Source organism: Plectropomus leopardus, chromosome 15 (assembly GCF_008729295.1).
Source record: "Plectropomus leopardus isolate mb chromosome 15, YSFRI_Pleo_2.0, whole genome shotgun sequence".
NCBI lineage: Eukaryota > Metazoa > Chordata > Actinopteri > Perciformes > Serranidae > Plectropomus > Plectropomus leopardus.
This window is the reverse complement of record NC_056477.1, coordinates 6,024,591-6,146,486: the sequence shown is the minus strand read 5'-3', so window position 1 is coordinate 6,146,486 and position 121,896 is coordinate 6,024,591. Positions and strand designations below refer to the sequence as shown.

The window sequence follows — 121,896 nt, the reverse complement described above, 5'->3', positions numbered from 1 at the left end:
CCTTAGCGCGACATCAGGTTTAATTTCTCTGTTTGGTTGTGGGTGTGTCTAACTGGGTGGCTGTGGCTCAGAGGTAGAGCGGGTCAGTCTCTTATCGGAAGTTCAGTGGTTTGATCACCGGTTCCACCAGTCAACATATCGAAGTATCCTAGGGCAAGATACTGAACCCCAAAATGCTCCCAATGCTGCGCCATCAGCGTGTGAGTGCATAAGGATAGCTATTGCGTAGAAGGTGGCACCATGTGTGGTTGCCTTGGTCAGTGTGTGGATGTGCCATGTAGTGTGAAAGCGCTTTGAGTGATCGGACTAATTCACATTATGGAAGTGGGGACACGTGCATAAGCCACATTTATACACCCACAATTAGCCATAAATGACAACAGAAACACCCTGAAACATCAGATTGCATGTTGATATTTGTGCCCGCTCCAAAAAGAACAGCAAAGAAGATGAAGTGTCTTTTTTTCTTTGATTGTGATGCATCAGTGAGGAACCAGAACCGTTAAACATGATCATTATGCACAGCTGTACGCGTGTTACGCTCCTCTCTCTCCTTCTGTTTCCTTCCTGCTATCTGTGTGAAAACTCAGATGTTTGGGGAGAATGCTGTTTTACCTGCAGGTAGTTGAGAGTATTAATGCCAATCTTATTTCTGTGCGTCCAGAATTCTTGCTTAGTGAGAAGACTGAAAGCATCGTGATGTAACACGCTGATGGAAAGTGCTTCTTCCTGTGGGTTGATTTTTATTTTATCTTCATGTGTGTCTGTTTATGTATTTGTCCACATGCTGCATTAGGGTTAATGCCGCTCTTCCACTGGTGCCCCTCACAAGCATAACAATAAAAAGAAAAAAAATCCTCCAGAGAGTGTGGAGAGTGCCCAGTCTACATCCACGAAAATGTACAGTGACTTGTTATGTCTCAATATGTCAATCTAACATTGTTTCACTGTCTAGACGTTCTTTCGGTTCATGCATTTTTTTTTATTCTTTATGCCTTATTTCTGCCTCTGAATCAGACATTGTTCGGTCCTGTCTCAGAAGTTGAGGATGACAGCTTGCCCCAGCTCTTGAATAACAATATCTGCCAGACTCATGCACAGACTTCTGAATAGAAATATACTGTCAAACAGCCAGGGGAGATCTGTTTCAATTGTAATTTTGATTTCTGATGGTGACATGTCCTTATGGACAATATTATAATACTAATAATTATTAAACTAAGAACTTGCAACAAACTTTGCACATCATTACTAGATGTAAACTTCCTGGCATGTTTTAAAAAATAGTTACAGTCCATAATCATGATTCTTGGAAAACAGGAGGCATGAAAAATAAATGTAGTCACGCTCAATGGAAGAATACCAAACTTTGCTGTGCCAATAGATTTATACAACTTTATAGGATGCAAGACACTATAGAGCATGATTCTGGAGCGTCTAAGAGAGTGTTGGATAATGTCTTTCAAAAGAGCCATTTTTGGCCTTAAATTGTTTTTAAATCTCTCCGGAGCTACAATACATATTTGTGCCTTACAATGATGGTAACACAGTTTATTAAGATATTATTAGCCATCAGAATCACTAATAGTCCAAGATGAGTGTTCATTAATGGTTTACCACAAACTAGCTCCTCTGTAGTGTGCTATTTATGATAATTTGATACTTAAACTTTGCAGCTTTGGCGGTGAAAGCAAAAAATTTACTAAAATCTCTCTTTTCCTCCGAAACTGTTTTTTGGATTCAGAATCAACAGCTAGCTAAGCTAGGGAAGCTGAAGACAAGCCATGGCTATTGAGGTTCATCAAAATTTAGGAAGGGGCGGTAGGCCATAGATGTATAACGCATATTTAGGTTGAAAAAATGTATTTTTATTCAGTGTGTAGGCCACACATTTTTACAGCTGGAGAATTACAGAATCTTTTTAGGCCTACAGTATACATAAATAAAAATTAAAATGTAAAAAGTTCCCTGAACTTTTATATCAAAGCCACAGAGAGGGGCTTAAGATCTGCAGGTTGCCTACCCCTGGCCTGGTTAAAGATTGTGTGTGTCCATGAAAGATAATGTATCCTTATCAACCCTATAAGTGTGTGGTGTTCCACAGGGCTCTATTCTTGGTCCCATCTTGTTCTGCTAAGACCTTATTATTTGTTGTTTTGAAATGCTATCTCTGTTATGCTGGTGATGCATGATACATTCAAGCATGTACTTGTTCTCATTGGCATGTTCGTGATTTGATTATCCTCCTGTTGAATTACCATGCAGTCCCACATCCTGTAGATCAAGTGGCATTTATGTGTTAGTAATGTCAAGCATGTTGAATAAAGACAGAAGGAGGAAGGGCGATGTCTGGATGTCTGGGAAGGCCAGGGGGTTAGGTTTTAGTAATGGGACTGTCACATCTTCCACCGAGGACTAAAGGCCATGGTAGAACCAACACACACACACACACACACATACACACACACATGCATAGAATAAAATCCTACCGCACCATTGTCAGGCACAAATACTGTACATCACTGTTGGGTTTTACCTCTGCTGTTGTACTGGCTTGATTGACAGACTTTCAAATACTGTGTGTGTGGGTGTGTGTGTGTGTGTGTGTGTGTGTGTGTGTGTGTGTGTGTGTGTGTGTGTGTGTGTGTTTAAAGTCATGTTAGAGCAGGTGTTTCACACACATGGCACAGATTGAAACTGAATGTCAGGCAAATACCAGATCATGAACTCTCCCCCACACCCAGTATATATATGTGTGTGTGTGTGTGTGGAGAGAGGCAAAGAAAGCATCTCGACCATTGTAATTGCCAACGCTCATGCAGTAGAGGATATTCAGTTCAGGGTATTTAAAACCACATTTAGCTGTTGTTGTTTATTCTTGATTTGTATTTAGAGCAGCCCAGATATTGTGGCATGGATTCAAATGCAGCAGATTTGTCAGCTACATATTAATTCTGTGAACTCTGCTCCAGTGTAGTATAACAAAAATAGGTCTCAAGATTAGTAATGCTGTTTACGCCAAATTCCTACCTCACCTATGTTATGTAACTTAAAAACTGTAACATCAAACTCTTTTTTTTCATCTTTTAGGTGACAGAAGTGAAAATTAGTCATCCTTAATGTTTATTTTTAATGGTTTCAGAATGATGAAGACAGCTAGAGAACAGATACAAAATAGGATTGTAGGCTCTACAGGATGATTTTTTCCCCTGGATTTTTTTGTTATCCTTATTTTGTCCAAAGGATGTACACATATTTAAGTATTTGTTTATGTCAAATGACTTGACAAGTAGTGCATATAGTTGCAGTAAATGGGGAAATATCTTCCAGAGGGAACATGCCAGGCTAAGCCCCAACAAAAAACAATTACAAATCTATGACCCTTGATACACTGCATATGCAAAACTTAAATAGTTTTGACATTTGTTTTATTTAGTGTATATGAGCCCTGCTAAAACAGGCTAAATAATCCTAATAGTTATGATTTACACAAATAATGGATCCAGTCTTTTTTTATTTCACTTCCAAATGATGGACAAAACTATACTATCATTAGAAAGCCATCACCAAAGGAACTTTATCGAAATAAAGCTATCTATGTGTAAGGAAGACTTTAAATGTCAGTTAAGAAGAAGGAGCATTTTGTCTCCTCCGTTACAGGCTACCAAAAGATTATTGCATTCATAAGTCACACTGTTGGAAAATCAGAATCAAAAGACTTCCACTAAAAAAAACAAAGTCGTAAAAAGGATAATGCAATTTTTGCAACCAATTTTTAGGTGTCCATTACACACCAACAGTCCCTGCTCACAGCTGACAATAATGGACCTTTGATAAATAAATACTTCACTATGATAGATTGTCTCTCTCAAGCAAGTTCCAAGTCAGTGAAAGTTAATTTTCCCCTTGGTGAAATGAATTGAATCCAAAGGCTGCGTTTGAAGGTAGGAAATCAATCTAAGAGCCTATATGGCTCTGCAATAATGTAAAGTGTATGCAATTTGGAGTTAATGGGCTAAAGCGTGTAAAAACCACCAGTATGGTGCTTCAACACTAAAGTGTTATTCCGCTCTTGAAGTTGCACTAATCAATAGATCTTAAAATGATGATGGATCAAATGACATGTAATGTGAAAGATGACTCTCACAGTGATGAACCCATAAGGTGATATAAGGTGATATAAGGTGATAAAGTGGCTGAAGTATCATTTAAAGCTGGGGTATGCTGTTTTCTAGAAAGCAGAATCTGAAAGTGTGCTGCCTCCACCTGCAGCGCTCAGCTCTCTGTGCTAACCCCGTCCCACCAGACAAGTACAGTAATATACATGTGTATGAGTGTTTCCCAAACTTTGATTATTTAATCTTCTTTAATTGAATCTTTAATCTCTATTTCAGACCACAGATGAGAGAAGAATTAGAAACCAACCACAACTCATAGTGGATTGCTCAGCTGGGGTGAGGGGTGGCAGCAGCTTCAGGAAATTACCTTCATTCAGCAGCTGTAGCAACTCAAATTGAGCGACTGTGCCAGGTCTAACCTGTGTTATGGGAGCAACAGAGTCGGGTTGTTGGGGTGGTCTGGTCTCCCAGTGCTGGCTGAATCCTCATTCCCGCTGCACAAAAAACCTGCTAACACTCGCTAATATCTGGCTTTTTATTGCAATGAGAATGCATACGATCGGCATTTACACCTGGTTCAAATGACTCTGCAGTAGTCACCGGGCGCTAATTGGAACACAACACCCTGTTGAACACAGTAAATTCAGCTCCTTAACTGGCTAGATGCAATTACACACACCAACCCAAATTACTGTCTGTCTCCGCCCCAGCAGTGCTTAAACATTGGTCTAAATTAGTCTGCACTGAGTTTGAGACAGATGGAAATTTAACCGATAAATCAAAATATAAACAAAGATATAAGCCCCTGTCCATGCTGCTGCATACTGTTTAACTGTTCTCCTGTCTGTCTGTGACGTCGAATGTACACACCAAAACAACCGCCACACCAAACGAAGAAAGCCATACGCGTCTGCTGCAGCGCCGTGTTCACAGCTCTGTTCTACTGGCAATAGGAATGCAGTCTATCAAATGGGCTATTTTTAGCAGGTTTACCCGTGTTTGAAAACCTTGTGTGCATGGGCTAATTTTGTGGGAAAGGGGTATTAGTTTAAGTTGCTGCAGCCACTGACTGGGGGTCCATCTCATTCTCACGTATTCTCCTCCTGGTGAGTAATTAAAGGCTCTAGCCACCTACATACGCATGGACGTGACCTGGCCACAGCCATGAGCTTTTCTGCCTAATTTTACACTAATTTCGCTCTTTTAGACTCCCTTTTTGATAAATTTGTCTTTCGTGATCACTTTGCAGTGTAGGTAGTTGTTGTCAATGCTGAAATAGAAACTTTTTTTGCACGATTCTCTGCCATCGAATCGCCTTTCACCGTTTCACCATGAAACGACCTGTGATTGGCCAGAATCTCTCTTCACGGTTTAATTTTTTTTTTTTATAAAGCTTAAAAATAGAGGGAAAAATTGCTGAAATCTATTTTTTTCTCAGACCACTTGAATTACAATATGCTCAGAGGTTTTTATGGGATTTTTGCACAATGATGCCAAAATAAAACCAGCCTACCACAGCTTTCATGCAGCTTTATAGTCCCTGAAAACACATATTTGTATGGGTGATCTGGATCCTATATAGATACACTGATTTCTGCCTAAGTTCTTACAAGTTTTTTTTAAATTATTTTATATCAAAGATTTCTGTGTTTTCTTTTATCTTTGTGAACTTGTCACTGGTTTAAAGTCGGCAGGGCCCATGTGGGAAAAAGTGATGTCACATCTTTCCTTTGCACCATTTAAATCAGAATCTGATGACAGCTGGTGCCTCTTTTCATTATTGCCAATCAAATCGGATCTAACCATGCACAGTCCTAATAAAGCAGATGAGTTAAAAATGTCAAAGTCATATAAATAATAACTTAAGATGTTTTTTAACTTAGATTTTTGCGTATTTAGTGAAAAATATCATAGTTAAAGAGAAATATTTTTTAGTTTCCAGCATCCATCATTCTGCTCACACCTTCCTGTCCACCGCCCTCTGTCCCGTTCTCCCTGTCTTTACATCTGATCCTCCTTCTCTAACTCATTCTCTCCTTCCCTCAGTCTGTCACCCTCTCACCTCCCTCTTCCGCTGCTCCTTCCTCTCTTCAACCTTTCCGCCTCCTTCTGTCCCTTCATTTCTGTCTTGATTGCTCCTGTGCCCTCTTTTCTCTCTCTCCCTTTCTACATTCACAGCTCTTTCAAAATCTCCCTCTCTGTTTCTTGTCTCACTTGCTTGTCTTCCACCCTCTCTTTTGCCAGGAGTTGATGACCAAGTCCGCCTCTTTTTGACTTGCACACACCCACACAAGAACACACACACACACACACACACAGTATTAAAACACAACTGAGTTTACACATCTACATTTACATCTACTGAGACAAACACGCTCGACAGTATAGGTTACTCAGTGTCAGTGGCTGTTCTCTGCTGCGAGGCTGTGGGCGGCGTGATGATGTCGAGTTACTGTGGCGATTTTCTGTTGCCGCGGAGACGCTTGCACGACAACAGACGGGCATGGCATACGAGCACAGACACGCGCACAGACAGCCATGTGCACACCTACTCAGGGCCAGAGAGGGGAGATGGGAAAGCAACATGTCAATGTGCTCTGACACACACACACACACACACACACACACACACACACACACACACACATATCCAGACATAGAAGCTCTTTACACCCGTGTACTCCCACATAAACACCAGTCATCAGGTGGAGTTACTTTAATAAGGACACTCTGACCCTCCTCTGGTTTTATTTTAGAAGTGGGAATCACCTTATGATCTTTTGTCCATATGTGTCCACCGGAGTTATGAAGGTAGAGAGACAGAGGACAAGGGAAAGAGAGAAACAAGAGACAGGAGCATCTTCTGAATTCTTAAAATTACACAAGATATGAAAAAAGACTAATAATAGGTTTCTACACGTGTTGTCTTTTTCAACGTGTTTTTCCTTCTCTTTATTCCATTTATGTGTGGCAAAGTGGATTTTTTTTACTCTTTGAATGTTGCATTTTGGTTATGTGATGATATTATGTTAATATTGTTTTGTTGTGGATTTTTCTTAGTTATAATTTATTTATAACAAAAAAAAACTAACCCTAACCCCACCAGTAGGGCCGAGGTTGGGCCTTTTTATATAACGGATGGATGGTAATAACTTTTTGCACATAATGTAATGAATTACTGCATGTGGGTTATTACAACATGATTACAGCTGCAATTTTTTTACATAATAAATATGATAACTTGACTTTACATTATGCAGTTACTGCATTATCAGTTGCTAAATATATAACTAGTTTCTCTGATAATGATATGATGGTATCAAAGTGTCTCAAAGTCCACGGAGCATTCTGTCAGAAATCAATCACTTTCTGATCTTGCCCTTTTTGATTTGAACACATTTTTCCCAACATGTTGATTTACCAGAATAAATTAACCATTCAGTAGACAGCAGCCCTCAGAGTCGACCCATACTGGACAACCACCCGTGTCGGTGTTTCTCAGATCGTTGCTCATCGGCTGTATTCATTTGAAATATGTCGAAATGTTCTGTGATGTCTGACGTGATGTCTTCGTGTATACTTGGCTATGAAAGGAGCATTTTGCTCTGCCAAGAAATCAATCTTAGCTGAGCTGAATCAGACGTATCTACAAAAAGAGCTGTTTTCAAAGATCAAAGATGTATAGGCAAGATTAAAAATGCAAAAACAATAAATAAATAAATACAGTACAAACATAAAAACAGATGAAGATAAAAATGAACATGAGCAGAGAAAGAGAGAATCAGTGCTTTGCAAATGACTGCTAATTTGCTGCAGTACGGTGTATGTAAATTCTATGAGCCACTTTTTCATTAGTTTGTGTGTGCAAATCCAGTCAGATTTACGTTACACTGAATAATAAAGCCACACTAATTTGATAGGTGGTGGGAGCAAAGGGGAAAAATCGGAGAGAGAGGGAGAAAGAGAATAAAAGAGTACGAGAGTAATAACACCAATCAGACAGCATTAGCAGAGCAGAGAGCAGTAATTGGAGCTGTGAAGTGTGACTCATCGACAGCTAGCGAGACCTGACACACACACACACACACACACAGAGAGAGAAAAACCATCAACCACTTGTACCAATCTCCCTCTTTCTTTCTGTAGTCACTATTATCCCTTGTCTAAGTAACTCACACACCTTCCCTTTTATGCACACACATCCATAACTTTCTCCCATTTATAATTCACTCACAATATTTTGCACATGCCTGCTTTCTTTACGTCTCCACACTTTTCTCTAATCTATACAGACATACATGCAATCAAACACACTCTTTTTCACACATTTACACCAACACAATTTCCCTTCCCGGCTTGACATTCACGCAGCGCTGCCAGCGACGCCACTTTCAGAGCGCCTTCCTGTGCCGCTCGCCCACCTGCTGCATCACGCACCATATTCCCGAGACAGAAAGCATTTTTTCAGCCTTTCTGAGTGAGAAACACTTAACGAAAAGTGCCATCTCTCCTGAGAACGCCACTCAAAAGGTCCCCTTTTTGCAGCGTGCGTTTCCTTTCACATACATATAAAACAGTCCAGTGCAGGTGGAGGACAGGTTGGTGTGCTTGTGACCTTTCGATATTAGTTTGGTGATATAAGAAAGTCACAGCCGTGTGATTTGAGTCCAATTTTCTAGCATTACTTTGATGGGGGGAGAAAAGAAAAATCACTCTTCCATTATCATAAAAAGTTTTTGAAAAGGAAGCTCAATAAGTTTACTTATAAAATGAAAATAAACATCTGTACTTTATACAAGCTTAGCTTTACATAAAAATAAGACGTGTTACAGTAGTAATCAGTAACCATAGAAACTTGTTTCCTATGGCTGCGCGTTTGCAGAGCTGTGACTACAGACCTTCTACAACGCATGATCAAATATGATGATCCGTTTCCAAATATGGATTTAAGGTTGCGAGGGGAATCTCTTTTGGAAAATGAATTTAATTTGCACGTTATCATCGCTGTCGCAGGCTGTGCTGTGTGCATTTTTACCGTTTATTGGCAACAGGGCGCTCACTCTCTGTATCCAAATCCAAGGCACAAGTGTTGCTAAAATGTATGATTTATCAACAGTACCAGACGTGATGGTTTAAATAAACTTTTGGTTTGACTCTGCCTGAACGATCAGTGCCCAGTAAAAATGTGGAATTCAGCTCTTTCTTATGTAACCTTTGTTATTGTGCATATCTCACAATTATAAGGTTTCTATCTATGAACCTTGTTTGTTTTTTTTTGGTGCTAATTTCCAGGTAATTTTCTTGTAATTTTTCACTAATTTCTGGGTCATTTCTTCCTAAGTTGCTCATTACCTTCTTGCAATGTTTTTTTTTTTAAGAAATCAAGCCAATATGCCCAGGCTTCAAAGAATTAATCATCCATTTTAATATTTCACTATCAATAGCTTACATTTAAATACACTGCGTGGATACTTTGTTAAACTGCGCCCCCTCTGACAAACATCTGTCAGGTTATGAATGACCTCTTGTAGAAAGTTACTGTTTAAATTGCAAATAGTGGCGCCTCATAGAAACTCTGTTCTGTGATCAGTGCTAGCGTGCGTTAAGCAGGCTGTATAAATAACGGACATAGCTACCGTGACGTCACACACTGATTTGAGGAGGAGTGAGGGCGGGATCTGATTCAGACTGCAGAGATGCCTTTTAATAAGCGTAACTTTGAGCCTTCATAAAATGTAAATGTTGTAAAACTTTTCACCCCCTGTACAGTTGTCATGAATTTTAAATTAGCTATAGAGACCAAAAACGTTTATTGTATTTCTGCTGAAAGTTGGGCATTGTAACATGGGGGTCTGTGGGTACTGACTCACCTGAACTGTTTTAGCACCGCTGTGTTGGCTTCATTTTTCAGCCTCAGAGGTTGCCTCTTGGCTGGAGATTAAAGTTAGTGATTTTGGACGGACAACATAAATTCCTATTTAGACTTAATCTTTATTTAACGTCATTTACGATTGCTTACTTAAACAGCTGATCAGTGGTTCAGCGTCAGACAGCTGCTTCTTGTTCTGTGGTGACGGCTTTTGTTGCTAATTAATGGACTGATCACGAGGCTAATTATGTGAATGTGTTTCGCTGTTGATGCTTCAGTGAACTTCAACGACCACTAAACGTAACACAAAGTGATTTAAGGAAGAACAGATGGGATGTTGTGCACAGCGTCTTTTGTGATTAATTTAATGTACATCACACACACGTCTGTGTGCATGATATGACGATGTCAACATGATGTACTGAATTTTGGAAGTCAGGAACATTAGCTGGAGTCACTGGCATCCTTTAAAAAAAATACATAACACATAGCTGCATTTCTCTAGTTCTACACTCAAATCATAAGCTAGCTCCCTAAATTGCCACTCAGCCATCAAAACTTTGAAAAACCCCTGAAACATACAAACCGGGAAAACTTTCTTGGTTAAATATGTTAAGTTATCTTAACAAACAACCACACACTTTTCTTGAGACTGATAAACTTTTAATGACACTTACAGACTAATATGTGTGAGTCAAATTTGAAAAGCCGATGTGAAACACACTTAATAGAAATGACATTTAAACCCAAAATTCATAGTTGGCCAAGACACTTTTGTATACACATTTAGTATATTATTGCAGACAAGTTCAGCTTCTAAAGCAGTAAGGTAAGCTCTCTAAATAAATTACAAACTTTGCAAAACTCCTTCATTTTTGTAGTAAAACATCTCTCTTCATTAAAGGGTAAATATCCTGTGATCGATGCTGTCCGGTCTCGGCTCTCATGCACTTGTTGCACTGTGATTGAGGCTTTGATCCGGTTGTGTCTCTGCAATACTCAGATGCAAACTGTCATGCCTCTGCTCGCATTCGTTCGTCTCATCTCGTCTTCCTGAGCTTTCCGTCTCGCCCTGATTATCTCCTTTGCTCCTTTGTTCTCCATCAGTGTCTTGCATCCGCTCTTTCAGATGCACTCCATCACTTTGTTCTATCGTTTTTCTCACCTCCGTCTTTTTTGTACATCTTGGCTCGGTTCGTAGTGTTCTCAGATTGTCACTCGCCTTGATAAAGTAGTCCTCCAGCTCTGCCACAGGGCCGTTATCAGAGAACAGGTAGTGCAGGTATGCCTGAGCATACTGATCTGAGGTGATAAGGTCCAGGTTAATGGAGGGGGACACAGTTGCAGAGGTGGTATCAGGCCCGGAGACTCTCCTTCTCATCCCTGTTAAGTTCAACTTAGATCAGTTAAATGCACCTCGACTGATAATATAAAAGAGTTTTCTTGGATACTTTGAAAAGGTCTACCTGTCTCTGTCTTCATGGCGGATAGAGGGATGGTCACACTTTTTCCCAGCTCTTTGTCCGTCACAGTGAGTCCCGTCATGGATCCCTCCTCTGGCACCTCGCTGGAGGGGTCACATGATGCCTGAAGACCCCCTTGACATTTCACGACACACACTGTATTCGACTTATGACGCCTTAAAAAAGAGATGGGATTTAGAGGATGGAAGGAAGAATTGGAAAATAACAGAAAATTTCAGTCAAATCAAAACAGACTCATTTATTGGTGGATTTTCCACCTTATAAAACAATTTTGGGCTCAAATTATTTAATTAAGTACTTTAAAATTGCATTTTCATTGACTCAAACAAAAATCCAATGATGAAAAAATCGTATTCACTTTTGGCTTTCGTGTATTTTTCCCCTTATTTGTCCCAAATGCTGTTGATTGTCATGATTGCAGCTATTGCAGCATCTCTAAATGTGAGCTGAAGGTTTAGTGCTAGACTTTGCTGACAGTCTGACGTGCAATTTCTTGTGTTTTCGCTGTCATATTTGGAGCAGGCTGGAGAGCTTGTCTCCAAGCAGACAGCCAGGCCTTGTGTGGCTGTGGTTTCCACTGTCAGTACGCTTTAATAGGCTCCTGCTTTCACTGAAGTGCTGAGTGTTTGCAGTCTGACAACATGCTCTCAAAATCATCAGTGTTTTGTAGTTGGACAGTATTCTGTGTAGTACACCTGCTGCACAGGTTGTCCACCCACGGCTCCAGAAAAACATCATCATCAAGTAGACTTCATGGCCCTGTGACTATCTTGTGCAATTTTATTTGTTGCTGCAAGTTTAATTATAAAAATAAATAATGATAAGTCAGTAACACTTTTTTTAACTCTAAGTCATTGCTGATATGCAGCCCCAATAAAATGGAGTCAAAAAGTTGACTCGGGTTGTACTGTTAGGGCAGAAATAACAAACTGACAATAAAGATTTAGTGGCGACCAAAGCCAACTGTGTTGCCTGTGTGTCGCAGCCAAACAGCCGCACTTGAAGCCATCCCAAAGACCAATACCAAAGGCCTGCTATCACATATCTTCTGCACCTGTACGCAAATGAAATAACTCTCCATAACAGCAGGTGGCAGAAGTCTGTACTAGTTTACTTTGTAGATAAGAAAATTACAAATACAACCCCACAAACCCATTAGGGCACCACATACAGACGTGATGAGAGCTTCCACTTGATCGGTAGACGGCTGCAGCTACTTTATTACCTGTAGGCAGGTATGATCTGTGTGAGGTCGTCCTTGTATTGCTCCAGTGCCGCCCTGGCAGCCAGCGGCTCGGCCTGACCCTCCAGAGCCGCCAGGTGAACCAACATCTGGGTGTGAAATGCTGCTCCGCTGGCCCAGTGCCTCAGAGACCTGGAGGGACAGACGGGGTGAGAACAAAACAGACATTTCATGACTGCAGGCTCTTTAACCCTTTAACACCTGGAGCGACAGCAGTTTTTCTGTGCTGCGTTGAGACACCTCTCAAAAACACAAGAAAAAAACGAATGACCAACTTGGCTAGAAACATGCCGCAAAGTGCAAAAAAAATAAAGACTGACAAGGAAATTATCTTAAAACAATCATTAGATATGATAATAAAAAAGTGTCTTGAAAACTTTATTTATAATTCTCATATGTACTTAAAATTATGTTACAGAAAGAAAAGAAATATCTTTTTTGCTTTTCTTTCTTTTTTAAAAAACATATTTTCTTGTAACTTTTTACTAATTTCTTGCAAATTTGGGGGCCATTTTTTGTTAAGTTACATGTTGTCATCTTGCCACGTTTCTAAGAGAAATAAAGCCAATTCGCTCAGGTTTAAAAGGGTTATCCATCGCATGCATCTGTATAATGCTCTTCTCTCCTTCATGCATCTATTGTGTGTTGCACTCACATCTACTGTTTTCTCTCACCTGGAGTCGCAGTCTCCTCCCAGCAGGCAGGTCTTCAGCTGGGTGAGGGTGAAGCTGAGCTGAGCCTCGAGTCTGACGGAGTCCTGGATCAGCTTGCTTTTGTCACTCAGGTTGATCCTGCAGCGCTTCAGGTACTCCTCCATCACCTCCTGGAGCTCCCAGACTCTCTGCTGGAGATTGAAATTCATGGATTCATTACTGTCCTAAACTTCTAAGTCATAACTTTCTTGTTACACTCAAAATCAAGATTTATAACAACATTTTTTGGCAGGCTTATTAAAAAAGTTGGCTTAATAGATAATACAGAAGCGTACTTTTTCTCAATATTTCATCTAGCACTCCTATTACTTTTAAAAATCCTGCTCATTATTTCCACTTGAAGGCTTTACCTGGCTCGATGATGACCCCGCTGACTTCCCTTTCACACCTGATGTCCGCTTGGACGATGTGTAGGCCATATCCATCACCACGGTGATCGCTAATCCCACCAGGCCTGCCAGGCGGGGCTCATCCGAGAAGGACGACAGTCGGCCGATCAGATCCTTCAGGTATGACGGCGCCCTGTTCCCAACGTCGCCCTGCAGCTGGGTGAGATCAAACGAACAGAAATGTTCGTGCTTAAACGGTTATAGACTTCCAGCACACTGCTTCGTACCATCTGTCTCAATAAAATAAAAATGCTGGGTGAGTATATTTCTCTCTTCTTTTTAAGAACAACTGTGAACTGCATTTTGTCATCATCATATTGCTCCTTTTGGCTGCCGTATTGATTTCTAACCTCTTTACAATCCCCAACAGCACCACATTTCTAATACTGAGTGGTGCTTCATTTTGCACAATCGCCCTTTCGTAACTGTCTCAAGGCAACAACATCTCTCTCTCCCGTCCTGCTCATCTCCATCTGCGCTGCATGACTGAACAGATTTAAAGGTGAAATCGATGAGCAGTTCAGCTGCTCAATCTATTTCAGCACAAACAGAGGACCTCGTGTTTTGTAGTCATGTGTCCTCGATGTTTTGCTCATATGCAGCATTGTCATCACTCATAAACAATGCCTCTTTTAAGTCTTAAAGGGACACTTCACCCAAAAAATTAAAAAAATTAAAAAACTTTCCTCTACTTTTAGTGCTGCTTATCAATCTAGATTGTTTTGGTGTGAGTTACCGAATGTTTGAGATATCGGCCGTAGAGATGTCTGCCTTCTCTCCAGTATGATTGAACTAGATGGCACTCAGCTTGTGGTGCTCGAAGCGCCAAAAAAATACATTTGAAAAACTCAACAGCAATGCGTTTTTTCAGAAATCAGGACCCGGTTACTGATGATAATCCACAAACCTTGTTGTGAGCAGTTTCTTGTTGGAATTATTTTCTTTCTACCGAACTACACAGCCAACCGTATCACTGCGCAGAAGGGAGCGTGCATCTACTGCAGGCCCCCAGAGAGAGCTGCTCCCCCAGTGGCTGCTCTGCGGCCCAGAAAGCATTTTCCCCATCTACCACCACTGTAAAACTGAGAGGACACTTCGAACTGCAAACAAGGTCAATTATGAATCTCTTTTTGATGATTTTTTTGAGACATTGTGGTTTTATGTTTGTAAAACATGTCCAGGGCCAGAAAAAGTGATTTAAAAATCTGTCATCATCACTATGTAACGTCTATGAGGTGAGCGGGAACTTATGGGCGCATATACAGAGGACGTGTCCTCGAGCACCACGAGCCAAGTGCTGTTTACTTCCATTATATTAGAGAGAAGGCTGGTTTCTCCAACAATCTGCAACCTGCACGAAAACAATCTAGACTGATAAATAGCACTACAGGTGTTTCGGAGTTTGATGTTAAGTGTCCCTTTAATAACCTGTCGCAGTTGGTCCTGGAGGCCGGCGTGGGAGTCAGAGCTCTCATCGTGAGTGGTTAGCAGACGAGGGTGGACGACGCCGAGGTTAGGCACAGCACCACCCTCCAACATGGCATCATAGAGGAGAGAACCAATCCCATCCCTCGCTTGAGAAAGCTCTTCTTCTGATGAAAACAGCTGGCCCATGATAATAGGTGTATGCTGTATCCCTAATTTATGGCAGCATCTAAAGAAGAACAAAAAAGAGAGAAAATATTAAACTGTAGGGGGGAAAAACTAACATTCAACAGCGAATAATAGCTAATAATAGTGAATCACACACTCATATAACAATAACAGAGTAATTACAGTCTCATACTTTCTTTTTTACATGATTATAAACATCATGTTACCTAATATGACCTGAAGGGTTTTCACTCAAGTTTATTTAAAGTCTTTAAAGATTACACAAGTCAAGACAAATATATATTGAATTAATCATATCGAAAAGACTTAACATTTTCCAAATACCTCCAAAATAGCACCCTAACATTTTCTAATGTCCCGGCAGCCTTTCAGTCACATCTAATCTCTCTGTTCCTGCAGTGACTTGTGTTTTTAGGCAGCTGGCCGCTCCTCTTCCTCCCGTCCACCCCGCCTGCTGCAGTAACAAGATTAAACAAGACAACACAGCAGCAGCAGAATTAGCTCAGCAGGAAACCTAGACCTCCCCCTAGCTGCAAGGACCACAAAATGCATCCGCTATGAATGCTGGGGACACTTTGTCATGTCCTCAAGGCCAAGGACGCCATCCTGTTAGGATTTTGTCCCCCATAATCTCCGTCTTTTTTGTTGCCTCTGTGCTGTTCGTGCCCAGAGAATCAAAACCTCTGAGATTAGTTATTTTGCACTCTTTCTTACGGTGCTATCTTTGAGTGAATGCATGATAGTGAAATTAAACTAATCCTCCTTGTGCTTAGGGGACTCCCTGGAAGAATCCAGAGGTCCTTGGGAATGAAAGTAATAGCTACAAACTCTTTATGGCGGCGTAAAACATTGAAAAAATAGGCCAAGGGCTTTCAGCTTTTTTATTTAGCTAAATGGAACAGTGGCCTTGGTGGTGGTGTGATGTTGACTTTTTTTTTTTTTTACTTGATAAAATATGGGGCGAGGGGATTTGGGATTTTATGTAGTGTGAGAGATGTTCTTTGTTATCTGGGACAAGGGCTTGTGCACAGTCAGGCCTCAGAGTTTTGTGTGTTACAGCTGCAGGTAAATGTGTTGGAGCTCAGGTTAATGTGGATCTTATCTGTTAATTGTTTAGATTAAACCTACTATACCTTTCGCCTGCTACTGTCACCTGTTTTTCATGAGCGTCTCAGGTATCAAAAGGACTAGTATTTTATCATGTGTTCAGTGATTTTATCTTATTTTGCACAAGCAAACGATGCCATTTTTTGTGCTGACTTTGAAGCACTGTTTTATTATTTGACGTAGCAACATCTCTCTCATTATAACATATAGTGACACTTTCATGCAATTAGGATTCTTTAAATCAGCTCTAATCAATGCTTTTATAAAAAGTTAAAGGAAAGGACTATGTGTCACATGGAAGGGATTTTCAACCAACTTCCTGGAAAATCTATAGAGTCTGTAAGATAATTGTATTGGTAACTCAACTGTTGCAAAAAAAAAAAAGCCCCAATAACCTCCTGTGCCCCGCTGTCCAGGAGTCCAAGCAAAAATCAGACAAAAATCACAACTGCTGCTTTTTTGTAGGCTGAGTGGTCACAGGGTCCATTATTTTAAGTCTGTGTTATATAAACCACTGTTTACTAACATTAGCTCTACCAGCTTTAAGATGTGATAGCATGTCAGAGTGTTTGTTACAACTTGTGCTGCTATCGAGTGGCCAGCGGACTGATTATGCAGGTTTAAAACCCTGCTATAAAGCAAAATACTCAAAAAAGGGTGAGGACAGAGGGCACTACTAACCGTACCCACATACTGTTCTCCTGCCCAGTTTTGCAAGAAGATTTTGCTGAAATAATCTAAATTATAGATTTTGCATTTCAGTGCACGCTCTCTTCAGAGTGCCAGAACATTTATTTCTGGGTCGGACAGCTCAGTTACTCTCTCGCAACTCTGATAAGTGCCCCTTTAGAAATGTTGGAGTAGCAGCACTTAAGCAGATAACCTAACTTGGCTGAAACTAACTGTGCCGGTAAAAGGAAAATGGGGCTTTTAAACTGAAGACATTTTGACATGAAATGCGCAGGTGTGAAATATAAAATTAATGACGGCCAAATTCCATTTTATGGTTTAGTTTCAGGGAGCTGGTGTACGGAGATGAAAGCTTTTAGGAGTTTGATTGAATTGTTTTAATTTAGATTGAATAAGGCAAGAAAGAAAGATGCTATACACTGAAAATTTAGAGTAAACACTGGAATTACTGTAATTAGTAAAAAATGTCATTTTTTTTAAATAGTAGCACATTTGTGTGAGATAAAGGACGCTTGGTGTGTTTGCTCGTTAACAGGTATACCAAGGTGTCACAGCGAATTTGACAGTCATATGTTGATGTTTAAAAAATTGATGGAGGTGAAGCTTTACACAGCCGGCACGAAACAAACCACACGTGGACTGACACACACACACACACACACACACACACACACACACACACACACACACACACACACACACGTTTCCTCCTTCTCTCCATACATCTTTCTCTTCCTCCAGTCTGCTCTCCATCCTCCTGCTCTTCCCTGTTTCGCCTGTTATTGTTGATTTTGATCGCTTCTGTCAGTTTGACGCCGTGTTTACGGGTTGAGCTCTGCTGCTGAGAGAGAGAGAGAGAGAGAGTGTGTGTGTGTGTGTGTGTGTGTGTGTGTGTGTGTGTGTGGTATGTTCGTCTCTCTCTTTCTCTTTGTGTCTCACTCTCTCACCCTCCATGGATGCTTGGCCTTGCTGACACACTTCACACTCCTCTGAGAGCAGTAAATATTTAAATGTGCTCACGTCACACGCATACACACACACACACACACACACACACACACACATCAGCACTCAGAAAGGGGCATTGATGCACACATATACATAGTTAAGTGGTGAAAATTCAGAGCCCCCTTCCTCTCTCGCTTTCGCTCTGATTTTTTTCGCTCTGTCTCTTTGTAGAGATCTCATTTCCATCAGAGTGAAGTGAGGATGAAAGGAAAGAAAAGTGAAGAGGAGGGCAGGAAAGAGATGATGAGCGGTAAAGAGAGAGAAAGGAAAAGAAAAAGAAAACAGATAAAGTAAAGGGTGATGTTGATAGAAGAGAGAAGTTGAGGACTCAACCTGCCCTACACACACACACACACACACACACACACACACACACACACACAGTCTGGCCTTTTAAATGACTGCCCTCTTGAAACCTCGCTGAATATTAATCATCACACACAGAATGTGTAATTTTACGAGATAATGCCACTTGAAACTCAGCTCTAATTTTCAATTAGAAAATAGATAATTCGGGGAATGGACCCTATGACATTTACATCTGTGTGAGTGTGGGTTCAAGTGTCTGTGTGCACTCTGTGTGTGTGTGTGTGTGTGTGTGTGTGTGTGTGTGTGTGTGTGTGTGTGTGTACATTGTTGTGTGCTAACATGTTGTCTACATGATATCATTTTTAAATGTGTGACCAAACCTCAGATTTTGCAGCTGACCAGCTCCATGTTCTTGGTCTTTGTTGAAGCTTTCAGCTACATTCAGTCAATATTGCCAACACTTGTCAGCTAAAACAATCTAGACTGATTAATAGTCGTACAAGTAAAAAGAAAATGCGCATTTTTGTTTTTAGGGTAAGCTGTCCCTTTAAGTAATGAATTTCAGCTACATGCTAAGATTTAGGCCAGATGTACGGTGAGACTCCAGGCCTCTGGGATGCTCCTTTACTTGTGATTTAACTACAAATACACGTCTAGCAAGTGAGCTGCTCAGACTCCCACAAATGCTTGTAATAACTTAAATACCACTTTCTTCCCCAGAACAAAAACAATTTGCTCTTTTTCGTACGAGTGAGTTTGGCCGCGTTAAGGTGAAATGTGTGTTTGTGAGTCCGTTTCCGTGTATTATCGTCTAGAACATTAAATCTGCACTTTAATCCTCCCCGTCTGCAATTTTACCAACACTGTTTACATTATTGCCGCCTTCAGATCTCTGCCTAAAATCTACATAAACGTTTTGCAGTCAATGCGGCACTAATTAGGTCGGGCATGATGGAGTAGTAAAACAAAGCGATTGTTTTCCGTGCCCTCCTCCGTGCCCACTATTCATGAACTTATCCGTTTACTCTCCTCTGTGCCTCTTTCCCCTCATCATCATTTCTCCTCTTCCATCCTCTATCTTCTTTATCCCTCCCTCCCTCCCTCCGATCATTTATGGGGTGTGGAGGAGAATAAAAACAAGTTTAATGTACAGTAATACATCACGCCATGGCTGGCGCGCCAAGCGGCATCCATTTTGTGAAGCTGTTGTGTTCACTTAGCAGCAGTGGGGCTAATTATTGCGAATGGCAGCTGATGAAAGGAGTATTAATGTGTCCTTTCTACATGGATACATCCAATATTATGGGCTGATGAGAGTAGTCACAGGCTAAAGTTTAAAGAGAGCGAGAGTGACGAAGAAACGGGGGAAACTGGATTATGTCTTGTTGGGTAGACGCCCCATAAATCCAACTGTATCAGTTTTAATTAAAGCTGTCACCGACAAAAGGGACCGTAATCATCATCCATCTCGCAGACCAATAAAGTTTATATGTGGAGCATTTTGGTGAAGCAGGGCTGTGAAAAGCTGAGTGCTAATGGCCCACAATGTGTCCAATATTTGTGACAGCAGAGAAGCCGGATGCAAACGGAGAAATTGTTATTAAATATATTTGATGTTGCAAAGAGAACACTCACTTGATGCGTTTTTTGTTTTTCTAGATAAAGACATTGTGCATTTAATGCATAATGAAAAGCATTTGTCAAGTAAACGTAATGCAGAAAATTGTAAACTTGTACGACGGATCATGTTTTCATTGTCAAAGTGCAGATTCTAATATCGCAGCCAGAAATATCGCCCACACAAGCTGAGTGAAAAACAATCCCAAAACAATTCTTTAAGGTCTATATTTCAAGCCATACAGCGTTTTGATGGCAACGTCAGTCTGTCTGCTCGTCTACTTTAATCAAGACTTAAATATCTTAATAATCATTGCATGGATTATAAACATTAACCCTTTGAAACCCAGATCAACATGACTTTTCTTGTGCTGCATCCAGACACCTTTCACAAGTATTAAGTAAAAGTCATAAGTGACATAAATGTATATGAATACATTTTTAAAAAAAAAAAAAAAAGCTAAAAAGCTAAGAAGCTAGAAGCTAAAAAGCTATGGAAAAATGTCCAGAGAACTATATGTTTATAGTTATCATAGTTCCATATTTAAAATTATTTTTGTAGAATAAGTATATTTTTTAGCAGTTTTCAGGTCATTTACTTTTTCTTTTTTTCTTTTTTTTTTTAAATTTACTTTATTACCTTACCTTCTTTTTGTTTGGGGGGGTATTTTTTTGTTGTTTGTTTTTAAGGTAATTTTCTTGTACTTTTGCTTTCAAACTTGCTCATTCCCTTCTTTCCGTGTTTTTGTCTAGGTTTCAAAGGGTTAATTGTGCTGACTTCAGTGATCCTGTGACTTTCCATTCTTGTGCAACTGCCAATCAGTTTTCACTTACCCTGTAAAATATCTCAGCTTCTATGAAATGAGTCGACATACGGTTTTGTTCACACTCGGGGGCGTAGCACCAAATTCTGGACCCTATGAGAAGTCTCTGAGTCCTTTCGTCCACTGTGACCACGAAATAAAAGGACAAAGTGTTGAGTTCAATCGAGGACGCACATTTTCATTTCCAACGCCCCGTATTTGTTGGATCAGGCCAGTAGCACTTTAATATTTTATTCATAGTTCACCTTTTTTTACGCACCAAAAGTCACACTAATAAATGTTTCATCACATAAGTCGTTTTGACAAATTCTGATTTATGGTGGATTTGAAGCTTGGATTACTTTCATAAAACTTTAGGGGTTGTTTAATGTCAGAGACTCATTTGTAAATTAAACATTACACATCTCAAATCTTTGTATGACTTTGATGGAGTTAAGTTTCATTGGCTTACATGACAATAGAAAAATGTAGAGAAATTGTACTTATGAGTTCAGTGACAATCAGATCCTCAAATCAAACTGAGGCATATTACATCAATCTAAAGTAACTTGTTCGCTGACTGTTAGGCTATAAAAACATATTTAGGCTACCTCCCATAATTCTTCACATTGTCTCAGTTTGCACCAGCCTGTCAGCGTGTGAGGGCTTTATGACACAAACCAACGGGCAGAACACTGTTCATCAAATAAAGTAAGGGGATTAAATATGTTTGGGGGTCGTTAAAATGTCAGATAGTGAAAAGAAGGAGATTAAAAAGTGTGAGAGGCAGTGTGACGGGCAGGAGGAGAGACAGAGGTAAGAGAGAGATTCAGAGAGGGAGACAGATAGAGGGATGATAAAAAGAGAGAAAGTGAGAATTGTGTGAAAGCTGTTATTTCTGCTGCAGGGCTTATTGGAGGTTTCGCTCAAAGCTTTTGGGGAACACCTGTTCAGAGCTGCCTCCAGGTAATACGCCGCAGCAGAGACGAGTGTGTTTGCCCAAAACTGCTGTGTGTTTATGTGCATGCACTTGCACATTTGCAGCTTGTTGTTTGTTTTTAAGTTGGTTTATTTGGAATATGTAAAAAAGAAATAAAAAAAATAGAGAAATGATCGTACAACCCAGGAAACAGGCAAAAAAAAAAAAAAAAAAAACGTAAGGAGGAGGGTCCGTTTGTGTAAGGCCCTGGCTTTTTGACCTCTCCTGGCGCTTTTTTTTTTTTTTAAATTCAACTGGATTTTATGTAATTTTTTAACTCTGCAGCTAAACTAAACTAAACTTCACTTCACTTAATTTACTCTCATTAACTAAACCTTTAAGCATACACCCACATACCCCAAATCTATTATATCAGTTATTATTTACAGAAAAAAAAGAGGAAGATGAACTAAAAAATAAATAAATAAATATTTAGTAACCAAATAAATAAACAGTAACCGCTGTAAACACCTGGTGATTATCAAACCCCCTCTTCATCCCTGTACCTCGTGAAGATATTTTTTTAAATGATTTTTTAAAGTGGTTTATGATTTGACATTGTTTTAGCTCCACAATAAAACCGTTCCATTGGTTCACGCCACGGACTGATTTACAACTACAACTGAAAGTTTTGAAATGAAATTTTGGCCTAAAATTGTGGTTTGAATATTTATTTCTGACTTGTTCCACTTGATGTCTGATTAATGTGTGCACTGATGCATTTGGGTATTTAGAAAGTGTGTGTGTGTGTGTGCTGATAAGCGCTCTCGCGTTTTAAAATTAATCACAAAATGAATGCCTGCTGTCATGGCTGTATCACATTAACAGGTCATTAGTACAGAGACAGTGGATATGAACAGACACATTATTACACTCACACTGTGATCAGTGTTGAGATTAACATGCAGTTTGTTTCTGTTCGTGAACGCATGTTTCCAGTTTGTCTCATCACTTTCTCACTGTGAAAGAGAGACCCCTGCTGGTCAAGCGTGGTCACTGCGGTGCTGTGACGTAAATCCGTTTCCGGTGTAAACAAACATGCCAATATGGCGACTTTCGTATCCGAATAGAAGGCATGGCGAAACTCTACAAGCTAAAAATGAGCTTTTGTTGACGCAGGACACGTTATACAACACAATGGCTACACCGAGAAGTGATGGGAGTTTAGTCCGGTACTACTGCACCGCCGGTAACGGGATGGAGGTTTTTTTAATGGACGAGGTGAAGAGGAAACTGGCAGCTGAAGATGTGAGTGAATATTCAGATCTCTGTTCAGCATAGTAGTTTTAGAGAATTTAATCGATAGAGGCGTCAAATAAATCTGTGTTTTTTCAATATTTTGTGAATCAAAAAGCAAGAATTACTTCAGTATATTATAACAGTGGTGGAAAGACACTAAAATGCATGCGCTCAGTGAGTACAATTACTATTAACTACTGCTACTTTACGTGTGTATTTGCTCTTTCGGCCTCTGTTCACTTCAACTCCACTACAGATCCGAAACAAATTTTATATTTTGATTTCCACCACATTTATATGACGAATGCAAGTTGGATTAAGAACTTAAAAAATACAAATAAAAAAATGAATTGTGGTATTATTACACTTGCAACAAACAAAAAAGCCCAAAAAAGAAAAGTAAAAAACTCACAAACAAGAAAACATCCTGAAGATAAGTAAAAAGAAAAGTTTAAAAAAAACAACAACACAATAACAACAACAAAAACAATACGTCTAAAAATAGACTATGTAAACAGAGTTCTTACATTTATACTGTTAAGTGCAAAAAAAGCTCATTTGAAACCCATTCAAACTACAGTTTTTAATCCACCAGCCATCAAAGCATAAAAACATGCATTGGATTATTTATGGATGTCATTCTGGGCTTTTTCCTTGGATTTTGTGATTTTTATTAAGTTTTACATATGAAGAAAATATATGCTATTTCCACTAGGTGCACTGTCATTATCAATGTCCAGGCTGTTAAAAAAAAAAACAAAAACAAACTTGTAGTGTATATTTTTTATTTTGTTTTTTCAGTTACTTTTTTCTTAAATCTAAAAGCAGTTGAATCATGAAAAAACCCTGGCATTTAAAGTGTTAAAAATCTGAAAATTAATGAATATTTGATATTTATGATTAGGACTGATGCTGATATAAAAAAAATAACTCAATGAAAGCATAAAACAATATTAATGTATAGTATTTTTCAAAACTTGATTTTGAAAAGTGCATTTTGTGTGCAGAGTGATAAGAGTGTGTGTAATATTAAAGCGGACCTGAAGGGGTTAATCATTGCCCTCTTTGCTACAGGGTGAGGTAAATGCTGACTTGCCCTTTTTGTTGTTGTATGTTTCCAGGTGTGTCAGCTGCCAGGTAAAGTGTTGTTCAGCTCCTCTGTGGGGATCGACAGAGTCAGTGAGCTGAAGGCTGCAGAGAGACTTTTCCTCCTGTTGAAACAAGACTCACCTGTGCGGCTGTCTGCCCACACCAGCCCAGGTACCTGCCCCACACAGTAAAACACAGTTAAATATACATGTAACATAAAACATATGGAATACTTAAACAGATATTGACAGGATGCTCAGTCATCTAGGATGTATTGTTTTACTCAGTACAATAGAAAGATGTGATTTTAATAAGATGAACACCTCAAAGTCACAATAGACATAATGATCCGTCCACATCACGTTAAGAAAAAAAACTCAAATGGAAACAAAACTGCAATGAAATTCATTCCCTCGTTAACATTTATATTTTGTTTTTGAATTATGTTCTCTGTATTCGTAGCAAAAGCGTCCTCTGTGCTGCAGTCCAGACTGCTGGGTGACAGGAATCAGTGGAGCAGTGCTGTAATGACGTGGAGCCGCCTGCAGGGGGAGCTGGCAGGCAGAGGGACCACTGCCAAACCACCAACCACTGCCCTGGGAGGGACAAGGAAGAGGAAGGAGGGGAGAGGGAGCGAGGAGCCTCAGAGTGAGACAGCAGCACAGAGAGGGGAAACAACCAGCAGAGAAACCTGTGGAGCTGAAGCTGAGATACTGGAGAAAAAGAGACAGAGGGACGATGAAGAAAGTGAGTCTAATATTGACCAAAATGCAGAGAAAGAGAGGACATCTGAGAGAGAAACAAAGAGACAGTACAAGGAGGAGGATGAAGAGAGGAGGAGGAGGATGGAGTTCAGTAGCAGTGAACAAAATGGGAAAAAAGAAATCACATCAGAAACAGATTTGTGTGGATCAGTTTGTGTCCACGCAACATCAGGACCAGGACACAATGTGGAGAGAAGCTGCAGGAAGACGGATGACATGGCAAAGGACTTCACTGTGGAAAATGGTAATTAAATATTTATTTATTTAATTCAAAATGTATCATTTTGACTTTAAATGCCTTTCATTTATTTTAATTTTCCATTATTTATGTGCTTTCTGTCTGCGTTGTTGTGTTTGGCTTTGTGTAATAAAGTGACGACTACTGGAGGAAGAGATGACACACTCCTGCACCCCAGCAGGACCAAACCAGAGCCGTCTTCTCCCGTCCCGGTCTCTTTTAGGATCAACTGCAAGTGCACCGGATCTCTGTCCAGATTCTTCAGCACACAGGTATTGAATTTTTTTCTAGACCAGACAAATCAGGCAGACGTATGTATAGATTAATTAGTAATAAAAGACATGTAACACAACTAATGGTATATTATGCTCAGAGGAATATTGTGTGTTTTCATATTGTGTCTGATTGAAGGAGGTGAGCAGAGTGATTGGAGTCGGTCTGAGCAGACTGCTGTGCTGGAAGGCCGACCTGAAGAATCCTCAGCTGGAGGTGAACAATTTATTTAATGTGTTTAAAAACGTCCTTACTGTAATGATTTGGGGCTAAACAGTGAAAAAGATAATGCTCTGTTTTCATGGTGTACATGGTGATGGTGGAGAATAATGGTGTTGGTAGCGACTCTCTGCTGTCTTGTCCTTTTAGATAAAAAAATCACGAGTTATGTTTTTTCTGCAGGTAAATGTTTATTTGAGTGATGACCACTGCCTGCTGGGAATTCCACTAACCAGGTGACTGACTGAATCAACTACATTTAACATACACGCTGTTTTCTTAGCGGGTCCGTCAAAGCCCCTTAAATACGCAGACTTTGAATAATAATGCCAAATGAGTGAAAAATACAAATTTCCAAGAGGCCATAGCCTCCAACCAAAGCACTTTTACCTGTGACTACGTGAGAGAAGCTCAATTTAAAATACTCCACAGATCCCACGTAACACCCTTTATTCTAATAAAACTAATAAAACAAACAACCAGATCCTTCCACTTTGTATTAAATGTAAGAGAAATATCAGGACTAAAATTCACATTTTTTTGGAATGCCCTAAGATCTCAAAATTGTGGAGTAATATTTCACAGGAATTAAAAATAAAAAAATAAAAATAACCAAAGATCCAGGTTTCTTCATGCTGAGCTTGCCATCTGAAACACTGTCCCTCAGGCTTCTCCGTGCTAGAAGATGTGTTTAAAAGCAGTGGATAAGTGACGAACCTCTCTTAGCCTCGCAGTGGCACTGTGAACATCTTACCCTTAGAAAGACTAACGACACAAGTGAAGAGGGATGGTCTATTTTAGAGAATTTGGTCACCTTTCTTAATGTATCTTCCTTTTTCAGTATAGATGGTGGGGTATTTTTTCTTCATTTTCTCTTCATTTTAATTCTTGTAATTATTGTCTATTTTTTGTCATTTTGCTGACATGTCTGAGAATATGAGGGAAAGACAAACTTCACAAACAGTGCATGTAGACGTGGTAATGCATTATACACCAGTTTGATGCTGCAGGTTAAACAACTTTGATAAGCAGTCGTGATTTATGGGTCTCTTTCCCTCAGGTCACCTCTGGCTAACCGGAGCTACATTAAAAGCACAGGACTGAGGTCCACTGTAGCCTGGGCGATGACCTCGCTGGCTCAGATACAGGTAATACACGCTACTGTATTCTTTATGGTCCTCTGAAAGAAAAGTAATTTATTGTGTGTATGCTTTCATTTACACATGCACATCAGATTTCATTGTTCACTAATACAAGCAGGCCTTTCCTTTTGTCTTTGCTGAAGAGAGAGATTTTGAGATTTTGCACATTTTACCAATCCCATAATACGCTTTAATTCATTAAAAAGTGACCAATGAGCATTAAAGCTGCCACACTAAGTTACCTTATTTTTAAATATATTGTTTGTTGTGTGCATGGTAAAGTATTTGCATGAACGCAGGTCAGACAGGGATGTAAAACAGCCCTTCTGTCGTAGTATGCAGTTGGCCAACAGTTTGTCCCGTATGTTGTCTCCTGTTTTCCAGCCAGGCTTCTGTGTGGTCGACCCAATGTGTGGAGTTGGAACCGTCCTAATAGAAGCAGCGCAGGAACACGAGGTCGGGACATAAATCTGCACAGCACTTAGAACTTAAAAAATGGCTTTTTTAAATTGCTAAAAAGAATCTCTGCACACCTGAATGTGTGATAGGTGCGTCAGAGGAGGCTGCAGTTTATTAAACAAAGAAAGACACTCCTGCACACTGTCCCGCTCACTGCTGACATATTTATTAAATGAAAAAAATTATGTTTCGGTCTAGCAGACCTTCATCAGGTATGATGGCAGCATCAGAACTTTTCTATATTTATACAAAACACAGAGACTGACTCAGTTTTTTAATCATCCAATCAGAGGACTGCTGAGACCGATGATCACCTGAAACTGCTTTGCATCATCAGCCGAACGAAACAGTTAAAAAATATTTACAATCCATCACAATAAACATTAAATATAGCTACATGTAACCTTACATACCCTGCAAGTCAAACATAATGATTATCATAATTTATCATCATAAACATCATCCTAGAATAAATACATGAAAGTTCCTCAAATCGTCACAAGACGTAAGCATGTGAATGAATGGAGCAAATATAATAAATACCAAATATATCATTCAGCATCCATGCAGTCCAAACAACCAAAAAATAGTAAACTCCTCCAGGGTACAGACAAACTACAATAAAGGGAAATAAAAGTCTTAAACAGATTTTTATTTTTATTTTTATTTCTAAATTTTGCGAGACAGTGTAGGGGAGTTTCTCTCTATGCTGTAGACAAACAAAAAAGTGTTTCAGTCGTGGTTAAAAATCCTATACAGTTGACCTGTTGTGTGTTTCATGTGCATTAACGTTAAAGCAAAGCATTTTGTCAAGATATTACTAATAAAGTATATTTGTGATATTTTGCAGTCACTATTAGTGCACTTTTTTGACATTATTTAATGCACTTAATTTATTAATTATTTTTAATTTGACAACAATCTCTGGTCTCAATGAAAACATCTAGATTTCTGCTAAGAAAAAATAAATGTAAATATGCATACATAGTGTGTATTGTTTAGTAGTAGTGTATACTGTAGCGTGCAGTTGGGCCGCCTTTGTAATCTGATCTGTCACTCTGAATGTGATCTCCAGGCTGCATGTTTCCTGGGTGTGGACATCGATGATGCTCAGCTGCAGAAGGCCAGTGAGAACGTAGAGTTTGCAGAGCTGGGAAACACGATACACCTGCTCAAAGCTTCATCTATGAGTAAGAAACCTGCACTAAATGATCAGTGGAATAATGTTCAATGTATGAGATCAAACGTTTTACATCAAGCTAAGGTTCATATCCAGAGAGAGTTATTGAGTTATTACATAACGTAAAGTCAATGTAACGTAACGTAAACGTAAAGTCAAGTGTCAGATCATATCAAAATAACTTCATTTATCTGTTAGGAACTTAATAAGTGTAAAAAAACAAAGTGCATACACATCACATAACCAAACAAATGACAAATGTAATATAAAAGCATACAGTGCAGATTAAAAGAGGCTAATATGTCCACTTTTAAAATACTTAAAAACGTCCTGAAATGATTAATAAATATGGGTCAAGCCCTGATGCAAGCTCAAGTATGCCCCTTAATTTATGATCTTTAGTTAGAGATATCACACACAAATGTGCAAAAAACACACATATCTCTGATCAACATATGCACTCGTGGAGTTTTATACCCTGCCTGTTTGAATGTGTTTCAGTGTTTAGTACTTTGTACATGAAATTATACATGTAAAATTGCATAATTTATTCTTTTGAAATATGAAATACATTAGCTTAGAAAAGTACATTGCCATTTTTGTATAAGAGAAAATATCCGATGTTTGTCAAACTGTCACATTAACATAAAGATGCTCAAAATGAAGCCCATCTTGAATGCTTTCAAAGCATTTTAGCAACATAAATTTGTCACACTTACAAATGGAGTCATTAATCTCTCAGAGTCCATGAATCATGAATTTCAGGTGATGATGCATTTCACTTAATCCACATCGAGCTTTTTAGAAATTGCTTTTATTTGGTTCTGGGGAACCAAAGCTGCATGTTTGGGATGGGAGTCAGCGAGTGGGAGGTGAGAGTGAACCCTGCTGTCATGTATTAAATTACCTCTTGGCTGGCCTGTCCTCCTCTGTGTGTGCAGCGCTGCCTCTGCCCAGCGCCAGTGTCGACGCTGTAGTCTGCGACCTGCCATTTGGCAGGAAGTTTGGCACCAAAACAAACATGGCTGCCAACCTGCCACTCATCCTCGCAGAGATGGAGAGGTTTGTGCCTCCGTGTGTCTGTTTCTGTCGTTTCTTTTAGAACTGTTCAGTGAATCAGAAAATGTTCCCAGTTTTTCTGTGTGTGTGTGTGTGTGTGTGTGTGTGTGCTGAATTCTTAGCCTATGAGTCAAGGTGCACGTAAGAATAGATCCTAAAAATGTAGATAATATTACATTTTGCCTGGTTATTTTTAAAGTAAAACATGTCCCTTTTACTATGTTAATTGAATTTTTTGCAATAACTATGACAAAAAAACATTGCCAAAGAAAAAAGCTATAACTATAATTAATGTAACTGTTCTTGTGTTTAGAGTCCTCTGTGTCGGCGGCTCCCTGGTTCTCCTTCTGAGTCCTCAGTTGTCCTGTCTTCTGAAAAAACTCCTGGCCCAGAAAGACACTGGACAAATGTCTAGGCAGCAAAGAAAGCCTCAAACTGGGGTACAAGACTGCTCACTTCCCTCTCAATCATCCACAAAGCAGCAAACATCCCAAATCCACCACGAGGTCATCTCCCGACCTGCCTCTGAAACAGACGCTCAGTCTGCGCTGGAAAACAGTCAGCGTCCCTCTGTCTCCGCCCTGAAGCACGAGGCAACTTTTCGAGTCAGCTTGGGTGCGATAGATGGACTTATTCATAAATATGTCAAGACGGACACTTAATCAGTGTCGGTGAAAGTTACACTTTAAGTATTTAGTTTTGTTGAAATCCACACTGTATTAGAACTATTTTGTTTCCATACTGTTTTATAATTGCAAATTAATTGAACAAATACATACATTTATTTTGAAATACAGGTGAAGTTTGAGTTTTGTGAGCTTTGACAGCTGCGTGAGCTGTGTATTACAAATATTGATATTCCAGAGGTAAATCCATTTTGCTATCCTGCATGCAATTAACATTCAAATCATCTTCACTGAATCTGAAAGAACCTGACTCCTGCAGGTCTTGGAGTCTCTTACGTCTTTTCCACCACATCAGCCCTTGTTCTTGAACTGGTTCCATTCAGAAATCTTGAAACCTTCATGCTTTCTAGTGAACCAGCCCAACTTCCCACCTGTTTTGCACAGATATATTGTAATCAAGGATGTGTCATCATGGTGCGTTGTACAATGCACCACTTAAAAAACAGTATTAGCAAGGTGGCAAATTAACTGCAAACTATTGTTCTGTGTTTACAGATATTTGTTTTTATCCCAAAAAAAGCAACTTTTAATGAGACTACTGTCCTTTTTTTCAGTGATTTCTCACTGAATGTCTCTATTTTTGCCTCCTGTCCTCTCTTTCCAACCTGTAGCATATGACATGTCTATTCATGTTGTCAAGGTTCGCACATTCAGCCAAGGAGATTGTGATATTTTTTGGTTTCAGCTGAGAACCAACTTTTCAAAATTAGTTGGAGGAACCAGAACGAAAAGGGGTGTCAAGCCCCAGGCCCACAGGAACATGCCAGCCAGTGTAACGGTGTGTATCAATGTGTGTTATTAATAGTTTTTGGAGATCTATCACACAGAGACTAACCTATTTTGGGGTTTTGCTACAGACAACACTTGTTAGAGTGATCAGTTTATTGATGGTTTGGGTCTTTTGTTGACCACAAACATGAAATACCACCTGCCGTATCCTACAAAGGGACTGAAATTACAACTGTAAAGTTTTCTGTTAGGGGACTTTTGTTGTTCCTGTAACACAGACCCCATTAGCTGAATTACAATGTTGCCGTCTGTTGCTCTTCAGCCCTGCTTAGCCCAGTTTTACAACGAGGGGCCATACAAGGCCACACAGGGCTTAATGTTTATATTCATTTCCCTGTTAGATGTAAACTTCCTGTGTTTTAGCTGAATGTGCAGATTAGAAAACGTGACCTGACCTTCACTGTATGGATCTAACAGTGCTGGAAATGAAATGCAATCAATGTAGGTTGGGGTTAAAATCAGATGTAAGGTGATTTAGGGCCATTTTTTAAACAAATTTGCAAGTGGATTATTTTTTTGTGTTTTTTGTTTGTTTGTTATTGATTTTCAGCCACAGTTTTGAGTAAAAATCAGTCGCAATCTTAAATTGCAGCTCCATCTCCCCTGCTCAGACTCCATGGAGAGGCTACGCCATGATGTCCATTGCGCATGCTCAATGCGCATTGGAAGCCATGTTGGAGCTACAGTGGAGTCGGGCTGGGATTTTCTGACGCCGTATGTTTTTCCTAAAATATCTGTTTCCATACATTGTTGGGGTTCGTCAACCGTGCGCGATCGGCGCCGTAACCGGCAGTGGAAATGATGAACTCCAGTGTCGACCTGTCCCGGCGGAATCCGCAGGAGGATTTCGAGCTGATCCAGCGGATAGGAAGCGGCACATACGGCGATGTGTACAAGGTAAAACTGCAGTGAGGGAAGCAGCCACACAGTTCCATTATCGGACACAGAGTGGATAGACATGCATAGCTTTCCTTTGTAGCCCTTCAGTCTTGTCAAAACAGTAGAAATCAAACCACTGGCTCGTTTCTGAAAAATGTACATTTTTTTAGTGTTGATGTTTACAGATGCAGCATGTAATCTGCTACTCATGCACCAAATTCCATTGTCGGACACCTAGCCAAGATTGACTGTTATTGTTTTGGCCTTTCTCCCCGACTATCTGCCGACATTGTGGGCACAGGGGGTTAACCTCAGAAATGCCAATTAGTAGTTGAAATTATCGGTTGCTCGGAAATCACAAATCACATAAGCTAACGTTAACTTTAACCTATAGTCTGAGCGTCACATTAAATCTGATTTTGTGGAGCTGATATCACGTTTACTTTGTAGTCATTCTACAAGTGTGGGTCGTTGTAAAAAACAAAAACAAAAAAAATGATGATAACTTATGCTACTGCAGCCGTGGACTGTGGCCACCGTCTAAAAATGCGGCAAATGACGAGTTAATACTAAATAACGATTGACAAACGCATCCGATAAAAGACGTTTAAGCTAGCTGTCCGAGAACGGACGCAGCTAGCCTGATAGCATCAAGAAGCTAACCAGGCTTTCCGCTTTTTCGTGTGACAAACCCATAACAGGCAGTGATTTATTACGCTAACTGAAGCAGAAACAACGTACTAGGTTAACCATTACTCGTAATGCTGCATAGTTTTTGCTAAAATTGTTAAAACAGTCTGTGTTTCGCCCTGATAGTGACTGACAGCTGCCCAGAAATCCAGTTTGGCTAAAGCGCTCAGGGCTAAGCAACCTACAACAACAACAGCCATAATTTTAACACCGCTTATAGTTATTATTCGCGTTTTAACTTCAGTTTGAGCTAGCCACTGTTATTAAGGAACTGGGGTGTTCATTTCTTTGTAGACAGTCTGATTTAAGTTGCATTATAGCTGTTATTTTTGGTCCTGCACTTTGCCAAGGCCCTGTGCTGGGAGCAGACAGCCTGCATCCTAAAGCAGTTCCTCAAGTACAGCCCAGCTCCACCACAGTCACTCTGGATGTATCCACTCTGTTTATTTTCTGCTACATTGAATAATTGCAGCTATAATCATATAGCACAGTGTAGTAGAATACAATGCGCAGGCTGTCACAGCTCATGCAAAATGTATAATATCACAGAAAACAGTTAAGTTAAGCTGCAGGGCATAAAAAAAAATTTGCCCATGTAAATTGGGGTTGTTATAAATCCACAGCAGAGCAAAACAGACATAAGTGAGGCCCCAGTAGGAAACTGTATTCACACCTTATCAGATAAAACACCATAAAGTATGATAAGTTCAAAAGAAGCACACTACTGAGTATGAAGAATAAATTTAGGGTTGCAGCGGTATGACAGTTGCAGGGTATGAAAACTGTTGTTCTCATATGGTTTACATTTGTGTATATTTAACCCTTGAAACCCGAGCAAATTGGTTTGATTTTTTCAAAAACATTGGATAAGAGCAATGAGCAATGGAAGAAGAACCAACCTAAAATGAGGGGGACAAAATTAGTAAAAAGTACAAGAAAATTAACTGAAAATTAGTTTTAAAAAAACCTGACAACAACAAAAAAGAAAGCTTAAAAAAGGGGTTTACCTGAAAAACAGGCATAAAAATTCTAATAATTTTGTGACAAAAAATTCTGTATGTAATTGTGATAATTATAGATATAGTTTTCCTTAACTTTTTTCCTTTTTCTCTAGACATCTTTCCCTAGCTTTAAAAAAGTACAACAAAAACCTATTTTTTAATTTGCTAATTTATTTCCATGTTTGGAACATTTCTTTTGAAGATGCTGATTTCATTTTTTCCCCATGTTTAAAATATAAATGTAAAAAAAATTCAGGATTTCAAAGGTTTGAATAAGTGTGAAAAGTGTCTGAAAGCAGCACAAGAAAAATTAATTAAGAAAAATTATGTCAGTGCAGGTTTCAAAGGGTTAAAGCTCTTGACAGACAATTTCACCTAAATTTTAGTTATTTTCAACAGAGAGACTTTTAACAAGTGCTTCCAAAAAATAGTTTGAATTTTTCAATTTTCAATTATAGTACTAAAATGTTTCTTAAACACCATAACCCCTCTGTTTTCATTCCTTTAATGGTCATTGTAACTAAAAATAATAATTTTGAATTTTAAAAACCAGATATCATCATACTGTGAAACCCTGATATTTAGTCCGTTATCGTGCCCTGACAATATTGCTGCATTGCAAAGCCATAAGTAATTAGACCTCATTGATGCTTCATTCCTGATGGGTTTGGAGACGTTATCAGTCAGGTTGTGCAAGTTAAAATCTCTTTGCTCTGTAGTTGTTTGTGTAGCAGTCACTCAGTTGAGGTATTTAGTTTCAGTGCTGTGTGGGGGAGAGGCCTTTGGCAGACTGGAGATTCATTAAACGCTGTAATAGGACTATGATGTTTGGTTAACCTCTAGGCTCTTTGTGGTAATGACGGGAATATGAATATATGCTAAAGATGAGAGACAAGAATCCCCAGTCTTTTTTTTTTTAGTATAGCTACATGCCACAAATTCCAACATCCAAAAACCCAGCTACCTGTGCTTATTTCTTCCAGATTTTCCAAACAAACGAGCTAATCTTGTTTGTTTCTAATTTCGGTTCGGTATCTGGCCTTGTTGCAGACACATGTCTGACAGGATCTCTGCAGCAGATCAGCACTCACTCGCCTGCTAGACCTGTCACAAACAGTGTACAGCTAATTAAAGTGCACTAATGTTCAAACTGAAAGGCGCAAACACCTTTCATATAAATGACCTCATTGTGACAGGATTTTATTCAGTTTTGCAGACAGTTGTTGCATTCATAAAGCTGACATACTGTTGACAATACATTTATTTTTTAGTTGATGCTCTAGTACAGTGATACTCAACTTGTGGCCTGCAGTGCATTAAAAAGCAGTAAAATGGAGCTTGTTTATCAAAAAAGTGGCAGTGGAGGATCCCCTGCATGCCCAGGCCAAGGCCCCAACTGCCCAAAAATCCTGGTAAAATTCTAAAATCCTAAAAAAAAGTCCTAAAATTCTAGTAACGTTCTAAAAATCCTAGAAATGTTCTAAAATCTAATATGAGAAATCAGAAAATCCAAGAGATGTCCTAAATTCGGGAAATATCCTAAAATCCAAGAAACATCCTAAAATCCAAGAAACATCCTAAAATCCTGGAAACATCCTAAAGTACTTGTCCTAAAATCCTAGAAATGTCCTTAAGTACTTGTCCTAAAATCCTAGAAATGTCCTAAAGTACTTGTCCTAAAATCCTAGAAATGTCCAAAATTATAAAAACGTCCTGAAGTACCTGTCCTAAAATCCTAGAAATGTCCTAAAGTGCTTGTCATAAAATCCTAGAAATGTCCAAAATCATAGAAACGTCCTGAAGTACCTGTCCTAAAATCCTAGAAATATCCTTAAATCCTTGAAATGTCCTAAAATCCGATCCAGGAAACATCCCAAAATCATAGAAACGTCCTTAAGTACTTGTCCTAAAATCCTAGAAATGTCCTGAAGTACTTGTCCTAAAATCCTAGAAATGTGCTAAAATTCTTGTAACATCCTAAAATCCGATCCGAAAACTTCCTAAAAGCCTAAAAATGTCAAAAATGTCAGAAACATCCTAAAATCTGAAAAAAATCCAAAATCCAATGAACATCCTGAAATTCTAGAAATGTCTCAAAAGCAGAGAGATGTCCTAAAATCCTAGAAACATGTACGGGGCCGCTGCATTTGGCCCCTGGCCTCCTGTCATTTTGCAAAAGTGGCCCCTCAGCAAAGCAAATGGAGTATCTGTGCTGTGGAGAATACAGTTATTATGTAGCCGATGCTCCGGTTCGTAGTGTCAATAGGGGTTTTGTTGGTGGACACTCGGGGGCTCAAACCTGAAACCTCTGGATTAAAGGATGTCCTCCTAAGCACGGGGGCACTCGGTAAACCTCAGTGATGCCTATATTTGGTTCTCCTGCTGTGTGGAAATCTGTGGCTCGGATAGGAATGTTTGAGCAGGAAACAAAGTGTGAACTCCAGCTAGCTTGTTTTCTCTGTTTGCGGCTGCTTTGTCTGCGTTAGTTAGAAGGTGAAGGGGGAGGATTTGGCAGATAGTGAAACTGGCTTCGTAACCACAAGATCACGAGAAGATTCATGACAAAATTCATGCCACAGGTTCAGTTTTTTCTTGACTTTATCCTCACCTGGAAGTAAAAAAACCTCAAGAGCTTTAGATCATTCAGTAGCAACAAAACTTACCATTTAAGCTCAGACTAATGAAACTCTTCAGGTGCTCCTTAAGGCAGGGTGAGGCCGGGCTGACGTCTCAGACGCCCCTGAGGCTGTCCGTAAAACATTAAAGCTTGCGTATATATGTTTACACTGTATTGTATTGTACTCAGACACTCGGGGTGATTCCTGAAATACTTCACAATACCCGTTTGACTTCTCATCGTACAGTCCACTGTAAATAATACCAACTAGACACACTGACGTGTGATTCACCATTCTTTAACACAAATCATTAGCTGTGTGTCAGTGTTGGAGGAAAGCCGCCCTGCTCCCTTCGTTGTGGAGGTGACAGCACTGAGTGATGTCCAATTTTTAAATCTGCATCAGGCGGCTTCTCACGTTTGTTTGTGGCTTGTAATGCCAGTCGAAGGCAAGTCGTTTAAACTTTAAATGTTTTTTTAATGTAATGTTTTTGTTTTTTAATTGATTAGGATCAGCTATTTTAAGCACTCGCCCCAACTGATTCTGTGTTTACATTCGCCATCACACACGCACGTTGTCGTAAACAGAGAGCACGATTTGCGACAGATATTTAGGTTTTATTTAAAAGCTGCTGCTCCAGTGAGAAGAAAATGATTTTTTTCATGCTCAACTTAAGCTGCTACACCACTTTAAGTAGAATCGACATTTTCGCTGTTTTACTAAATTTTTTGACTGGAAATGTTAAATTTAAACAATAACAATACTTTGAAGTGAAATTTGGATTATATGTCTCCTTTATAGTGTTCTGTACTTTAAATTACAATGCTGCACTAAGTGGATTTGAGAGCAATTTTAAAAACATTTTAGTTTGTTTACTTGATTATTTATTAAAAAAAAAACGCTGCACCAAGTGGATTTGAGATAAGAGCCATATAAAACTATTTTTACTCGGTTTAGCTATTAAACACAGCTATTAAACTGCCAAGCATACACACTGGATTGACTTTAACTACTTTAAATTACTCAAAGTGTACATTGTGCAGCTGTATTATTTAGGTAAATAAAAATATCAGATCGGGACTCGGTATCAGCAGATAATCAATATCTAATGATTTGGATCAGGGGCAAAAAAAGAAAACTTGAAAACTTTTTTTGTAATGCCAGAGGAATCATTTAAACATCCACACATGCTTATATATACCAACTGACCTGTGTGTGATTCCTACAACCAAACAAGACCAAATAAACCGGAGAAGAGAAATGTCCGACGTTGATGAGCTTTCTATAAAAGGCCCGCTCGCTCACCGACGTTAAAGATTCGTATTGATTTGTTGCTTCATGTGAGCAGAGTGGAGACAAGACAACGCTCCTCTTTCGCGGCCCCACTTTGTCATTCAAAAGAGCTTGTAGACGTGGAAACCTGCTCGTGCTGTAACAGCTGCCCGCGCTCTCTTTGCTTCAAAAGACATGGCTCACTATTTACCAATACACAGGATCTGACGCAACTTATGTTTGAATAGGAAGACTGGCTCGCTCTCTCAAGGTGACTGTGGCTCCGGATTGAGGAAGTGGATGCAGGCGACGGCCTTCAGCGGGAACAGAGTTCAGTTGATGACAAATCAATTTCAGTAGCAGTGTGTTCTCTAGAAACATGCCATGGGTATTTTTGGACTCACACGTAAGGAGCAAACAATGCTACCAGTCTTTATTTATGCCTGCTCCCTTTTTTTCAGGCATTTATCAGTGTAGATAAAAATAACATGATAAAACAGTACATTTGGCTTTATTTAAGGGAGAATTTCCTGTTCAAATCCCCCTGAAATTCACTGAAATCTTATTGATTTCAGAAAAGGATGAAGGCTCAAGTCACCAGTCCATGAACTATTAACCCTTTGAAAGCAAGACGTGAGTTTTCTTGTGCTGCTGTCAGACGCCTTTACAACTATTAAAACTTCTGAAAAGGAAATTGGTACAATTTATTAAAAAACACAAAAAGGCAATGAGCAACGCGGTGATAAGTTTTTGGCAAATTGTATGAAATTAGATTTAAAAATATTTTTAAAAAGCTAGGGGATAATGTTTAGTGACAAAAAATGTATCCACAGTTATCATGATTACATACATTAAATTATGTTACAGAATTATCCTAATTTTAAAGCACATTTTCCAGGTCATTTATCTCTCTTTTTTACTTTGTTTTGATATTTAATTAAATTGATTATTTATTTATTTATTTTATTCTTATTTATATGATATATAATGTATATATATAATATATTTTTTATTTTTTTTTTTTTTAGATCAAGTTTCAGGTAGCCTTTTTTTTCTTGTACTTTTTTTTTTAATAATTTACTAAAATTTATTATTGGGTCATCTCTTTTTTCTATGGCTCATTGCTTTATTCTGATGTTTTTAAAAGAAATCCAGCCAATTAGCTCAGGTTTGACAGGTTTCAAAGGGTGTGTACACATTTACACTTCCAATGTATTTAGTATGAAACTGATGTACCTTACAGTGATTAATGTGGTGACTAACGATTTCCTCTGGCCAGAGCTCTGTGTGTGTGTGTGTGTGTGTGGCACAGCTGGGCAGCCGTGGTCCAGGAATGCAGGAATCTTCACTTCCTCCGTATGTGTGTGTGTTCGTGTCCTATTGTTTCACGCTAGTCCAGCAGCCTGCAGCACAACACACACACAAAACCAGATGATTGTATCGTCACATGCACAGACACACATGCACAGATGGCCGTAGAGTCACAATTAAAAGCTGCTGGCCCAGAACCATCCTGTTTTTGTCAACTGTTCCTCCAGTTGTTTGCTCGCTGAGGTGGATATACAGCCTGCATTTACAATAGTGCTGAAGCCAAGCGAGGTTCCTGAAACCCTCTTTGGTCTCAGATCGGAAATTTAAGTCCCCATCCTGGCAGTCTGGTTTCTGTTTGCCAAGTATAATTAACGCACTGTGCAGGAATTTGTCTCTGTGCCACTGGTGCAGTCACATATTGATAACTTGCACAGTTACACAGCAGTTAATGACACGGTGTAGCGGTAAGAGACAAAACCAGATGTACCAGTAAAAATAGCCCTCTGAAGTCATTTAATATTCAGGCAGCCTGATATTAAGTTTGCTCTCTGTGTTAATGCCACAAGATGAAACAGCTTTTTGAGAGTATGTAGCTTCAGTGCAGAGTTCCCCACACAGTCATTTATTCGTGGCGGCCTGTTATGATTAGAACATCTGCAGCCACGTATTGATTTTCTATTTTTGGAGCTGAACCATCATGAAGAGCTATTATAGGCTGTTCAGTTATTTTTTGCATTACACTCCCAGAGCACAGAGCATACTCTGGGCACAGACAGAGCCACAGAATACCAGACACAGGGAAAGTGAAACTAAAGGGATAGTTTGGGGTTTTTAATCTAATACATGCAGTAGCTGATGGTTGGCGAAGCTCATGATTTGTAGAAACACGGGGCGCGTACACCACAGGGGTTGATATCGCAATGCATTTTAGCTACTTCCAAAGTGGCCAACCAAAAAAAATCAATATCAGTCCAAGTGGACGCTACATTTAGAGTATTTTCACGACCTAACCTCGCCGTCACACGACCTTTTCCTTCAGCACTACATTGCTCATCCGCCGCCGGTCAGCTGTTTGGGTCGGAAAGTGCTGATAGCAGCTCTCAATACAGCATCCACGTAGATGGATATCGTATTTTTTTATGTAGGCGTTTTTTAAAGTGGCTAAAATACATTTTGATGTCAGCCGGTCAATACAACATGGTAATGCTGAGCTTCAAAAATCCTTTAATTTAATGCTTAATTGCGCTGGGTCTAAAAGTTTGCATTCCCTGACCTCTGCAGCAGCACCTTATCTCATCCATCAAACTGATCTGATCAGCTTTGATGGAATCAACTGATCAATTATCCATCCCCGGATACAAAAACGAACTCATGAAGAGTTCGCCTGCGCTCACAGGCCCACAAAAACGTGTAGCATGCTTTTCCTAGCTATCTTACCTAATGTTAGGGCTGTGTGGCTAAAAGTTGCAGATTGATTGTTGAGTGGATCACATCATGATATCATTTATTAAAATGGATTGGTACACGCTATATTTAGTTTTACAGGAAGTAAACTTGATTGGATTTTGATTGGAGATACGAAAACAAAGAAACTGGTTTTCTTGTTTGAATCTTTGCATGTAAGTGGTGCACAGTTATTGTTTGTAAAATATCCTGCAGAAGTAAAAAACAGCCAACCCCAGATTCATTCTCATTTGACCTCACCTTGCTTTATTTGCGTTTTTTGGTGCTTTGTCTCTTGGATGACCACTGTTTATGGTCTGCCACCTGGTTGCTACTAGCCCGAACCTCACCTAGGCGCTGTGGGGGTATGTGCCCATAAACATCTCAAGCACAGAAAATCAGAAGAAAATGAAAAAAATGCAGTTAGAGGGCAGAATATACAGAAAAAAAGACCGCTAGAAACTTCTAGTGGGTCATCAGTATTGATTACGAGGGATTACTTCCGTATGTGTCTGTACTGTCTACTTTTCATAAAAATCCTGCATAGTATATCTTTAAAGGCCCAGAATCAAGGAAATCACATTGTCCTCAATCAGGTAGTGAAGTTAAGTGTGGACTGACTCTAATTAGAGTGATTAAATATTAAAAACTCCACCATTATTTTTAGGAAAACTATTATGTCTTACAGATGTATTCACGGCCCGAAGTTAAATATTTTATTACCATTCTTCTTCATAGACTGTCAGAAGTGACATGACGATCTCCTGCTCAAAGCACGTAATTCATTTAATATCTAAACAAATGGCCCGGCCGATGTGGTTCACTGTATCCTGAGCCAGGGCAAAACCAGCTGTTTAGAGTACAGTTTATCCATGTTAATAAAGTAGCTCCTTTTATTAAATACTAAGTGATTAACAAAATGCCTGCAAGGATAAACTGTGGGTTCGTAAGATGTTTTCAGTGCAGGCAGTGAATGGTATGACACTTCTCTGCAGGGTGAGTCAACACAAAACAGATAATGGTTTGACAGGTGAAGACATCTGTGGGCCTTCCCCCGAAAACACACATATTTACAGCTCTATGGTGCTGCATTTGAACTGGAAACACTCCGCTCAGCAGGTTTTACTCTTCTGAATTAGAGCAGCTGCTACTCTCAGTCATCAGGGTCGTTAAATGTAATGGATTAATGTAATGTAATGGATCCCTCTGTAACCAGGCTACATTATAATGTATAAAACTGCAAAAATGCATATATAGCTTTTTGGATTAGGACTAACTTTGTTGCCTGACACTGAATTAAAGAAAAAAGTAATATTGCTCTTTAAATAAATCTACTTGGATAATGATTATCTCTTTGAGGCTTGTTTTAAGGCACCTTGGTGTTCATACCTCTGCCAGGATATAACTCTGCTGCTGCCGAACTGGTTTAGAAAATCTTGGCACCATGCTGGCCCAAGTGCCAATTCCTATTTTGAGATCAGCTCAGTGATGGACTTGACAGTGCTCAAACCTGGCTCTGACTAACTAATTATTTACAACCAGCTGAATGCTTTTTAGGAAACATTTACCCAAACAATCAGTGGCGTTAGGAATATTTTTGTGTGTTGTGCGGCCTTTTCCAGCTTTTTCTCTGACTCCTCTAAAATGCAACTACATACACACTTTCTTTATATGCATTCATACACACACGCTGTTTGGGTGGGTCGGCGTAGCAGGACTGTGTGAAGTGTGTGGTATGCGACTTCACAGGCCGACACCAAATGTGGATGCTGTTGGCACAGAGGGAGAATTAGTCACATTCATCTCAACCAACATGTAACTTTGGCAGAACTTCAGATTTCTTAGTTTTGAATCACCAACCTCAACCTCGCTTCAGTGATGTTCTCAGATTATGTGACATATGTTGAAAGAGTAGGGTGACGAGTTCAATTTGTTTCAAACCAGACTCCGGTAGCGCAGTGATTTTTGTGCCTCTGGCATTGATTGCAGTAGTTTGTAGTGAAGCTCCAAATCAGTTATTTCCTGTGAGCCTAGCTGAGTTGTACTGGAAACAAATGCTACTGTGTTGCTATTGACTGAGCCCATCACTTGCTTTAAGAAAGAAGGATTTCAATACAAAACGCAGATGAAATGACTCCTCTGGATTGATGATTTTGCAGTGTATAAAAGAAAGCTTTGAATTCTTAAAGGAAAAGTGACTTTACTTTAGTGGCCCTGAGAGGTTGTGTGTGTGCGCTCACGTATTTATGAGCGAGTGGTTATTTTGTTGAAAGACAGGTGTCCTAATTAAAACCAGTTAACTGCATTTTTGCCTCACCTGTTCCCCCTTCTGGGGTCATGTGTTGGTTGAGCTGTGTAGCTGTTTCTGGGAAAAACAAGATGCAGAGTTATGTCCTTACCATTTTTCCAAAAATACCACACTTTAAGTTAAATTTTTGCTATTTTTTATAGTTATAGTCAAAGTTTATTTAATATGAACATCACAGTAGCATTAGAGATGTTCATTTGTGGACAAGAACCAGATATCCTGTGTTTAGTGTTTGTAGCAAAATGCTTATTTCCAGCACCTGTCCACAGGAGTTTTGTTTTTTTTGCAGGAAAAAGAATATTTAAATAGAAATAGAAATACATCAGTAAATCTGCATGCAAAATACCCCCATTAATACCACAAAAACATCACCGAAGATACATCCACAAATAAACACATAAACTTGTATATCCCTAAATCCATACACAGAAATACAGCCACACAATTCACAACTTACAGGTATGTCTGCTGTGGTATTAAGAGTAAAAAAGAAAAACAAAACAATAAAATTGGGTTGCATTTTATTGTTTTTAATGAAAAGCATCATGCTCTTTGAGGTGATAGCCATCAATGTACTGAGCCCTCAGGAGGGAATGATCAGATGACAGTGTTGAAAAAAACTGAGATAAGCTGTCTTTGCTTTGAAAAAACACGCCTGTGCAGTGTGCTCATTGTGTTGTGTATATAGTTATTTTAAAGGTCAGAAAAGCATGGCTGTGATTGGAAGGTCACCGGTTTGAAACATCAAATCTCTTGGAAAAATCTTGTTAAAGGAAGTGAATTAACAACTACCGCAGCAGTCATTGCCCCAGGCCGTAACACCCCCACTCACTGTGGTGGAGCTGCTCGGTGGCTGCTCCTAAGCGATGTGTGTGAGTGTGAACCCCCCGGGCCATCGTTAGGCGAAAAAAACAGTTTGTGAGCTTGTCTGTTGAAATAGGAATTGGAAAATGTCAAGAGACCGAGTGATGATGAGATGGTAAGTGAGCGTGAGATTGTAATCACAACGGAAAGTTCAGCAGTATTACAAGTTGTCCTACATGATATATGACACCAAGACAGGAGAGGAGGTGAGACACTAATGAGCTTCCCAAATTTTCTGTACTTCTTTATTTCTTTTCTTTTTGTGTTTGTTGTATTTGTCCCCAGCAAGTTTTATAGGTTATTGAAGGGCGGTCTTATTGATTTCTGTAGCAACCTAACAAGCGCACCAAATCGGCTTTTCAATAATTTTTAGTATATGCTGCACCATTTGAGGTGATAATAATTTAGTTAAAATTAAAGTCTTATCTCATTTGAAGATTCAATAATTGATTTATAGCAATTTCTAATGTTTTGATTGCTTTATATGTCAAATATTGTCAAAAGTCTGGCAGAGGCTTAATGTGTGCACAATATCCCATTTAAGCCCATGGGTGTTCTGAACAAGCCCACCATATGATTCGTTGAAAAATGAATATATATTTGAAAATTTTACAATAAAAATGTTGTTTAAATCTTAAATCATTTAGCTCTCAATAGCTATTTTTGATTTTATCCTCACTCCTTTCCTGTGGCCTGTACATGACGTTTGAAATTAGCGTAACCAGCTTTTATCCCGTGTTGTTAACAGAATAAAATATCTAAAGTTGTATATAACAGAGGATATGATTGGTGAAAAGTTGCATGTTGGGGTAGCACAACAAAGACTGAAAATATGAGTCAATTTACTCTGAATAATCCAAAGTAAAAAATAAAAAATCTAAGTCCGGGCGATTCCCATCATGAGCCAGCAAGCGGTTAAGATGAGGGTTAGTGTGTGAATCCATGGACAAGAACTTGTGACCTGAGATGACTTATCTCTGCTACAAAGACCACTGCCCTGAGATGACCTCCGACCTTATCAAATCCGTCGCCCGCCAGGAGTCAGCCTCACTATACGGCTGTCACACAAGATTAACTGTAAATGATACAAGCTTTTCTGTCAGAGCCGCAGTGAATGAACACTAGTTCAGTACAGCTTAGTACGAAAAATTGAATAAAGCAAGCAACCGTAGAACAAAACGAAATGGTGCGCCCTTGTGTTCTTACAGTAGTCGCAGGGTTACGGCTCCAGCTGGGTGGGATGATTAACATGGTGAGCTGCTATTGCTTAGGCTGTTCTTGTTTGTTTTTCATGGTCAGAGAGAGGAGAGAGTGAAATGCCACACTGATCCTCCACTGAGCCTGCCATATGCCGAGTATATGACACACACACACACACACACACACACACACACACAGAGGCGGCCTAATAGAGGTGTTAATGATGGATATATGAGCTAAGTCTCTCCATTACTGTGTTACAGTAGTAGAAGTCCACATCAAGCCTCTGCTGATCTGGCAGTTCAACACATGGAAACAACTCCCTGCTCCAAGAGTCCTGCCTTTGCTTGAAGGGAAAATGGACATTGCTTAAATTGTTGTTCCCCTTTTTTTTTTAATTCATTCTCATCAGGCAAAGTTTCCCAAGTAGGGCTGTGTATCAGACCAAAAAATATGTTGATATTGATAAAAAGAAAAAATACGGCCATAAGTTGGCTCTAACTGTTTGACACTCCTCTTTATTTCTCCTCAGATGTGACAGTTGCTTGTTTAAATATAATATATATATATATATATATATATATATATATATATATATATATATATATATATATATACCCTATATATATATTATAATATACCCTGTTAAAATGTTTGTTTGAATATTTGGGAACTTTCTTGTGCTGCTTTCAGATGCCTTTCACACGTGTTTAAACCTGTGAACACTAAGCAGCTTGATGTGATTCCTTTCAAAAACACGGGAGAAAAAAGCAATTAGCAACTTGGTAAGAAATGTACCACAAATTACAAGAAAATAGTAGATTAAGAAAACCATTTTTAAAAAGCTTTTGATTATTACAATTTTTAGGCTTTTTTTAAACAAATTTTCAGGTAATTTTCTTGTACTTTTCACTAATTTTTTTTGCAAATTTTTGGCTATTTCTTCTTTCGTTGTTCATTGTCATCAATCCATGTGTTTTCGAGGGCATAAAAATGTAAAAAAAAAAAAAAAAAAGTAAGTATACTGAACTCTATTCTCGACATGGGTGTGCTTAATCACTTTCCCTGTTGCCCGTGTCACCATCACGCCCAGTCACCTGAGCCTCAGCGTGTCGCAGTCAGGCTGCATTCATGCACTGATGGTCATCATCAGTCATACATTTATGTGACAGTTGAGCTGTTAGATTTGCAGTTTTCCCCCCAGAGTAAATTAAAATGAGCAAATAAACTTTGCCTTTTGCTTTTCCAAACATTAAATGGAACTAATAAGAAACAGCCTTCTATTCAGTCGTTTCTTTTGTTTGCTAATTTAGTACAATCAGTGTTCGTTCAGTCATTGCTCCATCACTGAATGGATTTTTGTGAAATGTCAGAATCATGGCGTGTACTGCTGTGTTGTGGCATTTTCAACATTACACAGAATTTGTTTGACTGGTGCATTTTAGGTTTTGCACTGAAAGTTGAGTTTGATGAAGCGTGACAGTTTGTGATTTTTCTGATTAACACACACAAGTACGGCATGATCAAACCTGCAACCCCTCGGTTTCTCCAGACGGCTTGTTTGAGTCACAGCAGCCCATCGAGTCGAGTCAGGCTGTGTGTTGTTGCCGCGGACTGTGACACTGAGCGCTATGAGTCATCTCTGGTTTGTCTCCTGACTGAAGACACTCTGTCTCTGCTCTCCACTCGGCTTCTGTCTTTGCGTCTCTTTGTATCCCCTCCCTCCCGCCACAGCTTTGTTTTGGTGTTGGTCGGCCTCTTGTCATTCCTCCTTTGCCTCTACTCTTCACTTGATCTTCCTCTTGAGACAGTCTTTTTCCTTCCTGTCAGACAAAACCAAAGGTCTGTTTTTTTCTTCAACAGTGTAGTTAGATAGTTAGATAGTGTAGTTTTTCTCATGGTTATCCTTGAGTTCTTTGTTTTATTTTGTCTTCTCATTGCTATTGTGTTTCTGCGGCATGGGCGGTAATCCAACGCCTTATTGGTGTGATTTAAGTTTCTGTTGGTGCCATTTTTTCTTTTTCCCTCAAGCCATGGTGGCTATCACTGCTCATGCTGACTAAGCAGGACAGTCTGCACATAATACATCACTGTATCAGAAAACGTCAAAGGAATTTGTCATAACTTCTCATGTTGACACTAAGAGACTTTAGGGACAGCGCTGCAAGCTGTCCTTCAATGAGAGCTAAAGTTTGTCCTTTTAATGTACAACACTTTTAATGTTTAAGTATTTCTGTGGCATTCTTGCTGTATTTCATATAAGACAATTGAGAGTTTACTGAAAATGCGTGTAAGGATAAACTTCACAATTAGCAAATGACAGACAATCTTATCTTGTAGCCATCTTTTGTCTCCTCTTCTTTGTGTTGCATCGTGGATAATTTTTTTTTAAATGCTTTGATGTGGACAGGGCTGTGAACACAGTGCAACAGTAATAAAGTGTGTTCAGACACATCCTTTTCCTCAGTTTTTTTTTTAATATATCGTTGGAAACCATTATTTTTATTACAATCTGTTAAATTGTACAGTTTTAAACAAGTTTATATTTATTTTAATAAATCTGAGTCTACTCTACCTTATCCAGCCTCGAACTGGGGTGACTTTTTGGAAACTTAAAAATAGAAAATAAAAAGTATAATAAACGATAAATCCGACTATGAATGTCCTCTGTGATCAATAATCCGTTGTCCGATTAAAAGTGAGAGATGACAGATATTTAACTTCCAGTAAAATGCTGAGCTTGTCACATTCACTGGCCGTCCAATCACAGTGGAGAAGGAGCAGGACAAATACCACAAAGACCACCTGTCACAGAGGACAAATACAGGTGCTGAACAACAACAACTGCCCTATTTCAGCTGGGAAAAGAAAGGCTTTGGTGGACCTTATTAAAGTAACACCAGCGTTTGTCCGTCCACTGAGGATTTTGTTATCAATCAGCTGTAACTGTATTGACATAAAAATAACTGCAATGCAAGAGGCTTTATGGACATTCATGAAAAACAAAAAGTTGTCCTTGCAAAGTTTGACAGCCTCCCAATAAAGTGATCAGACTGGAATGTAAAATGTCATGTTATTCTCCCTAATGTTGGATAAATATGTAGGTGCGGCTGCAGCCAGGATCAGGGTAGATGGGGGTAGATGGGGGTGTTTCTGTTTCTGTCGTGTTCTGCATTGAGACGAGTGTTAACACGAGAAGTGTTAAGAGGAATTATTTCCAGGAAGTTCATGGTATTAAAGCTTTTGTTTTGTCTCTGATGCTTAAAATCTTATCGGTCCACTTAAAAAGTCTCTCTCTCTCTCTTGCTCACACACACACGCTCTCATTCTTGCCCACATACTTCCACAATGTCACACACACACACACACACACACACACACACACACACACACACAGTCAAACTCGCACATTCTTGGCCTGAGAGAAGCAATTCATGTCCCCCTCTGAAAGGCCATCTTTTATTCATGTGTATTTCATATAGAATTCCCCTCCTGCTGCGCCAGCACTGCTGCTAAATGTAAACATCGCTTACTATTTATAGAAAATCAGCCTCAGTATCCTGCAGAAGAACCTCCGCTTTTTTCGACAAATGTCAGCTTTTCAGGAATACAGAAAAAAAAAAACCGTCTCGATTTCCTGTTGAGGTCCACACATTCCTCCGTGACCCCGCCTTATCTGAGCGTGTGTTTTGAATGAGTGGCGATGGCGCTATGGATGAATTCTGGTATTTTAAACCTGCTTTAAACTGGCTGCGTACAACATATTGAAAAATGAGTGTTCTCTCTGGTTGCATCAGGAACATGATATCCATAGTTAAGGAAAACAAATATTGTTTGATACGTAAATAGTACATTTAAAAGCATCTGAAATGCGGTAGTCAATAACATAATTGTAGAAAGGTTCTAAAGGGGATTCAGCCATTCTGTTTTTATTTATTTTAGACACAACTTGCAGGTATACATCAACCAATAACTGCTGTTGATATAGCAACACATAAATATCAGGGCAGTGAAAGACAGGTTACATTAAAAAGAAAAAACATTGGACATTATAATAAATGAAATACATATTTGACATTCTCTAAACAAATAAGTAAATAATACATTTATGCATCTGTGATACAGCCTTACTATTATGACAAAGACAGTAACAGATGATGGAAAAATGTATTTGTTCCATCGTACCTGCAGTTTCTCTGACGCACACGTCTCCTCATCCATAAGGGTCTGCATTGATGAGAGGACGAAATATGATCCAGGCAGGCCCGTTTCAATCATGATCCATGAGTTTGAAGGTTTAAATGCTGCCACCTAAAACCAGTGTTGTAATGTAACAACGTGCTTATACTTTGTTACAGTACTTAAGTATTTTTTGGCAGTATCTCTACTGTACTTGAGTTTTTAGATTTCTGTTAAATTTCACTTTTACTTCAATGCACTTCCTAGATAAAATGTTTATTTTTATTCCAGTATATTTCCTCGAAGCATCTTAGTCACTGACTACAAAAGAGGGAAGGAAGGGAAGAAGAAGGAGAGAAGGAGGGAAGGAGGGACAGATGAATGAGACAATGGGAGGAAAGGAAAAACTGGGTTTTGTTCTTTAAATCCATTAAGTTGTAAAAAAAAAAGTTTTCTTCAAGTGTAATATAAGCTTTGTTTTTAAGTGGTAAACATATTATAAAGATATAAATATCATAATTCTCAGAATTGTGACCGATTGATTTTTAACAGCATTAACTTGTAGTTTTACTTTCAATACTTAATTACATTTAATATCATAAAATTAGTTTTGGTACTTAAGTAAAATTAATATCTGAACTTTTACTTAAGTAATATTCTGATAGGCGACTTCAACTTCTGCTAAAGTCATTATCTACTATCTGTACTTTTACTCAAGTGTGGCTTTTAGGTACTTCATCCACAGCACTGCTTAAAACTAGTTTATACCACCAGGTGCAAAGGATTTTACAACTCTGGAGATTTATCACAGCTGCAATGACTTTATCCTCCATGACAGCCGTTAGCAGAGATCCACTGTTCATGTTATCTGATTAATCTACACAGTGCATTGCTGGATGACGTTGCATTTCGTTGTTGCAAAGGTTGAGCCAGGTTCACCTTTTTTGCCTCATTTTCTGATTTCCTAAACATCACGTAAACCTGGTTTCTGTTAGTCAATAACTCCCTTTTCTGTTTTCCCTCCTTTAGGCTCGTAATGTAAACACAGGAGAGCTGGCTGCTATCAAAGTCATCAAACTGGAACCGGGTGAGTTATCTCATCTTTCTTTTTACTCCTTTATCTCCCTTTTTCCTGCCATATCTTCCGCTCTATCTCCATATCAGCCTTTCTCTCAATCACGCTCATTTCTTCTCTTTTTTCTCTGCTGTCAAATCGCCTTCCTTTTTCTTTTGCTCTTTTTCTTCATCAGACTTCTTTTCACAAACTTTTTTTTTCCACACTCAAGTGCTGGTTTCCTTCTTCTGCTCCTCCATTTAAGAAACAAAAGCATAAAAAGAAAATCAGAATTTGCAGGAAGTGTTGAAATAATGATAGCCATATAACCATGTCACGCATTAAGAGACCAGATTTAGATAATAATAATGTGTGTGTCTGTACGCGTGCTCGTGTTCTCTTTCAGGTGAGGACTTTGCTGTCGTCCAGCAGGAGATCATAATGATGAAGGACTGTAAACACTCCAACATCGTAGCCTATTTTGGCAGTTATCTCCGGTAAGTTTGTGTGTCAAATGAGTGATGTGCATGATGGGACAGCATTAGTCTGTTCCATGCATGCGCCCTTGTTTGTCAGAGAGAGAAAAGAGAGATGAACTGGTGTGTGAAGGGAAAGCACTTCTGCGTAAATGTGGAGCTGCACTGACACTGTGTGCTCTCTGTGTGCGTGCAGGAGAGACAAGTTATGGATCAGTATGGAGTACTGTGGAGGAGGTTCTCTGCAGGATATCTATCACGGTAAGAACAACCTGCACCCAAACACACATACACACATTTTGATGTTAACCATGCAGTTTGTTTTTCACCTTTTCTCACTCTGTGATATCCATCCATCTCTCTTTTGTTCTCTCTCTCTCTTTGTCCTCCTTGTTTCTCTCCTGCAGTAACTGGGCCTTTGTCAGAGTCACAGATAGCCTACATGTCACGGGAGACCCTGCAGGTAGCGTATGCAGCATATTTATTGTCAGTGTAGTTATATTTTTGAATAAATAAAGAGGCATGTTTTGGACATTGAACTTATGCACAGCTTGAACTGCTTTAGTTTCTTTCTCCATAAAATGATGCAAGCAAAGACCCAAAATGATTTCATCTGTTCATTGGCTTTGTGCTTCATGCTAACACTTTTCATCATTTTACAGAGAAAGAAACTTCAGCAGTTCAAGCACTGAGTGCAATTACATGGACATGAATAACCCATTTATGAGTTGATTTCAGAAAACTAACTTGAGCCAAGATATTGGATTTTTATGTGTCATGGTCCAAATGTCAAATTGTGCTCCATATATGCAGTTTAACTTTTAAATATTATCCATTCAAACTGAAACTGAAATTTAAAGTGTATACAGATATTAAGACCAAACTGTGATTATTCCCCAAAAGCACCACAGCTGTATAAAATTACAGAGGAAACACTGCAAAGTTTTAGCAATGTACACTGGAGCCAGTCATCCATCAGAGACACAGATGATGTGATGTTTGTGCTGCCAGCTGTAAGTTGAGCCAATCTCCTAAACATCTGATTTTCATTAAACCAGCAGGAAAGAGGGGGGAGAGTATCGAAATATCTTCTTTAACAAATATTTCAAAATTGAGTTCCATTCTGTTTTCAGTGCCCTGTTGTCATTTTGATCACATGACTGTTTCCTTTTTTTCTGCAAGAGCCAGTAACACCAGCTGCTGTGATTCTGTTTACAGGGTTTATACTACCTACACAACAAAGGCAAAATGCACAGAGACATAAAGGTGAGTTTGCAGAAATCTGTGTTAAAAATGCATGTCAGCAAAACTTAAAGGCCTTTTCAAGTCACCTGTTAATTTCAACTTCCAATTTGAATAATGCTTTTCGGTGTAAAGTAATTCAGTGCAATGGCAACCTGGACTAGAGCCTCAAAAATCAAAATACAGTGGAACTAACACCTTTTCTAATTTTCACAGTGTTGCAGGGTTATTGTATTAGATGACTTCCCATCATACTGCTGTTTCTGTTATTTTGTAAACAGCATGCATGTAAAGAGAAGTGTTGCAAAGGCAGTTCTGTTAATAATGAATTATTATTGTAAAAAAAATCATAAATAAGGATAGTGTATCAAACAAAAAAAATCACATATAGTTATAGTTAAAAATAAAAACGATCACTAAATTATTGCATAGAAACAGTTGATGGTGTTTGTATCTGGGAAAACGATTATTGATTCATAGCCGCAGGCTGCGTTGATCAATGACAAACCACTTTGCAGCAAACCTGCACCGCTGAATGCGCCTCTCAAGTTAATTTAAATTGACCTGATGTGTGAAATCTTGTGTTGCTGACAGGGAGCCAACATCCTCCTGACAGACAACGGCTATGTTAAACTAGGTGAGTGGAACATGCAAAGCTTCTGCAATTTCCTTCTGCTTCAAGAGACTGAATCTGAATAGCCTCATTTGCTGACTTGGTTTCCCTTTCTGTCTCCTCCGTCTCTCCCCTCTTTCGTACAATCATTTCAATTCCCTCTCTCCCCCCTTTTTTATTTATTTCTTCCCGTTACATTCTTTCTTCTTTCTGCCACTCCTTCTCCTCTGTTATTTATTTTATTCTCTCGTATTCCCTCCCCCCCCTTTTCTCTCCATAGCTGACTTTGGAGTATCGGCCCAGATCACAGCAACTTTAGCCAAGAGGAAGTCGTTCATCGGAACTCCGTACTGGTTAGTTGTTGTTTTTCTTCATCAGCTCCTCTGATGCTGCACATGGATATGCAAACAGGCTTACAAAAAGTATAAAATCCAGCTTCCTACTGCATGCTAAAGACCTTTGATCAGTTGAGGGAAACGTGACGTCAGAAAATATGAAGGAGTTTTCCTAAGGCTAAGTTGACACGACACAACTTTCAAAATCTCCACATTGCTGTATTCTTCATCACACTTCACATCTTGCTGCCTTGTAAGTGGGAGTCTTGAAGAAGTTGTGGTTTTCCCCACATCATGACTGACTGAGTCACAGTCACACACACAATATCTTTCGCTAGAAGAAATGTCATATGGGTATGTCATGTGATACGCTGGTTAACTCAACCTGTGGTCGGGGGGGATATCACTTGGAAAATATCAAAGTGACAAAGCTGTATTCCTGGTAAGTTATTTGGCTAAAATTAGGGCTCCTCCTTGAAAGTTGGAGCGTTGAGTCAACGACAGGTTGCTCCTGAAAATCACGGCTAACTCATATAGTGTGAATTAGACATAATGGATTATGCAACAGTAATACACCAGGAATCATACTCTTTACGAGACCTGAACAAACCAGGAATAACATCATGGAATTTTTCTTTTTTTCTCCATTTTCCCCTTTTTCTTTAATCTGGACAGCACACTATTAAATATATATTTTAAAAACTATTTGCTTCATGTCTTTGCATCTATTCTCAAACTTGAGAATAGAAGCTCATCAGTGTGTCCAGCTGAAGCCCAGCTATGGTAAAGTTATAGAGGTTAACATCAGGGTCATGCCGGCTCCCTGATTGCTGCTGCTGTTGCATATTTGCTCCCATTATTTCCCTCTTTTCTTGTTTTTCATGCCCTCCTTCTGTCTCTCCTCCATCTTTCTCTCTATCTCTCCACAGGATGGCTCCAGAGGTAGCAGCAGTAGAGCGGAAAGGAGGTTACAACCAGCTGTGTGATATCTGGGCTGTGGGCATTACTGCAATAGAGCTGGCTGAGCTACAGCCACCCATGTTTGACCTGCACCCCATGAGGTAGAGGAGTGTGTGTAATCACTGGTTGAGTGTGATGAAAAATGTTCTTACTCTAAATGTAACAAGCTTTCTTTTAAACAATGTATAGTGGTATTTCAGCAAACGTTGAATTGTATTAAGTATTACCGTAGAATAGAGGGACCTGGATGCTATAGTGGAAGCTCCTGTGTTTTAATTCTGTCATTATAGCAGCACGTTTTTAGGCACTTTCCCTGTTATGTGTCTGTACTCTCCTGCAAATACATAAATCAATGTCTGTCTCTTTTTTTTTTAATTCAATTTGCTTTATTGGCACGAATGTTTGTAAAACAATATTGCCAAAGCCTCTGATACAATTAAATGATGATATAAATAAATACAAGAAAAAAATCAACAGCAATTGGATAAAAAAAAATAGATGCATAAATAAAAAAGAATAAAATAAAAAATCCTTCTCTCTCTCTCTCTCTCTCTCTCTGCAGAGCTCTCTTCTTAATGACCAAGAGCAATTTCCAGCCTCCTAAGTTGAAAGATAAAGTCAAGTGGTAAGAAAACACCCTGTCCACGATGTCATTGTCGTCCTCACTGTCTTCACTATTTTCAGCTATTAAGAGGTATTAACTGAACATGCAACACGGCTTTCACACTGACCAAAAACTAAACCCATTCTCTTCTTCTCCCTTGTCTTTTCCTCTCTCTCTTTGCTGGACGACAGGACAAATAACTTCCACCATTTTGTCAAACTCGCCCTCACCAAGAACCCAAAGAAGAGGCCCACAGCTGAGAAACTGCTGCAGGTGAGCAATAAAAATGCTTTGAAACAAACAGATTACTTCAAGTAGTGTTACCCATTCTGGCTGAACTGTCATTGATACTCACTGTAGATGAGACTATTTCCACAATGAAGCTTACTATGTTATTGTTTTTTTCCATATGTTTGTGATTTTTACACAAGCATTAATTGCTACAGTGGTGCATGATATTACCCAGGGAACCAAAACTCACATTTTAATAGGTCAGGCAGTCGACCAGGCCCGCCTCAGGCTGACCACAACCATTTATCTATTAGGGGGTTGATTTGATATGAATCGACAACCTGAGAAGCCTTCGGACTTTATGCAAAAGACATGATGATGTCATTTTTGGCAGGCACACCCTTGCGCCAGAGACACAAGTGCAAGCATAAACCTAGCGTACAGCAGCTGATGTGGAACTTTCTGTTGAAGTACTGTTTTTAAATTCGTATGGCAAAAACAGCAACACTTGTTCAGTGACATACTGATGCTACACCGTCGCGGCTCATCCCTGCACACTGCTGTTTGTTTACGTGCGTCTGTCACTTCGCACTTTGTCAAGTGTTTTGCTGCTCTGATTGGTTGTATATCTGTCTAATTGTAGATATAAGATATTTTGACCTACAGCTATTGATAACACACCTTGAAAATCAAAAATGAACTGAGAGGAACCTAAATTAACATTTGTTCTGACAATTGCAGATCAACATAATATATGAAATGCAACCAAATTCGTAGTTAACTAGTCATAAATACCAGTTGTATGCTTCTGGTGGTGAAAACTTTATTGTAAATTACATAACCTGGAACAACACCACTGCAAAATGTAAACAACAAAAGCCAGTTATAAAATCCTCTTGTGACACTATTTAATCACAGGGTGTTAGCCATTATACACGTTCTCACTCTTGCTAAACCGATTAGTCATCTATTAATTGGCAATTCAGCAGATGTTTATCTACTGAATGTCAGCTCTCACAAGCTGTCATTTTAGTTATTTGTCAAGGAAATCCCCAAACATCTGTCACACTGGAATACTCGAGTGCCTTTTTGTTGTTTAAGTATTAATCAGACAGACAAAAATTCATTTTAACTCAACCCCCCCCCCCCCTTTCCTCCTCCAGCACCCTTTTGTGTCACAGCCTCTCAGCAGGACGCTGGCGATAGAGCTGCTGGACAAAGCCAACAACCCCGACCACAGCACCTTCAATGACTTCGATGACGATGACCCTGAGCCAGAGGTAACCTTTGACCTTCTCAGGTTTTGCTTTCAAAACAAGTGTCATCAAGCTTGCAGAAGAGTCAACAGAGTAGTGATTGTGTTTTTTGCTGGATCTCGCTTCTTTTCCCTTCAAATCGCACCCTTCTCCTTTCTCATTTGTTCCTTAAATTCCTTCATCAACCACCATTCAACCTCCACAGTCACGCTTTTCCCCGGCACATGTGACTCATCTTTCTGCTCTTTGTCCTTCTCCCTCTTTTCCTTACTTACTTTCCTTCTTTTTGCTCTTTTCTCCTCTTTGTTTCTCATTTCACTTTTATTGGCTTTAATCTTTTCTTTTATTCTTCCTCTTTCCTCTTCTCTTCCTCCTTGTAGCACTTCTCCTTTCTCTCTACCTTTCTCTTCTCCTTTCTCCCTTCCTTTTTTTCTTAATCTTTCTGTCTCCACCCCCCATCCTCTACCTCCTCCTCAGTTTAAGTACAGGGGTCATTTCCTACCCATAAGCCCCGGTGCTCGACGTGCACCCCGTTTCGCGGCCCGTAGGAAGGTACCGGTTTGGGCTGCGGTGTCTGCAGTGATGTCATTCTAACACAAACGATACTGTCAGTTGTTTTTCACTCGGAGGAGGACCACAGAGCTGAATGAATAGAACTCCATTCAATTCAGTGTCTACTGGTGCTGTCATGGAAACTGGCATCGGCATGCAGCTTATCAGACGGGTGATGGATTACCGTGGCGGTTGCATAATTAATTCAACATGCCAGCGAGCACTTGTACTTAACGCTTGTGATTTTCTGTTTATAAGCATTTTTTACAATTATAAAATTACAATCATATGATTATGTAATCACAGTTTTACTAGCCTAACAAATTATGGAATATAATCAATTTTAATACATTTCATTTACTTTCATATGGATGTATTTTTGGCCTATTTACTTTGGGAAATACATTTATTCACTTTCTCGCCAAGAGCTAGATGAGGGGATCAATACAACTCTCATGTCTGGGGGAAAAACAGGCACTAGCTTTGTCCAAAGGTAACAAGATCTGCCTCACAGCACCTCTAAAGCTCAGTTATTACCACGTTAAATCACATTATGTATCCATTCAAAACAAAAAGTGAAAAAACAACTTATTTTGTTTTCCAGATTAGCTGTTTCTAACCTTTTTCCTATGCTAAACCAAACGCCTGATATAGGGTTTCCTACACCACGATTAAAACATTAGCTGCCACGTATTGATTTTCTATTTTTTGGCCTTGACCAAGTAGCACTATTAAAACATATACTTTTCAGTTATTCATTGTATTACACTGTGGGAGTACAGAGCATACTCTGGGCACAGGTGGAGCAGCAGAGTGCCAGACCCAGTGAAAGTGAAACTTAATGCACTGGGTCTAAAAGTTTGCATTCCCTCGGCTTAGCGGCAGCTGCTCCTCTCATCCATTAATCTGATCTGATCAGCTGTGATCGAATCGACTGATCAATTATCCACACAGCAAGTCAAACTCCAAAAACTGCTGCTGGGGATGAAAGGAACTCACGAGGAGTTTTTCCCACGTTGCGTTCATTGACCCCCAACACACATGAGAATGATCTCAACCTGCTCATCTAACTCTCACAAGAAAGCGACTCAACACATTCCCATAAGTCAAACTATTCCTTTAATCTCTAGGTGGTTGTAACTAATATTACAATTTTATAGTGATTCACACTTACCACCCAAAAAACTGCACCTGCTTCCATGACAGCACTATTGGCAATCTTGGCTAAACCACAGCAGCTCACTAAACATCGGTTCTTTTCATTCTAGTTCTGTGGCGGACGCCGGCCGACAAAGAAACAGTTAAATCTATGAAGATGGCTCCCAAAGTGTGACATCATCACACTCCTTAGCATAATGCATCAAAAACAAACAAAAAAACCCCAAACAAATTTTATTAACATTTTGGTTTGTGCTGGAGAGAAAGGGTTTCACACTTTAAATAAAAACTCGACTTCAGTTAAAGGATCTTCAGGGAAATGTCAGTGATGCAGTAAAAGCTGCCCATCTGTTACTCTGACCAGCTTAAAATAGACAGTGAGGATTGTTTTACTCAGCTCTGATTAAAAGATCAAAATCTCATTTCTTCATTTGGCAGTTTATAAACACAGGTGCTCAGATGTGTCAGCTATGGAAGCCATCTTCATCTACCTTTGCCATTACAGAAACTAACCATGACTTGTGTGTTCAGATGAAGAACTTTATTGCACCTGTAAGAGGTGGTTTTGAGTAGAAAGAAGCTATCAGTGGATCTGAGTTACAGATGTGGTTTGTTGGATGCATTTTCTGTATTGGTTTGTCTTTTTCATGCTTTCCGAGCATGGTTTGAGGTTGCTGTGTTTTTAGCTTTTCTTTAAGGGGAGTTTACATATTAAGATTAAATATTGAAGACATGACGTCAAGTGGAGTTTGGAAATACTGTGTCAGTGTGCAGATACTGTGATTATACCAGTTGAACTGTATAAACATAAACACACTGGTCACAGAACGATGTTACTTCTAAACAAAATCAACATAGCATCACATACAGTAGCTTACTCAATGCATTTTAATGGAAACGCAGCCTGATTTAGCGCAGATTTGTGGCTAGTTTGTGATGCCAAGACTGTCAGGGTCAGCCGTTTGCCACATGGGTCACCTATAATAAAACATATGTGATCAATGTACTGTATGGCACTCTGATACTAAAAGAATATCCTCCAGCATAGAGGGTATGTTGTCTTACAGGGACAGTTTTAAGGGGAAAACGTCGCTGTCGTTGCCAGGGAAGGTTTGTGTTTTCCGTCGACTGTGTTGCTATGTTTTGGTTGTCTGGTTGCAGAGTGCGGCTGGCTGTTTTGCTGTGTCATCGAATCCCACCCACAGGAAATAGCAGAAGGATTTTTTTTTTAAGCCTATTGTAATCTTCTCAAGGACTGTGTAAACTACTACAGTGTGTATATTCTTTCAACAGCTCTTTGACTTTGTGTGTGTGTGTCTTTCTCTTCCCCGATAGTCTCCTGTCTCTGTTCCTCATCGTATTCGTTCCACCAGCAGGAGCGCCAGGGAGGGAAAGACGCTTTCGGAGATTAACTGTGAGTTCATGCACAAGGTCAACATGAACAAATACATTTTTAGTCTGACAACAGAAGCCACCAGAGCTCCCTAACTCCCTGTATACACAATATTCTCCAATATCAATGTAATTTTTACCTCTTTCTCTTTCTTTTACTTGCTCTTTCTCAGTTGGTCAGGTGAAGTTTGATCCTCCCTTGAGAAAGGAGACAGAACCTCATCATGAACCGGTGAGTTTTTCGCTTTGTCATATGTGTGTATGAGTGTGTGCAAGGGAGTGACAGTATGTGTGTCCCTTCACCAGTATCAGCATGTCTTATCCTCACCTACGCACAAGAAGCACCCCAATCCACGTTTATGTCAATCTGTGTGGAACCAAAATGAATGAAGCACATCCACATGGTTCACTCTGATAGTTTTAGGGCTTGAGGCATTTTATTAAGGAGAGTGCTGATCAGTGTCATTGATTGAGGTCAGAGTGTCTGGGCTCTCGTTTAGGGTCAGGGTGACAGGTTAAGATGCCCAGATGGAGCTCAGAGCAGAACCACTGCTCTTTTTAAAGGCTCCAGTTGAGCTACATGCATCCAGCGTCACTAGAGAAGCGTCGTCAGCAAACCGTTGATTCCCCATGCTACAGCACGCCTGTCGAACACTCCTCTCCTGCTGCTGTGTGCCGCGTTTTTCTAGCAGTTTTTGGGCGCACATACAAGTTAAAATATTTTCAACTTTTCCACTCAAGGCGCTGAGTCACACTGTCACGCAGCCCCGCTCCTCGGGTGCTTCTAGCTGTTTTTCCCGATGCGCTTCTATGGCGTTTTTGGAGTGGTCACACCTGGTGCGTTGCTTGGAGGACTTCTGGTTATGTCCAAATCAGAGGAGACCCTTGGATGGAACCAGAACATGCCGGAGGGATACTGTGTCCCACCTGGACTGGCATGCTTTATGATCCCCCTGTAAATGCTGGACGACGTGGTTACAGAGAGAGAGTACGCCTGCTGCCTGACACCAGGACTCAGACCTGGACCTGGACTCAGACAGCAGCAGAAAGTGGACATATAGATGTCTTTGCATAAAGCAGCAACCGTCTCCTTCTGTCCTCGGCATGGTGGTGACACCAACTGACAGCCAGACAACAGCCTTAAACACAAAAACCACTGAAGAGTGAAGCACTGCAAAATTTAAGCTTTCTTGCTGTAGTGCCTCCTGATTTGCACGGATGGATGGATACATACATGCACATATCAGCTTAGACAGAAATATAAGGGCAGTTGTATCTTTGCTTTTTGTTGGCGTAAAAAATGATAAATTTATACATGCTGGATTTTAGCATGAAACATGGTTATTGTCAGCACTGGCCTTGAAAAGATGTGATTCAAAACCCTAACATAATACGCCATCGGTATCGTCATCAAAGGTGTTGACGTAAACAGGCGCAACTCTGGCAATAATGGTTTTACCACAGTAACATGTGCCTGTTATCTAATGAAGAAAAAAAAGCATTGATGCTCCTGATTCGCTCACAACTTAGGTTTTATGCTATCAATCGATCAACCAAGTCATCTAAAAAAAAGAACGCTGCTTCATTACCAGACCACAGGTGGTGCTCCGTAGGCTAATGTTTGATCCTACCCTGCAAGTCTTTACCAATATTAGAGAAACAGTAACAAATGCATCAACTTCACAGCTGAATTTAAGTTAAATTTCAACCATGAACGGTGGATTTTCATGCACATATCAGCACAGCAATTTACTGTCATCTTGCTGGCTAGTTAGCTACCGAGACATCAACATAATACTGACTTTTTTATGCTTCATATAAATACACGACATTAAGCTAAGATGATATGAGCTTTATTATAATTGTGGTTCTCTTTTGTTTCTTGTGCCCCCATCTTGCATATGATTTCTCATGACACTCAGTTTGAAGTTTGCCTCTGAAAAACCTCATTTTGGAGGGCCATGTGGTCCTGCCCCCTCACCCCTCCCCTCTGTCCTTACAAAAAATCAGAACACTCTACACACCGAGGCATGAACACACAAAATGAAAGGGTTAAGTGGTAGGAGTAAGGGATGTGTTTGCATCAAGCCTTAAAAGAAGTGTTGGTTAGTGGACAAATGGGATGGTTCAGGGTTCACGCACAGTCACAGTGTCTTGTTGAAGTCCTCCGCTCCCTCACTCCCTCTCACTTTCCTCTCCTTTCTTTGCAACTTGCACATTTTCCACAAATTCCTTTTTTATTTTCCTCCTCCCCTCAAGTCAAAATGTCAATTTTAAAATGCCTCCTCCTCTCCTGTTTCCCTCCATCTCTTTATCCATTAGTTTGGATAAATTTGATGAAACATAGTCACCAGTTTAGGTCTTTGATTCATATCTTTGTCCTTCAATTTCCATCCTCTCCTTGACAGTAATATAATAACAGGGGTGTCTCTCTGTCTTGCTGACCAGTGTGGTTTTTAGCCCTCCAATGTCCGTCCATTTGAGATTATGATGTTAGCATTTTCAAATCAATAAATCATGACCTTATTAATAATGTTACATCTTAATAACTAATTAGCAGCAGCATCTTTGCTCAGAAGAAATGGTGCCAGGAGTCAATGGAGTCAATAAGCTTTCAGCATTTTTAACATCTTGTGTCATGCCAAACAAAAAACAAACACACCCATAGCAACACTCTGGAACCTGGATTAAGGTAACATGTGGTCTTCATTCAAAGAAATACTACCAATAACACCACTGGAAAAGGACAGAGGCTATTATTGTCTCAGTTGTTCCCTGCTGGAGGCTACAGAAAGACATTGACATTGATTTTATATTTTTTAAGCTTCATGTAGCATGTATTTATGATATATTAATGTCATTTATTAATGTCTCTCCTCAGTTTTGCTGATTTTTAACCCCCATCCACACCAGTTTACTCCATCCCTCCCTCAGTCTACACCCCGATTCATCCCCTCCTCTCCTCAGATTAATATTACATTATCTCCCTCCTTCTCTGTCTTGCTGAGCCACAGACTTCAGAGCCCATTTTGGCCGTAATCCATTTTTCATCCATCACCCTCTCTCTCTTGCATCTCCGTTCCTCCCCGTCCCCTCCATCAGTCCAGGTTAATGTATTAACTGAGGTCTCTCTCGCTCTGTCTTGCTGACCAGTGTGAATCTGAGCCCTATCTGGACTGTGTTGAGGAGCTCTACTATACAGCGAGATCTAATCTGGTAGTACTCCTTCTATCTGTCTCTCTCTCTCTCTCTCTTTCGGCCTCTCCCTCTGTCCACCTACAGTGCATTCGCCTTTTTTTTTTGTTTCCAATCATTTCTTTAACCTTATGCCTTATTTTTATGCCACCGTCTTACTCTCTTCATATTTCTCTTTCATTCTTAATCTGAAGGGCAAGTCCTTGTCCTTCCTTTTTGGCTTTGTTGCTTTCTGGGCCCTCACTGTCTCTTTTATTTTCCAGAGTGCTGGCTGTTTTGGCTGTTCCATGTCCAACATGTATTTCTGTTCACTTTCACAGTTTTGTTCCATCTATTCTGGTCCGTCCATCTGTTACTGCTCATTTTGTTCTTCTTGTTCCAGCCTTGGCTTTTGCCTCACTAACTGGTGTCGTGGTTTTTATGGTGATAAGGGCTCTTTGTGATGTTGGTGTTCTTTTTGTTGTCTTCAGATATACGTACAATACACACATTCACAGACAATACTAGCAATCAAATCCAAATTTTTATGGTAGATATGACATTTGTATGACAGCAGACTAACACACACACACTCAGATGAAGGTCGGAGGTCAGACTCTTTTAGTGACGCAGTCATTTGCTCAAGGACAGTTAGCGAGGACACATGGGTTTGAACACCAGCGTTCCTCCTGGCAAAAGTTTATATTTTATTAGATCAAAATTTATAAACATACACACTACACATTTCCATGTTTGCTGTATTGTACTTGATATTTGTTTCTCTCTACAGAATGTTTGTCTCTTTTCTTGCTTGTATGCTCTCTAACCTCTTGCGTCCTGTAGTTGACCAGAGCAGTGAGGCCTCTTTCGTGTGTGTGTGTGTGTGTGTGGGTGGGTGTATGATGTTTGTCTGTATGTATGTGTGTTTCCCTCTGCATGCCTGTTGTAAAATGTCATTATCTTTAAAGGACACAATGCTGCATTCACATTGTGGCAATAGATGTAAATCCAAGATTTAATTCCTGTCATTCAGAGAGGTGTGAAACTCACCTAGTTTCAAAAGGTGCTGCAGGAGCATAAAACTTTATTAAATCACTGTTATCAAGCACACATTTTGCTGAAGCAGTGCGCATGGGGCTCTCATGCTCACAAACTAATTCAGAAATGTATCGCATGGCTTTTGCGTCTGAAATCTGCACAAATAGGACAACGAAACTGTAATTCTCAAAGCACCCACAAAAGATGAAATGCACCCGTAACTGAGCTGCCAAGCAAATAGCATCTCATTGTTCCTGTGCACATATTTTAATTAGGTAATATGCATACAGTTGGTGCAAAATTTGGCCCTTTCTATGCAAATGAGCCACATTGTAGAAACAGTTCATTTCATGAAGATCAGTGCTAACAGCCACACTCAGTTATAGTGAAATTAACAGCATTTTAAGAGAGTTGGTGAGAAGTGAAGCGCATTCATAGACTCCAGTGATCATGGAGGCAGTTCTTCAGGACCTGCACCTCGCAGCCTGAAAATGTCAGCTCTCTTCTTCTTTTTGCCATTATTCTTCCCACTGTGTTCTTGAAGCAAAGGCAACATTTATACTTTGTACTTTTTTAAATCGCAGTCTGTTGCAACAAAAGGCAACTCCGCTGTTTAATGGCAGTGTTTACACTTTAACATCATTATCACAACATGTTTTTGTTTATTAAGTCTTGAGATGGGGCAGATAGCAGCTGCAAGTGATGCACAATTTATAGTGCTATTAGCGACTGCAATCCGTTCTTTGCAAATTCACCTGTCAGTATCCATTTTTTAAGAGTTTTGGTGATGGTGTCCAAAACCAAAACACAAGTGCATTTATCTGCCCTGACCTGCTGCTCTAAGATGCGAGTGTTTGCATGTCTCCTGTGCAATTTAACCAAGTGTTACTTTCAAGAAATAAGTAGCACGTTGACTAACTTGGTTCTATTAGTTTAAGGGGTTGCTGGTTACTTAAAAAAGCCCTGATCACAATCAGCAAATTCACTGTGCAGTATTATAAACTGAAATTTACGCCAGCAATTCTTTTTTCAATGTTCACTTTCTTTAACTTTTGCTCTTTTCTTGTGAATCAATTGATTCTTCCACCTCTATGTGGCTAAAAATGAATTCATGTCTACTTAGAGGCTATAACATGTGATGACAGGTGAAAAGTAAATGTTGCCTCATTTTACCACGAGCTAAAAAGGTCTAGGAAAACAGGTTTTAAACCAACTTTTGTGCGGTGCCAACTGAGCAGATATTAAAAACAACGGTGCAGGATGACTGCAGGTATCTATACATGTGTCAACCTGCTATCTGTGTCTTCTAATGATGATAAAGTGGGAATTGAACAAGTGCTGCACTGCAGAAAAAGTGTTTATTTTATGAACACACCCGGCATTGTCATAAATCTTTCAAAACATATGATAATGCCAACAAACTTCAACTTCAAAACTATGAACATCAGAAGGAGTTTCTGTCGTGGCTCATATCTTATTATTATGATTTTAGGCCACAATGTGAACTCAGCAGGAGTCATATCTATGCAAAGAGTTAGCCATATGCTCACTGTGTACATATATGTGGTTATGAATTCAACTTAGAGTGAAACTGCAGTTTTATTGGAGATATTATTTCTAGCAGTTACGATGGCTGCTACATTAGCAGCCCTGCAGTAATTTCATTATTGAACAGGGATTCAGTTATAGTCACTCTTGTAATCAATGTGGTTTATTTTGTCACTTGGGCGAGATCTTCTCATAGATATCAAAAGCATTAGAGCATTTTAAAATGAGACAGTTATGAAATGTTGTGTCACAGTAGTAATGTCATTTGTTTGTCTTGTAGGACTTGCAGTTGGAGTACGGACATGATTCACCAAGTCTGCTGGGAGGAAACAAGTAAGCCTCACGTTCACTTGCTATCCTTTTGTCTCTTGCTGTCTTTTTATGCCTCTACACCTGCAATAGCTTAGGCCGGAGGCTTCGTGATTTCGGGTTGTCCATCCGTACATCTGGCGCATCTTGTGAACGTGACATCTCGCAAATGCCTGGAGAGAATTTCTTCAAATCTGGCAGAAATGTTGGAGTGGTCTTAAGGATGAACTGATTAGAATTTAATGGTCAAACGTCAAAGTCTCTTTGACCTCATCAATCTCATGCTTGTGAATGCAATATCTCAAGAAAACCTTGAGGGATTTTTTAAAAAATTTGCACGAACATTTATTCTGACTCAATGATGAACTGATTGAATTTTGGTGGTCAAGGTCACTATGACCTTTCCTCCATCTCATTCTTGTAAATGCATTATCTCAAGAACACCTTTAGGGAATTTCTTCAAATTTGACACAAACGTCAACTGATCAGAATCTGGCGGTTGAAGGTCAAAGGTCACAGTGACCTCATAAAACATGTTTTTGGCCATGCCACCTTTAAGCATCCAGATGCTTAAATTTCACATAAATGTCATATAGGATGAACGATAAAGTGCTGACATTTTATATCCAAAGGTCAACTGTGACTTCATAATATTCTGCAACCTCTCAGGCCATTACTTAACATCATAAGTCAGGAACTAAAGGGAAGATATTTGATCAGATATTGAATTGGTGACACTAATCTCAGGTGCCCAGCTCGAAACTGATGGATAGATCTTCTGTGTGTGAAGCGTCCATATTTTCACAGACATGGATATAAATTTTTATTGCAATTTGACTGGTGCACGGAGCCATACAACCGCATGGCGATATTTCTTATTTTATGATGTTTTACACCTTCATCTCTTTATCTTTCCGATGCCTCAGTTGCCTCCAATTCTTTCATCTACAGTTGCAGTGAGTCCACAACCTCGAGGGAGGTTGTGCACTAACAGGGAGAGCCAGCATGAGAGAGTTTTCTGTAGACTGCAGGTTTGATGATTTATTCAGAATCGCAGCTTGAGGATGTTCCTTAAGCTGTGTGTTTGTGTGAGCTTTCAAGTGTGCTCTGTAAGCAGAAAGCTCAGGTTCAGATCAGGGCAGAGTATTCTTCAAGCATGTAGATTTTCAGCCTTAATAAATAAGTTATTATGAAACAGAATATTTTTTTTATATTTTTCATATTTTCTCATTTGTACTTTTCTTTTTACTTGTCCGTCAAACAGGAGTCTTCTCAAATCTGTGGAGGAGGAGCTTCAGCAGAGGTAAGTCATATCCTGATTCACTCAGGGCCTCTAGACTTGCTGGTTTTCTAACCACGCCCACCCATCAGCCAATCATTGTTAACGGCAGGACTAATCAGGCCAATCACACGCAACTAACGCTGTCGTAATGACTCCAGGCTGTCACTGCTCTCAGCATTTTGGATACCTTCTGGTTTTACTTTCCCTCTGCGGCTTGCTTCACGCTTTGATGTCATCAGGAGACGGCTGTGCTTCATAGGGGCTTCTTGCAGAGCATGGCTCACACACACACATACACACGCACTCACACTCTCGTGTGCGTTCACACACACACATACATACGCACGTACAGTATGAAGTTTTCCAGCCGAAGCTGCAGTGGGCGTCCTTAGCAATTTTACTGGCGCGTCTGTGGAGACTTTCTTGATAATTAAAGTGCTTTGCTACTTTCTATGAGACAATCTGATACAACAAATGCGCTGCAAGTCCTCACTGTGTACAAGGTCTGATGAATCAATGTTTTAACATATATAATCTAGATAATGTTGAATTAAAAGTATTCTGTTTGGCTTCACGCTAGAATGTTTCTTTTAGTTTGAGTTGCTTCCAGTTTTTGTCTCTTCTGTCTCCTTTGGTGGACAGAAATAGTCGTAGAGTATAACAGTGATCTTGTTTCAGTCTTAGTTTAAAAAAACAGTCAGTCAGTAGTTTACAGACTTGGGAAAAATGCAGTTCATGGTTTGTTTTTGTGTAACAAAGTGCCAGGTCGACTGTGGCTTTTTTTTTTTTTTTAGCTTTTTTTTGTTTGTTTGTTATGTCACAGCAAATATTTTAAATATTCCTTTAAAGATTAGTATCCTGTACGTGGCATGGATCTGGAGGTTGTATCTGGATGGCATAAATGTTTTTCATATATTTAACAATCTTGAAAAGTTGTCCATTTAGAAAAGATGCTGTATTCCAACATAGAAAGGCTTCCTTGTGACTGTAAATTCTCAAATAAAAGCCAGTGTTAAAGTCATGGCTTCATCTCGAAAATAAGCTGGCATGAACAACTAAAAGGCTGTTCGCAAAAAAAAGACCTTGCTAAAAATCTGTCAAGTAATGGCTCGTACTGTCACGTCTCTCCTTTGTTCTCTTTCTCTTTGTTTGGAGAGAAAAATAACTCCGTACCAGAAAAGTTTAATCAAGACCTTTCGGTCCTGCTCGACCTGATGAAGATCAAAAATCTAAATTTTTGACGTGATGGACATCAAAAATCAGCATTTTTTGACCTGATGAAAAATCCAAGTTGGATCCAAACATGTCAGTTAAACTTTTGTGATATGGAGAAAGTGTGCAGGTGTTATTTCTTTCCGTAAAGCTACAATGAAACACAACCCTCTGCACTTTCAAATGCAAAAAACCTTCCAGTGGTTCAAAATGCAGAATCTCTCCCCTCCCTGGTGGACTTTTACTGTGAAACATCCGCAAAAAGAGCTGAAAAGAACGTCAAAATAGAAGCAACTGCACTTATCTTGTGAGCAAGATCAGTATTTTTGCAAAGCTGAATATTTCGATAGCAAAACAAAACAGTAGCAGACAAGAAAACAGGGAGGTATTTTACTAAAACATGATTAAATGTACGTAAGAAGAAAATTGGAATGTCTCCACTGTAAGCCAGTTTCTAATAACTTGCTAAATGAATATTTGAGAATTTACAGGATAAACGTTGTGGTTAAGTTGCTATAGATTCACTCATTAGAGGTTGTGTAGAGGTTTTTGTAGATCTATAAGGACTGTGTAGATTCAAACAGCAGAGTCGCGTTTAGAAATGTCTTTTTGTGAAAGTAATCAGCGGGTTGTTGCGGCTGCTGCGATGTTGTAACGATCAGACATCCATCGATGTATTGATTTTGACGAGGCTTTGGGATTCTGTTCGTGTTGTTTGGATCTGTTCAGTCCTTTCAGATCTGCGCAGGGTTCGAGGGTTAGAGGTAGTTTGTGGACCAAGCTTCACTCAGATCTCCCTCCCCTCTCCCCTCTTCCTCTATCCTCTCCTACCTCCTTCTCCACCTCCTGTTGTCATCTCCTACCTCCTTTGCTTGCTCCCTTAATCTCCCTACCCTCCTGCCTCAACCCTCTACTTCTGTTCTCCTCTATCCCTCCTCCTTTCTTACCCCCGTCCCCCTCCTTATCTTCACCTCCTCTCCCAGGGGCCATGTGGCACACTTAGGGGATGATGATGATGAGGATGATGATGGTGCAGATGATGATGAAACTCACACTCAGTAAGTTCTCTCCCAGCCTGGAAGCCTCTCCCTCCCTGTCTACTTTTTTTTCCGCCATCCTCCCGTCTTTTCAGAGGGAAGGATGAGGAAGAGGAGAGAGCGGAGGCGGGAGGCTTCCCATCTTTGCCACAGTTTCATCAACGCATTTCTATGCAGCACACCCCACCATCACGCCACATACGCCACCTGTGTTTGTGTGTGCGTTTACAGCCTGTTTTCTTTGCCATTACGTGTGTCTTGTGTGAAGTTTAATAGCTACTAACAGTAACCCTAACCCTAAAAACTCACCTGGAGGCTGTTTATGTTGAATTTCTGTTTTAATTTTTAATTATTTCTACATTTTACCTCCATAGATACACAGGGACAGTGAATATTTTAGCCATCTGAAGGGTTAAACACCACAGGATTAAAGAGGTTATGTAGCTATGTGTTATCTGAGCTACATGAGAAATTCTGACACGTCGTATCATTTAATTTTCTTCGTGGTCGTTATTTGATGCATGAAACATGAGGTGTCAGTTTAGCTTCCGTGCTTAGATAACTGATCTTCGTGGCCTTGTCTTGTTTTGTTCTCCGCTTGCATCGCCATCTGTGTCCCTCCTTGCTGTGTGCGTGCGTGTGCGCGTGTGTGTGTGCGCGTGTGTGTGTGCGTGCGTGTGTGTGTGTGCGTGTGTGTGTGTGTGTCACGCTGTCCTCTCCTGCCTCTATAAAACTGTATATCTGGCGTCCGGCCTCATCCTTCATTGTGTAAAAGCCAAATGTCTGTGGCGAACCAGAGCATTGTAGTCGTATATTTTCCACTGCAGTCATAAAGGCCCTAGTACTTAGTACACACACACACACACACACACACAGAGTGACTGCAAAAATAGAAAGAAGCGGGATTCATAAATGGACAAACCATCGGAGGTATAAACCTGCACCTCAGAGTTTGTCTTCAATAACACCCAATTAAACTTAAGTTATCAAAGAGGAATTACAATTATTGCCTCCAAATACAGGACATGTAGCTTCTAAAATAAAACAAGAGACTATAGATGTAAATAAGCAGTCCTGCTAACACTGACAAATTCACATTTGTATTTTATACTGGTGTTCATTAATATGCTGTGTCCCTCTTAGGTAAACATTCAATTAAATTAATTATTTGTTGCAGCGTAGGGCCTGTAGATTGTATTAAGTCACCCTGCTTTCTTACTAGATGCTATTTTTGCCAGCCACCCTATTTCTGCACCAGTAGGCGTTTTCTTCAGCACCCTCATATGCTCTCCTGAAGGAGGATCTTTGTCATTTGCCACCCGCCACCATGCCACCTTTTCCAGTTCAGTGTTTACCGTTAACATGCTCAATCACAGACTGGAACTTTAACTTGTCCCAGCCCCCAAAATGTGAACGGTGTCAGTTACTGATCAGTTTTTATCTGAAAAGGTTTACGATATATTATTATTTTGCATTCATGTATCTGTTGGCTGCTATTCAGCTGAATCACTATGTTTACATGCACACTAATATTCCACTATTACAACCATCAGACCGTATTTTGAATTTGACGCAGGTCATGATAGCATTATGTTTTAAAATTTTAAATTAGGATTTTTTTCCAAAAGTGAAGAGCTGAATATTTTGTGCATGTAAACTCTGTCGTCACTTCACCTCATTGTTATTGGTGTTTCTGTATTTGTGCTCACTGTGATTGGCCCTAAGCCTCTGTCTGTTTTGATTCGTGTGCTCTGATTGGTTCTTTGTCTGTCAGTCATTAACAGGATACCCGATACATGTGCAGTCTATAAGTCTTTTTAGTCTATAAGGCAAAATGGATAAAGTCTCTGAGAATAAAGTCCTGTTCTGCAATCAAAATTATTATTCTGTTTAACAAAGATGGGTACAAATACGTATAATTTAGAAATGTTGTTGAATTTATAATATTCCCAGCAGAAAGTGATGTAGTACTTCAAGCAACACCACCTGCTGATCTCAGAGACTTTACACATTAATGCTCCATCTGTAGCTGATTTTAATGATCTCTAGTGTGCCAGACTCACTTTAGACGTAGTGGTTAACCTGTTAAAGCAATCATCTGGTGTCACATACTGTAGGACTGTGGTTGTACTTGTCATTTTCAGGGTTTCTTTAACATCTGATCACTCCATAAAATACTATAAAAATGTACGAAGTCTGGTCTAGATGCACAAACAATATAATTTTTATTGAAATCTGAAAACTAGATTTTAACAGCTGATTGTACTTTTTCATATGTGATCCAAAACAAGAAATTGACAGCAAGGGTTTTAGGTATAATGATATTATCTATAATAAGTAGGTTTAGTTTTGTGAGTATGGATATTAAAATAAGTGATCTTATGAAATCCTGTCCTTTAAAACAAGCAAAAATTACTTTAAAATGGCAAGTTCAACCATCACCTACACGTGTATATTGTTTCCAGTGCAACTGTTGTTTGTAATAAACAGCAATTTTTGATCATTTTGTGTTTTAACAAGCAGAATCTCAGATTTCCTCCTCTTATTCTTCAGTAAATCAAGCACTATCATGAGGCCAAAGGTCCCACCTCCGCTTCCTCCCAAGGTATGAACAACTGAATCTTTTTTTCAAACTTGTTGTCAACAAAATAGCAACTGCAGTACATCACCGTGGTATATCAGAACATAAGAACTTGCATGTTGTCCTTTTTTTTATACGTACATATACGTACATGTACACATTTTAGACATAAATAAGAAAATAGTCAAAGAAATCAAAATGTAAACATAAATACTCACACGATTTACTTCAAATAAGGATCAGTTATGACAGAGTACACAGTTTTAGTGTTTTCATGTATGTCAGAAATTTACCTGTAGAGCCTTCCAACATACACTTTTTTTCTCCAGCCCACCTGAATCGAAATCTGTCATTTGAAGATCGATTTTTAACTTCAAGTTGTATTTTGTTACGTTTTTTTTTTTTAATTTATTTTGTTAAATGTCGTTGAAAATGTGACCAGGTGGTGCAGTGAGCTGACTGTTTGTGCTTTTCTTTTTCCTTTCAGCCCAAGTCGATCTGCTCGTCCCATCCCCAGCAGCAGCAACAACAACAAAAACACGACGATAGCCAATCACACAGCGAGGACGACGGCGGAGGCGGAGGAACCATCAAGCGCTGTCCAGTCCCGGAGACGCCGAGCCCCGCCAAGCCCGCCTCCAACGTCCCCCCGCGGCCCCCGCCCCCGAAGCTGCCACCCCACCGCCGCAGCAGCCTAGGTAACGAGAGCCCGAAGCGCACGGACGTCGAAAACTCTGCCCCAGAGGATGATGGGAGCTTTAGGCATTTCTGGGAATGGCTCCACACGCCTCACACAGAGGAGGAGCTGGAGGAGGCATGGGAGGTGCTGAAGGAGGTGAAAGAGGAGCAGGAAAAAGAGGAGGAAAAGGATAAGAGTAAGAGCAGCCACTTGGTAGATCGGTAGTGTCCGCAGACCCTGTCGTCCCCTCCGATTGGTTGTGTGGTCTCCCATTAGTCAGTCCTCGTAGTCTGATTTCTTTGTTCCATGAGTCCATTAATAACAGTGCTTTGAAATCTTTTGTTTGTAGCTTTTCATCAGCTCCTGCTCAATATAAGTGTTTGTCTTTTTTTTGTGAAGTCTGATTGGTTGTTTAATCCAATCAATCAAAAGCTAGTAGTCTGCTACCACTCCCCCTCGCTTCCTAGGAGGAAGAAGGAAGAGGAGAAAACATTGTCCTGACGACAGTGATTTAACAAATCACATGGCATAAAATGAAATGATAGCACGGATAAGTCAGGAATTTAGCTCTGTTCAGTTTTGTTTTTGATTCTTCTCATGGGATTAAATTTGGTCTTTCCTGTTCCTATCAGCCACTTTAAATTTAAATGATAAAATATTTCTGAACTTAGTCATACTTAAAGGGGAACTACACCCGTTTTATAAAATCACACATTATTCCTATGTTATTCCTCAATTTAAAGTCCAAAAAATATTAGTAAAAATGAACAACTCTCTCCCAAATCCAAAAACTAGGGTGCCAAAACTCAACTTTTTAATGTCACAGGGTTTAAAGTGAGGAGCTCCAGAGACAATGAATGGGTAAAAATGTTCCCGATGACACTGAGAGCAGCCAGGGGAATATTCTGATTATTTTGGTACGTATTACGTTTCAAAACCAAGAACATTACAATAAAATAAAGCTCATTTAGGTGTAAATAAGAAATCAAATATTCTAAATAAGACTCCCATTCACTGCCTATGCAGCAGCTCCAGACTTTACACTTGATGCCATCATAAGTTAGAGACTAATGCTGCGTTCCACTCAAAGTCAGAATTTCCCAGGTGAAATTTCCGTCTTCCAACACCAAACGTACAGAAAAAACTAGTGTTTCTGTGGCTAATCCGTGGACAGTTGCACCATCAGCGGGGCCGCCTCCATGCACATAGTAACCAAAACTATGCATAAGGTAACAGACGCCATCATACATGGATCAGAACATGTCATTCCCAAACCTATGTGCTAATAGCCAGGCTAATGTGTTTTAGTACTTCAGTATACTGTGATGTTTGGGACGCAGCATAACTTCTCTGGTTTCTGGCTTTGAGAGAGAGAGAGAAGAGAGAAACTCATGTTTGTAAATAATGATCGAATGTTTCTAGTTCTTGGAAATACTATATTGGATTTCTTCAATTAAGTGATGTTCCCTTTTAAGGACCATTACGGGAAACACTTATATCAAGCCACATTTTGAACAATTACATTTAATCTTGAGGCAAATTACAATAACAGACCATGACATCAGAGATGGAAGCTGAACAGAAACACCAGAACCAAAACAAACCAAATTAAATTCCAATTTAATAAGGATACTTCTGAAAGAATGCCCTCTTAAAAAATATCTAATATGATTGGTGTATTTTGAATATTCCCTGCACCCCCTTATTGTACATCTGATCAACGTACATCAATAAGTTTTAGTTCATATAATTTCAGCACTTCCAGTGAAGGAAAAGTGCGCTTTGTTAACGGCACGATTCTGTAAAATCTTCCTTTCATTCCAGCGATAATCTCAAAACTAAATAATCAGCACAATTTTGTAAATGTGGTTTACCTGTTTACTCCTTCAGATTAAGAGAAGGTGGTTTCTATAACACCAAGTTGGCTGTTTGTAGACAGATCTGTATTTATGGGGGAAACTCTGTTTTCTTGGTTATGACATTTTAGAAAATATTTTGGAGCCAACGTTCTCCCTGGAGATCTTAACTGTGGTGTTTGGAGTTGAATCACATATAATAGAAAACAGATTGGGAAATCTGGATAACTGTAGAAAATGTGAAAAATCATCATTTAAACTAAATAGATGGAAAATAAAGATTAGAAATATACAGTTATGCTGGAATGGTTATTTAAGGCTTCATCATGCCCACAGTGGAGGAGTCGCTCTGTGGGTCTGCGTATGGGTGCGAGGGTTGTTCTCCAGCCATGACAGGAAATGTTTTTGTTTATAGCTGCCACAAACAAAGTCTGTTTTATTTTTATTATTATTTTGCTATGGTATTTCGGCCAGATTTGTTAGTTTTTGGCCAGAGTATTAGAGTGGTAGAGAAGACAAATCTAACAGCCATAATTAACCAATATTGACGACTGTCCAGCAGGTTGTATGTGATGCATTAACACCTTCCTTCGCTCACGACTATATTTGATCCTCTGTGTTCTTCCTGCTAGTCTGCTCCCTCCTTCCCTCCCTCTCTGCTCCCAGTAGTTTGTTTGTTACCGTTTAACTCCTCTGTGTCCTCAGTGCTGCACTCAAGATTGTACTTTTAAACATGCATTTAAACTGATTGTATGTATGAGAAAGTTTCATTGTTTTTGCAGCTGAATCTGTTTTTTTTCTTCATTCAGTTATTTTGCTCAAACACGCAGCTGCATTTTCACACGCTCGCTCTCACTGTGCCTAAAACACACATATTAACTCCCAGTCTCGTCAAACTTTGAGTTATGTTTCTGTTGTTGTAGGGAATGGACTGAACACAGCGCCACACGGTGGTGGAGAGAGGGAGAGTCCAGCAGACAGACAGTCCACCATGCCACCCAGTGTCCCCATACGGAAAGACAAGAAGGACGTTCCGGTAAGCAGAACTGCATCTGTGTCCAATACTTGGATGTTTTCGCTGAATTAGCCATTAGTGCACCTATTGAAAAAAGTTAATAAGAAACATAATGCTCTGGCACAGACGAGAGAACGTCAGGCACTCTGTCTAACGCCATAGGCTGTGTTTTGTGGGTGGAAAGTCAGTGAGGCGTCACATCCTTTTCTTTGCACCAGTGAGTCCTGGTGGTCGCTCTGGGTTCCTTTGCAAAGAATGGGCGGGATATAGGATTTAAACCTTATGTTTTCTTATGCGGCTTTGTGTGGGCTGGTGCAGGCACCTGTTGTGCACACCAGGTATGCATACTACCAAGGGAGGTTGAGGTCGCGTGTTATTTCACACGTGTGTTGCGACCTGAGCTGTATGAAAATCCCAACTTCCAGGTCTGATGTCCAGTCAAACTTTTGTGGCGTCTGCGATGCCTGCTGCGCACATTTTTCCGGAGCTGTGCGATACTTCTCTTTAGCTCTCTGCGAGACCCACAAACCGTCTCTGCAGCTCTGCGTGAGCGTTTCTGCAGAAGTATAAATTAGGCATCAGAAAAACAGTGTCTGCAGTTCACTGTTATGTTTTGAAACTCAAAACTTGTTTCAAAACACAGTTTAAAGGAAATTTTAACCATCTGTAGGAATTGTTGGTGCAGTAACAAAACCAAGGTGGTGTATCTTTGTATCAGCTTTATTTTTTTTTCCTCATATAAGATTAACAAACAGCTTATTGTAATTAAGAATCCTTTGCTGACTGTGTGCGTTTTTCTGTCTCTCCTAGAAGCCAATCAGTAACGGCCTCCCCCCTACACCCAAAGTCCACGTAAGTATCAGTCTCTTTCTGTTATTGTGAGTGGTATTATACATAGAAGCAGACATTTTGATATGGGACAGTTTATATAGGATATAGGTTATAAGGATACACCATCATATTTAACCACATGCTACATATCTTTGTTGCATCACATTTTATTTTTCAGTTGGTTTAGTCTTCAGCAAGCCACTCAGGTATTTAACTCTTTGAGACATGAACAAATTGGCTTACTTTCTTTCAAATCATGGGAAGAAGGCAATAAGCAACAAAGGAAGATATGGCCCAAAAATTTGGAAGAACTTTTAACTTTTAAAATTAAAAGAAAATTACTTGAAATCTAGTAAAAATTTGAATTAAAAAATAAATACAAGTTTAAATAAAAAACACACATTTTAATAAAGGATATGAAAAAAGTGCCTAAATTATAATAATCCTGTAATATAATTGAAATTATAATAATTAGCTTAAAATGTACTTTTCCTCACCTTTTTTTCTTTCTTCCCTAGACATTTTCCCCTCAGCTTTTTTAAAAATCATTTTCTAAATCCACTAACTTCTTGCAATTTGTGGGGCATTTCTTATGAAGTTTCTCATTGCCTTTGTTTCAAATGTTTTTGAAAATACTTTTAAATACTTGTAAAAGGCGTCTGAAAGCAACACAAGAAAAGTGATGTCGATCCAGGTTTTAAAGGGTTGAACTGAACTAACTCCTGAAAACTGTTAACAACTTTGGGATGGGATATCAATATTTAGCTCAATGAGGTGTTCAAAGAAGCGCTCAGAGGAAAAACTCAACCCCTTCAAGCACCATAATCTGCAGAATTGTCAGATAATTTGTAGAAGTCATAATTTGTCTCCTTCTTCGATTGGCAGATGGGTGCATGTTTCTCCAAAGTGTTTAACGGCTGCCCTTTAAAGATCCACTGTGCCACCTCCTGGATCAACCCCGACACCAGAGGTAACCAATACAGACACAGTTACATCCGGAACTGAACCGCCCCGACTCTGTTCATGTTGTCTAATGTGCTGCTCGATTCTGCGTGTGTTTCAGACCAGTATTTAATATTCGGAGCTGAAGAGGGAATCTACACATTAAACCTTAATGAGCTGCACGAGACCTCGATGGAACAGGTAAGACTGGAGATGATGCATTTTAAGATATCAGCAACATACTTTATATAAATAGAAACTCCTAAATAATGATTCAATTCGGTGGTTCTCATAGATTGTACGATGAATTTTTGTTTAAAAAATGTAATTAAGAAATCCAATTATTCAAGCTAGTTGTGTTATGGTGCTCACTTGCTGCATCTTCGTTCTCTCTCTACCTCTGCAGCTGTTTCCTCGGCGGTGTACCTGGCTATATGTCATGAACAATTGTCTTCTTTCCATATCCGGTGAGCTATAACACGTCTGTGTGATGGAATTGTTTTGGAGTTGGCTTTATAAATAGTTTCATATTGTTTTTATATTATATTTTATATTGCCAGTTTAGATATTTATCCAAATTTAACATGATTTATTTTTATTAATTCAGTTTATTATTTATTTATTATTATTTATTTAGAATTAGTGCAATTGCTAAATTTCATCCGTAGTCCTAAGGCAGGTACCCCAAAAAAACATCTACACAGACAGGTCATAGAACAGTCCACAGGGCATCACACAAAGAGTTAACTGACAATACATTACAAGTGGACACATTACATTAAAATAACAAAACTACCTACAATAAACAGTAAAAAAAATGTAAGATGAGCCAAAAAAAAAACTGGGAACAGGCATCAGAGGAGGAAGCGGTTTATATATGTGTGCATGACATTATTCACCTCGTTACTTTAGGTTTCTTCTCTTCTCCTGTCTTATTGTGTTTTATTTCGTTGCAGGAAAAGCCTCTCAGCTGTACTCCCACAGTCTGACCGGTCTGTTTGAACAGGCCAGACAGTTACAGAAGTTACCAGTAGCCATTCCCACACACAAGCTGCCTGATAAGATGATTCCCAGGTAACTCTCCAAAAATGAGGTCAAACCTATCAGTCATATAAACAATCAAAGTTTATTTCCTTTTATCAACAGCATTGTAATATTTCACTCCTCTTTACTGATCTGTCTTTGGTCAGCGAAAATTTAAATAGCTTTTAATGCAAAAACAGCACAATCATGTTAATTTGAACCACCTGCAAAAAAGCCTGTTTGAAGTGACTCTGATTTTTTTCTTTGTCTGTTTACAGGAAGTTTGCGGTGTCCAATAAAATTCCAGACACTAAAGGGTGCCAAAAGTGCTGCGTAGGTGAGTTTTCGTGAAGGAAGTTTTTATATGTTTTGTTACTGGATTGACTCTGCACATCTGGAAGTTTAGGACTGACTTTGTTTAACTGTCTTGAAATCGGGCCTGTTGCAGTCAACTTCATACAAACCATAGAAGAAGCTGCATTGTGTTATTTTGATAGAAATGTAAAGTATGTAGAATTTTACTGTTAGCACTTCATGAGTCTCATCAGTAAGTAATTAAAATTAACAGTGTGAGGCAGCACTGTAAAAACCACAGAACATTTCACAGGTAATTGTGAGTTTAAGATACAAAGGTTACCGAGATAGAAAATTCAAAGTCAATGATCACTGGTGTCGTTTCCCTGCAGTTCGTAACCCGTACACAGGCCATAAGTACCTGTGTGGAGCCTTTCAGTCTAGTGTCATGCTGTTGGAGTGGGTGGAGTCCATGCAGAAGTTCATGCTCATCAAGGTCACTTTTTGCTCTTTGAAACCTCATCTGTATTTTCTGTCCTCCTCTTGTAACTCGTTTTATTACAAAACTCCAAAATCTTAAAGACTAAAAACATGTAACACGTTTTCTAAGTTCTAATGCTTGTAATGTTTTAACATTTGAAAATGTTTGAATTTAAGTTTTAAAATGATTGCAATGTCTTTAAATATGTTACTCAGCGACTGCATCAGCATTACTGTCTTTCTTTGTCAGACAACAGTAGTCCAGTGTCCTATCTTCTCTTTCTTACCTGCCATCTCTTCGTATTTTCGACAGAACATTGACTTCCCGTTGCCGTGTCCGTTGGAGGTCTTTGAGATGTTGGTGGTCCCGGAGCAGACCTACCCTCTGATCTGCGTTGCCGTCAGTAAAGGCACCGAGCTCAACCAGGTGGTTCGGTTCGGCACCGTCAACCCCAACTCTACCTCCTCCTGGTTCACAGAAGCCGGTGAGTACAGCCTGAGCCTTTCTGCTACTGCATGTCAGTGTCAATATAACAGCACTTGATTTGTTTTGAGATGTTACAGACGGGCGCCAAAATAACTGCCCGAATCTTTCTCTCTGCAGACACACCGCAGACGTGTGTGATCCACGTCACGCAGCTAGAGAGAGACACCATCCTAGTCTGCCTCGACCGTGAGTAACACACATACAATTTTAAACATCGGGAATCTGCACAGTGCACTTTTTTACTCAGCTCTTACTCTTCCCCGTCTCTCCTTCTCTCTCTGCAGGGTGTATAAAGATAGTGAACCTCCAGGGCAGGTTGAAATCCAGCAGGAAGTTGTCAGCAGAACTCACCTTCAACTTCCAGATCGAATCCACAGGTAAAGAAAAAAGCCACACTTGTATATTTTCAGTTGCAAAAAATCAACTCATGACATAAATATGAAGACCAAAATGTCTTTTACGAACTGAAAGAACGAGTTATACTTTTTACTTGACTTTACATGCTTATCTTCTCATGGATTTATACAATCTTATATCTTCTGTTTCTTTTGCAGTTTGTCTCCAAGACAGTGTACTGGCTTTCTGGAGGCACGGCATGCAGGGACGCAGTTTCAAGACCAATGAGGTGAGATCGATCCTGCATGTCTCTGTGTGTGTTTGCCTGTTTAGGAAGAAAATGCACAGTAGCAGGAATCTTCAGAGCGTGTAATGAGGTTCACCTCCGGCAGCATGGCACGATGTTATTTAATCGTAGAATATAATAGGATTTTGATTACTGTTGTTGTAGCAGATGAATTCCTAAAGTGTAAGTAGATGACTGGAGTGTTTTATTTTATTTTTCAGACGATATCTGACCTTGACTTTGGGTCTCTGTGTTTATTTTTTCTCTTCCTCATATATTTATCAGATCACCCAGGAGATCTCCGACAGCACACGCATCTTCAGACTACTGGGATCAGACAGGTGAGAACACACTCACCTCCTCACTTCATAAACATAACACACACACACACATTTAGGTCTTTTTTAACATCCTCTCTGATGTCTTCTCACTGAAGACGTGCTGACTGTAGAGATCCAGAGATCGAGAACGGAGGCCACACTCGGCCCAGGTACACTCACTGCTCGCTGGCCCCTGTCAGCTCAGAACGCTGCCTCTTTCTGTTGGGACTGTTGAGGTCTGCTTGACGTCAGATGATCAGGAGCTTAAGGACTGTATGAGAGGAGTCTGAAGAAATTCAGCAAAGTTCGGGGGATTTAAGCTGTTAAGTCATGACAACATAGACACCAAATTCATCTTTGTCTGGTGTGATGCTGCATGCAAACACCAGATCTTAAGGGACTATTTCTCCCCCAAAATGTCAGTTTATATCCAATTTCTCACCGCTTGTTATATTACATTTGTGAATAATGCCGCATGCCTCAATAGTAAATGAAGCATCCAAAACAGAGAAAAGTCTTCATGTGTTGAAGTCATAGACAACTTCATTTGAAAATAGAAAAACTATTTCAGAACATCCATTTACAAACTTTTACACAACTCGTGAAGTGTAGTCCAAGTCTTACTAACCCAGTCATATCCTGGATGTTTACCAAACACATGCATTTCCTCAAAAACGCTAAAGTGGAAACCCACTTGCTTGCCTGTGCATGCAATACTAAGGTTTTAGGAAAAATGCATGTGTTAGGGAAGTACTGAACACACCACTGGGTAAATGAGTCTTGGATTCTGTTGGATGAGTTTTGTAAGAGTTTACAAACAGAAGTTTTGATGTAGTTTTTATCGTGGCCCCCATTACTTCAGTTCACCAATAACCTGCCTGCTCCCTGCTCAGGCATGTGAGAAAGCTTTCTTTTTTATGTCAAGGTGACATGGGGTGAGTATTTAATATATAATTTGCCAATTTGGGGGGGATTATTACTTAAAGTCATATTCATTTGGTGTTTATTGTGTCGTTACTGAGCAGCTGAGTCCCTCTGAGTTATGATGTGTGAATGTGTGAGCCTTTGGGTCCCTCTTAAAACAGCATTAACAGCTTTCTCACAGTTTTCCGCAGGGTAAACAGAGTGCACTTTGTGAAGGGTTTACTCTTGGAGCAAGTCATCTCCCTCTGCTGCCTTTTTCCAAATAACAGGGCTTTTACAGGCTTGGACCATATCCTGTGTGGGTTGCTGGCTGTCTGTAACATTGCTGCAATAAATCCTGGGTCTTTACTATGTCGTCATACTTTATTTTACTCAGTGTTGTGTTTATTTGTGCCAGAAGCAGGCTGGGTAAAGATGAAATAAAGACTGAATAATGCAGGGTTTTTTTAAAAAAAAAAAAAAAAAAACTAATCTAGATGTTCTATGTGCTTGTGTTTTTGGCTGTGTTTGTCTTGCAGGGTGGTGGTGCTGGAGAGCAGGCCAACAGACAACCCTACAGCCCACAGCAACCTCTACATCCTGGCAGGCCACGAAAACAGCTACTGAGACACACACAAACACACACACGCACATAAAAACACTCTCTAAACAGCCTACCACTAATGCAAACAAGGGAGTGAGCGACCGGGAGACACACTCAGCCCCAACTTTACCGCTAACCCACCCTCCTGTGTAACTGGGAGACAAGCCGTTCATGGGTGCAGATGTGGATTCCCAGTTGCTTTAAAAACGCACCGCAGTGTTACATGTGTATTAGTTAAGCGTGTCGTAGTAGAGCAGCAGGTTGTGGAGCTGTTTCCGAAAGAGCAGGGGTTAAAAACTGCTGGTCTGAGGCCAGTTTGGGTTGAGATAGGCGGCGGGAATCTGCACCGTAGTCAAGCGATTTCAACCCAGAATCCTCCCTGACACCATCCCACCTTTCCCTGCATACTGCACACTGGGAAAAACCGCACAGAAGTCTGAACACTACTTCTACTACTAGTTCTACACATATTACTACTACTGCTACTTGCGCTAAAGCTTCACAGAAAAGCCATCTTGCACAAAAAACCTTTCATCGTCCTCCACTCTGTCTCCCTCTTCCTCTTTCCTCTCTTTTTTTTAAACACCTTTATTTATTGTGGCATGATGTAACTTTAACAACCAGGATGGCTTTCCTGTTTTATTTGTTTTTTTCTTTTTTTATAAAAGGACAAAAAAAAAAAAAGAAAACAGACTAAAAAGCTTCGCCACCTCTGCTAGCGTCAAATACCCGTCACCACACCACACAAGTGCTTAATTGACCTCTATTTAATTGTTGTAAATATAAATGTAGTATTTTTTTGACAGAGACGAACACTAAAAAGACTGGTCATGTAGATAGGCGTGTGTATAGTTGCTCTGTACAACTGTGGAGACGAACAGAGAGAGACAGACAGGCGCGGAGGACAGACGGGGCAGTAAATTCACTTCCTGGTTCCCTGTTCAGGTGATGAGATTTGGGAAGCAAAGAGCCCCGCAGTCTCCTCAGGTGGACAGCTTTAGCAATCCGATATTACTCGAATAATCTGGAGCTCAGGATGGAGCTGAGCGAACACGAGATGCAGCGACGATTGGTCATTTTCATTTTGCATGCGTCACCATGGAAACTTCCTGCTCGTTTGTACCATAGCAACAAGCAGGGCCACCCGTTGCAAAATCTGCTAATTTTAATTTTATTCTTCTGTTTTGACATCCACCCTTTATTTTATTTCAACGCTGTTTTAATCAGAAAGCTTTTTTATGTTGCTTTTTTTATTTTTATCGAACCACTGGTGTTTAAAATTTGCACAGAGACAAAGGTATTTGATAAACAAATGTGATGTCATTATAATATATGACCTTGTGTGTATGCACGGTGTGTGTGTGTGTGTGTGTGTATGTATGTGTGTTTGCGTAGCCATAGAATATGCACATACAAGTCTGTTATGTACAGATCTGGTCTTTAACGAGTGACAGTGTTTTCCCAAGAGGAGGCCACTTGAAGAGAGAAACAAAAGATATTAAAAACCAGTTTTAAAAAGCTTGATTTACACAGAAGGAAAAAAAATATATATATTTATTCAATTGACCCGGTTTATGTAAAAATTTGCCTCCAATTTTGTGGATTGGGTGGAGTTTGCACCACACAAAAGCAGCTGTTGCAAAACAATAAAATAGTTAAAATTGTTTGACATATTTGACTATAAATCAGAGTTTCCCACACATTCAATTATTTGTGGTGGCCCAACACGATTAAAACATCTGCCGCCACGTATTGATTTTATAGTTTTGGAGCTGAACCATTCATAAGGAGCCCTATTGAAGTATATACACCATTATTGATTGCACCACACTGTTGGAGTGCAGAGCGTACTCTGGGCACAAATGGAGCAGTAAATTGGCAGGTGTGGCAAATGTGAAATTTAACCATTTGTTGCACTGGGTCTAAAAGTTCAGTTTTGTCACAGTTCATCTTCTCATCCATCTCGACAGTCAGTTTTCAGCCACACGACTCAAACTGCTGCTGAGGTTAAAAAGAGCTAATAACGTGTCTCGCCTGCACTGCATTCACAGACACACACAAACATCCATCACTGCCAAACATAGACTTTAAATCTGTGGGAAACACCATAAATTATGTAGAACTTTTTTTTTAGTAATTCTTGGTATTAAACCCCTCCCATTTGGTACCCCAAAGAGGATGAAACAAACACAAAAAATATTTTAAAATTCAACTTGAAAAAGATCTATCAAGATAGAACACAGTTAAATTCAGGCCAAATTAAATGCATCTACTGTCCACAGTTAAATAAAGAGACAAAGCCAAACTTCCACTCTTAGCCTGCTTCTTGTCTAACAAGCCTCCAAAACAAATGGGAAACTTCTGTGTATTTCCAAAAGTTTTAAGCCTTTTATTCAAATTTTTAAACTTCGGCCTTGATCGCTGTGACTCCTTTAAAGGACGACATCTGTATAAGAGATCACTACATGCATGTAGATGTGCACGGTGTGGTTTGTAGGAGAGTCTACATGTGGCAGTACACTACCAGTCTTTACAAGCTGTGACACTAGAGGTCGCTACAGAGGACGTTAACACTAGTTTAGCCAAATTGTACTGAGACACCATCGCTGCAACTGAAATCTTACAGAGCTGAGACACTTGGGTTCACTTCAGCAAGTGAGTCTTTTTCTGTTTTTCATTAATTTCTTTATTTTCTCCATAGAGGGACAACAAATCGGCTGCAAGAGCAAAAATTCCACAATTACAAAAAGTTAATGAGCTGCTCTTTACACACAGTATTTAGAGATTTGATCACATCAATAAAAAATAATTGCTATGCTGATACAAATGTTACTACCACTATGGTCACAGTGAAATCTCCAAATTTATTGGAAAATGTGGTGTTTTATAAGAATGTGATGTATAATTTAAACAGAATTGGCAACAGTTCCAGTATTTGAAATTGATAAGGCTGGCTAAAGAGTGAGATTGGTTTTTTTTTTTAGCTCTGTAAAGACACTAAGACTAAGGTGGTTTTAAAAGGCACATGTCACCATGTCGGGGGGCTGCCAACAGAAAGTTGTGATCTCATCATTTTTTGTCATTTTATCAACATGGCAGCATGTGTCTCAGTGACAGGAATCTCACCAGTGTCCCGACACACACTTTCACTGTTTTTATGGCGTTATTAACAGATCCTCTCACTCGATTCCTGCTCCTGAAGGTTTATTGGACCATTATAGTGTAACAGCCAAAACAAGCATAGTCCAGTTGAGAGTAGAGAGGATATAACTCTTTCATACAAAATGCTCACAGTGTTGCGTTGCACCTGGAAAACAAATATCTTCAATATGAATCATAGAAGACATAAAGGCAGCACACTTATTTGCTGTATATTAAGTTTAGAGTGGAAAATGTGTTGTCGTTCATAGGACGCTGGTGGCTGTAATTTTGCCACAAAACAGCCATGAAAGAGACAAATGTCACAGCTGATAGTTGATTCACTTCTAGCACAAGATATTTGCTCAAACCAGGATGGAAACTGTTCTTCAGAGCTCATTCCAGTTATATTTAGCATGTTTTGAAATGCCATCGAAGTGAATCACAACCACAGATAAGCGATTTAGCCACGATCATGCTAATACATGTGCGTCTTGCCAACATTACTAAATATAAACTTGTCATAAGTTCAGGGCGGCAGCCAAGTTTTAGTCACATAATCAGGTTATTTAACAAAGCATAAATTTGTTCCTTCAGTGTCAAAAAAATATGCGAGTTCTGCCAAGTATAGCTTCACATCGACATAGTCCGTCATTAAGCTTAATTCATCACTTTTCATATTTAGATTCAATTTATTCAGTTTGATTGAATCATTTCTTCCTTACAGGGAAGGGACTACATCATATTCTTTCTAAAAACCATGCATTCTTTTGCATTAGGAATTGGTTGATGTTAAAAAACATATTTTCTGCATTTGCAAATGGAATATCAAAATATGTTGAGCAGTTTTCAGGCCAAGTTTAGTCTACCTCGTCCTAGACTTAAAAAAAAAAAAAAAACAAAACACATAATGTCCGATTGGAAAGACAGCCATTAACAGCATTAAATGTTAGTGAAACACAAAAAATGTTCTCTGATACTCATGTTAAAAGTCCTTGTCCTCTCAGTTGACATATGTAAATGATCAGAAGTTGAGAAATCAATTTAAGTTACTAGAACACACAAAGACAAAGTGAAAGACTCAACTCATAAATACTCAGTTTTTGTTTTTTTATGCATTATTTACGCTTTCATTTTATTTTGAATAATCTGAAACTTAAGAAAAAGCTCATCCTGAAGCTGCACATCTAAAGTCATGTATTGATTTAGTGAAAACAGACAATACAAACAATTCTGAAAATATGATACTATTTTTTTTCCCTGTAGGGTTCATAACTTTATTTTTTACTTTTTGGAAACTGTCCTCTTTTCAGAAAAACAAAGAAAGTTTGTGTGAGTTTGAATGATGTGTCAGAATTTGTGCTGTCATAGACACAAGCTTCATCTAGGGTATAATCCCCAAAAGCAGGTGCCAACACGGCCTCCATTGTGCTGAAATGTTCAAAGTCCATTTGTGTTTTTATGACTTCAATTTCTCCTGGCTCAAATCATGTGTGAAAATAATTCACAGCAATGGTTTTAAGATTATTTGGACACAAGATATGTGGATTTTTTGAATGAGACAGTCAGCAGAAAAGAATAGTAAATTGACATAATGATGATTTACTTCGTTCTTTCTGGCTCTCAGAGTTTCTATCTACAGTATCTGGTGCTTCAAGCAAATTAAACACTGATGAGTTATTTTCCAAACGCAGTTTGATGCCCAGGTCTCCTCCCAACAAAACAAAAACACAAGTCTCCTCTGTTCTGTCGCTATTACATCACCTTTGTCTTTTGTTTTCATAATGCAATGCACACGTTATGAAATGTATATAGTGTAAAATAAAAATGGGTTTGTTTTACATACTGTATAATTGCCTATATTTTGTTTCAGAAGTGTAACAGATTTATGAGATGACAGGTTAACACATTAAAAAGAAGGAACTCAAACCTTTTGTGTCCTGTGGTGATTGTTTCTGACGGGCAGCAGCATGTAAGAGGTGAGACATTTTCACTTCATTTCACAGCAGGAAAAGTACAATTGTAAATAAAGTTAATGATGGCTGCATTATATTTAGCTGCTTTCGTTTTAGGCTCCTGCTAATGTGCATGCTGTGCTTTACAGCATCAAGCTGAAATGTTTTGTTTGTGCATTTTATATCAGCTGCATGTTCTCTTTTTCTTTTATCTGTTGGGTTCTTGCTTGCAGGTGGCAGACGTTTGCATCTCTAACAAAGGACCAAACAGTTCGTCCTGGTGAGGAATCTGCAGCCAGTTAAATTTGAGGGTGAGTTGACAAAATATTATGTAAATACTTTGTACGTGGGATTTTAAAGAAATCTGTGAACAGAATCAATTTATCAAATCTTTGAAAGACTGGAACAATTTATTTGCTGAGCGCTAGAATGATAACTTATTTCTATCCTACCTTTAAAACTGGGGCTTATCGGCTTGAATTCTTGGATAAACAAGAAATGGAAATTACCAAAAGAAAATAGTAAAAAGTACAAGAACATTTAGCAAAAAAAAAAACAAAAAAAAAAACAGAAAAGCACAAGGAATTCAAAACAACAGCAGAAAATGGCCTGAGCAAAGGTGCTTAAAAATTAACAATTCTGTAAAATAATTTTAAATATTAAATTATGATAATTAAAAAATAGTTTCCTGGACATTTTCTCCTAGCTTTATAAAAATAATTTTCTAAATCCACAAATTTCTTGACAAGTTGCTCATTGCCTTTTTTTCCCATGTTTATGAAAGAAATGAAACCAATTCACTCAGATTTCAAAGGTTTAAATACTTGTGAACAGTGTGTGAATTCAGCACAAGAATGGTGATGTTGACCCAGGTTTCAAGGGGTTAATTTGTATAGCTGTATATTACAATTGCACCTCGGGGGGCTCCAGCATGTGAAGAAAGGATTCCTTTTTTGATCTTGTCATATTGTAATAACTCAGTGACACGAAGAAAAGAAGCCAGCTGAGCAAACGTGTACATTTTCAGTGTGTAGCTTTAATAAACATCCTTAATGTCTCCCGTCACATTCTCCTCTTAACCAAACTGTTCAATAGCTAGAAATAATTTTCACAAAGAAAAATGTTGGGGTTTTTTTACAGAAGATACACAAAATAACACAAATACCAGCTTAATGCTCGTTCTCCTGAGTATATGCACAATGTGATAGTTTCTAGTTATGGTTTTAGATTAAGCAGATTGGTAGAAAAGTGAAATGAATAGAAGACCATTCAGATGAGTGTCGGAGCCAGGTGATGGTGAAATAAATGTGGGAACAGCATTCATGTTTAGAAAATGTCCCATAATGGAAGACAGAGAGGACAATTCTCGTAGGTAAAAGATCTCACAATAACAATATTATTGCAATATCGATAGACAATTCGAGAACAAAATGCCATCATTCAAATTCTTCATTAACTTTTTTCATTGAGCCTTTTGTCTCTTAATTGGCAAATTAGTAACACTCAAATTACAAGTGTAGGGAGAAGGAAAGTGAGAGAGTCTGTAACTAAAACTGTACAAAACTGACAAAAAGTGCAATAACAAAGCCAGAACACAAAGAAATGTTAACTGTTTAAAAGTGGCCGGATTATTTACATGATAATATCATATGTGTATTATAAACATAATATCAAAAGTACATTTTAAATATCACGGTTGTCCTCAACTTTAAACAATTAAATAGAGGCTCTTAATTTGGTTCGCACAGATTTTAAAGTTGGTAAGTAAAACACCTTAAAAGGGGGGAAAAGAAAGAAGTCTGTTATTTGAAAAACATTTAGAAATTGTAGATAGAGCTGAGCTATTTAAAGCATGGGCCATGTCAAACTGCACCTTTCAGTGGTCACATTTGTAATCACATCATTTACAGAAAGTTAAGTGTGGCCTTTAACCCTTTGAAACCTGGGCGAATAGGCTTTATTACTTTCAGAAAATCTGAGAAAGAGGCATTGAGCAACTTAAGAGGGAATGACAGAAATTAGCAAGAAATTGGTTTTAAAAAAGTACAAGAAAATTACCTAAAAGTTAGTCTAAAAAACAAACTAAAAAAAAAGGAAAATTATAACAATTCTGAATAATTTAAATATTTACTTTTGGGAGTTCTAAGTATAGTCTGGCTGTCATTTTTTGTCATTTCTTGACAAGTTGCTCATTGCTTTTTCCCCTCATGTTTTTTTAAAAGAAATCAAACCAGTTTTCTCAGAGTCAAAAGGTTTAAATGAATGCAGCATAAGGAAAATAATGTCAGTCCAGGTTTGAGGTTAACTACAAAGTCACAGTTAATCTAAAATGACTAAAAACAAATGTAGTCCAAGCTACATTTCTATCTCAACCTTATGTTTAATTTGGTTTGGGAAAAAGGTACTGCATTCTTACTCTTCAGCAAAAATTCAACCATCGATGCTGTTTCGTTAAAACTGCATCCTCTCTCTCAGAATGAAGGCCAGGGGCGGGACTTGATTCTTTCAAATAAAATAAACACATTCATATTTGGAAATTATGAGAGGCGTTCCTCAGCTAAATAGCTTATACCTGTACAGCAGTGGCAAATGTAAAGACAACCTCATGTTGTGCGTTCATACAGCTGTGCCACGGTTTAAGTCCAGATGTGCCAGTTTGGGATTTTTCCCCGGTGCCTCGGGTTCACTGTTGTTGTGGTGTTCTGGTGTTTTCTCTCCTCCTTTCTCTTTCTTCTCATCACTGCTCCTGTGAGAAAGAAACAGCGAAGGTAAATTTGATTCTTCCGTGTCAAAGTGTCCATGTTCTTTCTTCTTCGCACCATCTCCAAGAAATCCTTGACAGCATTATTTTTGCTGTCTTCATAGACTGTATATAGATGGACAGTGTGTCTCCGCTTACCCTTACTGCACAAAAATAAAGCCAAAATAAAATAAAAATGAAGGCACAGCAGCTGCAGTGGTGCCTGGTGATGTCATTTGGAGCCAGAGTCTGCACAGTGTGATCTCAGTGTGTCTGGTTACCGACCAAACGCGTCCACCCAACTGCTAGCAGTGTGATTGATTGCGAAGATCACTGATTGCACACATCAATCATGACATCATATCCTCTTTTAATAGCATCAATTTACTAATTTAAACCAAACTTGTCCAAAAAAACAAACACTTGAAAAACAGCAGCATGATAAGAGCTTAAAATGAGGGAAACCATCATTGGGAAAAATATTTTTGGCGTGTACTGAGTTTGGCCCATGTCCCTGCTGCTAACATGGAGGGTGCAAGTTTTATGACCTGTCCTGCAGCCAGCCACCAGGGGGCGATTGGGATGTTTTGGCTTCACTTTTGGGGAGCAGTCATGTTGTCCATCTTTGTATACAGTCAATGAATCTCTTTCAGTCAAAGCAGCTACCGAATGAAGCCATTCTTGTGCAAGTATCCATTCTTACTTCTTCTTGAAGAGTTTCTTAAACGAGCTCCTGAAGCCTCCTTTGTCCTGCTTCCGACTCCTCTCGCTGAAGGGGGTGTGATTATTCTCCTCGGTCCCAGCCCTCCACTTTGGCTCGTCCCCCCACGACTGGAAACCAGAGTCCTGGTGGGGTTAAACACACATTACATTTATTCTTATCAGGGTTTGATTACATTTTGTGCCATTCATAGTGTTTCTGTTCCCAGAAGACCATGGCTGAAGACCAGAAGACCATGACGGCCGTATATACAGCTGAAAAAACGTTCAAAAGCATTGCTCGATTTCAAATTTTGCTGAACTGAGCAATACGGGCAGCTTTCAGGTGAAAATATATTGATTTGTTGGCACATTTGCCAAAACTCACAATGCTGAGCAGCCCATGAAGATCATCACCCTGTTTTTCCATGTCCACTCTGTTCCCCAGGGGGTTTTGGACCTTACGGGACGTGATGGGACACCCTTTGCTGCCTTTACTGCCTTGGCGCTCCAGTTTGGCATGGCTGCCCAGTCCCAGCCTTTGGAGGTGGTCTGATAGAGGACCAGCGTCCAAAGTGCTCACTGCGTTGTCCATCTGCAGGCCGTTCAGCGACTAGACAACAGAAAAGCAGCAGATTTTTTAGACATACAAGGATTACTGGGGGACTTTCCTCTTTACATGATGGACAAACACGCTCACCTTGCTCTTTCGCTGGCTGGCCTGAAGGGGGCGATGCTGATTGCGGCGCATCATTACAGCTTCATCCGGAGACACGCACCCTCGGTTGGGCAATTTGCTGTAACCATTCCTGTGGCTTCCACTGTTGCCAAAGACATCACGAGTTGCCGACACATTCGCCGCCATGGCGTGATGCGTCGCTGAGGGCGCTTTGGGACACTTCACAAAGGCGATGTCGATGGAGGAGTCTGAAGAGGCAGAGGAGCAGCGGTCGAACATGGAGTCATCATGAATGGAGCCTCTGTCCTCCTCGTAAAGGCTCTCCATCCCTGGGGGGTCAGGCGGAAGTAGGAACTCTCCGAGGGCGTCGGCCAGAGCAGAGCCCGGTTGAACTTGACGGAAGTCTGCAGGTCTGGAGGGCAGATGATGCTGGCATGACATGGACCTCTCAGATCCCTCACCCTCTGGGATACTGCCGAGCCCTGAAAGCCAAAGGTTGGATGCCTGGTTGACTATTGAGGCGATTGCTCCAAAAGCATTTAAGTGGTCTTGGTTGCAAGTTTGTTTCTGCCAAATCCAACAATGTGACATTATGAATACAAATTATTGCAGGCAGGCCTACAAACCGCAGATATGACCTGAGACAGCTACCTTGGTGCCAAGATGCTGAGTCAACCCAATCTTGTTTACCCAAGATGTTGTGGGCTGTATCTTGGATGTAAGGGATTGACAATTTAAGGCAACATTTTTTAGAAAATGTTCATTTCAATTTCATTGAGGGTAAGACTTTTGCATAAGACTTATTTACATTCTATCCATCTTCTATGTGTTTGGACAACGAGATGTGATGATTCGGTGGACCTTCCTTAACCTGGGTGGAGCAGGGTAAACCCTTTGAAACCTGGAGCGACATCACTTCTCCTTTGCTGCTTTTAGACGTCTTATATAAGTATTTAACCATTGAACCCTAAGCAGATTGGTGCTATTTCTTCCAAAAATATGGAATAAAAGACAATGAAGAACTTAGTAAGAAATGTTCTGCAAATTGCAAGAAATTATTAGATTTATAAAATGATTTTTAAAATAGCTAGGGAAAATGTATAGGAGAAAATATATGCATAAAGATCATCATCACATTTTTAAAAATATGTTACAAAATTATTGTATTTTTTAAGCACCTTTTCCAGGAAATCTCTTTTGTTTAACTTTTTTAGTTCATTTTTTACTAATTTTCAGAAGGTTTTTTTGTACTTTAATTTTTTTTTTTTTTTTTTTTTGCTGATTTTTGGGTCATTTCTTCTTTTGTTGCTCTTTGCTTTCTTCCAGTGTTTGTGAAAGAAATCAAGCCAATTTGCTCTGCTCTCAAAGGGTTCAGCCTTTGTGTTGGCAAGCAGTGATTGTTTTGTTCCCTTGAGCAAGAGATATCAGCTCATGCCAGCCACTCGTGTGCAAGGTAGTTTCTCTGTAATTTCTGAAAATGTTGCCATGTTTCCAGGAATGTTATCATGAGAGGCGAAGTCGCATAACATCACTCAATGAAACGCAGTCATCTCTGGGTTGTTTTTTATCGACGTTTCATAATTATCGCTTACATTTAGCGCAAATCTGCAATGGAAACCCTATAGACTCTGTTCAACCTGACCAGCACTTCATTTGAAGCATACTGATGCCTCCCAAGGCAAACCTCTTGAACTCTCAGCATTTCTCTCAATGCTCACAGTAACGTGCAATCAGAGACCACAGCGAGGTCATCTGTACAATAATCCGAACAGACCTGTTGGTTTGTGGTTCCGTAAGTCCATCTCTGGGCTGAAGAACGGGAGCTGAGCGGGCCACTCTGCGTCGTAACAATGGCTTTCTGGATCCTTGTCCCGATCCCAATCCTGGAAACGATGAGACTGCATCTGCTCCAGGAGACGCTGCTTGCTCCGCTTCACCTGGTTGGCATGTTCTCTGTGAGGGATAGATCATTTATATAAGTGCATTCATTAACCCTTTTTTACAGCAAAAATATATGATAAATCCTCTACATGTCTAGCAAGAAATAAGTTAGTTAGTAGTTAAGAATGCAAAAGCACTCACAACATTGCACTGTTGCAAGGGTACGGGGAGCCAATGTTGTTAGCTTGCATCCCGCTTTCCACTGTCTTTAACAGCTGTTTCATTGTCGACCTGCAGCGCAGAACACAGTGAGAGTGTGTCTTGCTTAAGCTCTTAAACATGCATGTAGTTTTATATTTCTTTAGAGTGTTAATCCTGACCTCTTCACCTCCTTGCGGTTGTGCATCAGAAGCTCCTGGTTGTGCTGGAGGAGGTGGTGGTACTGAGCCGTGAAGGACCTGAACTGCTGGATGCACACGAGCAGCAGGTAGTAGTCTGGGTGCTCTGCTTCTGTCTGCCTCAGCAGCCCCTGCACACGCACACACACACACACACACACACACACACACACACACACACACACACACACACAGAGACTTATTTATGTTCACATATCTTCGAGCACATGCTGTCTGCAGACTCATTGGCATCAATAACATATCAAACTGTCGGTCGGTTGGTTGGTCAGTACACAAAAATATCCTCACCCTTTGCCACAGATTTTACTCGAGGAGGATGAAATTTGTTATGGCGGTCAGGTTTGTGACTCTGTTTGTGTCAGTTGGCTAAACTGGGGCTGCAGTAGCCCATTGCAAAATGGAAACTTTCAAATAGATTCCTAGACTTGCCCAAGATTTTTTAGAAAGCCGGGTCATAAGCCATAGTTTTGCCTTAAGAAGCTTCTGCATGGATGCACAACTATTGCAAACCTGCTCTTGTAACGTTATTTTTTTCTCTATTAAAGTGCATTGCATGATTACATTACACTTGCAATATTGCATCTTATTCTAATAAGGCACATAATTGCTATATGTATGAAATGCACTATATGAAGTTTGAGTTTGAAGTGACAGTGTATGACAGTTCAAAATGTGTGTTAATCTAACCTCTGTGAAGTTACATGTTTTATTATTTGTTTTTAGCTGCAATCAGCAGCTGTATAGCTCTCTTTGTTGGCTGATTGCTTGGTTAGTTGGTTGGTTGGACGGGTGGGTTGGTTCACAAAAATTTCCCCACCGTTAGATGACTACAGTTTTTGTTGGAAGAAGCTGATAATTTGCATGTTGGTAGCAGCTATTGTGAATTTGCACTTTTTGATGTTTGTTTTTAGCTGCAATCAGTAGCTTTATAGCTCTCTCTGGTCATGGGTTGGTTGGTTGGTTGGTTGGTTGGTTGGTCGGTCGGTCAGTTGGTCAGTTGGTTCACAAAAATTTCCCCAACCCTTGGCGTCCACGGTTTTTGTCCTAGGAAGCTTCTGCATGGAGGTGCAACTATTGCGATCCTGCTCCTGTAAGGTTATTTTATTCTCTGTAAAGTGCATTGCATGATTACATTATACTTGCAATAATGCACCTTATGTGAATAAGCTTTGCTATAAGAAGTTTGAAGTGACAGTGTATGACGTGTGTTGATCTAACCTGTAGCAGCAGCAGGTACTCGGGGATCCTCTGAACCGGCTGAAGGAGCAGAGTGTGGAGGGAGGGCTTGGATTCGTCTCCCATTATTTCACTCTGATAGAAGCACCGTGGAGCAAATCGGAGCAAAAGGGCAGCACAGGTCGACCAATCAGGATGGAAGGATGAAACCAGTTAGTACAGCAGGTATAAACAATGTGACTTCATTCAGCTGTGTCTGTAGATATTGTACACAAACAGGGCTTAAATATATTTATTAGATCTGAGTTGCTTGGAATCAGTGTTGTTGGTGTTTTTTGTGTTATTAGTTGCCAAAAAATGTCCTTTTTCTTTCTCTTTTTGTCCCCTTTGCTCATTATCACGTCCTGCCTGCACTGTTACATTGTCTAATGCTATACAGTGTCATGTCCTGCCTTGTCCTTTCATGTCACATCCTTTCCTGTCCTCATCTCTCCTGCACCGTCTTATGCAAGCTCCTTCTGTGTTACCTCCAGGAAGGCAGAAGATTTCATGGAGCTGGAGGCGAGCATGGTGACGACTGACAGACACTCTGGAAGCTCCTTCAGGTAGGACACATAAAAGTTCAAGAAGTCACTCTGTGGGGAGAAAGAGGGAGACACTGTCTGGGTTTGCACGTATATGTTTTCATCAGCACTCAGGTGTTTCACTTCCTCTCCTCCCAACACCATCAGAAAAGAGTATAGACAAAAAAAGAGTTTGACGAACATAAACAAGCTTCCGGGCTGTTATTCAGGTTAACCATAAACGTACATTTTCAGCTTTGTTGTTACTGAATTAAAGCACTTTTCAGGAGCCTCATCAGCACCATTTATAATCTTCAGGCACCCCTCTAATTGATAATAAATGCAAGCATATAATATAAACTAAACAAATAATATACCAGTGAAATTGAATTTAAGTAAAATTACAAAAGTGCAATAACAGTATGATGCCATATTTTATGTTATAAAGGTTTAAACCTTGGTAAACTAACATCAAATCTGTGACCTACAGAAATAGTTGCAGGTAGGATCTGTGAAGGTAAATATTGGCTCAAATTCATATAATTTCATTTATTTTACTCATAAGGATAACACATGTTAATGAGCCTTTCTGTAAACCATCTGGCTAATAAACTAATTATAATTATAATATATAAATAAATAGAAAATAATAATAAGTTTATAAAATAATTATAAATTAATTAGTTAAACCAGGAAAGTGGCCTCAACTTTCTTCTTGTTACACATTTTTAAGCGCGTAATACATGTTTATATGAATGTTATTGTATAAATATCAACTATATTAACACAAAAGTCGGTTTAGGGAAGGGAAAAAAGACCAAATTAAAGATAAAAGTAACCATGTTTACAAGTTTACACTTTAATTTTTCAGTTAAATATTTAATCAGCATGCAATGCACATTCATAGAGTAAAAGTAAAAATGTTGCACTGTAATGAGTGCTCAGTCCACCTGTGTTGAAATTCTGCCTCTAATAAGAATTATTTCATTATTTTATATATTTCCTTCCTCAAGCTCTGAGGCTGTCAGTGAGTGAGGACCTATAATGTGCTGTGAGGCATTTTTTTTTTTTTTTAAACAGGTAGGTGTTCCTGCCAATTACCTAATTTCCTCTCATTCACTCAGAGCCAATCAGCCACACATTGGCTTTAATAGAATAGACTCGTTAACTTTAGTGTATTGGGTCCACTTTAAGCTCGCAGCTGGGGTTTGGCCACCACCACCATACGGCCTAATATTGTAAAACACTTTCCCCCAAACTTTCAGTGAAGGAGTTTTAATACTTTTAAATCCACAAATGTCCCTGGAACATTTCCTTTTTCATGCTGCTAACATTATTGTGGCCTAATTTTGTCTGACTGGAAATCCCCTCACTCGTCAAAGAAGGCCCTGCAAAAAGAATTTAAATTTAGAAGTAATTACAGAAGCATCGCTATTCAGTGTCTACAGAATACCTTCAGGGGGTCTGTTTCTTCAGAGAATTAAATTTTGTCACCCACAGACTAGTTTGCTTATTTGCCATCAGTAATTTTGTACAATGCTAACAAGAGTCACTGTTTGTCTTTGTGCTACATCTGTTTTTCAGCTCTCAGCATGTCTCCGCTGGAATTTGACATTTCATTTTATGTCCGTCATGGCTGCCAAAGTGATTCAGATTCATTATGGATGCGCAGTCACAGGATCAAACCTTTGACCCCTCCACATTAAACAGCCCGGAGCAGCACTGTGCGCTGTGAATGTCAAAAGTTTGATTAACTTGTGAGTAAACTGGGAGATCACAGTTGTTATAGTTTTGGATTTTATTTTATTTATTTATTTTAAACTAATTAAGTTCACAAAGTTTCCGAGTGGATTTGCGTATTTCCCTTTAGTTCCTTTTTTTAAAATGTGTCATTTAGTTTAGTTTTTATCATTTTAGTTCAAGTTGTTTTTATTATTATTATTATTATTATTATTATTATTATTATTATTATTATTATTATTATCATTATTATTATTATTATATGAAGTTCAATCTACATATTACAGTACAAAAACTTGGTGAAGGCTGTTGACTCAGAGTCATGTCTATATTTAGTCTCAATAAACACACACACCTCAATGCCTGCTTATGCTTGTTATATCAACTAATTCATCCAAATTCACAAAGACTAAAAGTAAACAAATTCCTGTTATATTTTTTAATTCATTGTAGTTCGTTTTGTAAGTTCACAATATTTTTTGAGTTCATTTTGTTTTGTTTTGTTTTTTAGTCTAAGTCTAATTTTTATTTTTATTTCAGTTGAACAAACAGGTTTTTTTCTCAGCATCTAGTTTTTGGGTTTTACTTTCAGTTAACTCTAATAACCGTGGTCCATATCAGTTGTCGGCTGTTATACGGCTGTTAAAATTCATGTTTGGTTGTGTCGCAACTGTCAGTCTCAACAAAGAGCTCATTCAGCTCTGTGGTGATATCGGAGGCTGTGGTTTGCGGTGGTTTTGGTGCTGGACTGAAACTTAATTATACCAAAAGATTCCTTTATAGATTTTGTCCACAGTGGTCACAATATTACAAAAACAAGTGACAAAGTGCGAACAAGTGAAATAATTTGGTGCAAATGTAAATGTGAGGTCACAAGCTGATCAGACTGAGCTCTTCATTCAAGACCGGTCAGCGAAAGTTATAAAAAGACAATAACCTTTTACTAAAAAAAAAGAAAAATGCTCATTTCCTGCAGGTGGCACAGATGTCAAGATGTTAGAGGGATTTATTTCACTTGCCAGTAGATGGCACATAACACATAACAAATCATCTGGTGAAATGCTCCCTCGTTATTTAAACAATCTAAAGCACTTGGTCTAAAGTTCATGGAGCAAGTGCATTAAAGTCCTGTCCAACCACTTTTGCTTTTTAAACGGCGCATAATCTGGGTACAAAGAAAGGAACAAGGAGCAAAAGTGTTGCATTTAGTTCCTTAATTAATCATTAGACCAGGTTTTTGTAAGTACAGTCACTTTCTGCTGCCTAAAAATAGCAATACACCAACAATGCACCTGACCACGGCTGATTTAAAGACCTCGAGCGCACAGATACTCACACAGCGTGGGCACCGGCTGTTGATATGACAACTGCATCAGTCTGAAACTAGCAATGACAGTTTGGCTTTCTCGTTTGCCAATTTGCACCAGATGTCAGCATGTGGCAATAGTGCAAAATTAGGAGACTCAACACCTAAAACAGCCAAAATTTGTTTAAAAAATTAAAATAAATAAATAAATAAATACATAAAAATAAATTAATTAATTTTAAAAATGACTATCCCAGTATAGTTTGGTGTTGAAGAGCGTGTAGTTTTCCTCACTGCAAGTCAATGAGCCGCGAACCCAAACCAGCACAAGCACCTTTATGAGCTTCATGGACTGACTGAAGTTCTGATGAAATTTGGACCTTGCAATTTTAAAAGTCAACACATCACTCTACGTATTCAAATTATGTGTTTGTGGTTTACCTCTTTGCTGGTGAGCCTCATAAACACATCTCCCATGATGCCTTGCCACTGGCACTTGAGCACACGTTCCTGGAGAGTATGGAGGAGCTCAAGGTGCTGCTGGATCAGAAACCTCAGAGTGCTTGGAAACGGACTAAAGACAGCGAGAAAGAGAGCATAGATGTCTGTTATAGAGAATACTTTATTTGTTGGTTGAACATAGAACAAGAGACGACATAAGACGACAAAATAAGAATGAAACATCATCTTTTGCATAAAAATGACACAACAAACCAGAAAAGTTTCCAGAATCAGCTCATATACAGATGTAATTGTAAACATCCTGCATGCTTGTACAATCATGTAACACACCACACGTCGTGATAATTGCTCCATCTTATGTGACTGACATCTGGCAGCACATAAATCAAGTTAAAATAAATGCAATCTTTTACAAACAAGTCAGCGTTTGCACCTTTTCATTGGTGCGTTTGGTTATTGGGAACACGTGTGCTGAAGCTGAAGGCAGTGATTTCATTAGCGAGCTGCGTCTTCTCTGTCTCACTGGTGTTTCTAGCCTCCTTTTATTTGATTACTTTGTTTCCTGTTCTCCCCTCACTGTAGACTCTGAAATTAGATCAGTAGCCACTCCCGGAATAAATGTGCATGCTGATCTGAGTGTGTTTATGTGGATGTTAGTCAGAGATAAAGATAGCATTTACTGTAGTCTGTGATATTCAGAGAGAGAGATATATTTTCTACATCAGATAAGGTTGGCCATGTCTGGGTCATTCTGTAAATACTATATAAATACATTTAAGTTTAAATGCCTCCTCCTTATTAACCTCTTGAAACCTGAGCAAACTGGCTTAATTTCTTTCATAAACATGGGTAGAAGGCAATGAGCAACAAAACACAAAATGATGCAAAAATTAGCAAGAAATTGGTAAAAAAAAAAAAAAAAAAAAAAAAAGCTCAAGAAAATAACCAGAAAATTAGTTTTCAAAAAATATTTAGAAAAGAAAAGATAGTAAAAAAAAAAAAAAGAAAAAGAAAAATATATAAATAAATAAATTGATGAAAAAAAAAAAATGTCCTGGAAACAGTGCTTGAAAAGTTATAATTATGCAAAAATAATCTTAAATCTGTAACTCTGATAATTCACATGTACCCTTTCCCTAACCTTTTTCCCCATAGTTATTTTTCCCCTTTTTTCACCTTTTTCTCTTCCTGGCACATTTCTTACTAAGTTGCTAACTGCCATTTTTCCCATGTTTTTTAAATAAATCGCACCAATTTCCTCAGTGTTCAAAGGCTGAAAAACTGGTAAAATTACCTCCACTATTGGCTAATTTTGATGTTATCCTTTAATATCTGTTGAAGATGAAGATTTCCAGATATTGACTCCCGTTTTATCAAACTGATCTCGTTGTGTTTGTGTGTTTGCAGTCTCACCGTTTGTCTTTGGAGGCGAGAGCTTCGGATCCATTGAAGGAGATGTTGGCCTTCAGTAACAGAGACAGGTGAGACACATAAACTCTCTCTGACTCCAGCAGCTCCAGAGCCACTCTCTGTCTCTTATCTGCACACACACACACACACACACACATACACATAACAGTCACATAAAAGTCATAAATCTTTCTTCTAAGACCGACATTTGGGGTTTCGTGATATGGGCTATGTGCTATATTTATAGATACAGTCTGAAATGTAACTTCTAAGTAAAAGGAGCAGTATGGCATTTTGGGAGCCAGGAGATAGTTAGCTTAGCTTAGCATAAAGACTAGAAACAGCGAGCCTGGTTCTGTCCAAATGTATCAAAATCCACCAACTGAGCAGGCTCAAAAAGTAACACATTACATCTTGTGTGTTTAATCCATTCTGAACCATTTTTTAGAAGCCTCCTCTGATTGACTGGCAACCATGTGGTTTTTAAACTTTAGTTTTTGGAAGGATGTAGGTTTCGTTTCAACATTGGGAGGGGGACACATATGAAACTGGGGTTTGGTGTCCTCCTCCAAGAACCTTTGAGCATCAGACACTTAATATTTTGCATTCCAGTTATTTTTTCTGCATCAATTTTCCCTTTTTCTACATCACTTTATGAATGGGAATGTCTTTAATTTTGTCCAAATACAAGTCCTCTGCTACATTCATGATATTATGTTGGAGAGGTAACATGTCCTAAATACTGAGGTATTGAAGACATGTCCCCTGCATCACCCCAAAGTCTACACACTGTGGGGTTTTATATAGATTTGCCATCTTGGTCAGACGCAGGCTAACTGTTTCCCCTTGTTTCCAGTCTTTATGCTAAGCTAAGCTAACTGCTGCATTTAATGATCACATTTTGCAGTAACGTTGATCTTCCAGTCTAAGTTTTTACATCACAGAAAAAAAAGTGCATTTTATTTTAATAAATGGGCATGTATTGTGTATGAAGTGGCCTTGTTGAGCAAACCGGGAGCAGTAGTGTCAGTTGCAGTTGTTGCAGCAGCACTTGTATTAGCACCTGTGGCAATAAAAGTTCAGCAGTAATATTATCATGAGTTTCATAAACACTGATACTTCATTTCTTACTGTTTTCAGTCGGGCTGTTGGCTGCCTCTGTGTCGTCTCTGCTGCCCTTCCTCTCCCCCCACGCTGGAGATTTGGACGGACACCCTTTCTGCTGCTGCTGAGCCTCCTGCTCAGAGGTGGAGGCTGCAACACACACAGGTTAGTCTATCATATGTCTTTCTTCACTTCAGCCTCTTCCCTTATAGTTCAGTGATTAGACACAAGTGACATTCACACACAGACTCACTCTGTGTCGATGTGGTGCTCCTCTGTGGCGACCCGCTGAGTGGCAGACTGGAGAAGAAGTGCTGAATGACGCTGAGGTCTGACTGGCTCGGCACACAGATGTGCTCATCCCCTGATGCTGATAGCAAATCTGCCTTGGAGCCCTTTCTGCTTTAGGACCAAGAGCAGATGTAAAAAACATGAAAACAACTTAGTTACATAACATAGTTGAACTCAATAGCACTTTAATGACATTAGTATCCAAGAGTTATGATTTAACTGTAATGATCTGTCTATAGACATAAATGATTTAAAAACAGAAGACAAAATATGTGAGAGGGCTGCAAAAGGGGCACATTAAATTTTATTTAAATGTATTTTTATGGGTGAAACATATCTGCGTGCAGCTCTACCTGTGTGGCACAGAGATGATATCTTTGGTGTTTTCTGACTGCAGCAGTTCTATCCTCTTCTGCACCTCCTTCTGTCTGCCCGACACATCCTTTATGTGGAACAACACCACATTCAGCTCCTCCTGCCAGCAGATTATACAGAGGGACTGCATCAGTGTCACTGCTGCACACTGATAAGACCGACAGTGTTAGTGCTTTATTTTCCTCTGAGAGCCGACAGGAGGGAAATCAGCTGGGCTGCTTTGGGGCACGAATCAAGAATATAGCATTTTTCTTTCAGAGCAACTAGAGTTAAAGCACTAAAGCAGTTAGTAAAATCACTTCCAACATTAGAAACTGATCTTCACGGACACAAATATTTATAAAGAAATGTTGGGATTTATGGGAAATGTATTTTAAAAGTTACTAAAACTAAAAACACCACTTGTTTGCATCATCTGTGGCATGGTAATCATAGTAAATGTGATGCAATTTAGACATATAGACATTTATTTTACTGCTGGCTTGATGGTGGAATGTAACTTAGTACATTTATTCAAGTACTGCACTAGTACTTGAAGTACTAGTACTAGGTACAAATTTGAGGTACTTGTACTTCACTCGAGTCTTTACTGTAATGACACTATACTTTTACTATACTACATTTCAGAGATAATTATTGTACTTTTGAATTCATTACTTTTATCTGAAAACTATACTTTACAAATTACAAATTTACAGATTAAGATTTTGCATTAAAAGCATTCTTAAAAACTTTATAAATATGATGTTATAAATTAAATTACAAAAAAATTTATGCAAGCACAGCTGAAACAGTTAGTTGACTAATCAATCAGCCAATTGACAGAAAATTAAATGCCAACTATTTTGACGAACAAATTATTTATTTATTCTTAAATTTTTGAGTTGTTTATTTATTTATTTAGTTACTTTCTGATCTTTTTTTCTACATCAAGTACCTTTACTTTTAATGCTTAGTACATTTTCCTTATTATACTTTTACTGAAGTGACATTTTCAATTAAGGACTCTTCCTTGTAACAGAGTATTTTCAGAATAGAGTACTAGTACTTTTACTTAAGTAAAGGAACACCATGTTTCTTCTTCCACTGTGTGCATGTATATTCACCTTTAACAACCTCCCTCTATATTCCACATGTAGCCATTATAAAGAATACAAAATGTGCCTAAAATACCAAAAATGTGTAAAAAAAAGGTTAAGTGCAAGTGTTTAAGTGCAGCAGAGAATTATAATAAACACGAGACAGTAAATTCACACAGATCTCACAACATGAGCAACACAGCAGATGTACATGTCTGTCTGTGTCTGAAGTAAGTCATCTGAAAGAGCTGCCTTTCTGACTAATAAATGACATTAGTTCACAGTTCCAGTCAGATGCTCCAAATTATGTTACAGCAGCCTCTCCGTCTCATCGAGAATAGACTCTGTGTGTATGTGTGTGTGTGAGTGAGCATGTGTGTGAGTGTGTGTGTGTGCATGTGTGTGTTTTCACTTTGAAGCGTTTTCAGCACCTTGAAAGTGTTGAGCGAGTTCTTGAGGCCCATTATCCGATCATCCACGTCAGTCTGATGGGCCTGGAGCTTCTCCTCCAGGCCTTCGTCCCTCTGACGCAGCTCACACAGCTCCATCAGAGCGGCATGAAGCCCCTCGCGCAGCTCAGCCACCAGGCCCTGCAGCTGCATAACAAGAAGCACAGGAATGATGTTTTCAGTGGCGTGTTGACTGCCTCAAATGAAAAGAGGAAAAATAATTTGAAGAATGAAAATTTGAGAGAGTTTGTTGGGTCCTTTTGCTTCCGAGTTTGTTTGTTTTTGAAGCAGTATTGTTGCAGTTGTTGCAATATTTACTTAACCCTTTGACACCCAAGCAAACTGGCTTGATTTCTCTCAAAAGTATGGGAAGAAGGCCATGAGCAACTTAAGGACAGGCCCAAAAATTAGCATGATATTTGTTAAAAGTTACAAGTATTAACTTTGGTAACAACAAATTATCCAAAATTAAGCCGAAAAAGAAAAGTAAAAAAGCAATCACTTTCCTGTAGCATAATTTAAATGTACAATTAGAACTTGAAATTTCCCTACTTTTTTGAGAATTTTCGAATTTTCTTCATCTTTTTTGTTGGGTTTTTTTTTTTTGTTGTTGTTGTTGCTCATTGCCTTTTTTTCCTCATTATTTAAAAAAAAATCAAGAGAGAGTTGGTTAAGTTTCAAAGGTTTAAATGCTTGTGAAAGGCAGCGCAAAGCAGCACAAACCTGTCAATCCAGGTTTCTAAGTGGTTAAGTTCCTTTAAATTCTCCATTTTTTTCTATATATTTTGTAATTTTAAGGTCATAAAGTCTCACAATTTACCTATACATTGAATTCCGTTTATAGGATTCCTCTGTGGGATCTTTATGGGTCTCATTAGCTTTTTCAGCAATGTTTCTGTTTCTCTACATTTATTTTGACGTCTTTGTGCTGTTTTTTTCTCATCATCTATTTTGATTTTAGTGCTCTGCTGCGAGTTATTTTCAGGGTTAAAGTACATTTTGTTTTCTTCAATGATTCTTGTTTTTCCGTCAGTCTTTGTGGTTTTTGTACAACTTATTTTGGTTTTGGTGCATCTTGGGTACTTGTAGACTTCTTTTATATTAAAGAATATTTTCTTTTCGGGCGATACTTGCCCCTTTATCATCATTATTTCTTACATACAGGTATTTTGTTTTTTAAAAAAATTGAATTGTCTCCTCCTTTCTTACTGATATTCTAATGGATTCTTTATCCGACTTTTTTTCACTGCGGTTTTTCAGTCATAGCTGATTGAATTCTTTCAGCGGGGATAACTGAATCAGCTCATGGGAATGGGAACATAACATTGGCTAAAGCAGCTCTCTCTCTTATCCAGTCTTCATCCTTCTCTCTGTCTCTCTCTCGGTCTCAGTCATGTGAAAAGCATCAGGCCGCAGACTGAATAGAGCATCTGTCCTGTTTGCCTCCTGCTTTCCTTCCTGTCTGATGCTATCAGCGGTCGGACAGTCGTTCTGTACCGCTCTATACTTTATACTCTCAGATCTAAAGAGCAACAATAATATTAATTCCCTATAAACTTCATTATTTCACTATACCAATTTCAAGTTCAGCAAATGCCACAATGTTTATAAGTTCATGAGGAGATAATGTGTGAAATAAGTGAACCATAGTGAGACCCATTCAGAACTCCATTTGAAAACAACAATATTTCATTTTTGCAGCCGTTGTAAGTGATGATAGCTTTTTACAGCAACCTTTTATGACTGCTAGTAAAACATAAACTCCAGGCTAAAGGGCCTACGTTTACGACTCATTTACTTCAGGTCAAACACATGTCATGTGGTCAAAAGTCAAGATTTTTTCCATGAGAAATAGCAAAGTAAATGTTATACTATAGGCTAGTGGTGATTTAATAACTGGAACACATTACCAACTGAAATTAAATCAACATAAGATATTAAGATTTTTAGCAAAAGTGTAGCGTAAGCAAAATCCGAGATGTGAGCATTTTTAACTATTTTATAATGCATTTTAGCTATAACTGTTTGTAACATTGATATTTATTTAATTGAATTATTATTATTTTTTACTGTAACTGTGTTGTAATTCTATGTAATTTTGATGTAAATATTTACCTTTTCATCATGACTGTTATTGTATGCATGTTATTGTACGTAGCCTTGATATTTTTCTTTGGTTTTTTTTTACTAAAAGCCAAGGTAGGGACAGGAGTTGGAAACAAGCAATCGCTATAATCTCCGTATGTGAGTCATCAGTTACTACAGCCTGTTTGTAACAGGTGGGAGTTGTAACGTTAATTCGCATTGTACCTATCAAATAAGTAAATAAATAAATAATAGCAGCCTAAGAACACAGTGAGTTTATCAAGAGCAGCCAACAGGAAAACTCTTAAAATATAGAAATAAAACTTTAGGTTTGTTTTGTGGAAAAGTTAAGAAGCAGAATGGGGGTTTACATACTGGAGTTTAAGTTTGTTAACTCTGCAAGCTAAATCTGAGTTGGCTGCTAAAATAATGACAATCTTTGGCAACTTCTTTCATAAAAATTCACCCCATATAAGGTGTATGAAGAGTTCTTGATCACCTGAGCAATCTCAAGGTTCGTCTCCTCCTCCACATTTTCTTTTTTATCTAAAATAAAACAAAACGAAAGAAAAAAACTCAGTTAGGCATTAAACAGTTGACTTTGTGGACCAAACAAAAGTGGATCGTCCATGATTTTATTGCATCATACATTCAGAAGCAGGCACAGGAAAAACAAGACTGTATGACGCATTCATAGATATTAATGCGTTAATTAAACATAAAAGTGTAGAAAATGTAGTTTTACATTACGTAGGCTTGAATATCATTAGGAAACTTCCACTGCGAACAATGAACTTTTCAGTTGTCACAGGAAAACTTCATTAATTGATGTGCTTATTTATCTATTTATTAAAACCTTTTCAAAATTAAAAAAAATATAATCAGAACAGAGACAATGGTAAAGGTGTTTGCAGCGTTTATCTGGCTCTGTCAACGCATGGGATAGTGAGAAACGTAATTTCGATTCCTTTGTATGTCAAGTACATGTGAAGAAATTGACAAATAAATCTGACTTTGACTTTGACTTTGACTTCCAGTATCGATGCTGTAAAAGGAAGTGGATGATTTTCCAAAGCTGCAGTTACCAGAAGCTCTAAAAAATGATATGCTTCCAGTTTTCTGCTTCAGTAAAATCCAACAGATTTCCCACCAAATCCAACATAATATTATTGCAGCGTAACAGCTTGTAAACAGTGTTGAAGCAGTGGACTCTTTTCTTTGCACTGAATGAAGCAAGTTAAAATTATGCAATGAAAGGTCCGGTTTGTAATATTTAGGGGAAATAGACCAGTGAGGATTGCAGATTGCAACCAGCTGAAACTTCACCTGGTTACAATTCCTTCAGAGTTTATTGTTCGGGAGGTTTCACAGACGTTCACAGAAACTGATAAAAACACTGAATAAAGCCGTTTCAGGTTACAAATCAGTGTGTTTCCGTGGCTTTCCGGCGTGTTATAGAAGGGCCATTAACTTTCGTGGCCTGTGTGAAATTGTAATTGGCCCTATCTTAAGTGTCTGTTTTGTCCATTCTGGGCTACCGTAGAAACGTGGCAGTGCATTGTGGTGGACTCTGCAAGCCCCCTGGAAGTGGACCAGGCTCTGATGACAATTTTACATAGTGGCCAAAAGTGGAATTACACTTCCTGTGTCGGTCACGTGACGCCCGCTGGCCCAGAAAGACTTTTCCCCATCGGGAAAAGAGACGTCTATAAAATGTCAAAACCTCTGTGAAACAACTAATTTCACTATCTAGATTTAAGCCAACCACAGCATGCACATAACCAAAAGATATTGCAAAATATTTATTATACACCACCTATCCTTCCCTTATACATTAGATTTATGGTCTTAAGCTGATGTCAGATTTTTAACTAGGCAGAATAATAAGTCTCTGTGATGGAGGGTGTGTGCGTGTGCATGTGATGTGTCTGAGGTAAAAAAAACAACATTTGCACCAGACTTCATGACAAGACTTCAAGGTTAGAAAAGAGCCTCAGCAGTCATGTGTCACTGCTTCAGTCCTTCTCAGAGATTCATCCAACGGGCATCATTTTTATGTCCTCGCTCTCCTCAAATGTTCCTGTGACTTGTGGTAACTGTTAAGGTCTCCTATTGATTATAAGAGGAGCAGATCCAGGAAGTGTCTCCTGATGGGATCACTGATTTCTAGCTGCTGGAGGGTTTTGAAGCACTGCAGGAGCAAAGTGCTGCATGAGGAAATTAATATTTATGAGTGTTTTTTTCTTTAAAACGCTGCACAGTCTGGGACAGTTAAGTGTCTGTGTAAAAGCACAAAGCTCGTGTTTGTTGTGGAAATATCAGAGGTCGAGGCTGCAGTCAACATTGCCCTGGGTCATCTGTAATACGTACTTCACATATATTATCATGCATAATTGAGGCCCGCAGGCACAATCTACCAGATCTGCATTGCATAGCGTTTCTCAACTGTGAAAGAGTAAAAGAAGGAATATACAGTGTCCAGTGTCTGGCTTTCTGTCCTATGGCATGAGACATTTCCTCTGACAGCTTCCCTTTCTGCTATTAGCCTCAGTTGTTGCAGGTCAGAAAAAGTTGACGTCAACATTAAGCTCTACTGTCCCAAAGTGACCTCAAGCTTTAAGACAGAAGTGGTTGAATTATTACAACTCTGAAACCAAGAGGAGGTGCTTCTATGTTCGGGGTACTGGCAGGACAACACATGATGCTCCTCACTGTTCCTAGCGTGAGTTAATTTAAATTAGATTATCAGCAATATTTTTACTGGTAAATGAAGCTGTAATTTGCAGCAAATAATATGACATTGAATAATGCCAGTGCACACTGTACATGGGTTTTGCCAGATTTATTTAATGTAGAACTATAAAAGACTGTATGTTCAGTATTCTGAAACACAGTTTTTTGGCTTTTTTCCTGCAATGATAGGATTCAAAGTTTCATTGTTTCCTAAAAAATTAGACAGATAAATCAGCTGGGCCAGTATTGTCTGTTTCAGTGTATATGTCAGAGGATAAGTAACAAGTAATTGCAATACAAAAATGTCAAGGGTATGTTTGGCATTTGACAAGATTAAATATCACTTTTAGTAAATATCTTACAAAAAATAACAAAAAACAATTTAAGGGATCTTTATTAAAAGTACTGGTGCATGTTAAGTGTTTCTAAAAAAAACTTATATTGGGCAATGTGTTTCTGTAAGTCTCAACTGATATTGGTATCAAGCCCAAAATGCTTTATCCATGGGCTCTGTTTTTTTTTTCTTCCATCCCTGACAGTGGCACAGCAAGGGGTGGCCAGGGGGAAGCCATGGCCACACTGAAACAGTGACTCGCCCCCCTTTGCTAAAATAATTTGAAATTACTGGACAAAATGGAGCACTCATTTTTTAAACATAACTACTCCTTCAAATTAAAGCTACACATTTGTCTAGAAAATGACAACCTATTTGAAGAACAATGAATATCTGAACACATAAAAACAGTAATATAACACGATTGTTCAAGAGCTTAAAATCTTTGCTCTACATTATATAATTAGTAACATTAACTTTAAAATAATAAACCAAAATACATCCCTGGAATTCAGTTATGGTTTGGAGTTTAAGTGTGCCATCCCAAGATTTTTAGTGGCCCCATCTGGTCAGCCCTATAAAAAAACCCTGCTTTGCAGATGCAGATGTCATGATTTAAGAAATGTGGTAGCTTGTTCGATGGGAGACAATTGTTTAAAGTATAAAGGATTCAAATGAATTGCAGTGTGTCAAGTTTAAAAAAGAACTGATGGGAGATTTGAGATGATAAAGACCGGCATTTACAATCAGATGAATTCTGCTGGTTTATTCATTTAGAACAATGAAGCTTTCTCAAATCATTTGAGAAAAGAAAACCAGGCTGAATATTGTACATGAAATCACAGCAAATTTACAGCAAATATGACTCCTACTACACTGACTGCTCTTTGATACCATTATGTTAAACAAAAGGTTGAACTTTCTTTTAAATAAAGTTATTTTGACAGCTTTGAAAGCTGCTCTTCTATCATTGTAAACTGCATATCTTTTGGTTTTGTGCTGTTTGTCAGACAAACGCATCACTATGAATCCGGGAAGTTGTAATGTTGACTTTGTATCAACTTAACTATTCATTTTTTGTTGAGAGGCATAATTAACAAAGTTGAAATACAAAGCAACACCTTTTCCACCAAGTGCATCTGATAATAAGTTACAACTCAAAAATTTTTGACACCTGTTTTACCTTTTGACACATCCTCTGCCATGTCTTCTGTTTCCGTTCTTCCATCCTCCATGTTTAGGTATCCTGTCCGGTCTGGTCCAATCCAGTCCACAGCTGTCTGAAGTCCTTATCCAGCTCGAGATGTCTTCGGTCCGCTCCTCTGACTTGCTCGTCTCTTCTGAACAACCCTCTCCTCTGCTGTGATCACTCAGTTTCTCTCCTCCAAAGCATGTGAGTCCTATGATTTCCCTTTTGAACAAAAAGGCCCTTGTCTTCAGAGAGTAGAGGGACAGAAGAGGAAGATCAGGAGGAGAGAGAGACGGACATGTAACAGCCTCATACTGCTGCTAACTCATTAGATCTAAGGAGGCGCGACCTGTTATCAATAAGTATGGTTCACACAGCAGCACTGATCACAGTAAGCTCGAGATGGAAAATCCTGTTATTGCAGGAGATAAAAGTTAAACTATCTGATTGTACCCCCTCTTCAGAGAAGGCCAGTTCCAATAAGTTTCAACGCTTGTTGTAGCTTCAATAAAAATTTGTAAATCAGTTATACTTAATCTACGGCCCACAGGCTAAATATGGCCCCTAATAGGGTGCTAGGTGGCCCTCCAACCCTATTACTAATCCACAAACAAAGTGATTCATTTTTTGTACATTTATTATTTGTAGAACAGCATTAAATTGAGCCTTTGAGCCCCTTACAGAGGCCCTGGCTAAGCCCCTAATGTCCTTAAATCCAAGAAACATCATAAAATCCTAGAAATGTCCTTGAAATCCAATAGATGTCCTAAAATCCTAGAAACATGTATGGAGCTGCTGTGACTGGCCCCTGGCCTCCTGTCATTTTGCAAAAGTGGCCCCCAAGCAAAGCAAGTTGAGTATCTCTTATGTAGATAGATGTGAGAGCATGTCTTATCACAAGGGCACATTAACTTTTTTCTGCCCTTCCTTCAACAGATTCATGGATTTGACTTGCTAAAGCTGTGACGTATTGGTTTAACTGTGTGTTAGAGCTACCAATTTTTTTTAAAAAAGCATTGTCAGTGTGTGTTTCTTGGTGACTTGGGGGCAGTTTAACAAGCTGTAAACACAACACTTGTCACTTTATAATGTTGGTGTGACAAACATGTAAAAAAAAATCGTTGCCAATTTCTACATGCAACAGACAAAGCCACATCGATTTGGTATACCAAGGGCAATCTGAAGCTGAAAAATGAAATTTGCCAAAAATTGCGGTTCCTTTAATGGCCACTTGAGGCTGGCTCCAGAAGCTAATAAATCCCCACAGACCCCCATGCTAAAATGCCCAATTTTACAGCAGAAATAAACATGTTTCCAGCCTGGCACAGAAATCAGTTTTGGTCTCTTTGGCTAATTTCAACAGGGGGTTGATTTTTTTTATATAACTCACCTGTTTACATTTTATCAAAGTTACACATATTTACATGTGGGGCCACTTCTGTGAGAGGCACAAGTCAGAGCCACCTCTCGCTGCTCCACACAGCTCCAAACTCTTGTCCAAATACGGTTAGTTCTGACTCCAAAAACTAAGCTGCGATGGCAGATATGCCAAATCCAGGCTTCTTAGAGACAGCATCAAGTGGCCATTCGATGAACTGCAGGTTGTTTGTTTGTTTTTTAATTACTGTATTGGCTTCATTTTTCAGCCTCGGCTCTTGCTGCTTGGTCCATAGTTCACAGAAAAGTGCAACTTTTATTTGGCGGTTGGGTTGATTTAAGTTGAACTGATTAATATAAATCCAATATTCACTCTCTTTTTAGCTCCTTTTTTGGTCTCCACCACTTCTTAAGAAAAATATCTGTATTTTTAGCAGCTAAATGCTTAACTATGTTTACCAGCTCATTGCTAACTCTGTTGTTAGGTGCTGAGCAGGCAGCATACAGCGAGTTTATTTTGTTTGAAATGACGACCTTCTGCTGCTGTAAACTACGAGCAGTGAGAGGAAACCAGAACAGTAAAGTTTTTCAGCTATAAAATGAAAATAATTGGCTGAAAGATGGTGCAAAGCTGTGCAGAGTTGAAAGGAAGTTAAAAGTGATAGTTCCCTGTGGGTTTATCACTACAAGTGAACCCTTTCACAGTGCACAGAGTCATCTGGCCCAGCGTTGATGTAAAAATACTACAGATGCCTGCTGACTTTTAAATCGACTCGTCAAACTGAGGAACATTATGAAGAGTTTCTGCTCAGCTAACACATTTGATGGTCTTTAGAAATGACAGTTCACTCAGAATTGTTGTTTAAAACCTAACATCATCAACAATTTCACTCGGAAATACAGATTTTGTCCACATGTGTATGCATGTGTGTTATCCTGATAATCAATAATCCATGGCTGACAGATGCCTCTGTTTGTGTCTTTGTCCATGTCAGCACCTCACTATGCTGGGAGTCATTTTTTCTGCTTTTGTCTATCTGTCTTCATATCAGCATGTGTCTCTTTGGTTCCTCTTTCTGCGGTGGAGACAATAAAGATCAGAGACAAACATCTGAGCTGCCCCTCACTTCAACAATAAATCTGTGTTTCGAAGGTTACATCATTACCGTCATCTGATTCTGTGGTTACATGTGAGTGTGTGCGAGGAGAGTGTCGACTACTGTGCATTTTGTCTCTGTACAAACAACATGTCTAACTCAATGGTAACTGATTTGGGGTTCAGAGAAAATGATGATCTCCTCCTTGGGGCCTGGAAATCGATTATTTTGAAAGTCATTCAACTATACCAAGAAATCAAAAAATAGTTATTTAACCCTTCTTTTTTTGTTGCACAAGTCTTTTGCGTACTAGACTATGTAACCATGCACATCATTTCCCATCAGCACAGTGTCATTGCATAATTATTCTCAGATAAATATGCCTTGATTTATTAGATTTAATTAACATGATCATCCTTTTTCTACACAGGAACCTCTCCTTCAGATGGAGGAAAGAGCTGTAAAAACGCACGTTTGTTTTCCTAACACAAGGGTTACAGCAGATAATAGGAAAACGGTCAGACAGTGATAATAAGCGAGCGGATGTGTCCTGCGTTCTTGTTCAGAGTCTAATATGATTAGAAACCAGGAACAATGAGGATCACGATGGAGGAAATGTCCTAAGTTTTTCCTTTCTTTTTTTTACAGCTGAAAACATCATTCAGTGTAACATTTTTTATCCCCAATAAACAAGGTGGAGACAAAATATTAACTGTCCAAATAATTCACTGTACAATTACAAGAGCACCATAGTGATGCCTTTATAAAACAGTGCTTCACGATTGGGTAAAATACTATATGACACCAGATTATATTAGGTGTTCTTTTTTTATTTTTTATTTTTTGCTTCCTTTTTACTTGGGGGCAGTTTAACAAGCTGTAAACACAACACTTGTCACTTTATAATGTTGCAAATCCCTCAACATTATTATCAATGACATATTGCCTTAAATATGCACATTTCACGGTTGTGATTTCAATAGCTTGCTCATTTATGAATATATTGACATCAAACCACTTTTTATGTGTCTGTGACATCTTATCATAACTTTCACAGCTGTTAGTTTGTAGAAAGAAAACCCTCAGAAATACCGTTAACATCATTATCAGTGACCTGTTGCCTTAAATATATATAATATGCACATTTTAAGGTTGTGCTTTCATTCAAAATATGATAATATAATAATATTAATGTTATATTGATTAATGTTATATTGCTATATATATATATATATATATCATTAGATTAATAATATAATTTAGGATATTTATGCTGTTTAAAAAAAAAAAAGCCATTTATTGATATACAGCACTTTGGTCAATTCTGTTGTTTTTAAAATGTGCTTTATAAATAAGTTTTTGATTGGATTGGATTGGATAATATTAATTATAAAATACTTCAGTGTGTGCACTCCCACGACGTTGACGACGTCTTTAAAACTTTAGGAACTCCTGTTATGCTTTTACATTTGTAAAAACGTCTCCTCCCTCAAGTGTTAGATTATTTTTGTTTTTAATGCCAAAAACACATGATAGTGTCCTGAATGTGCACCTCATCTGACTTGGCAGGTGCACTGCACACACTTTCTTAAAAAAAAAAACACAACTGTTTATAGAAAATGAGCGCCTTATTTGAATTGTATACCCTGTAGCAACATCAATCTGTCCACGCTGAATTTGTTAAACATGCTTTTCTGTTATGTCATATAGGCTAAACAAACAGCGTGGGATCAGCTGTGCGCTTCACTGGAGATGCAACCACTTAAAAGATGGGTGAGTGTTCTCTGTCTCCTCCGTTTGTAATATTTAAACAGGAAAAAAACAAGTTTGATAGGCCAATAATAGGGCAGGGGGTCATTATTAGCAATGGTCATTTACAGAAACTTAACGCTTCCATGCGATTTCCCTTCGGACAGCCGCCATAATTACCTTTTTACAGGTAAATGAGGAGATGTGGCGATAACTTGCACTGCAATCATAGGTGACGGTTGTTTATGGTAAGAGCACGGTGTAAACAATCCCTTCAAGTAAAACAAGTAGTAGCCTTATACTATTTTTGTTAATATTTTACGTCCTTTTTATGTTAAATTAGGATGGGGTGGGTTTCTGGATGATTATTTTCAACTGTTGTATGTATATATACTCGACGGATTTGTTTTGTCACACTGTGAGCCTTGTGTTATAAAAACAATGAAAATATGTTGCTTTCTTAGTTTTTTTTTTAATTTCACATTTGTGAATTAAATCGTTCTGTTTTTTTAAATAATAAGAAAAGTCATAATATTTTATAATAAAGGGAAATATGATAATAGAAAAATATATTTTAAAAAATATTTCAAATTCATTTAGCATTAATAAATAAATAGTTAATCCCAAACTCTGCTTTATTGTCCTCTAGTTGGACACCAAACTTCTTCTTTCAAACTACTTCTTTTAAAAATGTAGAAGCATAGTGTATTGATCATTATAAGTCAACCTATATTGGAAAATGTAATTTTCCTTGTGTTTTTTTTTTTTCCTTTTTTTTTTTTTACCTGCAGGCAAAACTTGGGGGAAAAAAGTTCGCTTATGACTTCCGGTCAGGTGCTTCTCGTCACGTGACGGATTTGAGTTTTGTGTCGTGTAGCTCAGCTGACTGGAGTCAGCTCCCTGCTGCTTTTGTTGTTGTTTTTTTGGGTTAGTCTGGGATGCAGTAGACAGTTTTTCGTGGATTGAAACATGCAGCGATACGGGTCGGACACGGAGGGGGACGATACCCCGCTGCTTCGCCGAGGACACGAAGACAAAGTCCAAAGAGGTGAAACAAACAAAATATACGAAGCTAACTTAGCTAGCGTTAGCTAACAACAACGCCGCCCGATGGCGTGATTGTTTTCTGGTAACATATGTCTCAAACTCGCGCTTTTTTCGATGTTTTTGTTGGGTAAAAAAGCCGGAAAGCATCAAAGCTTACTTTATTAAGGTGTTTGCCTTTTGTAGCACTTTGTTCATTTAGCGAGGGCGCATTAATCATAACATAAACAACATTTAATAGAAGTAATCGCGACTAAAATGCCCCAAAACCACCTCAGATATGAATCAACATTGCTGTAAACTTTATTTAAACATAAAATTCTTTGTTAATTTAGCCAGCAGCGTCTCTTATATTGCTGATGTTATTTCCATGGTGTTGTATTACAGTGCAGTGTACAGGTATCCGGGTCCTGTGCACAGGGTTCACGCGGGTCCTTAAACTCTTAAAAAGGCATCGGATGTATTAATGTAAAGATAAGGCCTTAATTTGTATTAAAATGTCTTAAGTCGGTATTTCGATAGTCTTAGAAATGCTCAGACTTTGCAAGAATTATTTTATGAGTCATTGTTTTTAAATGTAATTTTAAAAAAAAATGCAAAGAAAACTCGCCAACAAAAGTATAAAAGTATTTCCCAGTTCTAACTTTTTTACCTGGACTGGAGTGGTTTATGCAGCAGTAATAAATAATTGTCGTTAACCTGAAGTAAAAACATGGTTTTTTTTTTTTCAATTTTTTTTCTTTTCAATTTTGGTCTTAAATTTAATCCCCACTGACATTAAAACCACTTTAAAAGTCTTAAATCTAACTTGTTTTAAACTGTAGGAACCCTGATAATGATAAAGTTAACATGTACCACAACTATCAGAAAGCTTTTGTTGCAGGGTGCATGTAAATATAAAATTTAAAAGCTTTCAAATGCTTTCTTCACATTCTGTGCCTTTGTACACTTGGTGAGATTTTAATTAGCCTGAGTCACGAGTTACGGAAATCTGTCATGAGCTCATATTTCAAGACATACTTACTGTGTACCTGAGATATGAGTCATGTCATGTTTTCATACCAGTGTTGGTTAGGAGATAATGCTTGTTTAACCCTTTGAAACCCGAGCTAACTGGCTTGATTTCTTTCAAAAACATCTGAAAAAGGCAATGAGCAGCAAAAGAAGAAATGACCCAACAATGGCAAAAAAAAGTGTGTGAAAAGTACAAGAAAATTATATGACAATTTGTTTTGAAAAAAAAGGAAAACAAAGAAATGACCTTGAAAATGTCCATTAAAACCATTAAGTTTTTTGCAATTTGTTCAACATTTCTTACCCAAGTTGCACATTGCCTGTTTTGAAAGAGGGTTATTAAATTCGCATCATGTGCCACCACAGAGCTCATCAGCCTGTTAGTGTGCATTATGTGTTTAATACAGGTGTGGTTTCATCTTTTCAAACATTTGACCTGACGAAGGTCCAAGCAGGATCCAAATGTTGTCTGAAATAACGTTGTGTGGCATGGAGTAAGTGTGCAGGCGTGACCCTTTTCCTAATTGCCTTTTCCCAAATGTTTTTGAAAGTTTTAATACTTGTGACAGGCATCTGAAAGTGGCACAAGAAAACTGATGTCATTTCAGGTTTCAAAGGGTTAAAGTCGTGCAACTTCTGAGCATGAAAGATGTGGCTCTAAGAAACAGTGTGTTTGTGTACAGGTGTATTGAGTTTTTTCTTGTTTAAACAAATATTGTTTTCCATGTAAACATGACAACCTGCCAGATAACGACACTGAAGTTTGTTGTTTGTCTTTTATAGAAGAGAACGGGTGAGTTAAACAGTAACAGTGGTTAACATAATGACAGTCATATCTTTAAGTTGTTGCACCTTATGACTTACTATACAGCCAGGTTCAGTGATGGAAGTAAATGGGACAAGACATGCAATTAAGACACAAAAATGAAGCACCGAGACAACTGCTTATTCTGCTGCATGACAGGAAATGAATCGGTTAGAACTTTCTTCAAAGATTTACCGACAGTGATAAAGTTAACATCTGTATTACTCTTGCAGTTTACAACATGGATTAGTTTGATGTTTTTTTTAAGGGTAGACCCATGTTGGTTTTTCAGGGCCGATATTAGTTATTATAGTTAATGAGACCGATAACAGATGTTAGTAACCGATATGCATTTACAATAAAATGAAATTCGTTCTGTCAATATTGAACATTTGGAATATAGCAAACTCCAACACATAACTTAGTTTAGCAGCTTTTTTATAAAGTCAAATGAAAATTTGAATACAAAAATAAAAAATAGATAAACTCCCTCAGATTTTACAAACTAAAAGTTTCTCCCATGCTGGCACCGTCTTTGCAATTTTTTCAATAAATTTTATCAGCAATCATTAAAATAAAACGCTGATACAGATAATCAGCAAAATGCCAAATGTTGGCCCCGATAATTGGGGGGCAACATTTGTCTGATAATCTGTTGAACTCTATTTTTTTACACAATAATAAAGTTAAACTATTTATTTTTTGGCTGCAGATTTAAGAAAGCAAAGAGGTCTCAAGATAAAACTTCAGGCTCAAGGAACTTGTGACCAGCATTTACTCTCTCTTTGGCATTTTCTAAATGATTCATTTAATGATTTAGGAAATTGTAGCTGCAATCTACGTTACACTTGATGAGTTATGATTACAGAGTTCCCACAGTCATGGAAAAACTGGAAAAGTAATTGAATTTCTAAATTGTTTTCCAGGCAAAAGTTTCCACAACAGTATAGATAAATTCTGAGGTTAAAAACAACAAACCAAAAAAAATCCAGGTTATTTATTTATTTATTGTATGTCTTTTCTGTACGGTGAAAGAATAGAAAACTAGACTCGTGCTGCACTGCTTAACTAACCAAGGTCTCACTGCTGTTTCTGTCTCTTCCTCATCCTGCAGCCCCAGCATGCTGTTCGTCACGGTATGGCCTGGCGCTGCTGTCCTCATTTGGCTTCTTCGTGGTCTACTCCTTGCGGGTAAACCTCAGTGTTGCCATGGTGGACATGCTTAACAACACCCAGCACCACAGCACCAACCACAGCGGCTCAGTGTGTCCTGCTCATGGCAACCCTCCTCCACGGCCCAGAAAAAACCACACGGTGAGCGCGAACGTGACCGTGGCTGATTAAGAAGAATGATAAAAACTGGTTGAACTGTTAAATGCATGCTGGGAGTGATTCAGTCCCACATAGGTGCATTTCCTTGATATGTTGAGTCTGTTTTGCCAAATAACACCAAGAGTTGAATTTTACTTGCACAATATAACTATATTAAATGAAATCCACTTTATCTGTAAACAGTGAGTATAAAGGCCAACTACCACAGCAGCAAAAACAGTGAGTCAATTAATCATTTTCAAAAACGGTTGGACTTTCAGTGTGTGATTTCACTCATTGTGTGTTCCTTGAGGGAGATTTTATAAACATGTTGTATTAATAAAGATTTGAAGGTGAAACCTGTTGGCTCAGTGGATAGAGCAGGTGCCTCATGTTTAGAGGCCACAGGTTCAATTCCAGCTTCAGCCCTTTGCAGCATGTCATCCCCTCTCTTTTCCCCCCCTTACACACTCGTACTGTCCTATCAATTAAAGGAAAAAATGCCTTAAAAATATCTTAAAAAACAAAAAAGAAAGATTTGAAGGCTGAAAGAGTCAGGCCAAGTACACCTATTTCAGTCATACAAACTGGTGTTTCTGGCTTTAAAATGCCTCTTTGGAAAACAATGGTTAGTGCTACGGTTGTGTTTTTCCATATTTGTCTGCTGTTTGTGGAAAAAAAATTAAACGTGACAGGCTTGTGTGAATCAGGAGACCAGAGTAGACATCTGATAATCAGCAGTTTGTCTTTGACGCAGAAAAACATGAACTCTTGGTCAACCCTCATTTTGCTGAACAATAGAATAAACTTGATGAGCCTCAGTTGAGCTTACTTAAATATATATTTACTACAACACACGTGATCATAGAAGCTTTTGGCAAAGCGCACCGAAAACTTAAAGTAACAGAACTATGATTCAGCTGTATATAAAGCTCTGTTTAACATTGAAGTCCGAAAATCTACCATTTCCCCTTCTTACAGTATCTTCACCTGGAGCCTCCTCACCTGCCTGCATGCAGACAGTGAAGGACTCTGAGGTCTATGTAAATATCTAAACCATTAACATGGACCAATCACACACCTTCATTCAGTTATTATCCACATTGACATTCAGATACTTTCATATTGCTAATTTTTCCATGATGGTCTTAAAAAAAATAAGCTCATGCAACAGTTTTCTGTACTGATGCACAACTGTAGCTATTTCTCTGAGTTTTTTGCCTTGTATGACACAGTAACATCAGAAATTCCCGTGCCACCATGTTTAGAAAAAGTCACAATTTACTGGAATACGAACTGTTTTGACATTTATACTATAACATTAATAACTGAGTATAAAAAACGTACCTGCCGTTGATTTAATTGTCAATTTATCCATGAACAAAACACTGCTGCAATCATCTAGACGTGCTTTTGTATCAATAAAATAGGTTGGCTGAGGAGTGCTACTTCACAAATGTAGGTTACCAAAACAGGTGTTCTTTGGATCCAAGGACCAAACCAAAATATAGCAATGCATGCTGTTTTGCAAAAGTTAAATGGCTTTACAGGTACAGTCTTCATCAGGGCATGTACCTTGTTTTTTTTGTATATTGACAAAAGTAAGAACAAGTCTAGCCTCTCCCCCCTTTTCTGGTGCTTTTGTATTATTTTACAACAGTTTTGCAAAAATGCTGTTATTTTCATGACATAAAAATGCTAAGAGTCTGCAGTGTCGGTGGCTGAGTGGATAAAGAAGGCACTCCATGAATAAAGGCAGTGTCCTTGCTGCAGCAGCCTCAGGTTCGACTCCCACTCAAGGCCCTTTGCGGCATGTTGTCCCCACTCTCTCTCCCCCTTTCATGCTATTGATCTCTCCTATCTAATAAAGGCTAAAATGCCAAAAAAAATCTTTAAAAAGAATGCTAAGAGTCCACAGCTGAAATCTTGGCTTTACTTACTGTGTGTTATTGCATATGTGTGTAAGCTTTAAAACAAGACAGTTGGAAAAAGAGGAACATAACAGTAAAGAGAAAGCATCAGACACATCCAAAAAATACACAGACTGATTAACAAAAACTCATGCACATGTACACATGAGGCATAAATGCTAAGTCTGTAATGTACGTCTTCATAATATTTGATTTAGCTTAATTCCTAATAAAACTCTCTATAACTCGTCCTCTCACAGGCCAGTGTGTACGACTGGAACTCGGAGACACAGGGCTGGATCCTCAGCTCCTTCTTCTACGGCTACATCCTGACACAGGTCCCTGGGGGCTACCTGGCCGGCCGCTATGGACCCAAGTGGCTGATGGGATTGGGGATCTTGGGAACTGTCATTTTTACGCTGCTCACCCCTGTGGCTGCTGACCTGGGTGCAAGCTACCTCATCGCTGTCAGGGTGCTGGAAGGGATCGGCGAGGTGGGCTGTTTGATTCTGACATAGAGACAGAGGGACACTGACAGACGAGTTTACATTATTTGTTGTTTGTACCAGAAGCATCAGCTGCACTGCAGCCAAATATAAAATAGTGGCTTTAAAATGTGTCTCTGAGCACCTATAATCAAGTGAGTGAGTGTTAATACTAAAATCTTAATAGAGTTGAGGACAGACAGCCAGAAACACTAGATGAAGAGACGGTTTACATGGATAAAAAGGTGGATAATTGATTGTTCCTGAGTTTTATTTGTGTTTGTTTTCAGGGAGTGACGTTCCCTGCAATGTACACCATGTGGGCAGCGTGGGCGCCACCGCTGGAGAGGAGCCGGCTTCTCACTATTTCCTACATCGGTAAGACACGCAAACACAAGGGGTACAGTAACACAAAGAAATACATTTCTATGTACACAAAACAGTGTAAATATAGGATGGTTTTTTTACAAAATAATTTAAGTTTGGTAGTGATATTTGCAACCCAATCACCAGAAAAAAATGTTGGTATTGTACATTTCTGCAAACCACAGGACCCGTACATTTGCACATTATTATGTAGCGGCTGCACTGAAACTTTACATAGTTTCGCTACTCACTTAAAATACCAGTTTTAGGGGCAGAATCCCTGCAGAAAACCTCTGATGTCTCTATTTAAAACAGCCACTTTCTGTGCCAATATCCCGATAGGAAAGCAGGGATATCTCTGTAAAAAACAACTGCTCTTTGTGGCACTATTCCTGCCTACAGATTACTGCAGAACACCTACATTTGGTGCCTGAAAAGGAGGTGGAAACACAGTAATGACTCGCCAAAACATAACCGCTTTTGTTGTTTGTTGGTCTCGAACATTGATCTGCAGCTTGGTAGGCATCTTGCCTTTGTGATACACCATCCACCTTTTGACGACAAGATCAGCTCATATATTATGTCACTTTAGAAACGATAGTATGATCTGTATGAAATATGCAAGAATAATGTTTTTGTATTATGCAGAAAAATATAAAGCCATCATTTTCTTCTGGTGGCTGTGCTGCTATTTTAACAGTCAATTAGTTATTGTAAATTAAGCCAAAGAAATCACTATAATCGATTAGGTGATTTAACAAACAAAAATGCCAAATAATTTGCAGCTTTTAGACAATTCGACAGACAAACTTTGACGACATTTCCACTATTTTCTAACACTTTATTGACTGAAAAATGAATCAGTCATTTAAAAAAAAACAATCAGATTAACCAATAGTGACAATAATCACTAACTGCATCCCTGTCTTTAGGCACTGTGAAACTTTCACTGATGTCTCACCCTAACACTGTTTACCTAAGGGGTTGGACTTCGCCACCTTTTGCACGGCATCATCTGTCATAATTGTTATTATTGACTTGTCTCTCTCTGTATACTCATCATTCAGTAGCTACACTGTTTGCATTCAGACAGCTGTGAGTTACAGATGTTTGTCTTTCTCTTCCACTCCAGGAGCCCAGCTGGGGACAGTGATAGCTCTTCCTTTGTCTGGTGAAATCTGTTTCTACCTGGACTGGACCTACGTTTTCTATATATTCGGTAATAACCCCGGGGTGTCACTAGTGGAGGGACGGGGAGACGTTGTTTTGTTTTCTCACAGTGATGATGAGCTCCACCCTGTTAGAGGGAATCAAGTTTGTGTGCATTACAACAGCTACTCTGTGGTTAAGCATTAGCCTCTCTCAACCTTAGTATGTCTCATTTTATTTTGATGTATTGGTTTAGTCACATTTCACACATTTCCTGTTCACTTGTTAGCACAGTAGCCTCTAAGCATTGTGCTGTAGGCCACGTTGTCATTGCATTGCTGTTTTTGCATAGACATCAAAATAAAGCCCCATTTGCACTGGACTGGTCTTGAAAGTGCTGTCATGAATAAGTTATGGAAATTTTGCATCATAGGAACACATGGAACCCTGTACTTAAAAAAAAAACCTTTATTGAATTAACATATCAGCTGAGTCTCATCGTGTCTGATTGGTAAAGTGCACACGATGCAATGTCCAACAAAAATGTTGACCGTCATGCTTATAGAAGGATATTTCTTTAACCTCAAGTGGCCTCTCCATTGATTAGTCACTGATGTTTTCCTTCAACACTGATCCACAGCAGTGTTTGTTTTTTAAAGTGTCAGACAAGCTGCTTCCAGTGTCTGTTCCTTTGTTCCTCTTTGGTCCGTGGAAACGATGATTTAGCAAGTTAAAGAGAAAAATGTGCTCACAGATGGAACCACTACAGAAGTTCCACGTTATGTTCCTGCTTATTTTCCTGGTAAACTACTAACACTACCACAAAT

At 39.0% G+C, this 121,896-nt stretch overlaps 5 protein-coding genes across 12 annotated transcripts in view; 3 read left to right on the top strand and 2 right to left on the bottom strand.

The window, feature by feature from the left end:
• Positions 1-10,643: 10,643 nt before the first annotated feature.
• On the bottom strand, positions 10,644-15,851 carry LOC121954609. 2 transcript variants are annotated; one of them, XM_042502234.1, is made up of 7 exons: positions 15,755-15,851; positions 15,245-15,470; positions 13,778-13,972; positions 13,389-13,558; positions 12,697-12,846; positions 11,454-11,626; positions 10,644-11,370 (listed from the first exon to the last, which is right to left on the bottom strand). In XM_042502234.1, the coding sequence occupies exons 2-7, from the start codon at positions 15,428-15,430 to the stop codon at positions 10,931-10,933; spliced, it is 1,314 nt and encodes a 437-aa protein (XP_042358168.1). In that variant the 5' UTR covers positions 15,431-15,470; positions 15,755-15,851; the 3' UTR covers positions 10,644-10,930. The 2 variants fall into 2 exon arrangements, with proteins under 2 accessions (XP_042358168.1, XP_042358169.1); XM_042502235.1 differs by having other exon boundaries at positions 13,389-13,555.
• Positions 15,852-22,999: 7,148 nt separating this feature from the next.
• thumpd2 (THUMP domain containing 2) lies at positions 23,000-30,789 on the top strand. 2 transcript variants are annotated; one of them, XM_042502327.1, is made up of 11 exons: positions 23,000-23,191; positions 24,304-24,442; positions 24,734-25,279; positions 25,409-25,545; positions 25,685-25,762; positions 25,949-26,001; positions 26,826-26,913; positions 27,292-27,363; positions 28,442-28,556; positions 29,488-29,608; positions 29,919-30,789. In XM_042502327.1, the coding sequence occupies exons 1-11, from the start codon at positions 23,081-23,083 to the stop codon at positions 30,265-30,267; spliced, it is 1,809 nt and encodes a 602-aa protein (XP_042358261.1). In that variant the 5' UTR covers positions 23,000-23,080; the 3' UTR covers positions 30,268-30,789. The 2 variants fall into 2 exon arrangements, with proteins under 2 accessions (XP_042358261.1, XP_042358262.1); XM_042502328.1 differs by lacking the exon at positions 27,292-27,363.
• Positions 30,790-31,761: 972 nt separating this feature from the next.
• On the top strand, positions 31,762-86,022 carry LOC121954858 (mitogen-activated protein kinase kinase kinase kinase 3-like). Of its 6 annotated transcripts, none has more exons than XM_042502587.1 (35): positions 31,762-31,977; positions 49,875-49,932; positions 50,306-50,396; positions 50,572-50,636; positions 50,783-50,838; positions 51,594-51,641; positions 52,212-52,254; positions 52,511-52,583; positions 53,495-53,626; positions 54,088-54,150; positions 54,321-54,402; positions 55,524-55,640; positions 58,662-58,740; positions 58,892-58,950; positions 61,872-61,934; positions 64,759-64,811; positions 66,052-66,090; positions 68,265-68,339; positions 70,872-70,923; positions 71,387-71,597; positions 74,358-74,470; positions 75,260-75,301; positions 76,166-76,250; positions 76,344-76,423; positions 76,629-76,689; positions 77,179-77,296; positions 77,524-77,582; positions 77,932-78,035; positions 78,333-78,504; positions 78,624-78,692; positions 78,791-78,883; positions 79,061-79,131; positions 79,414-79,469; positions 79,565-79,618; positions 80,891-86,022. In XM_042502587.1, the coding sequence occupies exons 1-35, from the start codon at positions 31,879-31,881 to the stop codon at positions 80,976-80,978; spliced, it is 2,823 nt and encodes a 940-aa protein (XP_042358521.1). In that variant the 5' UTR covers positions 31,762-31,878; the 3' UTR covers positions 80,979-86,022. The 6 variants fall into 6 exon arrangements, with proteins under 6 accessions (XP_042358521.1, XP_042358520.1, XP_042358523.1 ...); XM_042502586.1 differs by having other exon boundaries at positions 71,387-71,774; XM_042502589.1 differs by lacking the exon at positions 61,872-61,934.
• Positions 86,023-88,544: 2,522 nt separating this feature from the next.
• arhgef33 (Rho guanine nucleotide exchange factor (GEF) 33) lies at positions 88,545-108,808 on the bottom strand. The gene is made up of 17 exons (XM_042502780.1): positions 108,757-108,808; positions 105,006-105,052; positions 102,404-102,568; positions 100,872-100,993; positions 100,481-100,629; positions 100,255-100,377; positions 99,127-99,253; positions 97,693-97,825; positions 94,170-94,277; positions 93,685-93,777; positions 92,428-92,576; positions 92,249-92,338; positions 91,941-92,119; positions 90,188-90,648; positions 89,876-90,100; positions 89,492-89,634; positions 88,545-88,794 (listed from the first exon to the last, which is right to left on the bottom strand). Exons 1-17 carry the CDS (start codon positions 108,806-108,808, stop codon positions 88,665-88,667), a joined length of 2,496 nt encoding a protein of 831 aa, XP_042358714.1. The 3' UTR covers positions 88,545-88,664.
• A 5,104-nt stretch (positions 108,809-113,912) lies between these two features.
• slc17a5 (solute carrier family 17 member 5) overlaps positions 113,913-121,896 on the top strand; it is a 17,186-nt gene continuing 9,202 nt past the window's right edge. The window contains exons 1-5 of the mRNA XM_042502250.1: positions 113,913-114,033; positions 116,963-117,162; positions 119,330-119,563; positions 119,845-119,932; positions 121,053-121,139. Of these exons, the coding sequence (XP_042358184.1) occupies positions 113,955-114,033; positions 116,963-117,162; positions 119,330-119,563; positions 119,845-119,932; positions 121,053-121,139 (688 nt within the window). The 5' untranslated portion in view covers positions 113,913-113,954. The remainder of the gene's footprint in view (positions 114,034-116,962; positions 117,163-119,329; positions 119,564-119,844; positions 119,933-121,052; positions 121,140-121,896) is intronic.

Bases quoted from the DNA above. Each gene is read 5' to 3' on its own strand.
- LOC121954609 (XM_042502234.1), bottom strand. From the start codon at position 15,430: ATGGGCCAGCTGTTTTCATCAGAAGAAGAGCTTTCTCAAGCGAGGGAT. The intron at 13,973-15,244 runs GTTATTAAAGGG...GATCTCACCCAG, and splicing joins TCCAGGACCAACTGCGACAG to CTGCAGGGCGACGTTGGGAA. The intron at 11,627-12,696 runs GTAATAAAGTAG...CTCTTTTTTAAG, and splicing joins CAGATCATACCTGCCTACAG to GCGTCATAAGTCGAATACAG.
- thumpd2 (XM_042502327.1), top strand. From the start codon at position 23,081: ATGGCTACACCGAGAAGTGATGGGAGTTTAGTCCGGTACTACTGCACC. The intron at 25,546-25,684 runs GTATTGAATTTT...GTCTGATTGAAG, and splicing joins CCAGATTCTTCAGCACACAG to GAGGTGAGCAGAGTGATTGG. The intron at 29,609-29,918 runs GTTTGTGCCTCC...TCTTGTGTTTAG, and splicing joins ATCCTCGCAGAGATGGAGAG to AGTCCTCTGTGTCGGCGGCT.
- LOC121954858 (XM_042502586.1), top strand. From the start codon at position 31,879: ATGATGAACTCCAGTGTCGACCTGTCCCGGCGGAATCCGCAGGAGGAT. The intron at 51,642-52,211 runs GTGAGTTTGCAG...TGTTGCTGACAG, and splicing joins AAATGCACAGAGACATAAAG to GGAGCCAACATCCTCCTGAC. The intron at 54,151-54,320 runs GTAAGAAAACAC...GCTGGACGACAG, and splicing joins TTGAAAGATAAAGTCAAGTG to GACAAATAACTTCCACCATT.
- arhgef33 (XM_042502780.1), bottom strand. From the start codon at position 108,808: ATGGAGGATGGAAGAACGGAAACAGAAGACATGGCAGAGGATGTGTCA. The intron at 105,053-108,756 runs GTAAAACAGGTG...GTTTTATTTTAG, and splicing joins GGCAGAGGATGTGTCAAAAG to ATAAAAAAGAAAATGTGGAG. The intron at 92,120-92,248 runs GTGAGTGCTTTT...TATCCCTCACAG, and splicing joins CCTTGCAACAGTGCAATGTT to AGAACATGCCAACCAGGTGA.